Here is a 111,344-nt window from a genome sequence, read left to right on the forward strand (position 1 = left end):
AGATAGGATTAGCCCTCAGCTGTAATAGGAATTACCCCAAACCCTCTTTATTATATCATCACCCAGCAAGATTCAACCAAGCCTGGGACTCAAGACAACCTACAAAGATACCCCTGCATGGCCCCATGGGAGTCTGACAACCAATCAGAATACATTTCTTTCACAGGAACGGGAAGCAAGTTCAAAGACTGAGAGGGTATAAATATATCTCTCTCCACTCCATGCTCTGAAGTTACCCAGGACTTCCAAACCATGTGGTCCTGTCCACCATTAAACCATCCTTCCAAGCAGTCTCCATGTTTCCAGTGTTTCTCCCCACTTGGAACTGAACCCAGATGGACATTTCTTCCAACAGCTGTTTCTGTTTTAATATATTACATGGTTTTAACATATATAATTTTAACTCGTTTAAGGCTGAGCTGCATCTGAGATGCAAGATAGACCAAATAAATGAAGCCCAAGAAAGTGAAACCTTGAATAGATACGATCATTTGGCTAGGTGACATAGTGGTTATGCTCATTAAATGGTTATTAAGTACTCCTCTAAACAGGTGCATTCACTATTAGAACCAATATTAAAATGTTGCTGTCGGTCTTTGATATTGTGTCTCAGTTGAATAATCAGTTATCAGAGATTCTTAATCTGTCATGTTCGTAACAGTTCTAAAACTGCATTAATTCCAAGTAGAAAATTTACAGGAAAAAAGCAACCAAGAAACATTAACATTTCATTAAAGTTAATTAAAATAATTCAGAAACATTTAAACAACAGAAAACCCAAAGAATTGGGAAATAAAGAAATCCTGAGAAATAGTGACTGTAGTATCTCTATTGCCATCACCTATTTCAGAAGTGCATTTGGGATGAGAGTCTTCTTTCAGATATTCTCATCCCAAACTATTTGACTTGGATAGAGTTGTAGCTATAGTACTAAATTCTTACAAGATGTGCTATGTAGTTCCACAGTGCTTTTGTCCTGAAACTTTGCAATTTTTATAATTTTTAAGGACATCCTCATTATGCATATTAATCATTTCAGCTAAGCTCAGGATATAAACTGCTTATTTTCCCAGACAAACAGAGCAAAGATCATAAAAGGGGGTTCAATTGGAGCATGTTTATGTATCCATCCGAGGTAGGTTTGCCTAATATATTATTAGCCTACTCCAATATGTGCAACTAGCAATAGTAATAGCACTTAGACATATGTACCGCTTTACAGCCCTCTCTAAGGGGATTACAGAGTCAGCATATTGCCCCCAACCATCTGGGTCATTTAACCCACCTTGGAAGAATGGAAAGCTGAGTCGACCTTGAGCCTGTAAGAATCAAACTGCCGAACTGCAGGCAGTTGGCAGACTACAAAAGTAGCCTGCAGTACTGCATTGTAACCACTACACCACCACGGATTCACCAGTATCTCACATCAGTATCGAGAAATTTGAGTTAGATAAACTACAGTATTAATATGGACATCATGCAAATATTGACTGTAAAAGCCCCTTTAACCACAGGTAGAAATATAAATGAATTAACAAGCAGGAGTACCTATACCTGTGATGGCGAACCTATGGCACGTGTGCCACCTGTGGCACGCGGAGCCATATCAGTGGGCACGCGAGGATTGCCCTAGCTGAGTTCCAGTGTGCATGCACGTGCTGGCCAGCTCATTTTCAGGCCTTCTGGGCCCACCGGAAGTCAGGGAACAGGCCATTTTCAGCCTCCGGGGGGTTGGGGAAAGCCGTTTTTGCCCTCCCCATGCTCCTAGAAAGCTTCTGGAACCTGGGGAGGGTGAGAAACAGACCTACTGTGCCATCACGTGCCAAAAGCAGGGGGAGCACAGGGGGGGTGTTGCATGTGTGGGGGAGGCAGGGTGCATTGAATTATGGGTGTGGGCACACAGGCGCGCGACCCCCCGTGTGACCCCCACTTTTGGCACACGACGGCAAAAAGGTTAGCCATCACCAACCTATACCATTCTAGACAAGTGGCTGTCCAGTCTTTTCTTAAAAAAGTCTTCAGTGATGGAGCACCCACAACTTCTGAAGGCAAGCTGGTTAATTGTTCTCACCGTTAGGAAATTTCTCCTTAGTTCTAGGTTGCTTCTTCCTGGATTGCTTTCCACCCATTCATGTTGTGGTGGATTATTCATGTTGTGCATTACATGAAGTACCGGCAATGTAACTAGATGGCGTTGCATGGGATCAAGAATGCGCACGTTGTTTTTTACTTATGTCCAACTTTTACAGTTTTGTCTTTTCAGCAGCTATTTTAGGATGCCGACTTTTCATTCCCTGTGCAGCCATTTTGTGATGCTCACTGATGGCAGAGTTCTTAATTTCAAAACACCCATGAACCTCAAAACATTAAGAGACCCTGTTACTGGGGTAGACAAGTCAATGAGCTGAAGAAAGGTTATTTTCCATTGGGTTAATTCAAGGTTCACATCTGATTAAAAATTAGTTTCGGAGGGCTGCAAATCAACAAATGGATTTTTGTTATAAAATTGGTCAAGGAAGAAGTGCTGCTATTTTCACTCGCATTCGCTGTTTACTGTACTTGTCCTCTTCGGTTTTCTGAAAACATAGGGATGTTGTATTTTTCAGTGGGTTGCATCTTTTACAGGTTTCAGCACTTACTTTGCTTCTCATTTTCCAACCTTATAGGCATAAAAATGATAGACTGCTTTGTCCCGTAAAATAGTCTTCAGTACAAAACCCCAGTATAGATAGTTCTCGACTTACAAGTTTTTTTTTTTTTTTAATTTGATTTATATGCCGCCCTTCTCCAGAGACTCAGGGCGGCTTACAATGCGCTAAGTAATAGCCTTCATTCTTTTGTATATTTATACAAAGTCAGTTTATTGCCCCCACAACTGGGTCCTCAATTTACCTACCTTAGAAAGGATGGAAGGCTGAGTCAACCTTGAGCCTGGCGAGATTCGAACCTGCAGTAATTGCAGGCAGCTGGTCTTAATAACAGGGTGCTTTAGACCACTGTACTACCAAGGCTCTTTCAACAAACCAAGTTTGTTTAGTGTAACTGTTCGAGGTTACAATGGCACTGAAAAAAGCGATGAGTTTTTCACACTTATGACCATTGCAGCATCTCCAGTCACATGATCAAAATTCAGACACTTGCAACAGGGTCATATTTATAATGATTGCAATGTCCTGGAGTCATGTGATCACTTTTTGCAAACTTCTGACAAGCTAACTCAGTGGGGAAGTCAGATTCGCTTAACAATCATGTTATGAACTTAACAACTACAGTGATTCACTAACAACTATGACAAGCAAGGTCATTAAAATGAGGTAAAATTCACTTGTCTTACTTAGCAACAGCAATTAGGAATTTTGCTAATTTCTTAGCAATTTTCGGCTCAATTGTGACATCAGTAAGTAGAGGACTACCTCGACTATCAGCACATACTACTGTACTATTGTTGTGTGTTGATCCCAAAAAGCTAAGGAAGTTGGAGTCTAGATGGGACCCACCAGGAAAACAGGTATGTTTGTTATACTCACCTATATTTCCATTTCCAAAGCCCAGCTGATCGGCGCGGCAGAGTGAATTGCGGCGTCTCAGCTGTTTTCCTCGCAGGCTGCAATGCAGAAGGTGACTTTTCTTGAAACTGCGCGCGCTCAGCGAACCAGTTGTTAAACCGGTAGGATCCCACCACTGCCAGAGCTCTATTCTTGTTCTGGCATAATTTGTATTTGAAAGTGACTGAGATTCATACGTTCATGTTAATATATAGAATTTGTGAGTAGTTTGGCTAGATACAATAAGATCCTTAGTACCAGTGTTCCCAGCTGACCAAACCTAACTGGCCCATTCTTTAAACAGAGATCTGAACCAAAGAAATCATAATTAGCAATTAAATACAGAGATAACCACTTGTACCATTTAATTCCTCCAGATCACCGGTCTTTGAATAGGATTCAAAGAACAATAATAATGAATCAAAGAGAATGTAATGCTATTGCTAAGTTTCATTTTGTTCCACTGATTCGAACATGTTTTTAGATATATTTCTTTAGTAGAAAGAAGTGGCCTCTAAATGAAGGAAAAATTAAAAACCACATGCAAAATAGAAGTATAAAATTTATTTGAAACCATCCACAATGTTCTGCATTATCAGGAATGATACAGTTTGTAATTTTGTTTTTGGAAAAAGCCATGACAAAAAATTAAAATACGTTTCGCAATGACAGCAACTTTATCTTGCCTTTTTAGGTCATTTTTAAAGAAACATTTAAGGTTTAAACAGATAGGACATACACAAGAATAAAAAACAGAACAAACCATCTCCACAATAACAATTCTTACATGTATGTTTCAATACAATTTCAATGCATCTTGCTACATAAACAAGAAATCATATACAACTGCTGTGCACCAAAGAGTAGCTTAGTATGATCTTTCAAGTAACATGCAGTCAAAACTCACACTTTTCAAGTACTGCTGGTAAATGTTCCCTTGTCTGAAAATGTATTTCTTTCCCAGAGTAATGAAATAGTTTCTTTTTCCTGTAAGTTTTGTGAAATAGTGAAGTGCTTTTCTTCCATTTATTAACTAAATATAATGGTAAATGTTAAAAATGTGTCTGCCATTCATTTTTCCACCATTAGATCTTCTTAATATAGTAGATTGTTTAAAGGAAAAAAATCATCAAAGTCTAAGTTAAATGATAAAAAATAAATATGCACCCCCGTTTTATTAAACACACATACTAAACACACACAAATACAAGAAATATTACTCAACAGCAGAGCTCAAGTTTTTTCTTATTCAGCTTAAAACTTTCAATTTAATTTTTTAAACGTTATTAGAACTGAAGTTACTGCTCGTGCCATTGATACCAGTTTACATTTAGAGACAGTCTAGCAAAGATTAGTCACAGCTAAATTCAGTTGAAATCAAAGGGACACACACCTTGATCCTATGCACTTTTATTAAGAGAGCATTTCAATTAGAAAGCGAGTCAAACTAAATCCTTCATCAAACACTTTTAAGATTCCCCCTCACAGATCTTAGTGCGGAATACCTCTTAACTAGATATACGCAAGCCCAACTTCATTTACAGATACAAAGTGGAATCCTATGGACAATTACTCCAGTGTGAATCTCACTGAACCTGTGGGGATTTATCTATGTGTAAACATGTAGCACCACCTTTTTGAAATGGGGGACCAGTTTCATGGAAGACCATTTTTCCACGGACTGGGGGGGGGGTTGGGTTGGGTTGGGTTTTGGTTTTGCTCGCTCACTCGCTCGCCATTCACTTCCAGCTGTGTGGCCCAGTTCCTAACAAGCCATGGACCTGATACCAGTCCTTGGTCTGGGGAATCTTAATGTAGCAGCTCCAATCGCATAGCTGCGTTCTTAACCATACTCCCTTGAGAATTATTAAGCCCCACTGAATTCAGAAGCACATTTTGCTTAAATATGCTTTTATTTGGCTGTTTGTCACTACAGTTTCCAGACTGCACATTTAGTTCAGATTATTTGAAATACAATCCAGTGAACCTCTTTTTATGCTCAACAGTTTCTGAGACTTGAACAGCTTTGCTTCCCTTACCTCTCTGGAACAGTGTTTATCAACCTTAGCGGTTTTACATCTCAAAAGCCGCCAAGGTTGAGAAACCCTGCTCTAGATAATAGCCTTACTTCTGAAATACACCACCATTTGATTTTTTTTTTTAAAAAAAGCTTTCCAATATCTTGAAATATGATTTTTTAAAAAACCTAAGAACAAAATATTTCCTTGTAATGATAATGCATATATTACAAAGCATGACCAACATATTCCTGTTTTGAGTCTTAGGCAACAAATACATTCAGCATTAAAGGACATAAAATACAAAGCTTCAAATCTGCCATCTTTTGCTAAAACGATTAAATGACATTCACACTTTATTCTAGTTTTGCATTTTTGCCATGTAAAGCTTTTATGACATATGGGAATTATAGCAGGAACCTAATTATAGGCACTACCTCATTATAAAGCACGTATTTTTTATAACTACATACCACTCTAATCTTGTATTCCTTTTTCAAATGAACTTTGACCAGTGAAAGATTTCAGTTGTCTCAGAAACCATTCAACTAAATGAGCTTGTACTTGCAAATCTAGGCCACTACTGTACAAGTTTTAATTCTACTTTCAGCAAGAATATATTTACTAAGATGAAACTCCTGTTAACAAGAGTATGATTCTGCTTTATTTTGTATACTTGGAACATTACATATGATGGTTACATGCAGAAGCAGTTATGCGAAAGTCAAAGTGAGAGTTGGGTCCATTATTAATTGTATAACATAGAATTTCCCCAGAATTGAGCCATGGAGTAATACATAAACAAGCTTCATGCGAGAGGCTTATACCTGAATATACAAAAATTTTGGAGCAATCCTTCATCAGCAATATTTTGCTTTTTAGGACAGATCACAATTATTTCATGATTTGCTGTCTGGAGGGACAGAAGAAACTTATACCTATACATGTATGTATAGATATGTATTGTTATTAACCTCATATGAAATCAGTGGCTGAATAACATGGAAGATACTTTCTTTTTAACCTTTACCACAATAGGGCATGAATTAAATAATATAAATCAGGGGTGTCAAACTGGCGGCCCACAGGCTGGATGCGTCATGCGCAGGCCACGCCTACCCCAAGTCCGTGAAGGGAAAATGTGATACGTCACGTGACAGCAATGTGACGCCAATTTTAAATAAATCCTATTTTTTAAAAAATAATAATTTGGAAATATAATCAAGAAGACATTATTGGCATATGCATTTCATCAAAATTCCACATTCTACTGGTATGATTTAATTAACAATCTTGTATACAAATCAATTATCACATTCGTTCTGTCGGCAAAGCAGACTATCATGTGTCTGCAGTAATAAACCTATGTTTTGAGTTGTTGATTTTAATCTCTTTAATTTTCACAAGGAGGGAGCACTCTATTTAATATATAAGAGATGGGAACTAAAACCACCAAGGAAAGTGATCCCTTATGGATTGCACATTTGACTTCTTATATTATTTCAGCATTGCAATCATACCAGAAACCTTCAAACTGGATGTTATGACGGAAATGTTATACAGTAGGTATCTGTTATAGTGACCTGGAAATTTGATAAAGATAACTGATGCTTATAAATGAAAATTGTATGTTCTTAGGCTTACATGAATTGTAGTAAATTACTGTATATGCAAATTGTTTTTTGTGTTACGGTAACATGGAATTATGATCATACTGCCCTAAATTGATTTGCAGCTATACGGTTCTTGATAGTTGATGAAGTTATGTCAATAGCAAAATGGGGGTCTATAGGTAATAGGTTTAAAATTACAATTATCTATAACTGTACAGGTAATTTGGAAGGAACATCCCTATGAAGTTATGTTCAACGAAAGGATAAAATTTTATTTGTTTTGGCACGTAGAGTACTTTTGTTAGTTGATAATCTACTTTCATTCAATTTATGGAATGGTGGGGGGGGGAGTCTCCTTTGCTGTTTAAAATGTTCCTCAACTGCCAACTGAGAAATATTTCTGGATAAAGGAATATAGCTGCCCCAGTGCTACTGAGAAAAAGCAGATATATTAACTTTTTAACACCCCATCTTTCTCCATGTAATAGGGGATGGCCTTTCTGTTAGCTTTCAAATTTCCACCCTGGTTTGGTTCACTCTCATCCTTTCAGTGCATACCCCTATGCAGTAGAAGCAATGGAGCTTTGCTATTCTATTATGCTTTTATTTGTGGACTACCATAACAAATGTATACAATTTTATCTTCCCTGGCACACATTCACCCAGTTTTAATATGAATAGATTCTTCTTCAACCTTGGATGTAAAACATTAGTAAGTCAAGTATTTTACTGCTCATACTGTTAAGGCATATAAGAAAAATAAGAGAATCCAGGTGCATAGCCTTTTTTTAATTTGAAAAAAGAGGGTGAAAGCATACTTTCCAAGGACTCCAAATGCTCTCCTTTCAAAACAAGCAAGGATTTTGTACACTCACACAGTCAGTATTTCATCTGTCCTAACCACTTAATCTCTTCAAATATCAGCAAAGCTTTGGGTCAGCGAGTGAAGAGAACAATTTGTTCTCCTTCACTCTGACTTTTCCTAAGCCTCAAATCTGCTCTGTGTGTGTGTGTGTGTGTGTGTGTGTGTGTGTGTGTGTGTGTGTTAGAGGACAACCTAAAATAAATTCAGGGAAATAGTGAAGTGCAAAGTCCCGTTCTGTGAGTAAATGTACATATGACAATGGATTTGTCACTACAGTTGTGAATATGAATTCAGTTAATCAATGTCACTGTGTTATTTAATCGGGGCCATAAGAAACACATTGCATAACTGAATGACAAGGCTCAAAAGGAAATGATTACATCTGAATGTAATTAATAATATAATGGTGTGCTCTTATTTATTTATTTATTATTTATTTATTTATTTTTTTAATTTGTATACCGAATGTATTTGTATACATTCTTCAAGAGGTATTTGTATACCTCTTGAAGAATGTATTGATAGGGTAGAAGCAGCTTTTCTATCTACATATCTACAAACTACATTCTAGTTTGGCTTAATGATGAAAACTGAAATCTAATATTTGAAGGGCCAAACAAATGGTACTATTTCCCTAACAAAGAGAGAAAAGCTGGGGTCTTCAAACAATGGAAGCTGCTCAAAACAAATAACATATTACCGTAGATCCGATCCAGAGCTAGATCCAGATTATGTTTTCCTCTCAAGGCAGTCATTGCCAGGGTTAACTGAAACTCCACTGATCCTTAGTTTTTAACTGGTGTATTTTATTAGACTGAGATCATGAAGATCAAAATAAATTTGAAAAGTAGATAATACACAGTAATTGTAGACTGCTGAAACTCTTAATGCATGGGTGAATTTAGACAATAATCTGTAAGTTTATAATGCTTTAAGTTTGTTTCTTTAGAAATAATGTACCAAAATGAAGTTAAAGAAGAAGAGGTATTTAATACATAGGAGATACAACTGTATGCCTATATCTAATGATTTCTGGAAACACTACCCCAGAAAACATTCTTGCCTGTTGCAAGGATACTTCTAAGCAGAATGGAAAAGATGCAACAGGATAGGTGGAAATAGCTCGAAAAGCAGTAAGAACAAAAACTATTTCAACGGAGGGATTTAACAAGCTGTCACATTCGTCTAAGTGTACCAAACCAAGGTTAAAAATACCTTAGTGCCAGTCTGTAAAGGATGCAATAGACTCTATGCCTGTTAGGGTCGTCCCAATATTTGAAACAAGAAGTCATCTACACAAAGTTCTATCTGGCTGCAAAGAATGTTTAAACTCCTAAGGAAAATTCTACCTTCTATGGTTTCCTATTTAGTAGATCTTGATACATGTAACTGATGTTTCTATGTATAACATTGCATTAAGTCAACATGTTCTACACAGAAGTGTGGCTAGCGAGTTTAGGATTGCAGTTGATGGCTCTTAACTTTTGAAGGCTTTCAAATTGCTTCAACCATCTATATAGTATATAGGAAATTAAAAAGGGGGAAATGTTTTCTTCAAAGCATTTGTATTTTCATCATGCTTGCTCAAGGATTTCAGGATATTTCTCCTTACCTCTTCATTAAAGCAACTTGGAGCAAGTATCGCAACATCTTATCAAGAAATTCATTCTCTTCAAAGGGAGAGATATTATGTGGGAGATATTTTTCTGTCAGCCACAATCACTACATTTTTCCAAGGGTTTCAATTTGTTAATTTATATTATTTAATGCAGATTCTGAATACATGGCACTGCAAAGTTTGAAAATTCCTGCTTTAGAGATGTTGCTGTAACTCCTGGGTTTTTTAAAATCTTTTTTTTTTAATATAGCACTTTTAATGACGTTAGTATGTTCTGACAATTAACTGCTTTGATATTTCTCATTTTGAAGGGTTACACACTGAATGTCTGAAATGGTTGTTGTCAAATTTAAGTAACACTCCTGCATTCATCACAGGACCAAAATCATTAGATGTAGCCTCAGATGTATTCTTTACAGACAATTTCATCAATAGAGTCTTATTTGAATAAAATCTTGAAAACTATGCATTTTATTTCCTTTCTGGGTCTCTGGCAACTCCAGACAGCCACACTGAACCTTAGACCATACAATTCTTCAGGCTATTGCAGGTGCCTAAAAATTTTGCTGCTTGCAACTGCCCAAGGAATTGCTCTTACAAAGTAGGCAAAGTTATCATAAATCTTTGCTGCTACAAACTAATTCACAAAGTACATCAGTGTCTATGATAAATATTTGAAATGCTACAATAAATAACTTACAGCTGTATATACAGTATATTCTCACTCTGCATGCATGCTTGATGTATGTTGGCTTGTAAAACAGCAATTAAGTGAGATATTACAATGAGAAACGTTACTTTTTAGATGCAACCATCATTTTGTAAGCTGTATTGTTTTTACAAATTTATGATAGTTAAAATATATGGCTGAACCCAGACAAAAGTTTAACAATATTTCTTAATTTCAGAGGTATGTTTTCAATGTTTGGGTAACCTGATTTAGCTAATGAAACATTTATTAGCTGTTAAAAACAATCATGCATTTCCACCTTTAATTCATTCTATGCAAATATGCCCTATGCAACCTCATCAGTAGATTTCCAAGTAATAGATTATATTCCTTGCTGTCTTGATTAGGTGGACATATGTGGTTTCCCTATTGAGCATTGTTGTTTAAGAGTTGCTATCTGCTAGCAAATATAACAGTACATTTTTATAGGTACACAGGGGAAAACACTAAACTACTCAAGCACAGTAATTAGAGATCTTCTACTTAGAAATGCCAAATTTTCATAATTTAAGTCAACTTTATTTTTCTACTATTGCCACAATCTGAATTTTCTGCTGTAGTATCTATATAAAAGGAATCAAAAGGAATTTAATCCTAAATAGTTTATTAGTAGTGTATGCCCCATAAATGTCAAGTGGTAACAATACCATCCTACATACATTCATTCATAAATCAACCCATCATGTTCAATGGGACTTATTATAAGCATAAACAGATTGGCAACTAAAAGGCATACAACTAGAAATTATAACTGACAGAGGGGTTGAGCAAAACTAGGACGAAGTGTAGATGTTTTCCACATACACAGTGAAGGATTATCCCAGGATTTCCCCCCCACCCCTCAGAATTACTAGAAAGCATGATTAAATTAGAAAAAAACAGTACAGATGAGTTGCTGGATGATTTCACCCTACTTATTGTAATGACAGCTATTATGTTTAATAAATTTCAGGTTCACAAAAAATATACAGTTCTTAAAATGTAAATCTAAGGCACACAAAATTACCATACCAATTAATGTATATATCCAAGAAGCAGAAAACTGCTGGTAGAAAATGATATAATATTGACTTTTATTATTTACAATTGTTACATAGTCTCTATCTGAACTAATCATAATCTTTGAACTAAGAAAAATGCAGCATATGGGTGTGTGTTTTTTTTACAAAGTTTGTTTTAAAAATAGAAAGATTGGGTTGTTTTTCTCTTTATATACTTTTCTAAAATGTTATGACCCAGGTTGTTCAATAAGCTGTTGCATAAAGATTGCTAATGGTATTGTGACTAAGTATGAAGATCTGATCTAAAATTAAGTTTGTAAGCCATGTTTGATGATATTCTGGGGGTACCTCTTTGTAAAATTATAGATCATAACAGGTTGAACTTTCTCAGCCCTCCCCAAAATCAGGGAAATTGGCTGGATTGCACACTCCTTACTTTAGTAAAACATCTCTAAATCTTAATACTCAGTAACTTAGGAAAATTTCTCTAATATCTAGAGCGCCTGCAAGCTGAAATTTGTCTGTGTGTATTCAGCTGTCAAAAGTGGAAATGCGCCAGGAAACATAAAGATATCCAGCACCAGTCTTGCCTGACATACATACATATCATTTAACATGATCAGCGTCACCAATAATGGCATCTATCACCTATTAAATCAGAGATGGAGAAGGGACAGACATCCAGCAGCATTCAAACATGCTGTTTTTATCTTCACTTTGCCTAAAAATGTATTTGTACTGCTAGATAAAAATATGGGTAACTGCCCGTTTGCATGGATGAAGTGGAGGTGGAAGTGTGGATGTCTTGAAGCCTTAGACCAGTGTGAATGTCTAATGTTACTATGTGAGTAACTGGAATAAATTCCACATTCTGAACTTCAGAATCATAGGTGACAAAGAATAAACCAGTTTTCCCCAACCTACTGCCTTAATATTTTTTTTACTTCCACTCCAATAGACCGCCATTCAACAAATTCTTTGGAGAAAGCTGGGACAAGCTATATAAATCAATTTCTTCGTTTCTGAATTATATTTTCAGATTAAATACAAGGGTAGACATTTAATAATAAAAGCACCATGTCTAGATTTTATTAAAAAAGCAGATCTAGAAATTTATTTGTTACAGCACCACTATAAGATGTTATCAAGTATGTTATCACAAATCTTTTATTTCTGGTTATTCTGGTGGCACTTATGTACATCATGGAGCAGGAGAAGGAGGAGAGAGAGATGTAAAATCAAGACTTAACCTCATGACTGCCCTGATTAAATTGGATTATTAGTAAATAGCTTCATTCTTGTATATAAACTACAGGTTGCGTTTACTCACAGAGGCTCATAATATGATAGCATCTGGCTAATTTAAATTACCACATCATAGAAAAAGAAAAGCCTGAGATAGTCCCATAATGTTTAAAATTAAGATGCTGTCATTAGGACAAATGGATGCTAGGTGATTTAATTAATTTATTATTTTGAATCAAGGTCTGGTTCCCATCCACACTCAGCCCTACTCAAATTGGGACTGGTCATACTCACTGGTTTAACTTCAATAATATTATGTAATTTAGATCATGGCATGGAATTAATTAAGACTGATAAAATCCCTGGCATCCAGTTGCCTAAAAATATGATCTTCTTACTTAATTTCTTCTTCCCTTTTCTTCATTCCAAATATACCAAATTCTCCTGATTCTAGCTGCTCGAAGCCCTGAGCTGTATTTTAATAGTTCTGCTTCTTATCGGAACTGACAAAAGCTGTTTTGATCACACAGATGCTGTTGTATCACATTTGAGATTTTCAGTATTTAATATTAAAGCTCTGTGAGCACTGGATCATTTTAATGCTGCTTCTGTTAAACAAAGGATGTGGCCGCTCCAAATAAAAGGTGCTAAATAATAAAAGATGTTGGGAAAACCCAGCCGTGGTTATATCTGTTGCTAGTTGGCAGCTTTCAGGTCTGCTGGAAGACATCATTCTGCCTCTAGTATTGAACTGGGAACTTCAATCTAGTTAAGTTCTGTCTGCAAAATGGAACTCTGCCTTGCACAACTTAATCCCTTTAGTCAAATGCCCATTTAGACTGACTATACCTTGCTTGACAGTTGCCTTCCCTGGTTCTTGACTGAAACAAAAACTTGAGTTGATCAATCCAGCCATTGCACTTAGTAGTTCAATTAACAAACTCCGGCACATGAAGTGCAAGCTGGAACAGTGTTCCCAGGTTGGAAAACATTTGCAAACTCTCTGAGCCTGTAATGCTGCATGGGTTACCATTCAGAAAAAAAGTATGCTGCAAAGAGGAAATGGCGTGTTGTTACATGGTTATTTTGCCACCAAGAAGTCAGACACTGTATTCTGGTTGGGTCTCCAACACAGACCACTGCCCATTACAGACCTTATGTCCTGGCTGGAGATAGCAAATGGGATGGGGAACTATGCACGTTTTGTGGAATTAATCACTTGGATATCTCAGTGTGTCTTATTCAGAGGTGAAGGAGAGGAAAAAACTGCATATAATAATCAGTTGTCCACTTACTTGGCAGAAAGCCCACTGAACACAATGGGATTGAGCTTCAAGTAAACCTGCCTAGACCAGGCTGATGGGCAGCTCGCCACTGAAGAACATTTTGGATGCATAATAAATTCAGATGTATTCCTACACTGCTGATAGGGCAGATCTCTTAAAACCCAACATGTTAACAAGGCATTGCAATTTATGCATTGAAGCCCTAGAAAAATTCTTTCCTAATAGGGTGACTGCAAGATGTACATCATCCTGGATGATGGCCGATTGTATTGTCCCAAAAAAGACGGAATGCCCCCTATAACATTTGCCCTTATTGCTCAAATTATAAACTCTTTTTTAAAAAAAGATCCTAGAAATACAAGGATAAAGGACTTAATTTATATTTGCAAATAATGAATTTTCTGGACTTTATCACCCTATTTATTTAGAAATAAAAGCAATGGAAAAAAGAGAAGGGAAGAATCTAAAACCCAAGTATTTTCAATGTCTATGAATTGATGTAGCAATATGGAACTTTATATAGTAAGAAAAAATAAATTCCTTGGTAGAGAATGCGCAAACCTTAGACAAATGTGATCCTTATACTATTTCAAGTTAACTTTAAAAATAGAAAGTGCTTTTAAATATATATATTTATATGTATTTACATTTATAACCTCCAATCATTACTAGTGATATTTGTTTGCATGTGAATGTATGTGGATCATACACACATGCACACACAAACTATACATACATGAGAAAAATCTATATACAAATAAATCATCATTGGTTCTTTTTCCTTAAGCTGGGATTCACAGCAAGTGATTGGAAGCTGTAAGAGCAATGGCACCATGAAGAAATAAAATCAGCTTATTTTTAACTGTTCAATATGATTAAGCACCAAGAGCTGTGTATAGCTAATACTGTCTAACTTGATTTTACATAATAAAAGATGAAATCAGTTAAAATCTTTATGAAAAGCCCATTTATAATAAACAGACGTTTCAAAGCACCAAAGTATAAATTCCAAAAAGGTAATAAACCAAGTAATTCAATCAGTTAATAACCTAGCCAAATTTTCTTAAAAGATGTGTGTGCGTTCGCGTGCATGCGTGTGAATACACATGCACATATATATACACACACACACACTTGAGAATCACCAGATGTTAAAATATATAAAGTCACAGTTTAAAAACAAAATAATTTTTACCTCAGCCTTCAAAATGGTTGAGATGAACAAAGAGTAAACCATACGAGACTTTGTTCTTTAACAGCACCTTTAGGATTGTGTAACACTGCTCCAAGGCAAAAGTTGTGTCGTTGCTATAAGAGCTTATGCCCAATGGTTGTAGGGCCCTGCAACTCGCGTGAGGGCATAAGTAGACACCGTTAGAATATTATCATGAGTTACTGTTAATGCTCTGCGAGATGGAATTTGGTTGAATTCATTTTCTTTGTAGAAAATTTCTTGGGTTGCATTGGTCTGATTTGCATTCTTGTCAGTGGCTGACAAGCCGGTGGTTTCAGTTCCTGATTTTCTAGCTTCTTTCTCTTTTGCTCTCTCTGCCATTTTGGCCTCCCACAGGGCTATCCCATGTTTTGGCTCATTTAAGTTTTTGTGTTGGTAAAAGACTAGAGAGATCCGCGTGGGATGATTCCTGTTGGGCTTTTTAAGAGGCGTGGTGGCATGAAGTTCGCGCCGTGCACATTCAATTAAGATGGAACCATGGGATGGTGCTACAGCTACCCCACCAATGTCATTGTCTAAAAAGTTATGCTCGCTGTCAGACCACATTTCTTCTGCTTTTTCTTCAGAATCTGCGTGTTTTAAGAGCTGGCCACTGGACCCGTTTTCTACACAACTTGGGCTTTGCCGTAATCCACTCTTTTGCATTGGGTGCTCTTGGGAAGAACCATTGGTAGAGACATCTTCTGGGGTGCCCAGTTGCAACATTGACTCACAAGAGCTAGCTACCTGGGACACAGAAGAGGACTTCAAGTTAACTTCACAATTTTGCTTGTTAACTAGTTTGTGTTCAGTGGTCAGGGGCAGATTCTCTCTGTTGATTGCTGACCTAGACGTAGTCAAGTCTTGAAGAAGCAGAGGCACACCATTTCTCTTCTCATCCATCACAATTCCAGTATAATCACGAGTGGACATGTCAAAGTTATTGTTACCTTGGGATGTCACGTGAGGTTTATTACTACTGCATTGTAAATACCCGTAGGGAGTAGAAACATCTTGGCTATTAGTTACTGGCATTAGACCACCACTTAATGGAGAGCAAGAGGATAAACTATCCAGTTTTAAAGGAGAGGATGGAGCATGTTGCTTCAATGGAGAACAATCGGTAGTAATGCCTAAATTAGGTTTTATGCTAGGAAAGTATTCAGCTGTCTCCATTTTTGTCTCAGGTTGCACTATATTCATTTTGGCCCCTAAGGAGAAAAATAAAATAAGCTGATTTTAAATATAAAGTTCTGGTTTTCCCCCCCTCACAGATGTTTGATAAATACATACATGTTTCACCCATCCATTTTAATTCCTCCTCAGTGCAGACATGTTGCAGTTTGGCGACACATTTGCCATCATATTTTCAAGTATATCTTTATCCAAGTTAGAAATTCTTTTCGAGAAAATGAAGATGCTTAAAACTTTGCCTGCCATCACATATTTAAACCAAATGGTATTTTTATGCTAGGTATAATACAGATAGTCCTCAAGGTACAGGTAATCCTCGACTTATAACAGTTCAGTTAGCGAATGTTCAAAGTGATAACAGCACTCTTGCACTCTTTAATGACACGATACACTTAACAACTGTAGTGATTTGCTTCATAACTGTGGCAAAAAATATCATAAAATGGGGCCAAGCTCACTTAACAACTGCCTTGTTAAGCAACAGAAATTTTTGCGGTCATACGTCCAGGACTACCTGTATATATGTTTACGTTGTTCCATTTTTGATACTTTGCATTTTAGACACACAAATGCGTAAAATTCAAGGCCCGGGGGCCGGATCCGACCCACGGGGTCTTAGATCTGACCCACAGGGCTGCCCTGGAAACAGCAAAGGAACGGTCCTTGATGCTCTGCCAGTGAAAGTAGAGCCCGCGGCCCTCCGAGCTCCGTTTTCGCTGGCAGAGGGTTGCAGGAGGCTATCGCAGCTGAAAATGGAGCCCAGGAGCCCAGCCCAGCCACGCCCACCCAAGGTCAAACAAAACCCTGATGCGGTCCTCAATGAAATCGAGTTTGACACCCCTGTTCTATAACATGCCCATATCTAGCTCTCTTGTACCTACCTGAACTTTGTGATGCTCTCTTGGTATTTTCTGGCAGTCCATTTTTTCCCCTTACAGCCGCAGAATGCTTTTTTTCAGCTAAACTTTGCTTTTTTGCATCTGGTTTTTTCTTGGTTGCCCTACGTGGTTCAGCTAACATCCTCACTTCTCGGGGGAAAGCAGTTAGCACCTGGATTGCCCCAGTTTTAATCTTGGCTTCCAGCCCCTCTTCTGTGCCAAATTCATCTGTTTGTGATATTTTGTAAAGAGGCAACACATGAAGCTGCTCATCATTTGGTATCACACCTACTGTACGGTTGTCTTCTTTTGTTAAAGTACAAACCTAGTCAGAAAGGGAAAAAAGCAACTATTAATACATATATATTATACACACAGAAAAACACTTAATCAACTTCAGTGAAAACTATAATAAGTGAATGTTTAAGTTAAAAGGTTGCAAAGACAATCTATTTCAACTTTCTTATCATGGGTTTATTTATGTTACACGTAAAACACAACTAAACTAGCACAGAGAAGGTTCTCGTCTTACAGTCATTCGTTTAGTGACCAAAGTTGCAACAGCACTGAAAAAAGTGACTTATGACCATTTTCAAACTTATAACTGCTGCAGCGTCCCATTGGTCAAGTGATCAAAATTTGGACGCTTGGCAACTGGCATGGATTTATGATGACTGCAATTTCCTGGGGTCATTTTGCAATCTTCTGAGAAGCAAAGTCAACGGGGAAGCCAGATTCACTTAACAACCATGTTACTAACTTAACAACTGCAGTGATTCACTTAACAAGTGTGGCAAGAAAAGTCGTAAAATGGGGCAAAACAAAAACTGTCTTGATTGGCAACAGAAATTTTGGGCTCAATTGTGGTTGTGAACTATTTATATATAGTTTGCTTCTTATACATGAACAATAGGTATATAATTTATGCAGCATGACATTAAGGGTACAATCCAATAAAGATCTCATGAAAAATATATTTGCTAACTTTAGCAGAACATTTCTTCAACCTAAATTGAAGAAATGAGAAACAGAGTTCTGTTTTTTTAGAAAACAATACAAAGAGAGATTGGTTTGATCATAAAGAAGGAATATGCCTCAACAGAATCACCAAAAGCCAGCCATCCTTTACCTGGCACTCTTCAGATGCTGGGCTACAATTCCCCAAATCCTGTGCCAGGTGACAGTCCTGGTACACTACCTAACACAATTGAAGAGCTGGGGAAAGTTGCATTGTCTTAAACTAGCCCTATGATGGTGAACCTGTGGCATGCGTGCCGAGGCGGCATGCAGAGCCATCTCTCTGAGCACGCCAGCCATCTCCCATTGCTCTTCCAACTGGTCTTCGGATGCGCGTGAGTGCCGGAAACTAGAAGACCAGCTCCCTGAGCTTCCGGTCTCCGGCAAACGCATAGGCGGCGACCAGCTGGTCTTCGCACACACATGCGTGCCAGATACCGGAAGCTCCTCTTCTGGTATCTGGCACTCCCGTGTGTGTACCAGGGAGCTGCTCTTCCAGTCTTCCCGGCAGGCCTGGGGCCGTTGATCTCGCTCTTGTGATCTGGCGAGATCCGGCCATGAATGGCGTGAATGAGTTTTTAATGTTTTTAATTTTTAAATGCTTTTTATAATGCTTTTTAAAAATGCATTGTGAGCCGCCCTGAGTCTTCGGAGAGGGGCGGCATATAAATTGAATTAATTAAAATTAAATTAAATTAAATTAATTTTTGGTGCTCCCCTGCGCACATGCGCACTCCCGTTTTGGCACTTGGTGCCAAAAAGGTTCACCAACATTGAACTAGTCTATACTGTGAAAGAGAAATTCCTTACCTACAGAAGCTCAGATAACAAAGGCCATTTAATGCAAGATTTCCTGCTGAATGGTGTGATTAAAAACACAAATTTGTGAGAAAAATGGTGAGAGTTAACTGGTCCAACAGGCCTTGTCTTGACTGGGCTTCCTTATGCCGCTGAACTCAAAAGCAAATAATTGTGATGGCAATTCTGAAAAGGCAAAGGATTACAGTTCCACTTCTTAAAACTAAAGAATAATGCATCAAGCTGGTTTGGTAGCCCAATGGAAACCAAATTGACCAAACCTGGAGTCCTTGTATGGAATACAAGAATTTGGTGCATCCCAAGCTCCTCCTGGGCTGACAAGCCCTGAGTTCTGCCCCATAAACGGCAATTAAGGCGGCATTGGTGCTGCCTGGAATAGCGTAATTTTTATGGCCTGCCAGCAGAGCTGGCAGCAGACTCGGACAATGAGGAGGTTGGGGAGAAACATGGGCCGGTCCTGGAGTCTGGGGAAGGCTCTGATGAGTGCTCTGTGTCAGAGGCAGAGATGAGGCCAGGGCCGTCCAACAGTTATCAGCTACCTTCGGAGTCAGAGATAAGTGGGGCAGAACAGCTGGAGCCTGTTCCCGATGTGTGCAGGCGCAGAGCTGTCAGGAGAAGGGAACAATTAAGGAACAGGGGTCGACTCAGGAGTAAAGGCACAAGGGGATGCTGAATGGCCCCTCCCATAAGGAATAAAATAGGAGCAAAAGGGGAGCGGTGTTTGCAGGAGACAATTAGTTTAGTTTATTAATGTGAATAATGAATAATAGTGACAATTAGTGAATTAGTGTGTATTTGCTTATCTGAGTTCGTGCCTCACAGAGACTCCTTGCCAAGTATTTCATTGTACAGCGTTGTGCCTGGAAGCTATTGGCCTGGCAACTATCCAAGTACTGATAAGGTCTGTGGTTGCAATTCACCCTTGAAAGACTGTTTGCCGGGACTTTGCTGGATGTGAATGCTAGGAATTCACATTAGCCGAATAAAAAGGGTTTTTTTCGGGAGAAAGAGTCTGTTTCGTGATTTAGTGAAGCCTAGATCAGAAGAGTAATCCTTAAAGAGGAAATGATTCTAAGGGGAAAATGCAAAGGGGGCTTAGGGGAGGGATGAGGAAGTAGGCAAGACATCTGGGACTTGATCCCAGGCCAAATCTGTCCTTTACTATAATGGTAGACAAAAGGCTGGATGTGTCATTTCTTCCTCCCCAACATTCCTCCATTCTTCAAATCACAAGCCTGCTAAGTAGCTTATCTCACGAAGAGCAGCTCAGTCCAGGCTGCACAAAAGCTCAGGGAAGGACAAGAGATTCAAACATTCGAAGAGATTTCTTTTTAATGCACTCATTTATAACAGAGGGCTGGAGGGTCCTATCACAGTCCTCAAGACTCAGTATCCTGCCCCTAATTCCTGCATTAACATTTTTCACTGAAGGCTGTTTGACTCTTGCTTCTATGACTGTGGCCTGCATTTCAGGTCTTGACCATAATGAGAGGAGAGGAATAGTTTGATCAGCAAATGCTAACCATCCAGTTGGAGAAGGTAGGCAACATTCCTGTAGCTCAGGGCTGGGAGCTGAATGTCAAGGCTCACTGCTAAGACCTTGAGGAATTTCCTAGATACTTGACTTGGCACAGCTTGACTAAGCTCTAAACTCTAACCAACCTAAGGACCTAAGAATTCATACAATAAATTAGGTAAGAAGGTTTATTGCCTGCTAGGAAGAAGCCGTAAAATAGTTGATTGCCTTCTGTCAACATGAAAGTGAAATTCCCTTTTTATTCCCATTAAATTCTGATCCAGGTGCTTCTTCTTTCTCCCACCCACCTATTCCCCTTGTTTAAATGATATTTCTGCCCTGCGCTTTTTGGCCTTGAAGCTCAGGAGACTGACATCTCTGCCCTGATAAATTATTTCCAACAACTTAAGGCAGTGTATCTAAAGATTTAGAAGTGAATTTTGTATGAGACTGCAAAAACTAACTCTCAAGAAATATTTAACCTCAGTAACCAAGAAAGTTATAATTTATTGTACATCCATTGCGCTTTATATCATTTATGGCAGGGGTCATGAAACCATATTGGCTGAGGAATTCCACAAGTCTTAAAATTGCCAAGTTTGGGGACCCAAACTGAAAAAGAAAGGAAATAAAGTAAAAAGAAGGCATGCAACTATGATATAGCTACATGGCAAAGAGGAAACCTCATCCCAAATTTTACTTACCACAGTACTTCCATTGTGCATGTTGTGAGTATCCTTGTGTGCGTGGGCACAGAAATCAATGCAAGCTGTCACACCAGAGAAAGGCCGGCCTTTCTTGCTCCCAAGACGACAGTCAGGACCCAGATGCTCATTCTCCACCTTAGAAAACAAGGCAACAGGGTCTTATTTCAGGAACAGAGTAAAGCATGTTGTCAACTTCATTACAATTGATGAATTTATACATAATATTACACTAAGCTTGAAGCTGATACAACATTTGCAGAGAGGCATTACAAGCATGTGGGCAAGGCAAGGGAGGTTTGGGGCTGCTTTTTGTGTTTTAACTACAATATTTCATTTTGGGATTATCTGTTTTCCACCTCAATACCATGTTTCCCTGAAAAGAAGACATCCCCTGATAATAAGCCCAATCGGGCTTTTGAGCACATGCGCTAAAATAAGCCCTCTCCCCCCCTCCGAAAATATTTAAATGCATGTGCAGCGGGTCCCTGCCATTTCCTCTGGTTAGGGTTAGGGAGATAGAGCTGGAAATCAGGTAAAATGGCAAGAGGAGCCCCGTCTTGCAACACGCACCCCAAAATAATAAGACCTCCCCAAAAATAAGGCTTATTGTGGACCCTATTATAAGATCCTGTCTTATTTTTGGGAAAACACGGTAGGTACTGTTGGTTTTCAAGAAACATGGAAAGATAGAAATATGAGAGGGCGTATAAGAACAGCAAAAAAGAAATACGAGAGGACTTATAAGAGCAAAAAAGAAACAAAGATTTGGGACCATAACTTGTCCATTCCTACAAGAAGCCATAAATCATTTTTTATAAATCATAAAACAAGAATTCACAAAATGTAGTTGCTTAAAATCCAAGAAACAATACTGGGGCTTAGTGCGATCTGTGGACTCAGCTAGTAAGGAAATGCCTCTTGGGGACATGTCACTGATCTATCACATTAAAAGGAAGTGATGAGACAACGTGAAATATTCATCAACCTACCTGGTTGTGGAAAGCATCAGGGGCAAGTTTTTGATATAATGGAGCCACATCAGTAGCTAAAGTCTGCAAATTGTTTTCCAGATTTTCTTCCTGGAAATAGAGAAAGCAATTACCCCATAATTGTATTGTTTATGAATAAAGCAATTAGTAAAAGCAACGTTAATTGCATCTTATATTTGATACTTAAGTTTCCTACTGTAATAGTAAAACTATCCATATATTTAAAAGTTGGTCAGACAAAGGGGAAAATATATATTTCTTCTTTGTAAGGAAACCATTTCTTAGCCCAACAGCTATTAACTATGTTAGAAAGCCTATCAGGCTGGCAATGAAAGAGAAACTTTTCTTCCTTCAATATACTGAATGCAGGTAATTCTTGGCTTATGACAACAATTGAGACTGGATTTTCCATTGCTAAGTGATGTGGTCATAAAGCATGACCATGTCACTTAGCAACAATTATCCCTAAAGTCCCAATTACCATTGTAAACTGAATCCCATGGTTGTTCCGTGAGACACCTTCCTACTGGGATCCTACAAATACAATTGATGAAGAAACTGGCAGGAAGTTGCAAATCCTGGGCCAGCAGGCATTTGAGTGATGACTTCTGCTGGGTGGGGGAAGAGGGGTGCAGGGCAGGCTCGGTGACGTTTAGGGAGAGAGTGTGATGATACGAGAGGGTATGTGAAAGGCAGGCAGAGCAGGAAGGGTGCATGGAGGTATAGCATGGATCTGGGAATGTGCTTGAGACTATGGCATGGATCAGGAGAATGTGTAAGGGTGCAAATGTATGTGTGTGACATGTGATGTAGGAAGGTACAGAATGGATGCGGGAGAATGTATGAGGTTGTGAGGGGGGGTGCTAGAGGTGCAATGTGGCTTGGGAAGGCCATGCAAGTGTGAAGGACAGGTGGGGGAAGAAGTGCAAGGGGATATCTGAAAGCCACAGTATGGCTCGGGGCAAGTACACGAAGGCCAGGGACGGTGCACAAGGATTAGGCATGCGTCAGGCAGAGTATGCAGGGGTGTGACGCAATCTTCTGACAATGAGAGCAGTCAACCAATGGAACAGAAGTTGCCTTCAGAAGTTGTGGGAGCTTCATCGCTGGAAGCTTTCAAGAAGAGACTGGACTGGCATCTGTCAGAAATGGTATAGGGTCTCTTGCTTGGATGGTGGGGTTGGACTAGATGACCTACAAGGTCCCTTCCAACTCTGTTAATCTGTTAATTTCATGAAGGATGTGAGTATGTGTGTGAGAGGCACAGTAAGGCTTGGGAAGTGTGTGTAGGTGCAATGTGAATTCTGTGTATAGGCAGGGGAGAGTATACGTGGGGCTAGTGCACAGGGGTATGAGGCATGGTGAAGGTTAAGGTGAGTGTGTGATGGCTTGAGTGTTGTGTGAGAGGAACAGGTGAGGGAGGGTGCATGGGAGTGTAGCATGGGTCAGGGAAGGTATTCAGGGTTGTGGTGTGACTCAAGGGTGTGCAAGGATGGCTGTGAGGTTTGGATAGGGCGCAGAAAGGCTGCAGGAGGCTGTGCAGATGAGGGAGATTTACCTCAGCGATGTGTGTGTCATCATGGGGTGTTGCAGCAAGTCAGAAATGCTCTGAGGATCAGTCACAACTATCATTCGTTCAGCACCATCATAACTTTGAATAGTCACTGAATGAATGGACACAGGTGAAGGACTATGTGTATCAAATTTTAAAATGTATTACATAACTGACAATACAGCTATTAAACTCACTCTCTTTTGTTCATTTTCATATTGTGTTAAAAGTAATTATAACTACTCTGTCCTAAGATGATTATTTTATTATCCTCAGAGACATAAGATTGAAGATAAGCAACAGTTTCTTCAAAAATACCCTTTGAGTCTAAAAAAATGGGGACTCAGTAGATCAAACATCAAGCTCTTTCAAGAAAGAGGCAAAAAGAAAAAAGAAAAAAAACACAAAACAAACAATAATTCAGGGGTGCCCAACCATGGCAACTTTAAGACTTGTGGACTTCAACTCCCAGCATAGCCAGCTGGGAAATTCTGGGAATTGAAATTCACAGGTCTTAAAATTGCCAAGGTTGGACACTGCAATAAATCCTTTAAATGTATTACTAAGTTAGGCTTCTGGTTTACAACAGAACAACATATAAGTGGCCCATTTTGTACTTGTTAAAGCCAATATATCAGTTTAGCAGACCAATATAGTAGCCTTAGAAAGTATGAGATTCAGGCAATGCATACAGGTGCCCAGGTATAGCATGCTAATCTCACTAAGTAGAAATGGACCTGGCTGGTATTTCTGACAGGAGAATATCAGGAAATCTTACCAGGGCTGTAAGATTGATTGGGAAATTGAAAACACATATTAAAAGAAGGATAAACTGTTCCTCTACTATTCCCAAAAGAACTCTTGAAATGCACCCATAAATTCAACTGTGGAAGTGAATGACTCAACAAGACTTTTACATCATAAATGTTTAGGTTTGAAAAATATCCCATTATTTAAAAACAGAGTAATATCCATTAATACTGCAATAAATAGACTCAAAACCCAAACTCCAATAAACTCCAAAACCCATTCCGACAACAAACGGCTACTATATTAAAAAAAATAATAACCATGAGGTAATTTTAAAAAATGGCAGAACAATATCACAGGTTGATTTAGTCCTTAACCTATGCACAATGTTCAAAGGAGTCCTATTTCTCAAGCTGATATAACATACTATTAGTTTTGGATGTAACCCTTGAACAATATGTTTTATTAGATGGTTATACTATAAAAAAACAAATGAACAAAAACCTGAGAGCTTAGCTTGTTTCATCCAGATCCTGTGCTGTGAATAATCGTAAATGTGGGTTGTTGAATCATACCAACCATAATCTGTAGTTTATAGGCTGATTTGATTCATTCATTCCATGAAATATCTCACCATAATCCTACAAAATGCTTTGAATCTGGCATGCTATAAACAAGTCACAGTCAAGGTTAACTCACTTGTTATGCTAGAAAAGCAGAACAAGTCATAATTAAGCAGAACAGAAATGAAAGAGCAGCTTTAAATTCTTCTTTGTACAGCAGGAAGAGGGCAAAGGCAAGAGGGCTAATTCTTCTTATATCTCATTCTTGAGCACTATTGAGCAGAATAAGTAAATCACAATAGCATAAATCCATATAAGTGTGTTACCTGTCCAAAAATTCTTCTGGACTACTTTCTAGACAACATATTTTTCTAGTTTTATCTCTATACTACAAGCTATTCTTACCTAAAGAGCATAATTTTATACTTCTTTACATTTAACCTCATCTCACTCCGTCCAGTGGTTCAAATGATCCATATCTGTCTTTACTTTCAATCTATCTTCTTCTGCATTTGCATTCTATACCTCCTAGCTTTATGTCATCTGTAAAATGGATCAATATTTAATATTTAGCTAAAATAGAAGGTTCTAATAAAAACAATGACAAAAAGCACTTTCATTTGTTTGCTCTATGAACTTTTTGACCATCCGAAATAATTATACAACCAAGTGCCTGCTTCAGGAGTATGTAGTATGCTAGAAGTTAGCAAACCTGTGTACATGGTGAGAACGGACACTTGTGAAACGTTCCATATTTTTAAAATCTGGGAACATTTTATAAAATGGATTGCATGTATACATTACTGTGAATGTGTGCATTCAGTCTTAAAAAGAAAATAAAAACATACTCTAAATCAGAGGTGTCAAACTCAAGACCCGGGGGCCGGATTTGGCCCACTAGGTGCTTAGTTCTAGCCTGCGGGGCTGCCCTGGAAACAGTGGACTGGCTCGCAGTGCCTCTGCCAGTGAAAACAGAGTTCAGGAAGGCTGTGGGTAGAGGGTTGTAGGAAACCGTCACAACCTAAAACGGAGCCTGAGAGGGCTGCGGGTGGCCCTCCCAAGCTCCGTTTTCGCTGGCAGAGGGTTGCAGGAGGCTGTCGCAGCCGAAAACAGAGCTCGGGAGTTTGTTTTCTCTGGCAGAGCCATCGGGCCACCATAGGTGCCCCCGACACAAGTGACGTCGAGCTGGCCACACCCACCCTGGCCATGCCCACTCCGGCCCAAGGTCAAACACAAATCTGATGCGGCCCTCAATGAAATTGAGTTTGACACCCCTGCTCTAAATTGATCCAGCTTACTGTACCTGCTCATACTTGTCAGTTTTTTTTGACAGATGGGAAGCAACAGGTGAGGCTAAGGAAAATGACATGTAGTACCCAGGCAATGAGCACAGGCACGCCCTGAGGGCTAAGAGCTCTTTTCCTTGCTCTTTTCTCTCCATACCAATGACTGCACCTCAAGGGAACCCTCTGTTAAGTTCTGAAGTTTGCAGATGACACAACGGTCACTGGCCTCATTCGAGTTGGTTATAAGTCTGCAGTCTGCATGTAGACAAGAAGTTGAATAACTGGCCCTGTGGTGCCGCTGTATCAATCTGAGACTGAATATGCTTAAGGCTGTAGAGATGAGAGTGGATATTAGGAGGAGCCCTTCTATTCTACCACCTCTTACCATATTCAACAGCACCTTATCAGCAGTAGAGTCCTTCAAATTCTGGAGTTCTATAATCTCCTAGAACTTGAAATGGGCCCTTAACATTAGAACCATCGTTAAAAGGCACAACAAGGAATATTCTTCCTGTGTCAACTCAGGGAGTTCTGGAGCTGTTGATATAGTTTTAAAGAGGAATTATTGAGTCTGTCATTTCTATAGTTTTCTGCTTTGGTGCAGCCACTAAACAGACAGGTACAGATTACAATGGATAATTAAGATTGCAGAAAGAACAACTGCAACCAGCCTGCCTTCCATAAAAGCCCTTTATATTGTGTGGGTCAGGAGGAGGGCTGACAAGATATCTGCAGACCCCTCACATACTGGACATAAACTATTTCAACTTCTCTCCTCGGGCTTTGCAGGCCAAAACAACGGGACACAGGGACAATTTTTTCCCTTGGGCCATCACTCTGCTGAACAACTAATTCTCACACTGCTGCCCAAGGTCAGTATGTATTTACCCAAGTAGTATGGCTGCAGCATTATTATTATTATTTATACTTCTTATTATCCTTCATACTTCCCCCTCTTATTGGTATTCTTACTGATAATTTTATTATTATGATTATTATTAATCTGTTGCTTTGCATGTACACTGAGAGCTTCTGCACTGGAGACAAATTCCTTGTGTGTCTAATCACACTTGGCCAAATAAAGTATTCAATTCAATGCATACGAATTGGTAAATTATGGTGGATGGCTATGAGTTATCAGAGGAATGAAAGCATGGCATTTTGGAGGTGACAGGAAGTGAGATTTTATGTGCTCATTTATATGTAAGAGAAGTCAGTAAAAGTGATTTACTGTGTATGAATAGAACTTGCTCGTAGTAATGCTTAGCTTGCTCATCTAAGCCACATAGAAAGGATGTAATCTAATGTGATTCCACGAATTCTGAACAGCTTTAAACATTTATAATACCTGTGCACTTAAAATGGGCATTATGGAAGAAGGAAAGAAAATACTTACTTGGGCGTGATCATCTGTGAGAAGTCTAAATTTTCTGGGGATTTTGCTTCTGGCAAACTTACAGCCATTGTAATACATGCTCCAAGAACAGCCAAATGAAAAGGATGCCCCACATGTCTCTGGATCGAGACCTTGACAGGCACAAGTACGGCTAGAAAAATTAACCGAAAGATAGGTAATCAGCTAGTTGGGCAAGATTCGCCTTCAGCAAATTGATGCCCCAAATCTCTGTCAATCTAACACATACATTGAAAGCTAACATCTGGGGAATTCTTAGCTTTAGATGATGCAGATATAATCTGTGTTATTCTGAATGGAATAAACTAGAGCAAGACAAGCATGTAGACCATAGGCTGCTTCTGATTATGACCAGTGTAAGAATCAATCAGATCTGATGAATCTCATGCTGCAGGCTCAAAAGTGTTTTGTTTTGTTTTTCTTTCCATCACAGGGTAGGCAGTCACTAAACATGTAAGGCTCTAGGGCTTTGCCAAATACCATGTTGCTGTCACATCAGATTCGTCAGCCATAGCTCCCCAATCAATCATGGGTGGAAGCAACAACAACTTGTCTATAATCAATACATTTTTCTGTAGTTTGAATGTAATATTACAACCATTACACAAATAGAGGTAGTCCTTGATTTACAACTACAATTGAGCCTCAAATTTCTGTTGCTAAGTGAGACAGTTGTTAAGGGAGTTTTGCCCTATTTTATGACATTTCTTGCCATAGTTGTTAAGCGAATCTGGCTTCCCCGTTGACTTTGCTCGTCAGGTCGCAAAAAGGATCACATGACCTTGGAACACTGCAATTGTCATCAATTTGAATCAGTTGCCAAGTGTTTGAATTTTGATCATGTGACTATAGGGCTGCTGCAACAGTTGTAAGTGTGAAAAATGGTCATAAGTCACTTTTTTCAGTGCCGATGTAACTTTGAAAGGTCACTAAATGAACTGTTGTAAGTGAAGGAGTACCTTCAGGCAGAGGCCTAAAGGTAAAGCTATCAGATTGCTTAGATACTGTTAACTGTCTTTATTAGAAATAAATAGTGCACTTCTTTGAGGCTGTGTATTTTTTTCATTTTGGATCATGTAAAAAAAAAATTGACTGTGTCAACACTAGGGCAGCTTCAAATTGCCTTCCATACTTAGCTGATAGTATTACTAAAGTATTACTAGTATTATAAACCTGGCTAGGTGGCTCAGTGGCTAAGACGCTGAGCTTGCTGATCAGAAAAGTCGGCAGTTCGGTGGTTCAAATCCCTAGTATAGGTCTCCTGCATGAGCAGAGGGTTGGCCTAGATGACCTCCGAGGTCCCTCCCAACTCTGTTCCTGTTATTATTATGGCAGACTCAAACATGTCTAGGACAAAGAAAGTTTGTTTCTGTTGTAGAAGATTAAATGACCTGTTGTAGAAGATTCAATTCCTGCAATCGTCAAATTGGGGCATTCTAAGGGAACATCAAAAGGTTTCCTGACTAGAATGCAAAAATTTTGCACCAACCTTTCCAGGATTTAAGTCAGCACATGAATATATGCATTTATGTGAGTTATTTAGAATAACATCCACATCAGATAATTAGGTTTCTTCAGCTTGGTTTCCAACTCAAATCAGATTTGAGTGTCAAGAACAAAGTACTGAAGTTTTGTTAGGATAGGAATAAGATGCAAGTCTGATTTCGGGCATCATATTAAACAAGCCTGAAAGGGAATTTGTAAAGTTTAACTGCAGCAGCTATCAGTAAAAGGCAATTTGGAAATGATGAAGCAGTAGTACACCAGCACACTGTTTCTTCACATTAAGAAAGAGTTTCAACTATACTGAGTTTGTATTTTGCCATCTACAAAAATGTAGGAAAAAAAAATGTGCTTTATTCTATTACCTCCAGAAGACATCAAAAGCAAGATAGAAAGCTGTGGGTAATGAGGACATTCTTTAAAAATGGAAGAAAAAAAAATCTATTTTCATATCATCTGTTTTTGCCAGCATGAAAAATGAGAAAATTCATTTTGGTCCTCTTAACACATCATATACTCAGAATGCTATCTTACACTCTACTAAAAAAAAAATAGAAATTATTGTATGTAACTTTTTCAAGTGTAATGTTCATAGTGCAGAAGAATGTCAATCAAGTAAGATTACTAGCAGGGTGGATAAAAATCAATGATTTTTTTTAAAAAATCAAAAAAATCGGATTTTTTTGATTTAAATCAGATTTTTTTTATTTTTATTGAATTTATTTTAATAAAAAACTTTTGGGGTAAAAATCTATCGTAAGATAGTTTTCTATTTAAGATACATAAATAATTTAGTTTATCCAGCATGAAATGGAGCTTAGTTATGTAGCACAAGGCTGTATATTCTGCAACACTGGGACTATCGGTGAGTCAACAGCGGGTCAAAGGAGTAGCAGAGATGACAGTTGCTCTTTAAAAATTATGTTTTAAATCGAGTTGATTTAAATCGAGTCTTTTTATTAGTGATTTAAATCATGATTTAAATCATGATTTAAATCGACTCGATTTAAATCAAATCCACCCTGATTACTAGTCTCTCATACATCCTTTTTATTTTAAAATACTCTCATACTTATAAAATATTTTAAAGCGTACTTACTCTTCATTTAATGCACATCTACGACTAGTTGGACAGCCATATTTTCTGAGACTCTGGGTCAGTTCCTTGTACAATGTGTCAGCAAGAAGGTGAGGAATCCCTTCCCAAGCCAAAATAAGTATCACAATCACAGCAGTTTGGCAGTGATGTCCTGCACGCTGACGAACTAAGCACAGCAATTTTTCTTCATCACTACTTCTCCGTATCACCTGGAAGACAAAAGAATGGCTTGCAGGTTAATCATGAAACATCCCTGAATGGAAATCTAGCTATTATCTCTCTAGTGCAGGGGTCAGCAACCTGCGGCTCTGGAGCCGCATGTGGCTCTTTCATCCCTCTACTGCGGCTCCCTGTCGCTCAAAACATGCGTCACAATCACCAATGTGCAACACCCGCTGGCAGGTGATTTATTGAGCTTTTCGACTCCTGGTAGGCCAACCATGGATAAATCCAAGAATAGAAAAGTTTCAGAAGAAAACAGAATGCTTAATTCAACTACATATGTTAGTTTTGTGGCCGCTCAGGAAATAGTCAGGCATAGGAAGGGTTTTGTGGCTCCCGGTGTTTTCTTTTCTGTGGGAAACGCGTCCAAATGGCTCTTTGAGTGTTTAAGGTTGCCGACCCCTGCTCTAGAGCTATTGGCTCTCTAGAAAGAGCTATGAGGATCAGCAAGTTCAAAATAGAGGATGAGAACACAAAGTGAGCACCAAGCCCCACAGTGCACATTGAAAGACAGAACTTTAATCATCTTGTCACACTTGCTACTTTCATGTTTCTGACACCCGCCTCCTCCACCTCAAGGACGGTCCAGATAAATTACTAGATTTATTATGCAGATAGTATTATTGCTGTAATTGTCTATCACAAGTTTTTTTTCCCTCTTATGGATTTCACCACCCTTCCACGGGTTAATTAATAAGAAGACATCATAGCTTGAATCCCTTGAAGACAGTTCTTATTTCTGAAATGCCAATTACATAGTTTTTCCTCAACTAAAGTCAAAACACCCCAAGAAACAGAAAACTGCAATGTAACCTACACACTTAGCAAACCTCTTTTCTCTGTAGACAAAATTTATGTATCCGCTAATTTTTGTTTATCCTCAAGTATATTCAACCCCATCTGCATACTGCTGTATCTACTTGTTTATCAGAGAATAAACATTAAAACTTAAAAAGAGACATATTTTTAAAAAGATGTGAACCTGGAGAAAGGCTGCTTCAACTACACACATTTCATTTGTCTTTCAGAAAATCTTCTTACCATTCAACCGTTTGCAAAATGCTATCCATTAAACCAAGTCAGTAACAAAAGATCTGCAATTAAACCAGACAGGCCTGGGAGGATAAATCACATTTAAGACAAAGGTCACAGAGTATTCAGTGCTGCTGCATCACAATGAAAAGGGCTGGAATCCTCAGAAGTGCAACGAATCAAAGTGAGACTTGCCTAAAGTGATCGCAATTTCTTCAGACAGTTTTCACTTTGACAGTGTTTAGCAAGCATGTGGGAAGCTTTTCTCATTTTATATCTCTTTGGCAGGGTGGGACTTCTCAATAACAGGGGAGAGAGGCACCCCTGGATTCAATACCTTTCCTTCTAATACAATTTTTCCCTCTTAAAATACCTTACATTTCCCTTAACATCTAAAAGGAAGCACAGTTTTCCATTTTTTTTGCCATCCCTTTTGGAGAGAGACAGGTTATATAATCTTATTATTTCACCCATGCTTCATTTTTTTTTTAAAAAAAATCTATCATTGAAGATAAATATAGTATAAACAAAATTTAAAATTACATGATGTATACAGGTAGCCCTGGACTTACAACAGTTCATTTAGTGATAATTCAAAGTTACAACAGCACTGAAAAAAGTCACTGTTTTTCACACTTTTGACCAGTGCAGCATCTCCATGGTCAGGTGATCAAAATTCGCACGCTTGACTCACCAAGAGCCTTGGTGGTGCAGCAAGCTAAAGTGCTGTTAAGTAGCACCAGCTGCCTGCAATTACTGCAAGTTCAAATCTCATCAGGCTCAAGATTGACTCAGCCTTCCATCCTTTCGAGGTAGGTAAAATGAGGACCCGGTTTGTGGGGGCAATAAGCTGACTTTGTATAAAAAAGAACACCGCTTAGGGGGCCCCCGAAAACCCTACTAAGCAGCTATATACAAAAGTATGAAGGCTATTGCTTAACGCATTGTAAGCCGCCCTGAGTCTCTGGAGAAGGGCAGCATATAAATCAAACCAATAAATAAATAAACAATAAATATTTTTGACGGTTACAGCATCCTGGGGTCATGTGATCACCTTTTGCCATTTTCTGACAAGCAAAAGTTAATGGGGAAGCCAGATTCACTTAAGAACCGCGTGACTAATTTAACAACTGCAGTGATTCACTTAACAATTGTGGTAAGAAAGGTCATAAAATGGGGCAAAACTCACTTAACTGTCTTAGCAACAGAAATTTTAGGCTCAATTGTGGTCTTTTAAGTCAAGGACTACCTGTATTTCCCCATAATTTTATTTCAGAAGTGTCTAACTACATTTTCCATGCCTGTGCGTTACTATAATTTTAAAATAGATGTGTAGAATGAATATTATTACAGGTATCCTCGACTTATGACCACAACTGAGCCCAAAATTTCTATTGTTAAATGAAACATTTGTTAAGTTTGCCTCATTTTACGATCTTTCTCAACATAGTTATTAAATGAATTACCGCAGTCACTAAATTAGTAACTCGGCTGTTAAGTGAATCTGGCTTCCCCATTGAGTTTGCTAGTCAGAAGGTCGCAAAAGGTGATCACATAACCCTTGGACACTGCAACGGTCATAAATATGAATCAGTTGCCTAGCATCTAAATTTGGATCACATGATCATGGGGATGCTGCAACGGTTGTAACTGTTAAAAACGGTCATGTCACTTTTTTCAGTGCCATTCACTAAATGAACTGTTTTTAAGTCCAGGACTACTTGTATTAGTAAATGATAGAAAACATTAAACTATCATTTTTCTCAACATTGCGAATGAACTTTTTATGAACCATCAGTTTTCCTCGTAACCTAATATAGAAAGAAATTATGCAAATTGGGGGATCAATTCTGGGCTGCTCTCCTCATCTCTAACTTTGTATTTCTAACGGTACAGTACAGTTTTCCCAGTAATATAGCACCTGTTAATTTTCCAATAGGTGCAATTCAAAAGACCGTATTTTTCGGAGTATAAAACACACCTTTTTCCCCGCTTAAAGAGGCTGAAAATTTGGGTTCGTCTTATACTCCGAATGTAGCTTTTTCCAAGCTTTTTTCCAGCCCTAACGAGGCGCTAATGAGGCACTAGCAAGTGATCTTCCACTTCCTGCTTTGCTCAGACTCTCAGCTGCTGTCTGCTGTTCTTTAGCCTTTCAGCTGTAACTAGGCGCTAGCCAAGTGAAGTGATCTCCCCGTGCTTTGCCTGCTTTTCTCATTGCTGCTTCCTCTCAGCTATGCCTTAGAAGCTGTTTTTTATCCCCAAACAGGGGATAAAAAACCAGCAAACTAATGTGTTGAAGCTGACCAGACTAAGGACACTAGCCAGATGAATACCTAGTAGGCAGATTTCCCCCCACCTCCCATTTTCCTCCCCAAAAACTAAGCTGCGTCTTATACTCCGGTGCATCTTATACTCCGAAAAAATACGATATATCTACTTCAGATAACAATTATGCAGAGCAAAGAACTTTACAAGGAAGGCATATGAAATAATATATATCTCAGTGGATCTCTATACAGCACCACTAATCCAGGCCTTAGATCTAAGAGTGCAGCGCTCAACGGCACACTTCTACCCCAAAGCTGAATACAACATATTCCTTTTGGAACAAAAAGCAATCGCTGCCTTATCATCATTAACTTCTTGCAAACTTCTTGTATAAAAAAAAATGTGTAGGCAGGGTAGCTGTAGGATGTTTATTCCTAACTCGCTCTTTGGGGAGGAAGGCTAATTACTTAATATTATCATTTGAAAGTAGAAATACAGATTAGGTTACGGTAGAATAATGTACTGTGGGATTTTTTTTTTTCCTAAACTATAATTCTCACACATTCTTGCCACTGTAGCTGATGGAAATTAAAGTCCAAAATGACTAGAGGGCATCAGATAGTCAAACTCTGGGTCAGGTTACTTAAGAAAAAACCATTCTCAGCTCAGCTTTTCTTTCATAGCACTCAAGAGGCCCCATGAAATTCACAGAAAGTCTCCCTTGTAATCAACAACCAATCCTGTTCTGCTTTTCTTCACTTTCCCTAGACATTTCACTCCCATATCGCACAAGGAGCTACAAGGCATAAATGGAATACATTTAATGCCCAAACATAAGCTTAGATAACCACGATATTTGAATGCATACTATCCTTGTTGTAAAAATTACTCAATTACTGGCCTTGTTATAAAAATGTTTTTAATATACAAACGGAAATAAAAGACTAGACCAGTGTTTCCCAAAGTGTGGTACGCGTACCCCCAGGGGTACAGGAAGAGTTTGGTGGGGGTACGCGTTGCACCGGAGTTTGGTGGGGATCACGTGGGAATATCCACTGCACCGTGCTTAGCTGCGCCCACAGAACAAGGAAAGAAATAGGCGCGTATTGCAGTTTTTACACGGGAACTGGGGCCATTGTACATCGTATTGCAACTCATTATGGCGGGAACTTCTGCGCATCCTTCGCGCAGCTCGGGTTCGGCCATTTTTAAACTGCGGGAACATTAACAGTTGATGTTGAGCCGCAGAGCTGTTTAAACGCCGGAGAATTGCAGTGTTAAATGTTCTTTATAATATAACTTTAGTTTATTTCGTGTATGTACCAAAAAAAGAAAAAATAAATATATTTTGATTTTTATTAAAGCATATGTTTTTTATGAGGGGTACTCAGCGTTACGAAAATTATAGAAGGGGTACACATATGTCAAAAGTTTGGGAAACACTGGACTAGACTAACCTCTACCACCTATTTATACCTTCCAGTATTATGGTGTATTTGTACCTCTCTTTTCTGTTCAGCTAGATTAATATTGCATAATCATACTCATTCAACGTATTGCATAGTTAACACACAACCCCTTTTACCACAGGCTGGTATACTCACAGGCTGATTCAGATGTGTGTGTGGCATAGACTTTACTACAATCTGCCTGAGGGTGAGTAGAGACAAGGAGGAAAAAGAAATTACATATTTGTATGCGTCAGAAATTCATGAGGAAAGGCCTACTGAAGTATTTGCTGGCCTACAAAATGTTTCACGGACAACAGACTTACTTTGTTTCTAAGAGATCATGGGATCCCACAGGCACATCTGGAGCCTGAACCGACGAATAAAGGAATAATGTGCTATTTATGTGTACCTCACTTGACCTTGTTTGGGTTACATTCCGGCTCCTGCGCTCTGATATACAGTATAGGGCAGTGACGGCAAACCTTTTCGGCACCGAGTGCCCAAACTGGAGCGCGCTTACATGCACATGCGCGTGCCAGCCAGCTGGTCTTCTGGTTTCCGGCCCACACATGCGCACCGCCCAGCTGGTCTTTGCATGCACCAGAGCACTGGAAACCTGAAGACCAGCTGGCTGGCACACGCATGCCTGTTTTTTGGTTGGTTTTGGCCGTTTTTCCGGCAGTTTCAGGCTGTTTTTCGGGCCGTTTTCTGGCGCTCCTGCGCCCATGAAGACCATGTGTGCCGGAAACCAGGAGAGCAGCTGGTGATGATCCGTGTGCCGACAGAGAGGGCTGTGCGTGCCACCTCTGGCACGCGTGCCATAGGTTCGCCATCACGGGTATAGGATCAGCCATTGGCCCAAATTTATCTTGAGGATAATGGCATTTGCATCATTCCTCTACCTTAAATTTCTTCCATTTGAAATGAGCAGGGAGAAGATTTTATTTTTTTAAAAAAAAATCTTCCCAAGTTCAAATACCTTTGCACTGATTCAATTATGGCATTTGAATAAAAGAGAATATTCCAGAATATTTTTATGTTGTATAATCATGTGAGATGTACATATCCAATTCCTTTATATAGATAAAATTCTATGAAAATAATATTTTCCAATTATGCAAAAGAATGTAATCTAATCTCTAAAATGTTTTTTTTTTTTTTTGAAAGTTAATGTTGTGGGCAACCATATTTCCTAGAGCAACTTAATTGCTTGGATTCTACTTACTTGAAATATTTCTCTTAGATTGGTGAAGCAACTGTCTCAACCCTTGGCAGGATCTCTGGAATAAGGAACAAGTTCTCTGTGAATAAAGATTACTTGAGGTAGATTGTCCCTTCAAAATTAACCAAACTAACTAGTATGCATGTTTTTGGATTAATATACTTAAAAATGCAGAAATGACCTCACACACTATAGTAGTAATTACGCTCAGGAATTAAATGAAAAATGAATTTCTCTTTAAATTTGTTTAAATTAGAGCAAAACAGCAGAATGGAGACTTTAGATGACCACAATTGTCAGCCCAGATACAAGGCCAACTTGAGTTAATATTGCAGAAATTTACAACACAATGCAATGTGGAAGGAACCAGAAATTAAACCGGTAAAGAAAGCCTGCTCTGCAAAGCATCAAAAATAAATAAATGATGCAAATCAAACACCATATGCTATAAACTTGTTCCAACTGAAGTATATAATTGGAGTGATATATTTAGATGCTGAAATGCTGCTGGAAATTACAACTAACCTGCTTTTTTTTTTTTTTCAATTAACAAAAGAAAAATACAATAACAAATATAATTTTACTCTATTTCTGGATCAGCCACCACTGCACTCAACACCAGATGCTGATACAAATAATGTGAAGAGAATTCTTGTCTGCATTGTGCAAATCTGTATTGTTCTGTGCGTAGGTATCAAGGCCTATCCCCGTGATGGCAAACCTATGGCACGGGGAGCCATATTGGTGGGCACACAAATGTTGCCCTAGCTCAGCTCCAGCGCGCATGCACGCACCAGCCAATTGATTTTCAGGTCTTCCAGTCCCACTGGAAGGCGGGAAACTGACTGTTTCTGGCCTCCAGAAGGCCTCCGGGGGGGGGGGGGGGAAGGCTGTTTTTGCCCTCCCCAGGCACCTAGAAAGCCTCTGGAGCCTGGGGAGGGGAAAAAAACGGGCCTACCGGGCCATTGTGTGCCAAAAGCAGGGAGAAGTATGGAGGGGTCACGTGCACATGCGTGGGAGGGTGGGGCGCATTGAATTATGTATGTGGGCATACACACACATGACCTCCCCGCGACCCCCGCTTTTGGCACACAACGGCAAAAAGGTTAGCCATCACTGGCCTATCCTAACCTTCCCTCCAGTAAACAATAGTAAACACTCTCTGGATTATCCCATTCAATTCAAATGACCAGTAATTGATAGAATATTTGTAGCTCAGGGTTGAAATTTAGGGGGTCCTTGAGACTGGTGGTCTGAGCTTGGTCGTTTTCTTGCCAACCTTTCATTATCATACTACGTAATAACATCAGCTCAGATGATAATCAGAAATTTATTTATTTATTTTATTAGATTTTTATACCGTCCTTCTCCTACTGGACAGAAATTGCCAAGCAATAAGTCTTAAATATGTAAGATCCTTTCTTTTTCTCATTCCTTTTGCTTGTTATATTGAAATGTGTATGAATGTAGAGGTGCCTCCTGGTGGTCACTGTAACTCAAAGCACCACAGAGGATATATGCACTGTGTAAAAATAAATCCCCCCTCTTTTAAGAAGAGATCATGTCAATCCCCAAACATGAGAGCATGGCACAATCTAAATCTGTACTGTGATCTCCCTGTGCTCTGGGAGCTTAAAAGAGGGTCTGCTGTTCTGCCAATCCTTTCTGATTGTTCTTTTAGAAGTGCACCCGAAAACCCATGATTTTCCCTTGTGAATGCACTTAATCATAAGGCTGAAAGATATTAAGGTATTTGCAGAGAAGTCAAGTAGTGGTTAGCATCATCCAGTTCAAGTCTTACAGTCAGACATTGAAGGACACAACTCTGATAGGATACGCTTATTCTAGAAAACCTCCTGATAATGAAGAATCCAGCTGTGATAAACTCAAAACAGTTTCTAAACACTTTATACCAGGGGTCAACAACCTTTCGGACCTGAGGGACCACTAATTTTAAATCCCGCGGACCACTAATATGATCTGCCTAATGACCAGCTGGGTGTGCGTGGCTAGGTGGTCATGTGGCTAGGTGGGTGTGGCCAACTTGATGTCACTCACATCGAGGGGCGCCTCGACGGCCTCTACTTGCCCCTCCCCTCCCAGCCACTCCTCGCCTGCCCACCCAGGCTACTTAGGGCCCCAACAGGAAGCAGTTGTTGGAGCTAAGCAACCACTGTTGGCAAAACAGCTGGCTCAGTTCAAATTGGATCTGACCGAGAAGGAGGCTCAGCAGAAGCACCTCACTGAGGACTATGAGCATAGGCTTTCCAAGCAGAGGGAAGACCTGCGGGAATGCAAGGCCAGGTACTGGTGCTTGGAGGCTCAGTGGACTGAAATGGTCAGCCAGTTCCAGGCCATGATGCAGTCCCACTGGAATGAGGCCCTCTGGCTCTTCGCCACCAGTGGCGCTTCCCTCCAGCCTTCCCGAAAGCCCCACACCAGGAGGCTGAAGCAGACCCTAAGTCGGAATTTCTGGCCCCCTCCAACCCACACACAAAGACCCCGAAGGGGGAGACTCTCTGCAGCAACACAAACGTTCACTGCATGTATCCGGCCCAGAGGCTGAAGTTTGAGGATCCCTGATTTAGTGCAATATAAAAAATGCAAATAATTTTTCTGTGGACCACCAACATTTTTTCGCGGGCCACCAGTTGGTGACCGCTGCTTTGTACAGCAATACCAATATCCAAATTCTATCACTTTTCCTTCAGCCCTTATATTATCACAGACTGAAAAGCACTTGTGACTTCCTTGCTCTACAAGCTAAAACATATGTCTGGCCTCCGGCTAGTTTCCTGGGGATCTCAAATATCTACCTTTTGGAGGAATAATCTGGTATCTATAATAATTCCTAATATACTAAGCCTCATCCTTCAATTTCAGATGAAGGTTTTTTGGAATGATGCCTTTCCCCCCTGCAGGTTTCAAATGAATCATATAATCCAAATGAAGCAGCTCTAAATAATGCCCCTCAGTAGATTTAAGAATTGCAGCTTTGTCATTGCTCAGTGATCCTCTGATTTCAACACCTAGCTCTTTATTTCCAATCCCACGAACACATACATAGAGGACATCCTTGTCTTGAAATCCCCAAAACGTAGAACTCTCAATTTTCTATGCTAAATTTTCAAGGAATTGCTGGCTGGGGAATTCTGAACTGAAATCTTAAATTTGGCAAGATTAAGAAAAGCTGCCTTAACTGTATCTTGTAGCAATTCAGCGCATTTTAATTCTTACAACCGAATACCTCTTTAAGGTCAGCTCTAGACTGCAGAAAGGAAAACATTTAACAAGGTTGGAATTACATAAGCAACATACCCTTGCATTTTAAAAAGTTTATTAAATAAAGGTAAAGGTTCCCCTTGCATATATGTGCTAGTCGTTCCTGACTCTAGGGGTTGGTGCTCATCTCCGTTTCAAAGCTGAAGAGCCAGCGCTCTCCTTAAGACGTCTCTATGGTCATGTGGCTGACACGACTAAATGCCAAAGGTACACGGAACGCGGTTACCTTCCCACCAAAGGTGGTCCCTATTTTTCTACTTGCATTTTCTAAGTGCTTTCGAACTGCAAGGTTGGCAGAAGCTGGGACAAGTAACAGGAGCTCACCCTGTTACGTGGCACTAGGGATTTGAACCGCTGAACTGCCAACATTTCAATCGACAAACTCAGCGTCTTAGCCACTGAGTCACTGCGTCCCGGTGTATATGTAACCGTGTCCCAGTGTGTATGTAAAAAAATTAACCTTTTTAAAAGGTTAATAAATTATATTAAATTATACTATGCAGGGGTGAAATGCTCCCGGTTCGGACCGGCTCGGGCGAGTAGGTAGCGATGGAGACGGGCAGTTCGGAGAATCGGTAGCAAAAATCCCTGCCCCCGCCCCCCATGCCCAGCTGAGCCGCGTGATCATCAGAGCTTTTTTTTTCTTTTAAATGGCTCTGACGATCCCAGCTCTGACGATCCCAGCTGAGTTGCCTGCGGATCAGGTAACTCAGCTGGGATCGTCAGAGCCTTTTGAAAGCATTTTTACATGGTTTTACATGTAAAAAATGGTTTTAAAAGTAAAAAAAAAAAAGGCCATGCCCACCCAGTCACATTACACCCCCCCACACCAAGCCACACCCACAGAACCGGTAGTAACAAATTTTATATTTCACCCCTGATACTATGTAACTCTACTGTGATACATAAAAGTGTTGCATGTTATATTTCACGTTCATTTTCACAAGACAAAGAAAATGGGATTTTACAATGTCAAATACAGAATTCTGCAGTTTAACTTTCTGCTTTACCAGACAGCTGCTAGTTTCCGATGCAATAAGCTTTGCATAATATCTTTATTTTCAGAGTAACAACGTAACTACTGACATCCCAAGTATCTACTTTCCACCAATCTTGTTCCAGATTCCCCAACACAAACTATATGTTACAAATTACTCATCGCCATTTATTCTTGGAATTATCTCTTGGGCCCTGTTTTAACAGGGTTCCTCAGGATTTAGTATTTTCTCCACTACTCATGTAACATCTACATGAAGCTGCCAATGAGATAATCCATTGCAAGGGTGGGGTATTAGCAGTCTTCCGATGATACCTAGCTTTCCATCTAGTGAACTAAGCAATGCTGTCAATATCCTGTCTCAGTCTGGAGACTGTGGGGCTTTGAAGGGGGAATCATAGACTTCGGCTCAACCCTGGCAAGACTGAATGGCTTCTTGGCATCTGATTCCACGGATTTACCATTGTTCTGGACGGGGTGGCATCAAATGGACTCTGCACACAGGGGTCTTCCTGGACTCACAACTCCTGCTCAAAGGACATCTGCTGGTTGTGGGCAGGGAGGCCTTTGCACAGCTTCTTCTTGTGCATCAATTGCACCCTTTCCTGGATTGGGACACTATGTTCTCAATTACTCATGCCCAGGTTAACAGTTGAACGGATTACTGTTAATAAGCTCTACACAGGGCTGCCCTTGAAGAGCATCCAGAAGCCGCAGCTGATGCAAAAGATAATGGTATAACATGTAGTATGATTCCAACGCGGTATTGCAGGCTAACTCTGTCCACAACCAAGAGCTCGATCCTGACTTGCTCAAGGTTGACTCAGCCTTCCATCTTTCCGAGGTCGGTAAAATGAGGACCCAGATTGTTGGGGGCAAATATGATGACTCTGTAAACTGCTCTGAGTGTGCTGCAAAACGTTATAGAGTGGTATATAAGTCTACGTGTTATTGCTATATAGTGGGAGTGCAGTGTAGTTATTTGCACTCCTTGAATAGCACACATTACACCTCTACTCTTTGAGCTGTATTGGCTTCCAGGTGCAATTCAAGGTGGTGATAATAACCTATAAAGTACTGAGATGTGACTGGGGTATTGAAGGAACATTTTCTCCAAGGTTATTCTACCCATCGTATCAGATATGGCAATACAGGCATGCTAACGGTCCCATCTACTAAGGAATGTCATCTTGACAGGACCTAGAAAGACTGACTTTTCTGCTGTGGCACCTGCCATTGGGAATGTTAGTACACCACCCCCAAAACTCAGACTGGCCCCTAATTTTTTGGCCTTTAGGAAGTGCCTGAAGATATGGTTGTGCCACTATGATTTGGAGGGGCGGGGGGTGGGGGGTGGGGGAGTCCAGTGGTGGTGGAGAGCTTTTTCAGTGGTTATACTGATTAGGATGTATGGTTGCTGCTCAAGTTGTGTTTTGTATTTTAATAGTGGTTTTAATACCACTAAGAGCCTTGGTGGCACAGCAGACTAAAGTGCTGTTAAGTAGCACCAGCTGCCTGCAATTACTGCAAGTTCAAATCTCACCAGGCTCAAGATTGATTCAACCTTCCATCCTTTCGAGGTAGGTAAAATGAGGACCCGGACTGTGGGGGCAATAAGCTGACTTTGTATAAAAAAGAAACACCGCTTGGAGGGGCCGAAAGCCTTACTAAGCAGTATATACAAAAGTATAAAGGCTATTGCTTAACGGATTGTAAGATGCCCTGAGTCTCCGGAGAAAGAGCAGCATATAAATTGAACCAATAAATACAGTTGTATATTTATTGATTTTATTCATATTTTTATTGTTTTATTGCTATTGTTTTTAATTAATTAAAATTGTTTGTGAGGTGCTCAGAGTCACAAATGCAAGTTGGACCACTATACAATGAATGAATGAATGAATGAATGAATGAATGAATGAATGAATGAATGAATGAATGAATGAATGAATGAATGAGTGAGTGAGTGAGTGAGTGAGTGAACGAACAAACAAACAAACAAACAAACAAACAATCACTCTTGGGCATAAAAGTCATAGCCAAGCTCATACAGGAAACTCAGGATGACTTAACATCTCCTCCTTCATTTCCTTAATAGCTGTACTAAGCAGAATTTCTCCATCAACCATTATCCCAGCCTGGGATAGAAACCAATGTTGTATAAAATTCCCCATACATGTTAATGAACTTATTGGGAACACTAAACAGAATGAAGTTTCCCAGAGTATGTTCTGTTGCACAAACACACATAATAAAATCCTTATGCTACTCTATCACAGATGATTATGATTTCAGAAGCAATGAAACCACATGTTGGTATTCGTTCAAGACTAACCATGGCGCTCTGAGTCTGAGAGATGAGGAGGAAGAGTACCTGAAGGGCCAACCTCTCAATATAGTAAAAACTGGCTGCCTTCCTGTCTGAGGATGAAGTTCTTTCCTACCACATCTCTGTTTCGTTCAAGATTCTGTTGGATAAGGGCTAAAGCTAAGTCCAATGATCCCAAACCCAACCAAGAAAAGTCTCTACGTATCTGTGGCAGACCTCTTAATTTAAGAATAAACAGTTCTACGCTGGCACAGCAAGCACCAGTTATCTAGGCAAACCCAATGGAAACTGTACAACTCATGGAACAAGCCAACATTAACACACACTAAATCACACTCTGCAGAGCTGGCAATAAGAAACTCATAGGTAACTCTAAAAACAACACAAAAGCTGTGCCTGTTTTATTGAATATATTTAAAAACAAGTCAAATGTATTTAAAACTAAACTTTTCTTGAAGAATTGCCTTACACTTTTACTGAGAACAATGAGCATTGTTTATTTCAAGGACAAATAGGGCACCGCTACTTTTTCCAGTATTAAATTACATTTCCAGCACAATGACAGGATTCCATCCTTTTGCTCCAGCTTTGCTTCGCTAGATGCCAGTCTGCCATGAACTATGGGGGAAGGGAGCTGGGGTAAAGCAAAATTAAGCACTATGCCATCCCAAGGCATCGGCTCACCACTCCCAAGACCACAGGTTGGGAAATGGAAAGTAACAGCTCACGATCCAGCCCATCTTTGCAGAGATAGTTACCAACACTTTCTTCAAATGTAACTGAACAATTAGGAGATAATAAGGGGGGAGGAATGAAAAGGGAAAAGTTAACTGGAAGATTTTCACATGCAAAACCTCAATTCTGGCTTTGCTTTACTGTAACCACTTGGCTTTTTAGTAAAATAATTCTTTTTGCTACACATGGAGTCGAGAGTATTTCTTTCCTACAAGACCAAACTGGAACAGGCCTGACACACAATTTTGAATTCCGGCATAAATCAGGAAACTGTAACCTTGGCATGAACTGCAGGAAATATTTCCTAAGAAATGAAACAGTATTGAGAATCCACCAGCCTATAGATATTGAGTTCTAATCCATCATTTTGCTGTCCTATTATAATCCTCCCCAAAAGAGGGAACAGCTAGCAAGAGATTGTTACTTTTATTACTAGTCCCCAGACAGTTTATAACAACATGAGTTACAATCAGCTGATCAATATATTTATGAAACAAGCTTAATTGCATCATAATCTTCCTTTCCAAAAAAAGAAACAGGAAAGGAACAACTAAGAAATTTATGAATATTTAGTGTTACCCAATTTGGTATTCATCTATAATCAATTAAATACAGATAGTCCTTATTTAGCAAGTGTCTTATACAGTGACCATTCGCAGTTACAACAGTGGAAAAAAAGTAACTTTGTGCCCTTCACAGTTCTGTGGAGCAAAGGAAAGAGTGCAGTACACTCTGAAGTAAGAGTATAAGCAGAGCATGGTTTCAGTTAGTGATCACTTCATTTAATGGCCAAGTTGCCAGTCCCAACTTGGTTGTTAAATGAGGACTAACTATATATGAATAAAATAAATATTCTACTGTACTCAATAGCCAGTTAAATGCTTTTAAAGGTCAAAAAGAAAAGCATGAAAACCACAACGTAATAGCTGACTCATATACATGTGTTTGCCATCATTGCCCAATTACATTATTGTTAAAAATAAACTGTCTGAACCAGATTTTAAAGTACATACAAAGTGTATTTTGCAGGTACAGCATTGTCAAGATTTGAAGATACAATCTACAAGTCAAGCAGGTCAGTTCCAAAATATTTCAAAAATAATTGTATTCTAAGACTTATCATACCATCCAAAGTACTTTTAATTTGTCAGGGTTCATTTCACCAAAATCCTTTGTGTAGATGTTTAGAGGGGAGAATAAGCAGTTGCCATGGAAATTAAGAAATGTGGTTTACTACCAAAATTCAACCACAATCTGCACCAATATTTTGGGATCAATAATATGGGCGGTTCCAGTATAGGTAATTGGGTTATAACAAAAATTGGGACTGGAAATGACTATTGCCAAGGGGCTATGTAGCTTCATGACAGCAGTTCTGGCAGTCTTGGTTGCCACTGTTAAGTGAAGCTCATGTGGGTCATTAAACGAAGACCTCACCTGACCTGACTTCCTGCCAGTTTCTGCAATGACTTTGTTTGTGGGGATGCTGCGTTGCCTGAAACTCCAAAGACCCCTTGTAAGTCCCCTTCATACATCACCATTACAAGTTGGAATTATTACTGAATGAGTGATTGTAACGTAAGCAGTGGTGGGCTGCTGCCGGTTTGGGCGAACCAGTAGTTCCGACCAGTGGTTGGACCCGCCCACCCCGCCTGGTGCTATCACGTCCTATATAATCGCCGGTTTTTCGATGTTATGAGCATGCGCGGAAAGCACGCACTCACATTTTCAGTTCCGAGCAAACTGGTTGTTACAATATGTGACACCCACCTCTGAACGTAAGGACTAGTTGCATCAAACCCACAGAAAGAGCTTCATGTGGCCTGCACCCACTTCTTTCTCTAGGAGTATCTCTATTTCAAACAGCCTCCTCGGAGTCCATGCTGTTAAGCCCCCTTGATATAGGAGGGCCCTCCTTTGGCAGGGAGGTTTTCAAAATAATGTGCCAGATTCCTTGCAGTCTAGACTGGAAATTGTTAAAGATTTATGCAACTGCCTAGATCAATGGCATTGATTAGAAAGAAAGTTAAGGTTACAATCAGGAATTCGAGCGATAGCTTCTTTCAAATGAGATCCCCATGTAGCCAATTTAGAACAGCAAAAGCCGTGCCCACTTCCTTGCACTTTTTCATCCGGGGCTGGAAGCAAGCAGTCCTCATCTGTTTCCTGCTCTGATTATTGACAGCCTTCCTAATGGTTTGACAAATAACTCTTGCTCACTGAGAGAAAGGTTGCGGAGTTCATTCTGATCCCTCTCCTGATACTGATGCCATTGTTGTTCTCTTTCTGAGAACTTTTCGGGTTTTGTTAGGTTGTAATGGATTTCTGTCTCTTGGTGTTCCATCAACACACTCTTGAATTCTCTTCCTGGTTTTCATTTTGTTGCCTATTCAATACTATGTATGTTAGTCCTCATTTAGCAATCACAAGTGGAACTGGCAATTCCATCACTATAAACGAAGGGATCACAAAGTGGAAAATCATGTGATCCAGGCTATGCTTTCTAGTTCAAAATTGACAAAACTAATCAGTTTCATACCTTCAGCTTTTGTGGCCTCCTAACTATTCCCCCACCCTTTGGAATGCTCACTTGGGACAATTAAGAAAAAAAGTTTGTATTTACATTTGTTGGAGAGGAAGGGATTACAAGAAAGTAAGTAGGAACACAGTGAGGAATACACATCAAAATAATGTAGTGGCATTGGCGGCCACGAATGTGCTATGCAAAGCCCCGTTGTGTGCCTGCTTACTCTTTTATTATCCCTTCATCTCCAAACTCTCCAGTCTCAAAAGTGTGGGGGGGAGGAGTAAAAAATAAGCAATTTCTATGGCAATCTCTTCTGTGCTTAACTTGTTCTCCCTCTCTCACAGAGTAAGATTGGAGAGAAAGGGATTAAAAGAAAGTAAGAAGTCACACAATGGGGAATACACTGGGCTGTGTGCATAGTGCGCTTGCAGCTGTTGGCACATTGCTTTCAATGTACAGTATATTCCCCATTGTATGTCTGCTTACTCTCTTGTAATCCTTCCTTTAATCTCTCTCGTCTGCAAGGGGGGAAACAAAGACAAAGAGCAGGTTAACACATACTGACAGTATGGTAATCACAAGGCTGAAAGACACTGCTAAGGTCATAAATGCAGGTATTGCTTACAAAATTATTTTTTCAGCACTGTTATAAGCTTGAACAGTCACTGAATGATGCCGTTGGTAAGTGAGGACTATCTGGACAGTAATTGTATTAATTTTAATACATATTGATCTTCCTGTTCATATACAACAGTGTTTTTTAGTTTAGCGTGGGATACATTAGTAAGATAAATGTCTTTGAGCAACATGGAAAAATATTTTTATGAACATGAAGCGTCATCAATATTATAGGAAAATACAGTAGAAGTAAACACAAATGTGTCTTACATTACTAAAAAATAAAAACTCACCCACTTGGCAATTGGACACCCTTGGGAACTTTTTCCTTCTCTGCCTGTATACACCACTACCTCTATTCTTACAGCACTTCCTTTTGCTCCATACCTGCACAAAGGGAAACAGAAAAATAATTGATTAACAGATGATCAAAGGACAGCAACAGTTACTGTGAGATCCATTCTGAATTTCTGAAGGCAATACTCAATACTCATCTAATCCCTACCAAAAGAGCATAACATAACAGATAGATTAGATTTTTTTAAACAACAAAGCATTAAACTTGAGGCATCACGTTACCACAAAGAGAAAGGCCTGACGTTGCTTCTAAAAATGAGATTCTCTGTTTCTGAAGATCCTCAAAAACCTTAAGATTTAAGGGCAGTCACCAACATGTCTTCCAGGAGTGGCATTCACTTCCTTTCTCTACCGGTTCGCAAATGTGAGCACGCGCACACACACGCTTCGCTCGTTCACACGCACCCAGTCCACGCATGCGCCCGGCCTTCCATGCATGTGCTTTGCTGGCGTGTGCACTTTCTGCGCAGGCGCCCGGCCTCAAAAATTCGGCTAAATAGAATGGCAAAGAGCCGGGGTGGGTGGGCAGGTCCACCCGTGATTTCCGCTACCGGTTCGGGCAAAGTGGTCCGAACCAGCTAAATACCACCTTTGATGTCTTCCCAGGGATACACAGTGCTCTAAGACAGCATGCTAGTGCACTTACAAACAGAAGGCTAAAATGAAAGGATAGAAATTTCAAGGAATTAAATTTCATCTATACATTTGAAGAAATTTCTTCAACCTCTTACCTTATCAGCTCCACTAGGTGAACTGTCGATCAGGAAAGCAACTCCACAGGAAATATTTTATAGAGATTGGCTAGATTAACAAAATCTTGCAAGTCTGATTATTCTTTCCCCCTTTTTATACTGCAATGAAATAGGGAGGCGTCTGCCTGAGCCACTTCCAAATTCTATCTCACTGTGACTTAGTAAAGCTTCAACCCCTTTTTCCTAGGCAACAGATCGTGCATATCACCTTAATTACTCCTTAGGTGTAGCTCTTCAGCCTTGAAAATACTACCCGAGAGGCTGTAATTACTTTTTTTAATAGTATGAACAGGGTTATGGAACAGCTTTCCCCAAATTGGCTGGAAAATTATGATGAAGTCCACGCCATCTGGAAGGATGCCTAAATTGGACTAGGCCAAACTAGAGGATTTTCAAGATCCATTCCAACATATAGAAATGTCCTATGTTTTCCCTGTCTTGTTAGAAATCTTTCTTTTACTGCAAGTAAGAGACAGTTTTGTCTACTGGTTAAGGCACCAGGCTAGAAAGCAGGAGACCCAGAGTTCAAGTTCCATTGCCTAGAGCAGGGGTATCAAACTGGATTTCTTCAAGGGAAGGATCAGCATTGTACTTCTCCACGAGTCCTGGGCGGGGGAGGGGGGGCAAGACGGGACGGACACCTCCTGCAGCACCGTCAGTCAAAATGGGATGTGGGGGCTTGAAGCGGCCCCTCTGTGCCCCGTTTTGGCCATCCAGGCCAAAATTGGCGTGCGGGGGGCCAGGCACCCTGCACTCCATTTTGGCTGCTAGAGGCAGCATGGGCCAGTCCTTTGCTATTTTCTGGCCAGCCCTGCAGGCCAGATTTAAGCACCCCATGGGCCGGATCTGGCCTCCGGGCCTAGAGTTATTTGTAAAGAATAATAAGAGTGGGATACATATAAATCAAATACCATATTTTTCGGAGTATAAGACGCACCTTTTTCCCCCAAAAAAGAGAATGAAAATCTGGGTATGTCTTATACACCGAATGTAGTCCCGCCCACCCACTGGCCCCCACCCTTTGGCCTCTGCCTCCCAGCAATTTACCTCCTTGCAGCAAGAAGAAACAGCCCATTTCAGCTTCAGCACAGCCTAATTAGCACAAGTTGATTGTCCCTTGGATTGGCCTCCCGACTCTCAGCTGTTTCAGGCTGCAGGGATTTGCCATTGCTTATTGCTGTGCGGGCCTCTGCTGTTTGCTGCAAGAAGGTAAATTGCTGGGAGCAGATTTTTTTCTTTTCTTGTGCTAATCAAGCTATGCTGAAAACGAAAATGAAAGTAAAGCTGGGAGGCAGAGGCAGATTTCTTTTCCTTGTTTTCCTCACCAAAAAAGGTAGGAGTGTCTTATACTCCGAAAAATATGGTAATTAAGTATCCTGCAGTACTCAGATTGCTACTGTGGCATCTGAGGTTTGCAACAATACTCAAGAGGGTTTTTTGTTGTTGGTTTAAGAGGTGGGGGGAGAACTAAACCCTTTCCACCCTGGACATCACTCTCTTTCACCCTTAAGAAGCGGACAATGGCAAACCATTTCTGCAATCTTGACAAGAAAGCTGCAGGGACTTCTCTAGACAGATACCAGGAGTCAGCACTGACTCAAAAGCGCTTCGCTCTCAAAAGTACACTGTGCCATGCAAATGCAATAATTTTCAAGTAAAAGTTGTCACCAAAGGTGTTGGTTACCACCTTTAAAGCGCTCTATGGCTTAGGACCTGGGTATGTACGAGATCACCTTCTGCCTCCCACCGGCCAATACACTCCCACAGAGAGGGACTCCTCAGGGTGCCGTTGGCCAAACAATGCCGACTGGCGACACCCAGGGGGAGAGCCTTCTCTGTGGGGGCACCTGCCCTCTGGAATGACCTGCCCCTGGAGGTTCGTATGATCCCCGACCTTCGCACCTTTCGCCGTGCCCTTAAGAGCCTGTTGTTCCAACAGGCCGGGCTGGCTTAGAATATGAATTTTAAATGAATTTTAATTAGGGTTGTTTGTTAATTTTTAACTTTGTGGGCCAAATTTAATATAGTCGTTTTAAATTGTTTTTAAATTTTGTGAGTTTATGTGTGTTTTAACATGGCTGTACACCGCCCTGAGTCCTTCGGGAGAAGAGCAGTATAGAAATTTAATAAACTAACTAATTAACTAACTAACCATGAGGAGGCATTCCTGCTTTAAGAAAAGGACAGGACAACTTTTTTTAAGAGTTTGCCATTTACAATTCGTGCAAATACCTGTAACAATGTGTGTAAGAACTGCTGTCCAACTAACAATGTCCACTTTTAAGTCAATTAATAAAACTAACTGGTTAAAGCAATTAATTTATCAAAACAGTAGAATTCCAATCAAAATGTTTCACGGACCCAGGCAATCTTCAGTTTTCAGATTTATTCTCTGTAATTAGGACTACAAGCACAGTCCTAATGGAGGGACATGGAGGGAACCAGACTTTAGCTGAAAATTAAGAGAAACTGCCTTCCTTTAATCACCTCCTTTAAATATATATATATACAATATCTATCCTACTCAACTCTCTAATGGGCAGTATAGATAGATAGATAGATTTTATTAATTCAGATTCTTAATTAATTTATAGGGGACTGACATTAAAAAGAAATGGGAAATGGGAAAACAAAGAAAAATACAAAACACAAAGAAATCACAAGCAGACCCAAAGATAAACCCAAAAACAAACCAGAAAAAGTGTCACAGAGCAAAGAAGATAGACAAGATTACATCCAGGAACATTTTAAGTCTTTGATTATAACCAATTTAGTAAAGAGAAAACTTCTTAACTGAATGATTCCAGCAGGGTGGATTTGATTTAAATCAAGTTGATTTAAATCACAATTTAAATCATGATTTAAATCACTAGTAAAAAGGCTTGATTTAAATCATCTCGATTTAAATCATAATTTTTAAAGAGTAACTGTCATCTCTGCTACTCCTTTGACCCACTGTTGACTCACCGATAGTCCTAATGTTGCAGAATATACAGCCTCATGCTACATAACTAAGCTCCATTTCATGCTGAATAAACGAAATTATTTATGTATCTTAAATAGAAAATTATCTTACGATAGATTTTTACCCCAAAAGTTTTTTATTAAAATAAATTCGATAAAAATCAAAAAAATCTGATTTAAATCAAAAAAATCCGATTTAAATCAAAAAAATCTGATCTTTTTGATTTTTTTAAAAAAATCATTGATTTTTATCCACTCTGGATTCCAGAAGCAGGCTTGGTGTTAGTTACTGCTATTTGATAATCTTGTCCATAAATAAATGCTTAAGAGTTAGGACTTGTGGGATACCCCTGATCCCAATTTCAAATATAGGTAGACCTCAACTTTCAACCATTCGTTTAGCAAGCATTCAAAGTTACGATGGCACTGGGAAAAGTGACTTGTGAGCAGTCCTCACACTTACAACCATTGTAACATTCCTGGAGTCATCTGATCATCACTTGTGACCTTCTGAGCTGACTTCCAATAAGCAACAGGGAAAGCTGGGTCCAATAGCCACCATGTGAGTCACTTAATGATGGGGTGATTTACCAAACAACCATGGCAAAAAATAATAATAATAATGGTAAAATCAGACATGACTTGCTTAACAATGGAAGTTCTGGTTCCAGTTGTGGTCTAGAGCTAACCACAGTGTTTGTAATTACTTACGTTCTATGGCTTCTTTACACATTCATTCCTCATGCCATAAATCAGTGTTTCTCAACCTTGGAAGCTTGAAGATGGGTGGACTTCAACTCCCAGAATCCCCCAGCCAGCACTGCTGGCTGGGGGATTCTGGGAGTTGAAGTCCACCCATCTTCAAGCTTCCAAGGTTGAGAAACACTGCCATAAATTATGCTGAATCCTCTTTCTTCTTTCTCTGTATATTTAGTTTGATGCTACTATCAGAATTCCTGATGGTACTACTTGAAAATATGGGCAGCTGCTTTCAAACTAGGCTTCTGACTTAATGTTGCTGTTAGACCAGGGGTATCAAACTCACGTCATCACGGCGGCATCACATGACGTACTGGAACTTTTTGCCCTTTCGCTAAACCAGGCGTGGCCAGCGATTTATTTATTTATATTATTATTATTATTATTATTATTATTATTATTATTATTATTATTATTATTATTATATTTAATTCAATTTGTATGGCGTCCCTCTCCGAAGACTCAGGGCGGCTCACAATGCATTTAAAATCATTATAAAAAACATTTAAAAATTAAAAATATTAAAAACATTAAAACTCATTCACACCATTCATGGCCGGATCTCGCAAGCGAGATCAATAGCTCCAGGCCTGCCGGAAAAGCCAGGTCCTCACCGCTTTTTGGAAGGCCAATAGGGTGGGGATAGTCCAGACCTCAGGAGGTAACTGGTTCCAGAGAGCTGGGGCAGCCACAGAGAAGGCCCTCCCCCGCGGGCCCGCCAGCCGGCATTGTTTAGCTGACGGGACCCGGAGGAGACCAACTCTGTGGGATCTTCGGCCTGCATTCAGCCTGCAGGCCGGGAGTTTGATAGCCCCGTCTTAGACAAATCTTTTTTACAAAAAACAATCCAAAGAATTGCATAACTTTCTCCATTTTAACCTTGGAACCCAAAGAAAAAGGACTCTACCATCTTTGCAAGTAGTTACTAAAGCTGAAGAAATGAGAAAAAACAGTAAAAATCCTGCTAAATAGGAACAGGGCAATGCCAAGTAAGAGGAAATATGCAATATGGATTTGAAAATGCAGGCATATATTTGCAAGGGTTGCAATTCTTTTTTCTTTTCAAGTTCACACAGGATTATCATCTACTCCAGGGACGGTTAATCTTTTTGGTGTTGAGTTCCCAAAGTGCACACGTGCGTGCACGAACCCCCAAAATACAATCTGAGTGCCTCCATGCATGTGCCCTGCACCCCCCCGTGCATGCGCCCCGCCCCCTGATGCCCCATTTTGGCTTCTAGGTTGGTGCGGGCGACAGAAATGGAGTAGAAAGGTAGAGTGCGCTGGGGGAACCTGTGGAGATCGGGGAAGGCCTCGCCCCCCCGCATATGCGTGGCAGAAACCCAAAGACCAGCTGGCCGGTGGGAGGCGCTCGCGCATGCATTATGGAGCTGGGCTGGGGCAACGGCTGGCATGCCCGCAGAGAGGGCTCTGCGTGCCACCTGTGACATGCGTGCTATAGGTTTGCCATCACGGATCTAGTCACTTGCTGCACTTAAATGTCCTGCTTCCCTTTTTCTTGCTCTCCTTTTGCACCCTTCTGTGTCCAATTTCTCCACCATTTCCCAGCTCCAGGTAAGCAACATGGTACTAAAGCAATCCTAAATGATGAGGAACATGCCATAACAGCTGTGCTGGACCCAGGCAAGGTGGCAGAAAGGAAGGGCATTGGTTCTACTATGCTGAAATAAATAAACACTGGAATCTTTTAACACAAGTTGCAAAGAAGCAAACAGAAGTTTTTTTGCGAGTAAAGTTTCATCACAGTCAAACTCCCCAAAATTACAGACGCTAAGCAATTGGAGGGAAGAAAAACAAATTGCAGGAAAAACATATCAGCAAGAAAATGAATGGGAAAATTGCAATGCAAATTGCCTTATGTGAAACAGATCTTTATGCAAGTCAAATGTATCTGATGTTAAGTATTGCTAAATATAGTTCATGATGTTGACAGCTTAAGTTACAGTTTTCATATCACTTGCTCTGTTCATATTAAGTGTATTAATTTGAGCACGTCCCACAAGAAAGTGTCTTGTAGTAGTGCAATATCAGTCAAATTATCTAAAATTTCATCTTGCTTTGAGATTTCACCAGCTTCCAGAGGCCTCAGATTGGCTAATATGGTAACAAAATGCTGAACTAATCCAAGATGACTTTATCTATACTCTACTTACAAACTTTTGAGTTACAAACTTTGACCAATACCAACAAGCTTGTCAACAACTCCCAACTTAGAAGGTCCCAGAATCTAGGAAAAGGTTATTTTATCTGCACAAAATATGAACTTGTGAACAAAATAGACTTACAAACAGATGCTCAGCACATAACCTATTTGTAAGCAGAGCATTGTCTGTACACTATACTAAATCCCTTTTGTCTGTTTGATTGTTTGTAACCTTCAATTGGATGAAACGGTGCATGCTAGGGCAACAATATTTGAATCAACCTACCTCAAAAGCCTCATTTACAGCAGGGGTCTCCAATCCCTGGGCTGTGGCCCACTACCAGGCTTTGAGCCTTTTGGAACTAGGCCGTGAAAGTGATGGGCAAGCGCAGATGCGTGTTTGCCAACCGCTCGTGTGGAACCATCCCCTACCCCTACCCCTACCCCTGTCTGCAAAGTCAAAAAAGTTGGGGACTAAAATCTAGGAAAGTTGTGGCCACTTCAGTATTGCCACGGTCACCCAGTCAAGTAATAATCATTTCCAATGCTTTCTGCCAGCTTTCTACAAGGAAAGTAAGTCTGTGGGAAAGCTGGTAGGAAGTTAGAGATTGCTCCCACTCTCCCATGCTTTTCTGTCTGCTCCTGGTCATTCTGTTTTTCTGCTTAGACATTAGGTATTCAAATATCTCTGAAATGGTGACCCAACGGTTCAATCAACTTTAAATCGATCTTTAAAGCAACTTTAAAGGTTAAATCAATCTCCCTCAATTGGTGCTCTTTGAATGTATTGGAATTATAGCAATTAACTCCTCTGTAAGGAACCAAATTGTTGAAGACAAGTTGAAGGTTTTTGGAATTTAGATAAAGGTCTATCTTTACAAAATATATCTAAAGCACAAAGGAAACATGGGATTGGTGAATGTCTCCCACCCAGTACACATTCCCAAAATTCATCAATTTGTGCTTGTTCATCACTTAATTGATTTAAAGTCATTTATCTCCAGAACAATTCTGAGTGGTATACACCTGCACGGATACAAATTTAAACAGTTTGTCATACAGAGGATTGATGTTACTGAATAATAATGGGTACAAGCATACAGTGCTTTACAGCCCTCTCGAAGTGTTTACAGAGTCAGCATATTGCCCCTAACAATAAGGGTCCTCATTTTACTGACCTTAGAAGGATGGAAGGCTGAGTCAACACTGAGCAGGTCAGGATCGAACTCCTAGCTATGGGCAGAGTCAGCCTGCAATACTGCATTCTAAAATTGCGTCACCATGGCTTAACATATTTCAATAAATTAAAGGATGGCAATGTGAATTTGGGGAAGGGGTATGGCTCCACGTGCCACAGGTTCACCATCATGGCTATAGGCATTCCATAACTTCTCTCATGAGTGCAAAATTTTTAACTGTTTTTTAAATGTTTTAAACGTTTTAAATTGGTAAATGAGTTTTAATTGGGCCAAATTTATATATCTTTTAATTGTTTTTAATATTTGTTCTGCATGTTTTTTAATCTGGCTGTACACCGCCCTGAGTCCTCAGGGAGAAGGGCGGTATAGAAATCCAATATAAAATAAATAAAATAAATAAAATAAAAGCAGATAACTGAGTAGACAAAAAAATCGAAGGCTTATGATAGGAAACCGGGGGGGGGGGGGGGCGGTGAGAGAGATTTTGGTAGCTAACATCTAGTAGGAATGTGAGCCTGTAGTTACATACCAGGCCTAGGTGCACTGCTACAATTATAGCACTATGTGCAAAACGAAGGCTGAGTACCTAAATCCGTGATGGTGAACCTATGGCACTCGTGTTGGAAGTGGCACGCAGAGCCATCTCTCCAGGCACGCGGAGCCATCAGCCATTATTCTTCTGGCATGCCAGCCAGCTAGTCTTCACGCACGCGGGAGTGCCAGAAATTGAAAGAGCAGTCGGCCGGTGCACATGCTGTGAAGATGATCTCCGTTTCTGGCGTGTGCGTGTGCGCTGGCCACCTGGTCTGGTTTCTGGCGTGCATGCACGCACGAAGAACAGCTCACGTGCCCAAAGGCGCAGAGATGGGATCCTGGCGGTTGCTTCTTGGGGAAGCAGAGCTGTCAGCCAGGACTGGCGGGCCGGGGCTTCCCTCCGTCCCTGCCCAAGCGGGCTTCTTGCATGGCCCTAGCCTTCCAGCCCATGATGGCGTGCGTCCGTGGTCCGGAGCGCCTGGCCGGTTCAGGCACCCCAGAAGAACAGCAGCAGCAGCAGCGCTGCTTGTTCTCATTGGCAGGCAAAAGGCGGTACGATTCTCCTCCAGAATCCTGGCTGCAAGCGGCAGGGTAAGAACTGCTGCACAACCCCCAGCTCCAGAAGAGTAGCAGGGGCAGGGCTGCTTGTTCTTGGTGGCTGGTGAGGGGTTAGCAGTGGTTCTCCCCCAGAATCCTGGCCACAAGAGCCAGGGTGGGAACTGCTGTGCAGTCCCACAGCCCCAGAAAGAGCTGCTTGTTGTCGATGGCGGGCGAGGGGGAGGGGTGGTGGTTCTCCTCCAGAATCCTGGCCTCAAGAGGCAAGATGAGAACTGCTACACAGCCCTTGCTGCTCTTCTGGGCCCAAAACAAGCCACGTGGGAGGGCGGCGTGCATGCACAGGGCGCTGTGCATTCGCGGAGGAGCATGGGCGTGTCACACACACATGCACAAGGGTCACGCGTGCTTCCGTAGGGGGTGGGGGAGCATGGGGGGGTCATATGCTCAGGCACACACAGGGGCAATTGCATTATGCGTGTGGGCAGGGGCCGCAAACCCGCCCCGTGCTCCCCCCGCTTTTGGCACGCGACGGCAAAAAGTTTAGCCATTACTGACCTAGATTATAATTTGAACAGCTTGTTGCAGGAATCATATCTGAATTTTCCCCATGAAATTTTCCCATAGTTCAGTCTTCAATTACCCTTAGCAACTTGATTACACCGCTCAGAAATTAACATGAAAGAGATGGATTTCTCCACATCTCCATAAAGTGCGACTTTCTACCCAATACCCAATGCTAACAACCACTTAAAGGCAAATGAGAATATTCAAACTCATTTTCTAAAACCGACTCATACTTGCTATGAGTAAATGTTCTAGTACCATGATAACGAACCTACGGCACGCAAGCCATCACCCCAATTCAGCTCCGCTGCACCTGCGTGCACCTCCCGCCGGCCAGCTGGTCTTTGGGTCTCTGCCGTTCATGCGTGGGGGGGGGGGCGTGCGCATGTGACTGGGGTGCATGCATGCACGGGGCAGGGCGTGCATGCAGGGAGCACACACATGTGGGTGTGGCACATGTGCTGGACCGCATCCTCATTGCATCTTGGGGGTTTGGGTGTGCGCGTGCACACACATATGCGCGGATTTGGGGCACTCTGTCCAGAAAAAGTTATCTATCGCTGTTCTAGTATATAGTATAGTTCATATGCAAGGATTATTTTTCAGATCCAACATAACACAGCAAGCCTACCAAAACGTAACAAGAACACACCAGATTTACTACAACTACTATCACCACCCATGTGTCAAACTGATTTTTATTTATTAGCATTAACATTTATTTCCTCACCTGTCCTCCATTATTTCTCTGACTGCAGCAATATTTGGGCCCGTTCCAAGGTGTGTATAATATGGACCCTCATCCTTCTCTATAATTTGTTCTGCAAAAAAGAAAAAAGTTTTAAATATCTGTTAAAAATATTGCATGGACATTCAGAAACACTACTTAAAATTCCTTAAATTAAACTGAGTCTCATTTGACTCAGCTTAACTATTCTATTAGTGATAAACAAGTAGTCCTCGACTTATGACCATTCGTTTGGAACTACAATGATGCTGAAAAAAAGTGACTTATGATGGTCCTCAGACTTATGACTGCTGCAATGTCCCTACAGTCATGTAGTCAAAATTTAGGCAGTTGGCAATATGCATGTATTTATGGCAGTTGCAGCATCCTGTGTTGTGACCTTGTGAGAGGGCTCTTGACAAGCCCAGTCAATGGGGGGAACCAAATTCACTTGATGCTGTGCAATTCGCTTAACAACTGTGTCAATTTCCTTAATAATGGCAGCAAAAAGGTCAAAAAATTGGATGTGACTCACTTAATGATCGTATCACTTAGCAACAGAAGTTCTATAACCCAATTGTGGTCGTAAGTCAAGGACTACCTGTAAAACACTATTACATAAAAACTCATCATTATATAATTTTGGCATTGAAATGCCGGAATGGGATTAGCAACTGAGTCACACTTCAACATGAACAAAGAGAGATTGTACTAACACTATCAACATTGGTTATTAATTTAAAATTGGTAATACTGCCATATAAGTAAATGCTGCAGGTGGTTGAATTTGTTATTTATCAAAAATACAGTTTTGATTCTTCCTTTCATATTTAAAAAATAAAATAAAATTAGACATTACAGAGTATTATGTTGCCACTGGAATTCAATGTGTTGGCCAATAACATATAGTAAGAGACCCATGGATTAAGGCTTATCTTCAGCATTCATAAATGCTGTTTGTCACAATTTCTGCATAATTCTGAACAAAATAAAACAATTCCTTTCCTTGTAAGCTGTGGGGAAAAAAAAAAGAAAGATAGTTGGGAATTTTATCAGCTCTGATTTCACAAATTGATAAAAGCTCAACATTAACAGGCTTTAAATTTGAAGAAAATTCAAGAAATCCAGATAGTCAAGAAGGTATCTGCGCAGAATCTGGATAAATGTAGAGGATCTTCTTGTTATGGAATAAAACTCATGAATTTCAGCAAGTATAAATCTTTGCAAGTTTCTGGGGAATTCTGATCTGAGGAAAAGAAAGATTTTTAATAGAAGAGAATATCTGTAGCTCAAGGTTGAACTGTGGAATTCTTGGTGCTCTCTGAGCTTTTTTTGCTTACAGATGTTTTATTACCTGACATGATCCGTACAGAAAGACAGAAAAGATTTCAAAATTCAACCATGCAAAAATAAACCACAGGACACTTACCCACACAGTCACAGGTTGGAAAATTACTCTGTCCTTTCTTTGAAGGTGTATCAATTAAATTCTTTGTAGGGGTATCTAAGAATGTCATGGGAGATTCAAGAAAACTACTGAGTGTATTCTTTGTTGGAGAACATCTTAAGTTCCCAGTACCCTGTTGCTTTTCAGTCTCTAAAGTTCTTAATGTTGGAAATGTAGCTTCACTTACATGCTCCACATTTCTAAGAGTGTGCATGGTATCCCCTGGCAAGCCATCATCACCGTTACGGGGGATCAGTTGGAGATTTTGATCCTTTTGTTCCACAGCGTCCTGTGGTTTAGCTTGGCTTTCCTCGCAGATGTCGCCAGCTCTCTGACTGAAGATCTGAGGAAAAGGACGCAGCTGAGGGATATTCATGGTTTGTTGTACCTGAGAATTCTTGCCTTCTTCTGTAAACATCTGCCCGTTTTCACTTCCTTGTTTTATGCAAAAGTCTGTTTTTAACTGAGGAACAGTCAGCAGATTACTAGAAAGCGGGGCTCCACGTTGAAGAGCCCCTGTGACCCCACTCTGACTGCTGGCGCCTTGTGCATCGCTAAAGCCGGTTGTTTTGAGGGGCTCTGGCACCATTTCACAGCCTAATGGCTTGTTTCTTATTTTGCCTTGTACTGAAGCCGGTAAAGGCCGATGGAATATTATCTGAGTTTTGGGAAGAAATAATACAGCTGGTTTTTGCTGGGATGACAAAGCACTCCGATTCCGCGCCTTCTGTCCTTTGGTTTTGGAAGATTTTTTCCCCAAGGCTGACAGCTTTGCATCTTGTGATGCGATGCGCCCAAGTCTGCGCAGTTTAGAAGGTTTTTTCTGTATGTCCTGCAATTCACTATACTGGCATTCTTGCTGTAGCTGACTTGGTTGGTCTGGTAGTACTTGAGGTTTCTTCTTCAATCTTTTGGCCCTCGGTACCGATTTCTCATTCTTCCGAGGTGGCTGCCTTTGCTTGACTAACGAGGAGCTGTAATTGTTCCTCCCAAATACCGATTGTTTCTTCTGCAATAGGCACTGATCCTGCTTATTTTTTGATTGCATATCAGGTGGTAATCGACCGAGAAGGGTTGTTGTTGTCTTCGGATTGGGGCTTGTTCTGCTCGATTCAATTATTGCTGCGAGTTGAGTTAACTGGGTGGCTACCTCTTCTTCATCTTGGCTGTGAACCACACCCTTAAATACAGAACCACTTTTAAAATTCAGGTTGTGAACAGCCTTTCCTTCCCATTTGCCAAGCGCCTCTCCTCTGTTCCACCACTGCCTGACAGTACTTGAGTTTTTGGAACATGGCCCGAGAGCAGTTTTATGATGAAGAGGACATTTCTTGGTAGCAATACCTGAATTTCCACCAGACGCTAAAGCAGAGAAAGGTCTGGTGTCTTTTGAGGTGCAATGCAACCTACGCAGTAAGTTAGATGGACCTGGAGATTTACTGGGGAACTCAGAAATAGCACCTTGAGCCTTGTAGAACAGACTCTTAGGGTGGATTCTCCTCTGTGAGGCAGGATGAGAAAAAAGCTGCTGATCTTTTTGCGGGCAAGTCCCTTTTATTACTTTCAGTGCAGATGATTTTAAGGGACAAGGGTTATCCTTTTTGTAACTGTTCAGCAAATGCGACGTTTGCTGCTCTAAACCTTCTGGTTTAGCTGGTGAAGAATGGCCTAAAGGGACCTCTGACAAGCGGGTTAATGCCTCGATAGCTACCACCTGTTCCACAGTTAAATTTCTATTTTTAATCAGAGATAAAAAAGTTGACTGAAGTTGCAAATCTTCAGGTTGGGAATCCTTACTAGGAATATTTGAAGCACCATCATCAAGACAAGAACCCCTTTCAAGCACAGGAGTACAGGGTGGCTTGTCCTGCAAATGTAAAAGTGAAATGGTTTGCAATAGTGAGTTTTCGGCTTCCTGAATGGTGTTTGGGTTTTCTGTCTGGTGGCCTACAACATAGTCCTTCTTTTCTGGAATAGCACCATATGTTCCAGTTGCCAAAGGGTAGATGCTGTTCAGCTGAGCCGCTTCACTCCAGGAGGCACTGGAGTTACTGTGATTGCAGCTGTTGGCCAGCTTTGCAGTAGTATTCACATCTGCTTTTTTCAATGTGCTCACATCTGATTTCAATGATGTGTCACATTCTGCTGGTGAACGCGGTAAGATTTTAATGCCATTTCTAGCTGTATGTGCAAATAACTTGGGGGCCTCATCTATTATGCTGGAAGAATAAACCAGTTTTGCATCCTTTTCAAAATGTGTTAAGTTCTCATCCCCGGTTCCAGCGTTACAGAGATCTCCATTCACATGGATGTTAAGTGAAGGATTTTCATTCAGCACCCACTTCTCTGTTTCTAAGCCGGCCATACTTCCTTTTTCATTTGTCTGCACATCTTCCCAGGGCAGTGAGTAGTTTGCTTTCAACTTGTATTTTTCACCATGGGCATATGCAACATATTCCACAAGCTCTGCTCTGCAGCCATTTACTAGTTTGCTTTTTAGATCTCCCTGCAAAACAGTACAAATACATTTTAGCAAATGCTGTTCACCACGGGATTTCATAAACATTAGTAGTTCTCATGCACAATATAGTGCAGAAAAAGTGGCAATATCATATGGAAGTTTGCAATGACTACCTGACTAGACTGATTTCAAAGTAAGTGCTACCCAAGATCAGACTCTAGAACAAGGTACCAACAGTTTCCTCATAAGTAATTTATACTAAAATCAATAGGCCATACAAAAGCAACCACAATATTGACTACCAAAGATTTGTTTGTTTTGTATTTAAAAAGAGACAATACAATAACAACAATTTCAAATAAAAGAAAGAGATGTTTGGTCTAGTAGTTAAGTCACCAGGCTAGAAACTGGGAGACCGTGAATTCTAATCACTTTAAGTTATTTATTTAAAAAATGTAAAAGTAGGATATGAATGAATGAACAAACAAATGAATGAATGAATATACGCTTATCCTTATTTTCTTTTCTCATGGAAAATGCTTAGCTAAATGCGTATCTTTAGGTTAGCCTGGTAGTCCACAATCTGAGGAAAACAATTATTCTGAGACACCAAGTCAGTATCAGACAATGCAAAAGAGACAGCATACTTGTACTCTGTACAAATAGAAAACATTGCAGAAATGTTTTCAGCAGTAAGAATAAATCTTTTGAATTGAACCAATGAGTTAGTAATTGGCAGTTTGAAGCTATGGGCTTTTATTTTTGTTTGCTACTTTTGCCAGTTATGGAAAGAAAAACCCTGAATGACGCTTCAAATAAGCACAGAGTAATATTTGGCACACTGTATATTATCATGCTTCTATCTAAGTAAGGTGGCCACAGAACAAAACTATTTCTAAACAAACAATTGAGGCATTTACCCTGAATACATAATATTATAAAATTAAAGCTCCCCCAAATGAGCTGTTTGTGAGAATGAACTGCATGTATTATTTCCACGTTAAGTTGCAACTATAAGTAACACACACATGACTTGGAAAGAATGCCATTTCATAAACTGGCAATGACCTGGCAACATTAAAATATTGGTTTACAGAATGTTTTTTTTTGGTTTTCTATTTTATGTGCCCTCAAAACCACAACAGGGAAAGGAAAACCCAACTTGACACTCTCTCTCTCTCCCTCTCATTCTCTCTCTCTCTCTCTCTCTCTCTCTCTCTCTCTCTCTCTCTCTCTCACACACACACACACACACACACACACACGACCTAGACTTCCTTTATCTTCTTTGACATGCTGCCAAAGACCTAACTGGCAATTATCTTGGCAAGGCCACATGGAAACAGAGTCAAAAACGGAGCTTCAAAGTACAAACCGACATCATCCACAATGTTGCTTCCTGCAAAGGCCAACATGACTTTGCTCCTCCTTTATGTCTTATGGGAGGAGCCAATCATCTCCAAGCCTTACTCCCAAGTCGTCCCTTTTGTTTTAACTGTTCGAGCCTTCTGGCAGCTCTGTGCATGTGCGCACTAGGAACAGGCTCCCCCGTTCCTCTGCCTCTCTGATGTCCGACTCTGGAGGCTCCAGAGTCCACACATAACTCCCAGATGGCCCTGGCCCCATCTCTGCCTCCGACGCAGAGCCCTCGTCCAAGCCTTCCCCAGACTCCAAGATTGGCCCATGTTCCTCCCCAACCTCCTCACTGTCCAACTGCTGCCAGCTCTGCAGGCTGCTGGCAGACCACAACAATATAGAAGGAAAACAGCACAAAGTTTCTGTATATTAAAATTTACCATGTTTCCCCGAAAATAAGACCGTCTTATATTTTTTTGAACCCCAAAATAAGTGGTTGGCCTTATTTTCTTGGGGGGCTTCGGTCTTATTATTTTGGGGGGGCGCTGAGGAAGATGGGGCTCCTCTTGGCGTCTTACCTGATTTCCAGCTCTGTGTTTAAATATTGTCAGGGAGGGCTTATATTCAGGGGGAGACTTATTTTAGCACATGCACTCAAAAGCCCGATTAGGCTTATTATCAGGGGATGTCTTATTTTTGGGGAAATAGGGTAATTCATAAGACTGTCTCACAGCAATTCAAGGTTTGTTTCTTATCATGGTCTGCTAGGAAAAAGAGGGTGTTCTGAGTGTATAATTTCTGCAGATTATTAAGAATAGATTATTTTGCAAGGTTGAGCGCCATCAACATAAATGTAACTGAAACTTCTGAGGCTAATTTGGGTCGCAGCATGCCAACTCTATGAATGAAAGCCAACAAGAAGACCAACAATCCGAACATGTGTATATAAGCAGGAGAATCAAGGGTCAAAACTATTTTGCAGATGGCCCTAGATTCAGCTCTAATTCCTAATGTAACTTAGGTTAATAATCATTGAAACCATACTGGTTCTTTCAAATAAGACTACGTATTTGGCCCCATCAAAGTACTCTTTCAGTCTATAGTCTAGTCAGTGATTGACTTCAATTTCTAGTAGACTTCTATCTGAGCATAACAATATTGTTAAGTGAGTCATTCAGTTCGAAAGTTGATAGTCTCTCAGGTCTAATCTGAATAGCTTCTGCAAGTGAAACAGGATTTGCAAGAAAGAAAACGAAAAAAAAAAAAAGCCATAATTCTACACAATCCTGGTTTCCTATTCTGTGAAAATTGGCCCAATGCAAACAGAGAAGGCTATAAGACAGTAGTCAAGTAAAAAATTATAAGTATTCATTTTATATGCAACAGCTGCCTGCTCTGTATTACAAAAAGCATTGATGGCTATATTAGTGTCCTCTACATGTGATGGATTTAATAATTCTCAAACAACTTGGTCAATATATTTAGACAGATGGATTTAGAACAGCTAGCTAGAAAGCTTCATGTACAACATGTACAACTCAATCTCACTTTGATGATTAACAATTTTCAATATACAAATATTTGTATGCTTAGCAGCTTTTAGTTGCGTCTACTTTCTTCAGCAGATAAGTATCTTCTGAATTTCCAAATGAACACGCATTGTCCATTCAGAGAAGGCAACAGAAAAGGTAGAGGTTTAACACAGATTTAGTTTTTTAAAAACTCTCCAAATACCTTCCAAATTATTTATTATGCCCACCAGTGATATTAATGGTAATTAAAAGAGAGATGAGAACATTTCATCAGAACCTGTATCCAAACTCTGTAACAGCTATTGAGAGGTGAAGTCCAAACTAGAAAGCTAACTTTCTCAATCCAGGTAAATACCAGTAGAACTAGATAAAAGTGAATGCAAAATTATGTATGCCTGGAATTTTGCAGGAAACATTTGCAGTGGATATTTATTTTTACTGGAATGGGATATGAAAATTTCCCATTTTTTTCCAGCAAAATCGTTGCAAAAAGTGGTCATATGACTGCAGGATGCTACAAACGGCTGTAAATGCAGCCTGGCTGCTGAGGGCCCAAAGTACAGTCACATGACCATGAAGATGGCGACCATCAGAACTTTGAATCCATTTTGGGAGGTTCCCTTGTAACTTTGAATGGTCGCTAAGCAACTAGCTGTAAATTGATGACTAACCATACATAGAAAAAACAAATCTACTTCCCCTTTTAAAACATTGTTGAAATTCTTCCTCTGAGTCCCGCAGTTAAAGCTCTGGCCTACAAGCATATCATTTCTAACACAGACTACTGTAAACTTCTCTCTTCTTCGGTTGTCATCTTGGTCTCCTTCTTATCAAACATCCCTTAAAAACCCTAAGCTAGCTTTCTGTCCACTCCTGGATTCAATACCTACCTCTGGTCTTACCATCAACCCTTCTCATGGTCTTGGAGAATGTTTATGTTTATGCCTTTGTCTTGCCAATATCTGTGTCCTTCTCTCTACCAGCACCAAGTCCCTGCCCAGATCAGCCTTCTTCTCTCTTTTTACTGCTCTATATGTTTGGAATTCTCTCCCAGAATATCTGAAAAAAATTACCTCCTTATTTCTTACATTTTTAAAAAAATCCTGTTATGTGAGTCTTCTGCCACTTGTTCCCATATTCTATTGAAAGCAAGCTATTAACTTGTTCCCATATTCTATTGAAAGCAAGCTTTAGCATATACTCAATTTAAAGAAAGCATTCTTATTTTCACCCTTGAGAAACAGTTTGGTGTAATGGTTAAGGCACCAGAATAGAAACCAGGAGACTGAGTTCTAGTCCCACTTTCAGTATGACAATCAGCTGGGTGTCTTTGGGCCAGTCACTCTCTTTCAACCCATGATATAGGCTTGGGCAACAACCCTGTTGTTACAATCAATGCAACAATACTCAACTGATCTGAAAAAAGTGGACTCTGCACTTGTTGGAAAATGTAAGGAAGGGGGGGAAAATCTTAATTTTTATTTTATTTTTGCCCCTGCCAGTACTTTCTTTCCCATAGATTAACTTTCACAAAAAGTATGTCCTGAATACAATTAGTATATTATTTGAGTGTTCTCTTTCAGTTTATATATGCATATCCCATACTTTAAAATACCATTAATACAAGAAGAAAATTAGAGTCAGAATATCCCAGCATTTATTTAAACAGTTCTGGGTTTTGCTTGTATATTGCTTGTATTTATAGATCTCAAAATAGGGTATGCAAGGTTTTTCCCCCCAGATTTGTTTGGCAAGGAAAGAAACGGAGAATTAAATATAAATTATTGCAAGATGCTAAATAAAGAGGAAGGCAAGGATTACCATATTTGAAATTGTACTTTGCAGATTGTTGTTTAGTGTAGATGAAAGAATGAGTGACTTTGAAAAATAGGTGGTTATTAGAATTGGAAGGACATGCTTAAAATTTAGATGGCAATATTATTTGTGGTATGAAAAAGTTAAGAATGTAGATTTTAAAAATCATTTTATTACATGTGACATACTTAAAGAGTTTGAAATAGATATAAAACAATATTTTTTTTCCCTAACATATTTTTATTGTTATCACCCCAGAAAGCATTTTTAGAAGAGAAATGATAGTTAAACATTATGTGGATGAATTGTCTTTCTCTGGAGACTTTTTAAGTTAAAAACAAGAGAACATCTGGATGGAAGGTTATATATGTCATCGGTTCTCCTACACCCAGCTAACAGAAAGATTAAAACTTGATAAGAACTATGATTTTCAAATTGGTAAGAATTTGATGTGGAATTGTGTACAAATAATGCTCATATTATTGCTAAGATCTATACATTTTTACTGAAAATGGAAACAGGATGAATAAGTTAAAGTGATAAGATAAGAATCTTATTTTGGATATAATATCTTGTTGGATCAATGGGAAAATATATGGAAGGATTGAAATTTACTTTGAACTTTAATCTTAAAGATTGCTTTTATAAAATTATGTATTGCTGATATCTGACATCAGGTATTGTCAAAAATGTGTAATGGAATTTCAAATATTTATTGGAAATGTAACTAATCTGAAGATACATTATTTCATTTTTGGTGGACATGTAATAAAGCTAGAAAATGTTAGGACCAAATATGTATTTTGATTCAGAAAAAAATTAAAGATAAATCTACAATTGAAAACTAGAGGTTTTTCTTTTGGGTTTAATGAACAAGCAAACTGAGAAATCTTATGGAACTTAATAACAGCAGCAAGACTTTTATATGTGTAAAGGTGGTAGGATTTACAAATAAAGGTAATTCTTGATGTACAAGAGTTTGTTTAGTAACCATTTGAAATTACAACGGCACTGAAAAAGTGACATGTCTGTTTTTCACAATTACAACTGTTGCAGCATCCCTATGGCCATATGATTAAAATTCAGATGCATGGCAAATGACTCATATTTATGACAGTTGCAGTATCCTGGGGTCATGTAATCATCTTTTGCGATCTTCTCAGAAGCACAATCAATGGGGAAGTCAGATTCACCTAACAACCGTGTTACTAACAACTGTGGTGATTCACTTAACAACCTGTGGCCAGAAAGCTTGTAAAATGAGGCAAAACCCACTTGACAACTGTCTCATTTAGCAACAGAAATTTGGGGTTCAATTGTGGTCGTAAGTCGAGGACTACCTGTGGGAGAATGGGAGAATGGATAATTAAACTGATGGGAACGCTGGAGATGGCAAAATGGACAGCTTTGATTAAAAATAAAAATTTGACTAATTTTAATTCTACTTGGAAACCTGTTGTAGCCCATCAGCGGCCTGTGCAGCTAGTAGCTGATTCCGACAGCGAGCAGGCTGGTGTGGTGCTGCGCCAGCAGCCTGTGTAGCTGGCACTCGAGTCGGACAATGAGGAGGCTGGAGAAGATGTGGTGCCAGAGGCGGGGATTCAACCAGGGCATTCAGAACCTCCAGAAGCTCCCATAAGTGAAGAGGAAGAAGAGGAGGAGTCTCTTCTCGATGCACGGGCACGCAGAGCTGCCAAAAGGCAGGAGTGGCTCCTCAGGAGGAGGTCTCCTCGAGAGTAAGGCTTGGGGCTAATTGGCCACTCCCTTAGCCTATTTAAGGAAGGATGACGACTGAGGCAATTTGCAGGGAACAACTTCGTCCACTCTCCTTCGTGTCTTGTTCTTAGTTCTCTGCAAATTGCTTCTGGGCTTTCTGCCAAACATAGTTAAGATTACGATTATTTATTTTTTGGATTCTTGTAGGCTGTTAGAAAGTTAATTAACAGCCTTTGTTTGAAAAAGACTGATTTAATTTAGTAAACTAAGGTTTGTACAGACTTTGTGTGTGCTGCGTTCTTTGGGGTCCGTAGCTGGGGCAGAACAGACACCATTCTTTGATTTTTGTGAGAAATCTAGAGAAATGAAACGTTGATTTGGGAACTTGATGATTAGAAATACATGGGTTGTAAAGTAACATTGTTACTTTATTGTTAATTTTAAAGTATTTTTATCTATATCTGTGTTAAAGAATGCTGAAAGCCATGCTTTCTTTCTTTCCTTTTTTCTGCATCTTTATCTTGCTTTTTGTCTGACCTTTTTTCCCATTTTCTTTTTCTCTGTAAGCTGCAAGATCAATTTAACACTATACTATGAAAGATAAACTATATGTTTCCTTTATGGTCTTCTTTATCTCTACAGTTAAGCTTTGCAGCCCATTTTTTAAAATAACAACAGCAATTGAAAGATTGAGGGCAATATTAATTCATTCATTTTTATCATATTCTCAACCACTTGCTTTCCAGTTTGTTCCAAGAAATACATACTTTCAAGAACGAGTCCTCTCTATGTAGTCCTGTAATTTGATTTCTGCATTTCATTAGCTGTTTTATACAAGTCTGAAGAATTCCTTGAATGTGGGGAAACTCTCTCTTTCTCAAGCACACAAAACAGTCACATTATGCAAGAGAAAAGCAATTCAAACAATTATATTTAAGGTGGTGGTCATTAACTATCAAGTTTATTACCAATTTACACCACCTACTGATGATCTTCATAGTGGTGGATGATGCGACATCTAACTGCAGAAGCTGTATAATGCTCCATATATTTTATAATACAGGCCTATTAATTAATTCTGCAGGATTTAAAGATGCATAGTCGGTCATTTATATACCTTTCCCAAAATCTTCACCAGGCTAGGATTTTCGTTTTATTGCAATTATTGTCCTATTTTATATTGTCCTATAATTAAATATTTGTCAAGTAGTTGTTCTGCTTTGTGCACTGGTTGTCTAGTGCGGAAGATAACCATTGCAGAAATGGATATTTTGAAAAGTAAACAGAAAGAAGATGTGGAATATTACCGTGTTTCCCCGAAAATAAGACCCTGTCTTATATTTTTTGAACCCCAAAATAAGCGCTTGCCCTTATTTTCAGGGAGGTCTTATTATTTTGGGGCACATGGAGCAAGACGGGGCTCCTTTTGCTGTCTTACCTGATTTCCAGCTCTGTCTCCCTAACCCTAACCAGAGGAAATGGCGGGGACCGGCTGTGCATGCGTTTAAATATTTTTGGGGAGGGTTTATTTTCGAGGGTGGGGCTTATTTTTAGCACATGCACTCAAAAGCCCAATTGGGCTTATTATCAGGGAATGTCTTATTTTCAGGGAAACATGGAATCTTATGTTACCAATTGTTGGAAAAGAATGTAAATTTGTATTGTTAAGCAAAATACCCAGACAACACGATGTTTGTTAAGCACTAAGAAATGTATTTAACAGAAAATCAATTAAAAGAAAAAAAAATTAAGATACATCAACTTTTCAGAAATGCATTTAGTCACACTCAATCCTTTTCTCTTGTTTATTATTTAATAACTTACTAACTGCTCTGTTGGGGAACAAAAGAGAAAAGTATTGCGAAAAGAAAAAAATTCTCTTTGTATTTTTAAAAATCTTCACCCCTATATTGCCTACAAATAAATGATAATGGAACACTTTTTTTTTTAAAAAAAGTGCAATTTTAAAATGTCTGAAGGATAGAGATGCAAACCAATGCCTCTTCACATTTTAAATTCATCTGAACAACTACTTTTCATTACAAAGGTGGCAGAAGAAATTGGGTAAAATAAAGGTCATCTTACATTCATTCATTCAATCAATCAATCAATCAATCATATTTATTTGATCAAAGACCAGCAAAATTGAAAAAAAACAAAAGAAGCCAGGTTGAAGTAAATAAATATGATAATATACTAAGCTAGCCAAAAAAAAAATCATATTGATTGATTATCTTACATTCTGACCCTAATGTCAGGGTAAATGCCATTTCATTTCAAATTTTTAATCCATTCAAACTTCGTAGAAAAACTTAACCATCATTTGAGATATTCAAGGGTGTAACTGCAATTCTTGGGGAACCTTTCTATATAAATACAAATAAGAATTTATTTGACTCATAATGTGCTGAGTGGGAGGGGCAGATATGGCGGGAGCAGGGGGCCGCATCATGTGGTGGGGGCGCGCACTCGCTATCTTCGAGCGGTGGCGCGCCCCGGTCCCCATAGCCCTTCTCGTATCCCAGGCTGTTCAGACTCTCAGGGCCCGAGCCTTCGGCTGCTGTCGTGCAATGCCAGGTCCGTGGTAAATAAAGCCCCCCTCATTTGCGATCTTATTCAGGAGGGGGGAGCGGACCTGGCAGGTATTACGGAGACCTGGTTGGGCCATGAGGGGGGGGTTCCCCTCGTGGATATGTGCCCACCAGGTTTCCGAGCATTCCATCAGCCGAGAGCTCAGGGCAGGGGTGGGGGGGTGGCGGTTATTATAAAGGAAAGTCTTGATCCGAGGGAGACCACTGTTCCACAGATAGCCGGATGTGAGTCCCTTTTTGTGAGATGGGGTCGTGGAGTACAGATGGGCTTGTTGATCATGTACCTGGCTCCCTGCCGCGTGGCAACGGCCCTGCTCGAGCTGCTCAACGTCATAGCTGAGGTGGCGGTTGGTACCCCCAGACTTCTAGTCATGGGGGATTTCAATCTGCCATCTGTCGGCGAAACGTCTGAGGTGGCTCGGGAGTTCATGGCTTCCATGACGGCCATGGACCTTACTCAGTTAATTCATGACCCCACTCACACGGGTGGACACACTCTGGACTTAGTTTTTGTCTCTGGTCAGTGGTCGAGTGGCCTTGATACAGGGGATATAGTCATCGAACCCTTGTCATGGTCTGACCACTCGATCCTTCGACTGGACTTTCTAACCGCTGCACCCCGCCGCAGGGAGGCGGGACCGACCAGGTGGTTCCGCCCCAGGTGCCTGATGGACCCTGATAGGTTCCAGATGGAGCTTGGGCCATTTCCTGAGACTCTGGCTCATGACTCGGCTGAGGACCTGGTGGCCGCCTGGGATAGTGCGGCTGCCGGGGCCTTGGACCGTGTCGTGCCTTTGCGGCCTCTGACCCGGCACCGAACTCACCTAGCTCCTTGGTTCTCCGAGAAGCTTAGGGAGATGAAGCGCCGGAAAAGACGCCTGGAGAGTAGTTGGAGGACCAGCCGCTCCGAATCCGACCGAACACTGGTGAGGTCTCATATTAAGACCTACCTAGTGGCAATAAAAGCGGCAAAATCTAGCTATTTTGCCGCTCTTATCGCGTCATCAGATAATCGCCCGGCCGCCCTGTTTAGGGTGACCCGCTCCCTCCTCCATCTGGAAGCGTGGGATGACCCCTTGCAGGGCCGAGCTGAGGACTTTGTGCAGTATCTGTATGACAAAATCGCTCAGATTCGGGAAGGGCTGGCCTCTGACTGGGTATGTCCAGACGGGATGACTGAGGCAGGTCTTGAGAGTGTTATCTGGGGGGAGTTCGATCCTGTGGCTCCCGAGGACATGGACAGGGTCCTGGGACGGCTGAACGCGACCACATGTTTATTGGACCTGTGTCCCTCCTGGTTGGTACTGGCTTCCCGGGAGGTGACACGAGGCTGGCTCCAGAAGATTGTTAACGCTTCTTTGAGTGAGGGGGTCCTGCCGGCCGCTTTGAAAGAAGCGGTTGTGAGGCCCCTCCTCAAGAAGCCCTCTCTGGATCCGGCTGTTTTGGCTAACTATCGTCCAGTCTCCAACCTTCGCTTCGTTGCGAAGGTTGTTGAGAGTGTGGTAGCGCAACAGCTTCCCCGGTACCTGGATGAAACTGTCTATCTAGACCCGCTCCAGTCCGGCTTCCGGCCTGGGCACAGCACGGAAACGGCATTGGTCGCGTTGGTGGATGATCTCTGGAGGGCTCGGGATAGGGGTTGCTCCTCTATCCTGGTCCTGTTAGACCTCTCAGCGGCTTTTGATACCATCGATCATGGTATCATGTTGCACCGGTTGGCGGGGTTGGGGGTGGGGGGCACCGTTCTGCGGTGGTTCTCCTCCTACCTCTCTGACCGGTCGCAATCTGTGTTGACGGGGGGGCAGCGGTCGACCCCGAGGCACCTTGCTTGTGGGGTGCCACAAGGGTCGGTCCTCTCGCCCCTTCTGTTCAACATTTATGTAAAGCCGCTGGGTGAGATCATCCGTGGCTTCGGGGTGGAGTTCCATCAGTACGCTGATGACACCCAGCTGTACATCTCCACCCCAGGCCACCCCAACGATGCCCTTGAAGTGATGTCCCAGTGCCTGGAGGCCGTGCGGGCCTGGATGGGGAGAAACAGGCTCCGACTCAACCCCTCCAAGACCGAGTGGCTGTGGCTTCCAGCGTCCCGATATAGCCAGCTGACCCCATCGCTGGCTATTGGGGGCGAATCACTCGCCCCCACGGAGAGGGCTCGCAACTTGGGCGTCCTCCTGGACGCACGGCTGTCTCTAGAAGATCATTTGACGGCCGTGGCCCGGGGGGCTTTTTATCAGGTTCGCCTGATACGCCAGTTGCGCCCCTTTCTAGATCGGGACTCTCTACGCACAGTCACTCAGGCACTAGTCACTTCCCACCTAGACTACTGCAACGCTCTCTACATGGGACTCCCCCTGGGGTGCACCCGGAGGCTCCAGCTGGTCCAGAACGCGGCCGCGCGGGGGATTATGGGGGCGACGAGGCGCTCCCATGTGACACCTCTCCTGCACGAGCTGCACTGGCTCCCGGTGGTCTTCCGGGTGCGCTTCAAGGTGTTGGTGACCACCTTTAAAGCACTCCATGGCTTAGGGCCGGGGTACTTACGAGACCGCCTACTGCCACCAATAGCCTCCCACCGGCCAGTACGCTCACACAGAGTGGGCCTCCTCAGGGTGCCGTCCGCCAGACAATGTCGGCTGGCGACCCCCAGGGGGAGAGCCTTCTCTGTGACGGCGCCCACCCTCTGGAATAACCTTCCCCCAGAGTTACGTATAATAACAGACCTCCGGATTTTTCGCCGGGCCCTGAAAACCTATTTATTTCAACTAGCTGGGCTGGCTTGAGCTAAATTTTAAATTGATTTTAAATTGGGTTGTTTTAATTTACGGCCAGAATATTTAATTATTTTAATACTGTTTTTTAAATTTTGTATGCTTTGTTTTTACTTAGGCTGTGCACCGCCCTGAGTCCTATTTGGAGAAGGGCGGTATAGAAATTTAAACAAATAAATAAATAAAATAAATAAATATTCAAGAGAATCTCTTGATTTATATCATATAAATTCTACTACTAATCATAGGTAAAGGGTCCCCTCGCATGTATGTGCTAGTTGTTCCAACTCTAGGGGGCGGTGCTAATCTCTATTTCAAAGCCAAAGAGCCAGCACTGTCCGAAGATGTCTCCGCGGTCATGTGGCAGGCATGACTAAATGCCAAAGGCGCACAGAATGCTGTTACCTTCCCACCAAAGGTAGTCCCTATTTTTCTACTTGCATTTTTACGTGCTAGGTTGGCAGGAGCTGGGACAAGTAACAGGAGTTCACCCCGTTACGTGGCACTAGGGATTCGAACCACTGAACTGCCAACCTTTCGATCCACAAGCCTTAGCCACTGAGCCACCATGTCCCTTTTACTTTTTTTTAATCTTACTGCTATATTAATCCACATTTCTTTTTCTGTGTCCATTATATCTATACAGATTTTTAAAATTATGCCTTTTACACATTAAAAAACCTTAAAATGACATCTATATCTTCAGAGAACATACCAATTTAATCTATACTTGCACTGAGATGTCAATGCCTGGGGAGAGAGAATAGAACACTCACAGGGGAAAAAAACATTCCAGGCCTTTCAATGCTGCATGATTTAAGAAAAAAACCCAGTTTTTTTCCTGCCTATTATATATATAAATAAATTTTATTTACTATTTATATAATAAGTTGTATTTTTATCCTCCTGAGAAATTCTGAGAATTTGGTGTTCTAGCCAAAAATGCATCCTGACATATACACAGGATGTTGCTATGCCTCTCCTTCTCCCCCCCTCTCTTCCTCTCCCTCCCTCCCATGTACAAATTCAAGACTGTGTGCACCAAGCAATCAAAGCACAAGTCTTTTTTAATGTACATCACTACATTATCCTGATTGAAAATTCTCCAATGTAAACAAAAGGCTTTATAAACATAAACCGAATGTTTCTTTTGAATGTTATTGGCTAAGAAACTGAGATAAATAAAAAGACACTGCCTTTCAGGTGTGTTTAAATTACTTTTACAATCTTCACTGGATGCCTGTAATATCTTCATGTCAAATATAAATTTGCTAGAAATACACCATTAATAGACGACAACATTATAGAGTAAGTATATTCAAAATAATCTATGATTTTAATATTTTTGGGGAAATATAATCTGAAATATAAAAGATATTTCTGGCAAGTTAAATAACTAATCAGAATCTTTTTAAAAGAAATGAAAATTGGGTACGGTAGATATTGGGTTGAAGAAGTCCTGAAAAACCTAAGGCAAATCAGTCATAATGAGAAGCATTTTTAAAATAATAAAAATTAGGATAAATGTTAAAAATGCATTGAGAACTGAGTTCTTGCATTTCTAAAGCTGTATATCCAATCATAAGATCTGGACTCAAAGCATTATGCTCATCGTAACAAATTTCAGTGAAGGCTAATTTATTTATTTTTTTCATTTAAGAAAATTTATATGGCTGTCCCAACTTACTCTCAGTGACTCCAGGTGGCTTTACAAAGATAAAAACCCAATAGAAAAACAATAAAAAACAATAACCCTCCACTCCGATTCCCTGGTGACAATCAAATGAGCCAATTGATGGGTTCCATCCCACTCTGGGTTCTCCAAGTCTGTTGGCAAAATTACGTCTTCAGTATCAAAGCGAAGACCAATTTTATCTCCATGGGGATGATATTCCACAGGGAGGAAGTCACCATAGAGAAGGCACTTCTTGGTCCTGCTAGATGGGCCTCTTTAAGAGGGGGGACATGTAACATTCCCTGCCTGCCTCTAAACTTAAGTCCTTCAAATAACCTGGTCCCAAGCCATGTAAGGGCTTTGACGGTGACAAGAAGCACCTTGAATTGGACCCGGAAGCAAATTGGCAGCCAATGAATACATTTAAAATAGTTCTCTTGTTAGGCTTAAAATTTGTAGGAATTTCTATTACTCTTTCCTAACCGGCTCAGAGACTTTTGATCAAAGAAATCTGGCACACATATGTTGACATTTCTCTATGTACAATTTTAAACAGTCTCTCTTGGAAAGGCAAACCAAAGAAATTACATTTCATTTGTCCACCAGGGGGCAAAGCCTTATTGACAGTATCTTCCTTTGGTCAAACTGTTTCATTTTAAACATTTTTGAGATTATTCTTGCAATTTTATGAAGGAAACGACACATTCAAGTCAAGGTCAGTTTGGGGTGACTAATTCACACAGTTCTCTTGGCAGGTGAAGAAAATAGTTTGCCATTTATTTATTTTCTGGGATGTCTTTTCAACTTCCTAATTTAATTTACATTCCTGGGATTTCCTTGTGTCCTATCCAAGGATTGACAAAATGCAAGTTTACTTAGCTTTTTAGATCAGCTAAGAGTGGCTAAGTATTGCCATCTAGCAAGGCTGGTAATTTATAATGGTGGCCAGGGATTGTAGGCTTCTGAATGTATCGCGCCTAGATCACTGAAGGGGACATCTCTATGCCATGAGCTACTTGTGTCTGGATTATTCTTCCAACAAATCAAATATTCCAATCTGTTCCTCCTGCATTCAAAATTCAAATTACATTCCTCCATAAATTGTCCAGGGACACGGTGGCTCAGTGGCTAAGATGCTGGGCTTGTCAATCGAAAGGTCAGCAGCGGTTCAAATCCCTAGTGCTGTGTAACGAGGTGAGCTCCTGTTACTTGACCCAGCTCCTGCCAACCTAGCAGTTCAAAAGCACGTAAAAGATGCAAATAGAAAAATAGGGACCACCTTTGGTGGGAAGGTAACAGCGTTCCGTGTGCCTTTGGCGTTTAGTCATGCCAGTCACATGACCAGGAAGATGTCTTCAGACAGCGCTGGCTCTTCAGCTTTGAAACAGAGATGAGCACTGCCCCCTAGAGTTGGGAACGACTAGCACATATGTGCGAGGGGAACCTTTACCTTTACCTTATAAATTGTCCTAACCTCTCACTAAGATGGGGTAGAACAAGGGCAACGGTATTCAAAGAATATGTTATAGAAAACTGAATGTACACTTCTGCATCCATTTAATAGATTGGGGGTGGGGCATGAAATCATTTTAGAAAGAAAACTAACTATCGCCAGCACAGCATCTAGGCTTTATTCTTAACACATAACAAAGTCCAATGAAATTGTCCCAAATTGTGGGGATGAAACACACCAGCCAGCACTGAGAAGCCTGGCACAGTGACAAGTCTAGCAAAGGGAAGAAACATGGGCCTTGACATCAACTTTAATGTAAGGCCACACCAGAGAAGGTAATTTGTCATTTTAGATCCTCCAAAACTCGGCTGGCTGGCTGGCAGCTGTGGTCACTGAGGAGTTTTTTTCTCTCACAGAAGGAAGAACATAGATAAAGCCAGTGGTTGTGAGGCTGGGCAAAGAGAAGATAAGGGAACCCCTGTCAAATGACTCTGCCCCATGTTTCACTTAACAGTTAAATTAAGCTCCTTCCACAGCCTGTGCTAGCATTTGAAGACAAAAGGATGTTTTTGCACAGAGCACTTCATGTAGGGGTTCATCCAGATCACTACTCCAGCTTCAAGGCAGAAAGTGAAGGACATGTTTTTATTTTATGCTAGTTTTATCAAACAGCTGAAAGACTGTCATTCAAGTGGAAAATGAAGAACTACCAGAGAGTGGGAGGGAGGGAGGGAGGGAGAGAGAGAATAACAGCCACATAATTCTAATTTTACATTGTTTTCCCACCTGTGTACTTTATTGTACAGAAGCCAGCCATTTTGCAACAGGAGGGGGTGGTTGGCACCTTACATTGCTACTGAAGCTGTCTGCTCTGATCTCCCTGCTGAGCTTACTCCCTCCACCTTCCTAGCTCTCCCTATCAAGACAGATGAAGGGATTATTAAAGCTGGATGGAGTGGTTGAGGTTAGCTCTCAAAAATACTAAAAATGGATGTAGGTGTCAAATTCTGGGCCATCCTAAACGAGGAGGGTTCCTCCTATTGCAGCTCCCTCTGTCATTAGACTAATAAATCTTATTCAATGGGAAATTTCTTTGGTCTTAGGTGATACCTAACTCACACTGCGCAACGAAGGTGGAACATTCACAGATTCCCAGCCTACTTATCCAGCAGAGAGGCCAGTGCTTGGTATAGTACAGTGATGGCAAACCTTTTAGACACAGAGTGCCCAAAATGCGTGTGCATGCCCAAACTGAACGGTGTGTGCGCATGCACAGACATGAACATGCACAGACATTCATGAACATGCGCAGAAATGCACGAATGTACACATGTGCAGCAAAGACCCGATGATCAACTGGCCAGCAGGAGGCAGGGCATCCCAACACTGGCAGCACGGCAAGTGGTAAGATTTTTTTTCTTTCGTGAGCTTCTGTTTCGTCGTTTGCAGGGAAACAGAAGCTCACGAAAGAAACGCCATGGAGATCTGACGTGGGGCAACGGCGCACGTGCCAGCAGACAAGGCTCTGTGTGCCACCTCTGGCACGCATGCCATAGGTTCGCCATCACAGGTATAGAACAACTGCTGATGTAGTGGCAACCACTGCTGAATCGTGGATCATGATAATTCAAGAGCTAGTGCTTGTAGCAGTTTCTGTCCCAACTGCTGGACAATCAAGTTTATTATTTTTGTTAACTGACCCAACTGGCTCACTGCTGACTTCTACTACTGAAACAAGGCACTGGTGACTCAATGCACTGACAAAGCAGTTGCAAGGGGATCTGTGGTCATTTACTCTTTGAGTCAGATACAGCTTACTTTATATAAGGTAAGTATCAGTAGATTACACAGTCACTGTAATGAAGTCCTCAGTCCAGAAACTGAATCAAACACTTAGGTAGCTGACTAGAGACTTCAAGAACACATCATAGCTGGCTTTTATTGCAGACATGAAAGAAGTCACACAAATAACATCAGTTGGCAGGAATCAAGACATGTGTGCATGTATCTCGGTGTGGGGGTATGTGGGTGTATGTGTGTATGAAAGGGGAAGAGAGAGAGACCTACTGACTAACCTAGGGTTGAAATCCTAAATATTTTTCTCGCCTTTTTTCAAAACAATGAATTTTAGCCATACTTTTCAATGCCCTGAAAGTTCATATCTGCCCAGTCATTTGTTTCACTTTAACGTCTGTTCTGACAACGTTGGTTCTTCTTATTATAACATAAACTTTTGTAGATTGCAGCTGAAATTAGATATATCTTGTTTTTCCTGCACCAGAACACATAGCTACTTTCTTGGAAATTAAACTAAAATCACTAAGTTAAGAGTCTTACATAGTGGGGAAATAGTCTTAGAACACAACATCACAAACAACTTGCTTATTAATATGGAGGCAAGAGAGATTAACTGAAGGAGTAACTGAGCTCACATTAGGATTATTGAACAGAGAATTTGAGGTGGTAACATTATCTAAGCAAAAATGGATATAAATGCAGGAGGAATAAAAAGTCAATCAAAAGCAAAGAATATGGCCCTGAGGCTTTGAAGATATTGCTGATCTAAAAAGCAGACTCCATAAAACACACCCCATTTGGGAGTATTTTAATGATACTACTATGCTCATCAGTAAGATAACGAAACACCTGCTATGATCATGGTTCAATATTAAATGAAAATTAACCTGAAATAAACTTATTAAATAAGTATTATATATGGTATCAACTTATTATAAAAGCTTTATCTTAGTACATAGGAATAGCTACATTGGTTACATAAGGCAGCAAGACTCCATTTATTAGGAATTATGATATATTAAGTTTTCTTAGTTACTAATTTACATCACAATGCAAATAGGAATGTAGGTTATTTAAATAAAACCCACCCTGCTTACAAATTCAAAATTACTGTATCCTATAAAAGTACTTTACATCATGTAAACTTAAGTATTACTTCAATAACCTTCAACAAATTATTGCTTTTTTAAAATTTTATTTGCTGCTATTGCCATTAGTGGCTTTAGATAGTTAACATATACATATATTGTATAATTCATATACAATAGTAATTACCAAAACCTAAGTAACAAAACTATTTTTTTTAAAAAAAAAACTTCATAAGAATTTTTTAAAACATAAAGTTTTAAGCCAAATGAGTGCTAGCTTCAAACTCCAGCACCAAACTCCACCCATGGGGGAAAAATAATTTTTAGCTGCTGCTGTTAAGCAGATGTGTAGTGCCCACTGAACATCTAAATGTTAGGACAGATCACACAGATGTAGACATTCTTGCAAAATAAGGCCCAAATTACAGAAGTCTTCCCACATCATAAGAAGCGAAGACTTGAACTGTGGCTGGAAACTATCAGTAACCAGTGCAACCAATCCAGGGATGTGACATCTTACAGAAGCACTATTCACCATTTAAACTATTACATTTTAATAGTACATTGGGTACTATCAGAATACTAATGGCACTTAACACGAAATCCATGCATGATTCTTCACATTTCCTAAATAATAATGCCCCTCACAGAATAATTCTCAAAGGGCCAAGCAAAACTTTCCATTATCCAAATCAACACTAAAAGCAGTGCCATGTCTATTTTCCTCAAGCAACTAGAAAAAATACTATAATCAATAGAATAAAAAACCATTTAAGAAATCTAAGATGACAACCAAGTCATACTTCCCTTAGATCTTTCTTAGTACAGATCATCCACCACACAATCAAGCTATTTAGAACAGAGTCTAAATCTAGACTGAATTTCTGAAGTTCCTGGAGAACAGAATTAGTGCTTTTTTCCACCAGCTTGGCTAAATAAGGATTACCAGATGTTTGCTTATGTTCATATTCTAGAATGGATTCTAAGAACTCAAGCCTTGTGCTAAGGTTATGGGTCAACTCAATTATTGCCCAATTATTAACATTTCTTTCCACCTGTCTATTGCAAGAACACTGGACTGCATTCTATCAGCCCCTATGCATAATAAGACTAACCTAACAATATCAACAGTGGGTTCATCCATTTATCCTATTGTTTGTTTGTTTGCCTGTATCCTGCCTTTGTTATTTTTACAAATAATTTAAGGCAACAAACATACCCAAAACATCTTCTTCCTCCTATTCTCCCTCAACAACAACCCTGTGAAGTGAGTTGGGCTAAGAGAGAACGACTGGCCTAAAGTCACCCAGCTGGCTTTCATGGCTAAGGTGGGACTAGAACTCATGGTCTCACGATTTCTAGCCTGGCGTCTTAACCACTAGACCAAATTTTAATTTTCAGGGGAATGTCAACCTAACAGAAGACATTCCATCAGACTGACATTTCTACTGGAGAAGCTACTGTGAGTAGATCATGACCTGTGTTTGAGTACCTGCGTTTCCAATAGTTGCAAGCACTTACTCTTAAACGGAATGGAGTCAACAAGCAAAGTGGAGTCACTGCAATGTACTCACAGCTCCGATTACTATGTAACAAGGAAACCAAAGAGATTAATTTGTCTAATTATTCATAATGGTTGTCATGTACAAAACCTCAGTCTACTAGTAAGATCGCGCAAGGCTCAACAGCCCATCAATCCCACAACTTGAGATCAAATATTGCAAACAATGCCCCACTAGCAAACAGATAGAGGAAGCAAAAAGCATGGGAACCAGAAGCAGGAAACTGTTCTTAAGGGGCATGGGATTAATTTATTCATTGGGTTAGAAGGCCATCCAACTCCACAAGACTCTGAAATTACTACCCCCAGTTAAGAGTAGCAGCAACAGGTGAATATCATCACCTTCATATAAGGGCAACAATTTTACTAAGTTTGATCCAGGCAAACAATAAGAGGCACACTGCTAAAGTAGAAGAATTCATATCAACGGGGCTATAGGGATGATCTCTTGTTTCCTTACAATCTTATGAACCTCAGGGGTCACCTAGACCAGAAGTCTCCAACCTTGGCAACTTTAAGCCTGGAGGACTTCAACTCCCAGGATTCCCCAGCCAGCAAAGCAAAGCTGGCTAGGGAATTCTGGGAGTTGAAGTCCACCAGGCATAAAGTTGCCAAGGTTGGAGACCCCTGACCTAAACCAACCTCCTGCATTGTCTGTTCTACTGGTTGAAAGCTTATACTGTACATTCAGGAAACTCTTGCAGTGCTTAACCCACTGGTCCTGATCCTGCCCCCTCAAGGGACAGAGAATATCTACTTCCTCTTCTACATGAGAACTTTTCAGATATCCAGAGACTACTCTACACAAGCCCCCCTAAACTTCTCTGCTGCAGGCTAAATATACCTAGTCAGCTTGGTGTAGTGTTTAAGGTGCAGATCTAGAAATCAGGAGCTCATCCCCCACCTTAGGCATGAAAGCCAATTGGGTGACTTTGGGCAATTCATTCTCTCAGGCTAACCCACCTCACAGGGTTGTTGTTATAGGGAAAACAGGAGGAGAAAGAAGAAAATCAGGATAGGATAAAAATCTTATAAGATCATTTAATAATTTCTCATAAGGCTGGGTTACCAATTATCTCACCACCTTGGAACTCCTGTGAATTCACTCACTTCTCTCCTTTTTGGTGTTCAGAACTAGACACATTATTCCAAACGGTGTCTCACCAGGACAAAGGAAAGTTAATTCACTTAATTACTATTTAGTTTGCTCTTTCTTGGTAGCAAAGCAAACTGTTGAATGAGAACAAGGAATCTATTGTTTTCTCCCTTAAATTATTGTTTGTTGTTAATATCAGAATATCTAAATATATGTTTACTTGAAAACAAATCCACTGATTTTGATGAAAGATCAGTTTAGGAGTGGACTGTAAATCAATTTCTCAAATTAAAATAGGAACAAAGTAAAGGTCAAATCTGAATGCAGACCGTACAAAAACTGTATCTTTTGGTTCATTAAATAAATCAATCAAAAATCACAGCTCTAATAGAACAGGTAAATTGATCAAATTCAGAAAATAATTCAGTAAAAGCTACTGTACAACATGTTAGAAATTTACATGCATTATTTCCCAATTCTCATTGAAAATGGAACTCTGAAAATTTCACTAATTAACAATATAGTATAATACATATTTACTTATAAGTCCCAGTGCACTTATTATATGTTATGCCTAAATAAGTCTGCACAAACTGCAGCCATATCTGGAGATTTTAGTGAATGCATAAGCATTATCTTAAATTTTTAAAGAATATCTGCTTTACTTTTTTATCTGTATTATCTTTACAGGCTATTTTGCCCAACAAATTATTTTCACAATTTTTAAATAATGATTTGCAAGTGGCAAGGACAGAAAAATACTCATAACTACTGTATTCCACCACTTTAACATTACCACAAAGTATCATTACCACAAAGCAACTACTTTTTTAATAGTCATTAGGATTTAAAGCCTTAAACTTAACGCAAGCTTCCAAGAAATCCATATGATGCTAGATACCCAGGCAAAACACCCCAATAAGAAAACGTACCAACAATTGGGCGCGATACATTTTTACCGTCAAAGCGCTACACGAAACACACTGGCCAAGAGTTAGAATTCTTTAAGGCTAGAATAACACGCAGCATGGGAGGGGCCCAAATTCTCTATTATGGGGTGGGGATTCCCCATCGTAAACAGGGATTTCCTCAGCACGTGTGCAGGAATTCCCTGAATCACTGAAAGAGAACAAGGTAGCCATTTATAGAGGTCAATTACATGCATGCAAAGAACATGGAACACGTCCTGGGGTTTTCCCACTTGCTAATTCTATGACTCCACAATATTTAAACATTTTCCGTTCGGCAGTCATTTATTGAAGAACATGCCTTTTAAGATTACTTACCAGTTTCAGACCGTAATTGTCTGAAAACATGTCAACTTTACGGAAAGGGGAGATTGATTTTACTGAACATAGTAAAATGAACATCAGCACAATTATTCAACATTTGGTATAAAATAGGTGCAAGCCTTGGAAAGAAGTTCATTTTTCAGGACAGAGGCATCATTTCCAGGGCTGTCCTTTGAGCATATTTACTCAGCAGTCATTCTGAATTAATTCAGCAGGGCTTACTCCATCATAATCATCTTTATCACCGCAGCCTTTATAGAACAAGAAGGAATATCACGAACAGCTTGATTTTTTTTTTTTTTTAACTGGCAGTTTTGTGCATTCGGTGTCAGATCCCAGGGAAACAGGAGAAATGTGGTGAGCTTTTTTTTTTACATTTAGCTAAAAATACCAACATCTGGGAAGTCATGCCCCTTTTTCTCATTCCATCCTAAGAGCCAGACCCGTTTCTCTAAAAATGCGATTAATAAAACAAGCAATAGGGGTTGGGGTTTTTTTTGTTTTTTGTTTTTGGTTTTTTTTTTTTTTTACCTTTGGAACTCTTCGCTTCCTTCTCTGAGGCCTTTTGTTTTCAGTTAGCACCTAAAGAAAGACATCAAATGGCAAAAATAAACCCGGGTGAATTAAGCCAGTCAAGTAAACAAAACCAGTTTTTTTTTTCTCTCCCCCTTTTTTTTTTTTTCCCATCGGAAGACTTCACGGGCACACCACACCACGCAGGACTTCTCTCTCCCGCGACTTAAAACGGGGACCGAGCAAGTCAGCCGCACCACCGCGGGGAAAAGAGGGTTAACCCAGGAAAGAGGGTTTGGGGGGAGGGGAGGAGAAAAAAACAAATAAAACAAACCACCTTTCCCTCAGCTCAAAAGTCGGGCTGAGGAAGGCTCGGCATTCTTCACAGCGAAAGCCACAGGGTAGCCATCTTGCTTCCTTCTGCAGAAAAGCCCTGTGCGGAGTGTGCACTTCTTCAGCGCGCTTTGGCGAAATTATGCTCATGGTGCTGCTTCACAGCCACGGCGGCGGCGGCCGCTGCTCGGAGGAGCGCAGCAAAAACTGCCTGCCAACGCTAGGGACGTGCTAGGCATGCCTCGCGAATTATTATTACGCACACATATACACACGAGAGCGCGCGCGCACATATACAGACCCACACACATACACACACACATGCACACGAATGAGGAGGGGGGGGAAAACGGAGCGTGGGGGGGGGTGGGGGGGGAGAAGAGAAAAAAAGGACCTCCAGAAAAGGCCGCGCCAATGACAAAAGCGAGGAAAAAAGCCAGCCGTTGTCCAAAGCAAGCGCTCGCTCGGCTCTCCAAACAAAGGGGGCTCCCATTTAATGTGGGCTTTGCGCGCAGCCACAGGAGGACGGGCAGGCGCAAGCAAAGACATGGACTCTTCCCCCCCCGCCTCCACCTCGCCCGCGGGGGTGGAGAGTGTGGGTGGGTGGGAAGCAAACGGGGCTCCGAAGCGAAGTGTTTTGGGGTTTTGTTTTGTTTTTATGGAAAAAAAAAAGAATTGTGGCGAGGGACCAGAGAGGGAAGCCCCCGCCGTTTTGTTTTTTTTTTTTTGGCTGCACCGGCGCGAGGCGAAAAGCGATGCTCCGGTGAGAGGCTCGCACTCGCCCCTTCCTTCCTTCCTCCTCCTCCTCCTCCTCCTCCCCCGGGCGCGTTTTGCCTTTATAAGGCGAGGGCTGCACCGCCGTCCTTGTTTCCGGCGGAGGGTGAGGCGAGGACAGCACCGGGGGTTGCTTCTGGCAGGCAGGCAGGCAGGCAGCACCGGGGCTTCGAGGTTAACGAAGAGCGCGTCGCCTGAGGGAGAGCAGGCGACAGAGGCAGGCAGGCGGCCGCCTCAGGAGAGGCTCAACAGGTTCCCAACGGGTCTCGGCTGGATTTCTCGGGGACACGTTTACCTGCAGCTACCTGGATACGGGTTGAATGGACGGGCTCGACTTTCCTAGGCTGCCTCTCTCTCTCTCTCTCTCTCTCTTTCTTTCCCCGAGAGGGAGGGAGGGAGGGAAGCACGCCCGCCTGGGGTTGGCGTAACCGGCGAGGCTGAAGTGCTGCGAGCTACTTTGTGACTCACTTGTGTTGTTGTCACACAGCCCAGCCTCGGAACGCGACCCAAGACGGCGTGGTCGGCGATTTTTTTTTTTTAATTTGATTTATATGCCGCCCTTCTCCGGAGACTCAGGGCGGCTTACAATGTGCTCAGCAATAGCCTTCATCCTTTTGTATATTTATACAAAGTCAGCTTATTGCCCCCACAAACTGGGTCCTCAATTTACCTACCTTAGAAAGGATGGAAGGCGAGATTCGAACCTGCAGTAATTGCAGGCAGCTGGTCTTAATAACCAGCTTAATAACAGGGTGCCTTAGACCACTGTCCTACCAAGGCTCTTTTAGGCAGCCTCGGGGGAAATCTCCAGAGATCCTCTTTGTTATTTACGTTGCTACGTTGAATGCTATATGCGGTACAATCTCATTTGCAACAATTCCCTTGTTCGCTTGCCAAGAGATTTAAAAAAAAAAGAAAAAAAAGTGAGACTTGGAATAAAGACTTAAATACCGAACGTGGGATTTATTAGCCGAGCCCTAGAAAAGGGGTGAACGGTCTATCGGTTTAATTGACTTCCAAAATTTTTAGGATTTAAAAAACAAAATGTCCCATTAGATCCCCTTTTGCCATTGGGTTCCCCTTCAAAATAAGGCTGCTCTTTGCAATCCATTGCAACTGAATCTTATCACTCCCAAGGTCAGAAGGAGGCATTCGCATACAATCACAAATAGGCTATTTACATTTTAGCCTAACAGTGCTGGGCAGTCCAGACTAATCTGGTGGGTATATTTTGAATGTTTTGTGCAAACCAACTGCATAAATATTTATAGTCTATTATCTAAAGTGGCACTGATAAATAACTCATTTCAAGAATACATTCTGTAAGACAACTTCCATAAGTGCAGGTCCCCGAATGTGGTCTTTTCAACCTCTGGTAAAGGTAAAGGTTCCCCTCACACATATGTGCTAGTCGTTCCTGACTCTAGGGGGCGGTGCTCATCTCCGTTTCAAAGCCGAAGAGCCAGCACGTCTCGGTGGCCATGTGGCCGGCATGACTAAACGCCAAAGGCACATGGAATGCTGTTACCTTCCCACCAAAGGTGGTCCCTATTTTTCTACTTGCATTTTTTATCTGCTTTTAAACTGCTAGGTTGACAGAAGCTGGGACAAGTAACAGGAGCTCACCCCGTTACGCGGCACTAGGGAGTCAAACCGCTGAAATGCTGACCTTTCGATCAACAAGCTCACTGAGCCACTGCATCTCTGTACCATATTCTTATTAGACAAACATAAGCATGTCAATCTTGGACTGTGTTTAATACAACACATAAAGCTATAGCTTATTGAATTAAATATAACTGACTCTATTCATATAGCACACTAAACTATAATCTGTGGTTTATGATACTATGATTGGGTTCGTATTAACCACTGCTTTAAATCACGGAAGACTCTGCCTAGTGTGAGATCCAAGCCTTAACAGTAGGGTAAATCAAGACCACAGCACACCCCTCAATTATGGTTTCCATCCCTGGTTTGTTGTAAATTATCTTACCTGAACAATGGCTCTACGCATTATGCAAACCTCAATGGGGAGGTAAACATATGATTAACCTCTCCTTTGGGATTCTAAATAAAGAAACTGAAAAAAGGAGTTGGCTGCAAAACAGGGCTGCTATACTGTTCTTACCTCGTTTTTTTCAACTCTTCTACACTTGCAAGAGATAAAACTGGCATGACAGTTGGGGTGGGGAGGTGATTCAGCCTTCCAACTGCTTGTAGAGTAGCACTACCTTCAATAACTAAAAATCATGTATAACAATACATGATTTTTAATGGCCAATTCCCATCCTCCCAAAAACCCCAATGCACAATCATGGCAAAGATTGCTAGTTAATGGCTGACACCGAAGGTGACTCAAGAACCATGACTAAATTTATGGCTGTCATTCTGCTGGAGCAGTACAACCAAAGATAAAACCTGCCAAGTCTAACAGGTCAGATTAAGATACCCGGTATCAGGTCGAAAGTGCCAAAACAGATAGCTGATACATACTTCAAAATAATATTTTTTGTTTATAGCAGTAGCTACAAACCAAGAATCAAATACTAATATTTATTCAGAAAGAATAAGGATGCGTACTCTTGACCGCATGTTGCAAGATGTACTGCAGGCTACTTCAGCTGACTGCTAGCTGCAGTTCAGCAGCTCAAATCTCACCGGCTCAAGGTTGACTCAGCCTTCCATTCTTCTGAGGTGGGTAAAATGAGGACCCAGATTGTTGGGGGCAATATGCTAACTCTGTAAATGGCTTAGAGAGGGCTGTAAAAGCACTATGAAGAGGTATATAAGTCTAATTGCTATTGCTATTATCTTATTCTGGGGAGAATGGACTAGGAGACATTTTAAATCAGCCTGCAGAAGGCTTGGCAGTTTGTGACATTTGGTGAATTGTTTGAATATTTTTTTATAAAGTAAAAAGGCATTTCATAAATTATGCTCTTCCTGAACCAAAAGCAATTTGCATGTTGGCAAGAAGCATGTACATAGAAATATGAAACAAGTGCTAAGTACATTTTGCTGCAAATAAATATACATATGTGTCTCTCACACACATCCACACATACGCGCACACACACTGGTTATTAGGCTCATTAGTCCCCAATTACCAAAGCGACTTAACAGTTTACAATAAAAACATAGAACTGTAGCTAAATATTGGCATATGAAAACCCTCTTTCAAATGTTTTAAAGTATTTTTTTCATAAGGTAGTAAAGAACCAATAGAAGAGCTAGCATTCACAGACCTGGAAGGCTACAGAGCAGGCTCCTCAAATTATCTTAATAAAATGTTGCTGTGTGTATGTAAGGACTATATTAATTAAACTTTTTGAATCAAGATATTTCAAATGGGTTAATTTACAGAATCCATCCGAAATCCATGATCCATGATTCTTGTGGAATTGAAATTTGACACTTTATGAAACATTTTATGACATAAAAATTATCATCAAAACATTTTATACAAAAATGTTATGAGACATTTCCTGTGGTCAACTCCTGATGTTTGCTATATAGTTGAACATGGGCTATTTTCAAAGCAGATATCACTCTGAATATGTCCTTGAATTAAAAAAAAACTTTTCCAGTGAAGAACACACACTGGATGCATTGTTGAAGACATTGAGGAATCTGGTAAGGAAATAACTTTGAAATAATGACCTGATGAGTCACGGGTTGTCTAGTATTATCTAAATTCAATCTCACTTTACAAAATTATCCTGCAGACAGACATTCAAGAGAGGCCCAGACTTAACTAACATTGAATTTATCATCACCCAGCTTCAGATCTTTTAATGATTTCCCAATTTTATGTAAGCACTATAAGCTCCTGGAGACAGAGTTGAGCCTTCAGGGATACCATTTTGAAGAACTGTCTCAAAATGACATCATTGGAAGTCTACCTTAAATTTCAAAACAGCACCTCCTATTCCCAAATCTCTCTGATGATCCACAAAGAATCTAGTATTGCTGGCATCAAAAATTGCTGATTCAGATTTACAACCTGAAATGTTGTAAATTGCTTGGCTGTTTTAGGATTTATGCCCCATCGTTTAAAAAAAAAAGCTTTTGAAAAAAAAAAAGAAAAAAAGGCATAATATAGCATTTATTTATTCGTTTATTTTTGCTGTGACAAAATTGAAAATTTATGCAATCCAATCTTATGCATACTTTCTTAAATCATCAGGCCTTTCTTTAACGGAATTTGTTTTCAGCCGTGGAAAGGATTACAGCTTTTAAGGGGGAAAGTCAATACTATTGATGGAATTTCATCTGACAGTGAACAAAAGCAGGATGATTATCTCCAAAGCCTTCAAATGCAGTTGGAGCCTATTTAGGAGACCGAAATATTAGGGGATGGAGAGAGAAGGGTAAAGGGTCATACTAGATGACTCCAATTCTCACCCTTGAATCAGCATGGGGAAAAAAATCCTAGAAAAACTTACATGGTAAAAAGCCTGGCTGAAGACAATGAACCTTATTTTCAAGTAAATGTGTCGGATTGCACGGTTAATCTAATTTGACAAATCACACTGGAAGCCTTGAGGTTTTGACACACGCTGTTCATTCAAGTGTAAAGTATCAACTAATGTGCAAATTAGTGCAGCCGAACGCAGCCTAAACCTTTCTGCACAGAGTTTCAGGCTGTCCCAGATTGCAGTGGGAGTATGACTTTCAAGGTTTTTTAAAAATGTATTTATAATTTTTAAGGACTGCTTCAGTCTACAAATTATCTAAGCCAAAATAATTCATAATCTCCCAGTTTCTAGCCTTATGCCTTATCCACTATACCAAACTGTAAACTCACAGTCATATGAAAATTAAATATTAACAATTTCATAATATGTGGCACATTCCCGACAGTGAGAATCCAGAGGTAAGTATTTTTATCCTGAATGGGCCTTTTCAGTTTATTTCAATGGCCTTGTGAGCTAAGCACGGGTAATAATTTTACCAACAGAATTAGACTGAACAAAGTGCATTCCTGATGCAATTAAAAGGAATGGAAACAGTATCAAACAGTACATTCAAGTTGCAAAATTCTTTTCTCCCTATCAAAATGCCCAAGGAAATAAATCTTGAAACAAAACAACAGAAAGAAGTTAAAAGAATAGGAAGCTGTTTATTAGAAGGAAAAGAAATAGTGTTTGAAGAAAAGGGTGAAGCAGCAAAACCTCACTCTATAATAAGATCAAGAGAAATCAAAGAAACCTGGAAAAAGACAGGCAGAAATGCTAAAATTCCTTCTTTTCTTGAACAGGATCCTGTTGGAGTCATTTTAATTCCTTCTTTTAATTGCTTTCCATTTTAAGATCCCATCCTTCTTTTTTAGTGACTTGGGCAGAGATTTGTTAGTCAAAACCAAATAAGCAATAGCATTTAGACTTATAGATTTTATAGACTTTAATATAGATTTTATAGACATTATAGACTTTAGATTTACAGTGCTTTACAGCCTTCTGTAAGCGGTTTAGTGTCAAAATACTGCCCTCAACAGCCTGGGTCCTCATTTTACTGACCTCAGAAGGATGGAAGGCTGAGTCAACCTTGAGCTGGTGAGGATTGAACTGGCAGTGAGTTGAATTAGCTTGCAATACTGCATTCTAATGACTGCGCCACCACAGCTCATATAAGAACCGATAATACATGTAGTTGCAAATGTTTTATGGCAGTGTTACTAAACCTAAGCAAATTTAAATGGATGGACTTCAACTCTGATCTAGATATAGACAATATAGTGTACAAAGAACAATACAGCTTAGAATGATGTGCTCAGGCTCGTTTTTACATGAAGGGTTCTAAAACATTCATCAAGGCCTCCAAATGGACAACCGTCAATCATATTCCTCAGAGATAAGGCAATTGAGAATGGAAGAGAATGACCCAGGTCTACAATGCACCAAGGTTATTGGGGAAGACAGAGTCTAGTCTGCATTATCTGCAATCTCATTTACTATGGAGTTATTGTGCTTTCTGAGCAACTGATGTGTACTGATTAGTTGGGTAATAGCAATAGCACTTAGACTTATATACCGCTTCACAGTGCTTTACAGCCCTCTCTAAGCGGTTTACAGAGTCAGCCTATTGTCCCCAACAGTTTGGGTCCTCATTATACCCACCTCAGAAGGATGGAAGGCTGAGTCAACCTTGAGCCTGGTGAGATTTGAACTGCCAAATTGCAGGCAGCCAGCAGTCAACAGAAGTAGCCGGTAGTACTGCACTCTAACCGCTGGGCCACCAAGGTTCATAATGAAACATCTTCATGCAAATGGCCAAGCTCAAAGAGCACCAAGGACTTTTAGTTCAATCCCAAGCTACAGATGATTTCAGAGAAAGGCATCTGATTGTAGCTGATACTCTTATTTTATAGCATCTAGTGGAAAAATATACTGCTTAAAGGTGGATCCACATTATATGCCACTTTCAATGAATTTAAGTTTGCATTTGATTTTATCTCTAGATCAAGGATGTGGTACAAACTTAAAAAATCTACTGAGATTGACGCATGTGATTGTTGATGAGTAAACTTATTAAAATTCTAGCTTAAAAGTTTGTCGCAGTGTGCAGTGACTGCACACTCGAGAAATAGCTATGCAAAGATGATTTAGGTGGAACTGCATTATTTAATTTCTGTATTAATTCAGTAGTGACTAGCTTCAAATATCACCCTCCAGCACTAGCAAATAAACACACTGCAACACTTTTGTATGTGATTAATGCAGTACTGTTGTCTTATACATCCATTGGTTTAAAAGGAACTCTATGCATGTTTTTATTTTATTTTTTATTTTACTTCAAATTTATATACCGCCCTTCTTCCTGGGAACTCAGGGCGGTGTACAGCCAGATAAAAACACATAATATAAACATTAAGAACAGATTAAAAGGAAATATCTCAACTTGGCCAAAAATTTTAAAAAACAAATTTAAAATCATTTAAAAGGATTTGTTAGGCCAGCCCGGCTTGTTGGAAAAGGAAAGTTTTAAGGGCACGGCGGAAGGCACGGAGGTCTTGAATTCTCCTTATCTCTGGGGGCAGCTGATTCGAGGGTGGGTGCCCCCACAGAGAAGGCCCTCCCCCTGGGGGTCGCCAGCCTGCATTGCTTGGCTGATGGCACCCCGAGGAGGCCCTCTCTGTGGGAGCGCACGGGTCGATGGGAGGTCGTCGGTGGCAGAAGGCGGTCTCGGAGATAACTAGGTCCTATGCCATGGAGCGCTTTTAAGGTGGTAACCAACACCTTGAATGTTGGCTGAATGCGGTCAAGATGAAACATTGGAGATGAATTATTCCAAAATTGGATCCTTCTGTTTGCTTGGCAGCTCAAGGGACATCTGATAAGAGCAAGCTAAAATCTTAAATACTGGGTGATGATATATAAGATAAGATCATCTTTATTGTTATTTTTTACTGTGAGCACATGGTACACATTAAAAATGAAATTCTGTTGCCTGTTCTCAAAAGAGCAATCCTGTGGTAAGCATTGGGCCCATTAATAGTGTACTGTCCCAAATCAGGCATAGCTCTGTGATCTTGCTTTATTCTGGAGAGGCACTATTTATACCAGCGGTCCTTAAAAAGTTTTCTCGGCAGAGATTTAGTTGCACAGTTTTTATATGAGGGGTGTTTAGGATCATATACCATATCATGGCTTGCGACCAGGTTATCTGAGGGACCGTCTCTTGCCAGTCATATCTACCCGACTCATCAGAGCGGGGAGACAGGGAATGTTGCAGGTTCCATCCCGGAGGGAGATACACCAGGTGGGACCCAGAAGAAGGGCCTTCTCCATGGTGGCTCCCTCTCTCTGGAACATCATTCCCTCAGCAATTAGAATGGCCCCCACTCTAATACTCTTCCGGAAGGCACTGAAGACCTGGTTCTGCCAGCGGGCCTGGGGAACCCAGAGTGGGATGGAGCCCATTAAATGGCTCATGTGATCTGCTGTCGCTGGGGCGAGGGGTGGGAGTGATTTTGTTATATTGTACTATATTAATTTATTTGATTCTTTTTGTTAGTTTTTATTCTTTTAAATGGGGTTTTATATTCTGTAAGCCGCTTTGAGTCATCATGGGCGAATAGGCAGCAATATAAATTCAATAAATAAATAAAAATATAGCTGTTTGTATCTCTCTCTTGAGAATACTAAAATTTTAGGCGTTATTTTTCAAGTAGTGTGAAGTGTGTCCAAATATAATCCTTCACTTTGAGGCAACTAATATTACAGTGACCAGTATCTGGCTGTGTGTGTGTATGCTTTTATGTGGTTAATGTCAGTGGTGAAATCCAATTTTTTTTACTACCGGTTCTGTGGGTGTGGCTTGGTGGGTGTGGCAGGGGAAGGATACTACAAAATCTCCATTCCCATCCCACTCCAGGGGAAGGATACTGCAAAATCCCCATTCCCTCTCCACTCCTGGGGAAAGGATATTGCAAAATCTCCATTCCCACTTCACTCTGGGGCCAGCCAGAGATGGTATTTGCCGGTTCTCCAAACTGCTCAAAATTACGGCATCTCATGGGATACATTATTCATAATGGGTTACAAAAAGTTGGTGGATAATATAAACAAAAGGTGAAGGATATAGAAAAGCAAGATCGAACTCTATAATAATGAAAACAATAAGAGGGGAAGGAGATGATTTATTGTGCCCCTATCCTAGTTTGGGAGTTTTCAGAGAATCAAGAAATATGGCAAAAGTAGATTAGGGCCATCGGGTTCATGGCACTGTTTTAAACATATTGTTATAAGGATGCAATGCATATTTTTTCCCACTCCTATGTGGAGAAGGGGTAATTTAATGCTTGTTAGGTGTGTTAAATCTGTCAAAGGAATAACACACCTATTTTCTTTCATTTTCCACCAAAATTTTGCAGAAAATCATATCATATCATAATCTGGCATCATCAAAAGTGGGCAATATAATTTTGGAAGCATCTACAGCACAAACAAGCGCCTCAGGAGGTATGTACTGAAGTAAAGCTATTCTGTCTCATTTTTTCCCTCTCTTTTCCCTCTCCTTCTCTCCCTCCAGCTTTCTCATCTCTCTCCGTCTCTCTCTCCCCCTACTCTCTCTCATGTTTCTCTCTCTTTTCCCTCTCTCTCGCTCTCTCCCTCCAGCTCTGTCTCATTTCTCTCTCCCTCTCCCCCTATCTCTCTCTTTTGTTTTTCTTTTTCCTCTTTCTCTCTCTCCATCATTTTCTCATTTCTCTTTCTCTCTGTTTTTCTTCCCTTCTCTCTCTCTCTCTCTCCCCCTCCCCCCTCTGTCTGTCCATCCGTCTCTGTGTCTCTTCTCTCTCTCTCAGAAAGCCGATCAGGCGAGGTCTCCTTGGGGCTCTTCGCTACTCCTCCTTTTCTTTCTTCTTGGCAATTTTGGAAATCCAGCTGGCTAAGGAGTGAGCATGAGCTGCTGCAGCTTCGCCGAAGACAACCCTCCTCCTCCTCCTCATGCGACCCCCTGGCCAGCTGTTGCGGGGCCGGGAGGGCGCGCATGAACCAGAATAACCTCCTCAAGCGAGCGGAGTGATTCCACTGGCAGCGTTGATTGAAAAGCATCCTCCGGGCGGCTTTACACGGGGGACTTTTGCCGCTCGGAGGATGCTTTTCAATCAATTCCACTGCAGGAGTAAAGCAGCTCAGGGCAGCGGGAAAAGGGGGCTGGCCCCACCAAAACTTGCACGCCCACCCTGGGGATCAGGCTCAGAGAAAGCCCTCGCCAAAGATGCTCGCCCGTCAGCCAGTCAACCCGCCAGTTCCGCACGCATTTGCTGCTCTTTGGCCGAACCCAGCCGCTCGCTTGAGGGTATCCCCGCTTATGCGCACCCTCCTGGTCCTGCAACAGCCAGCCAGGGGGTTGCGTGAGGAGGAGGATCATCTTCGGCAAAGCCGCTGCCATCGTGACTCATGCTCGCTCCTCAGCTGCGGATCTGTCCCCCTTTCATCGTATCCTCCTCTCAGATCCCATTCCTATCCCGCCAGCCCTTGTGTTAGCGAGGTTGGCGTTGGCCACGGCCAGATTGGGCCAGTATCTTGGGGCAGAGACCAGGTCAGGAGCCACAGGAAAGAGGTCAAAAAGCCGCATGCAGCTCAGGAGTGCGGGTTGCCAACACACATTCTAGCTTATTAACACATTTGATAAAACTATCTAATGCAGTGTTTCTTAACCTTGACAACTTGAAGATGTGTGTACTTCAACTCCCAGAATTCCTTAGCCAACATGCTAGCTAGGGAATTTTGGGAGTTGAAGTCCATACATCTTCAAGTTTCCCAGCTTGAGAAAACACCAATCGAATGTGAGTGGGTATCCTACGTACTTAATATCAGACACTTGGATGCGAGGCAACATAAACTACATTTTCAGCATGATGTACTTGCCTGCACTTGATTCAGTTTTACTCTGCTGAAAACACTGCATTCATTTTTTTGCATTTTATAATGTCTACAACTTATCAGATTTCAACCAGTAATAAAATAAGCATTAATTCTACACCAAGTTTTAAAGCATCTGAAATTACAGAGAACTGAATGTTCACATATGTGGCTATTTTCAAATCTGAGTAAAAATGCATGATATATCATTCCTGGCCTTAATACTGAATTAAGGAAAAAGGATTAACCAGTACACTGCTCATCATTTTACTCTCAAATCTTGCATCTTGATACATCTGTATTACAACTGTAATTTGACAACAGCTTGTTTATGACACTCAGGATATTAGGAAAGATAAGGGCAACCATTCACAAACTACTTCAAGGGACTGACATACAATTTCAGCAAGACTGAACCACAGAAAGTTTAGTTTAGTTTAGTTTTATTAAATTTGTATACTGCCCTACTTCCGAAGGACTCAGGGCGGTGAACAGGCACAAGATAAAATACAGAAATGCAAAAGTTAAAAACAATTTAAAACCAAATTAAATAATATTGGCCCACGACAATTAAAATCCCAATAAATTTAAAACAAATTAAAATTTCAATTTAAAATTTAAAAGGGGAGAAAAATTAGGCCAGGCCGGCTTGCTGGAATAAGAGGGTCTTAAGAGCATGGCGGAAGATGCGCAGATCCGGGATCCTCCGTATCTCCGATATGGAGATCTTATGTCCGTATGTCACTCTTATACTCTGGTTCTCCGATTGGCCAATCCTAAATTTTTATTATTTCATTCCCTTGGCTTCAATAAAATTTTGCACCTCAAGAAAATAGGATGTGAGTGAGCAACTACCGTGTTTCCCATAAAATAAGACCCTGTCTTATATTTTTCTGAACCCTGAAATAAGCGCTTGGCCTTATTGCCATGCACTCAAAAGCCCGATTAGGCTTATTATCAGGGGATGGTTTATTTGGGGGGAAATAGGGTAGGCATACTGATGATATGGGCAAGATTTCTGGAAGATACAGAATTTATAAATCTTTAAGGTGCATCCTAGATTTATGTCAGCTCATAAAATTAGTCTCTTTGAAAGAGGATAAGAATCCAAACCCCCTTCTAAAATTAAAGATATGTTCCTCATATATAAGGAAGTTTTACTTGAATTCAATTTTCATTAGGGACTGTAATAAGGCAACATATATCATTTGGACTCAAATCTCTTTCACAGTATGGTTTGAACACTGACCATATTTCTTTCTAGTTTGCCTAGTCAAATTGGCACCTTTTGCAGTGACCCCTGATGTCCCTCAAGGATATATTGTGTTTTAAAAAAACAGAGAGGGAGGGCTCTGCGTGCCATCAAGGTTGTAGAGCTTTAAAATCTTATGTTAAGAGAATCCCAAATACTGGATAGAACAGTGATGGGGAACCTTTTATCCACTGAGTGCCCAAACTGCATGCGTGCGCATGCCCAAACTGAAAAGTACATGCTCATGCATGGACATGCACGCATGCACAGACATATGCGGACACGCAGCAGAGACCCGAAGACCAGCTGGCCGGCGGGAGACAGGGCATCCCAACACCAGCAGCGTGGCAAGCGGTAAGATATTTTTCTATTGTGAGCTTGTTTCGTTGTTTGCAGGGAAACAGAAGCTCACGAAAGAAATGCCACGGAGATCTGACCTGGGGCAACGGTGCGCATGCCAGCAGAGAGGGCTCTGCATGCCACCTCTGGCACGCGTGCCATAGGTTCACCATCACGGGACTAGACACACCCAGTTCATGCAAGTGTTAATTGTATGTTTTCCCCTAATCATCTCTGCTGCTCTTCTCTGCACTCTTTCTGGTGGCGCATCAGACTAAAGTGCTGTTAAGTAGTACCAGCTGCCTGCAATTACTGCAAGTTCAAATCTCACCAGGCTCAAGGTTGACTCAGCCTTCCATCCTTTCGAGGTAGGTAAAATGAGGACCCGGATTGTGGGGGCAATAAGCTGACTTTGTATAAAGAAAGAACACCGCTTAGTGGGGGCAAAAGCCCTACTAAGCAGGTATATACAAAAGTATGAAGGCTGTTGCTTAGCGCATTGTCAGCCACCCTGAGTCTCCGGAGAAGGGTGGCATATAAATCAAACCAATAAATGAATAATAAATAAACATCTTTTTTTCCTTTCGTCGTGACAAAAACTGGACATAATATTCCAGGTGTGGTCTTACCAAAGTAGTATAAAAAGTACTACCCTTCACATAATCTTGATACTATCCCTATTTTATTTTGTAGCATTACTTATTTAAGAGGAGGGGTTATAGAAGTTATTTAAAGTAAACAAATATGTTGTTTTAAGGCATACACCACTCTCAGTCATATGTTATGTGGGCGAGACAATGTAAACTGATTGAATGAAGGAAGGAATTTTGGTTTATCGTAACATCAAATGCACCCATGTAAAGTGGCATAACGGTCCCATTCATGAATGATCCTAGAGCTGATCCACACTTTACAGGAAAGATTATTCTTTTCCATCAACCATTACAATCACAGGGAATTCAATTTGACAGACCCCAGCCTTGCATTATCACAAGGGTTCTTTGAATACTGCCCAAGACACGAATAGCATCTACAATACAATGCTGAAGGAAACTCAAAATCGAGTAAGTCTGCATTTCCCGTCAGCTAAAGAGCCTATTCAAGTGCAAGGAGGAAGAAATAAGTTTCCTCAGTTGAGACAAGGAAAGATTAATATCAATATAGGAGCATATTTTTCCACAAAAATACTTCAGATTGAATTTAAACGACATCGAAGTTCAGAGATGCTCTCAGTCTTTCAGGCTCCTAGATCTGCTGTAAAACTTCTTTTGATATACAAGATTGACCCCCAGGGAACAGAAAAATTCAAGGTTCTGTTTGGCAAAGGTAAAATAAACTAGAAAAGGAAACCAAAACCAGCTTCCCTTCTAACATTATTGTCTGGGCTAAATGCTTCCTGCTGGCCTAGCCAATTTGCTTATAGCTCCATCCTCTGGCTAAACTCAGAGGCAGCCTGGATTCTCTGCTTGACATCTCTGAGAAGTTCCAGGCTTGCCATATGCCACAGAATCACATCTGATTTCCTCTTAAAAGTAGCCCCAAAGTACATTCATTCCCTCTGTTTGAAGAGAGTTATTTTTACTGTGATAAACCACAACATTACACTGCTCTATTTCAGGAAGGAAAAAAAAGATGAGAAATTACGTATATTTTCTCCTCTTTTCAGGATTATTAGTCTTTTATATATTTCACTGTTTTGAGTTAGTTATAAAAGCAACGAAGATGCAATAAAAACCAAATAAATACATTTGTTCTGGTTACCAATCATATGGTATTTTATTATTTTACTTTTTTTTTTAATTTCTGGTGACTAAATTATCATGATGCCAGAGGACCAGGTTGTTAATTAACAGAAAAAATCAAGCATAGAGTAATATTCAAAGGTGGGAAACATCTGCCTTTCCAGCTGGTGCTGATCTAACTCTGTGCATAGCCAATGGTGCAGTAAGCCGAAGCTATAGTCCAGCAACATCTGGAAAATTCTAGATTTCCCACCCTTGAATTGGTTGTAGCAGTACAGTAGAAAGGTTGCATTTCTGGGCATAACAAAAAATTTAGACTAAGGCAAGGTAGGGAGCGGAAATACATACAAATAGTTCTGTTTTAGTAAATGTTCAAAGATACAAAGGCACTGAAAAAAAGTGATTTATGACCGTTATTCACACTTATGACCGTCATGATACCTATGGACAGATTATCAAAATTTGGACATTTGGCGTCTGTATGTATTTATGACAGTTGCAGTGTCTGGGGTCACATAATCATCTTTTGCAACCTTCTGACAAACGAAGTCAATGAGGAAGCCAGATTCACTTAACAACCCTGTCACAAACCTAACAATTGCAGTGATTCACTTGCAACTATGACAAGAAAGGTCATAAAATGGGAGGAAAACTCAACTCAACTGTCTTGCTTAGCAACAGAAATTTTGGACTCAATTGTCCAAAGTTGTCGTTAAGATGAGGACTACCTGCAATTCCAACAGGATAGATCAGGGGTCCTCAAACTTTTTAAACAGGGGGCCGATTCACAGTCCCTCAAGCTGTTGGGTGGGTGGGGCGCAAACTGGGTGGGTGGGCGTGGCTAGGTGGTCATATGACTGGGTGGGCGTGGCCAATTTAACAGTCCAAATTTTTTGCCTTTCTCCTTAAACTCTGGTTTAAATTGTTTTCAAAGACTGTTTAATTTAAAGCAGTACTTTACAAGCCCAGAGATGCTTTTCAAGGCTGCACCGGCGAGATCACTCCTCAGCTGGCCCTCAGCTGGCATTCCAGCTGGCTCACTAGACGATAAGGCCCACAGTGAGAGGTGGGGCTTAATTACACCACTCCACGGGCCGGATACTTTGCACTGGCAGGCCCGCGGGCCACAGTTTAAGAATGCCTGGGATAGATGGTGAAAGGAAGCATAACAGAGCAATTCTTCCCGCTTACTCTGGAGCTACAGACTACTTGACAATGGAGCCCTGCTCTAAAAGACTACAAAACAACGGTTGTAAGACAAAATGTAAAAGGAAACAGAAGTTTTGAAATCAAGGCAGACAGTTTTTCTGAATGCACTCCATATTGGAAGTGCACCACCATCTTGAAATAAATCCAACCAGCAACATTCAATTATTAGAATAGAACAGGATTATTCTCCAGGCGGGCAGGACAAGAAACAATGGTCGGAAACTGATCAAAGAGAGAAGCAACCTGGAATTAAGGAGAAACTTCCCAACAGTGAGGACAATTAACCAGTGGAACAGCTTGCCTCCAGAAATTGTGGGCGCTCCATCACCGGAGGTTTTTAAGAAGAGACTAGACAGTCACTTATCTGAAATAGTATAGGTTCTCCTGCTTGAGCAGGGGGCAGGACTAGAAGACCTCCAAGGTCCCTTCCAGCTCATTCATTCTATTCTATTCTAGGACAGAATGGAGTCTTAGCCATCTCCTTACAAAACATTAACCACAATTAAATACCAAATACCAATTGAATGGTATTTGCTAACAAGGGATTCACCACCTCTTTTGAAATTGTTCTTAATTGCTCAAAAATTATGTGAAGTGCATTCTACTTAATACCAGCTCTGCAACAGAATTCACATGCGAAACTTTAAGTCAGGGGCATCCAACCTTGGCCACGTGCTGGCTAGAGAATTCTGGGAGTTGAAGTCCACATGCCTTAAAAGCAGGGGTGAAATGCTACCGGTTCGGGCAGGTTCGCCCGAACTGGTAGGAAAAAATGTAAAAAAAAAAAGTTCCAACGATCAGCTGAGCAACGTGCGATCTTTTTTTTTTATTTTTTAAGCATTTTTTTTACTACCGGTAGTTAAAAATGCTTTAAAAAGTTAAAAAAAAAAAAGTTCCTACAATCACACATCGCTCAGCTGATTGTCAGAAGTTTTTTTTTTTTTTTTTTACTTTTTAGGCATTTTCTTACTACTGGTTCAGGCGAATAGGTAGTAAAAAATACTTTAAAAAAGAAAAAAAAAGGCAAGGCGTGTGATCGTCGGAGCTTTTTTTTTTTTTTTTTTTTTACTTTTTTAAAGCATTTTTTTACTACCTATTTGCTGGAAGCGGTAGTAAAAAATACTTTACAAAAGAAAAAAAAAGGCAAGGCGTGTGATCGTCGGAGCCCTTTTCTTAATTTTTTAAAGCCTTTTTTACTACCTATTCGCCCGAACCATTAGTAAAAATGCCTTTAAAAAGTTTTTTAAAAGGTTCCGTGATCACGTGCCACAGCTGATCACCCCTTCACACAGCTGTTCTACTTACCTTCCCAAGTCTCCCTTTGCGAATGCACAGCTCATGTTTGGCGCGCGCTGCACAGCTAGTGAACCGGTAGTAAACCAGTTCAGATTTCACTACTGCTTAAAAGTGGCCAAGGTTGGACATCCCTGCTTTAACTGGTTTGATTTCAGTGTATCTCATACCATCGGAAATCCAACCATTATTTCTCATTAAGGGCAAATAGATTTCAGACACTTAAATCAAATCCCAGTAATTGAAGCAATATTGAAACGAATCTGTTTACCTCTGCAGGCTGCTTTGAGGCTGGAATGGACAATGGGGGCTTCTTCAGTTCTTCACATTTTCTCTTTTTACATATCCGGTGGCTAGTTTTGCGTTTCCTACAGCAGCTACACTCTTCACAGTTAGTTTTCCGCAGACAAGGTTCACAAACTCCACAACGCCTTCTTTTTTTCTTTTCCACCACAGGTTGCAAAGAGGCAAGGCACCCACCAATTGGAGGTTCAAAAGATAAGGGCTCGGATGCCACCCCTGTGTTGGTGTCACATTTCTTGGGATCCTGGGGACAGTTTGTGATTTTTCCATCTCTCCCCAGCTGCAACAAGGGATCTGATTGCCTTGAAACAGACTTGTTAGATGACAAGACGGTCTCTTTCCCCTCTCCTGCGCCCAAGGTCAACCTTGCATTAGGAGATTGTGGAAAACTTTCGTTAGACACTTCCCTGCTGACTGGGCTAGTGGTGTTTCTTTCCAGATTAAAGGGTGCAGAGGTTGGTCCTAAAGTGAATGTTTCTGCAGCAATCCGTTCAAGAGTCCGTTCAAGTTCATCCAAGGTGAAATTACTCAAAGAAATGCTAGAAATCTGTTCACAGACTGATTGTTCATTTGGTTGCTCACAGCTATAGTAGGGAGAAGAATCAAGTGTTTGGTTGCTTGGCACCAGGTCCAGGTCCTCTGGTCTAGGGGTGTCTCCTACAAGGTCTGGTTCTTTTAAGCAACCTTCTGAGCCAGAGGCACACTGCAAATACTTTCCTTCTGCAATAGGAGGCTCAGCATCTGGTTTGTTCAGGGGTTCCGGTAGCGCAGACGGGTCATCCAGATGCAATTTTGAGATCAGTTCAGAGGTAATCAAAACGGCAGCCTCGGATTCACAGGGATGTAGCACCATCTCATGTCCAGTTTTGGAATGAGATTCCAGAGACGTCTCTGGACTTTTATTATGCAACGCCAGGTCTTGTTCTGAGGAAAGGCTCAACATGGAAAAGGAATGTGAACAGAAATGTTCTGGGGGGACAGGAGGTAAAGTCAGGTTACTCTTCGCATACGGTTCTACGGATGTCCCCAATTCATCTTCCTGTACCCTTAAAGTAGTGTCAAAGTCAAGGTGTAATTGGTGGAGAAGAGGCTCAGACAAAATTTCATTTGAGGTATTAGTAAACAAATCTTCCAGGGCCTGCTCACGGGAAACAAAATCTTCGCATCTGTGTCCTTCTTCTAGTATTCCTGAATTACAAGTATCTGTCACACCATTATTAGAAACAGAAATTTTGGAGGGGTGCATTATCCCTCTCTTTTTGGCTTGATTATCATCTACAGAGGACCAGCCTGATTCCTGAGAACATGGGGCCTTATCTCCTTTGGGAGAAGGTAATTCACTATTCAAGTTTAAATCTCGTGCAAAAGCTCTTGTCGTCTGTTCAACTTCTTTCCTTTCTAGTGCAGAGGAAATTCCTGATCTGGCTTTCTGTCTTTTTCTCGGGCCGCTCTTCTTAGCTTTTGTGATTGTCGATGCTTGAAACAGCCGATGGGAAAACGGTTTCCTGCGGAGAGTCATGGAAAACCCACCGTAGCTCAAAGGCGGCTGGTCGTGGAAGAGAACATTATCCGTTAATTCCAGGTTCATCCAAGATGTTCCAGAAAAGGCTTTGGTTACACTGCTCCGGAGAAATCGGCATGGCGAATTTATTGGAGGTTTAGTTCTTTGGGATTTTTTCTTGCCATCGTTCTGGTCTTCTATTAACTTTCTACAGCTTGTAGGACACTCTTTCTTTGAGGACTCTTTCTTGGCATCTTTTATTCCTTGGCAAGATTTCTTTTTAACAGGACTCGGTTTCTTTTTGCTTATCTCCTCTTTTTTAATTAATCGTGAAGATCTGGCATCCCGGGCCATTTCTATCAAACTGTAGATGTGACACTGGAATTAAGAGTTCATGGAGTCTTGCAAATGGTCTTCATTTCAAGAGAAGCCTGCACATTTGTCAGGACATTCTCTGTGTAGTACAGAGCTGAAATAGAAAGAAAGAACAATGAAGTATTGTGAAGAATTTTAGGTTTCACATAAAAGCTTTAGAACATTCATGTCACTTTTTATCATTTCTGTAGCTTTAACATCGAATTTGCAAGATGCATCAAAAGCTGCACAGTCTGAGAATTAAGAGGAAAAGTGATATAGCTAGCAGCTTGCCTAAGGCATGGGGGGGGGCAGGAATGGAGCAAGACACTCCTGTTCATAGTTCAATTTGTTTAGCTCTATGCTATGGAATAATATTATAAATGGCACATGTTTTTTGGCAGCAAAGTCTGGAGGAAGCTGATTTTCCTTCATCTGAAGGTGGCGCTTTATTTTTTTTATTTTTTTTGTAATACTGTATATAATGCTTTACTTTTTGAAGGCTTGTATTTCCCCCAAATTTTAAGTATTGCTGGAGAACAAACAAACAGAAGGTTGATTGGCACCCAATCCACTGAACACCAATGTAAGTGGAAATGAAAAGCTTCCTCCCCCACTTTATTCAGTTTAAAGCACTGAATAATGAAACAAACAACATGAAGAGTTGTGACTTCCCCTTTCTCTTAAGATTTTCAAAGCAGTCTTGGCAAGTTTCAGAGATAAGAAATTGGAAGCCCCAAAACATTTTGAAATAGGAAGCACCACTAACTTCTACGCCCAACAACTACACACCACATGCTTTGCTTAATGGCATACCCACTATTTATCTTCCCCTATTATGCCAAGAGGGCAATACAGAAGATCTGCAGAATTTACAGAAATGGATATCCAGAAGTAGCTCCTTGCCAAAGGAAATTTTCTGTCTCTTCCCTATCTGTTCCCCTCCTGGGCCCGGGGATAATACACAGTGCTTACTATCTGTTAGTAAATATCCATCTCTGTTTAGTGACCCTTGGCTTGTTCAAAATGTTCATTTCTGACAGATGGCAACAGCTATGGGAAAGAAATTACAAATTAACAATGTCCACCGCATATAAAGAAAATTTAATAATTTAATAATAATTTAATAATTAAATAAGAGAATGATATAATAAAAATATTGTATTGAGAAAGGGATATTGTAAAAAAGGAAGAAAAGAGGAGTAGCAAGAGGAAGAAGAAGTCACTGAAGAAACACTGAGATGACACACGGAATGACTGATGTATGATGTGTTTGCTTGTGTATAAAACAATAAAAAACTTTTTACAAAAAAAAATGTTCATTTTCTTGCCAGGTGTGACCAGGACTGGCCTGAACCATTTAAATGCCTAAGGCAAAACATTTGGACTGTAGCTTTCAAGGTCATCAGACTTCTGCTTATCTCCATTTTAAGAACTTGCAGAGCAGAATTTCATTCATTTGCCCAGGACACTGAATCATGTGGATCAGATCTCTTGACTGGGATAGAGAAAACTGGTTGGTTGCCACCTCATCTGACTTTCAGATAAAGATGTCTCTATGCCTGACTTTGAAAATCCCTTCATCAAGATAAGTTTTTCTTGATGGTACAACCACCAGTGGCTTTGAAGGGAAGGAGTGCAAAATAATGTGCTAATGGGGGAAAAAATATATTCGGCAGCAGAGGGGTAAGCAAATTTATGACCAGTTAAAAAAAAAAAACTGGAAGTATTGAGAGCATACCTTGGATACCTTTACAAAATGGTTGCTAGAGATAGCATTGCCTGCTCACAAAATGGCCACCATTATGAATGCAATCAACCACAAATCATCAATTAATCCTAAAGCAAAATATTGCAAAAATGTTCTCCTTGGATACTTTTTAATCCCACTTTTCTCTTTTTTTAAGCAATGAAGCATAGGGTGCAATCGCATTTCCCGCCCCACTACATTTTAGACTTCCTGTCATGTCTATGTGAGGTCATGAAGAATTCTTGAAAATAAATTTGCTGGTCTTTTGCTTTGCAGCTATCATATTGCTATATCATTATTTTGATCCTTTTTTAAAAAATGTCAGGTTGGGTCCCAGATGTGCAGCTGCCAAGGGGAATCCTTTTGCCTCTCTCTGCTCTAACCAAGAACACCAAAATACCAAAAGACTCTTTGAGTCAGTTAGCTCTGCTGTTCACCTCTAGAGTCATTGGATATGAGATGGACAGCAAATAAATTGCCTAAATAAATACATCCAGCGAAAGCTACCATCTTCAACACAGTGCCTATCAGATGGGTGTTTCCTTAACTCCCCTAAATTGGCATACAACAATTTCATATTTCACAAATGAAGGCAAATATACACATCCCAGGATAATGTTGCAGGATCCAGTCTGGATCAGTCAAAGGTTGACAGAGGTTTAGCCTTCCGAGCTTTCAGCTCGTGCTGGAGCCCATCCTCAGGGAACTTCTCTCTAGCAGAGTGTGTTAGCACTTCTCTCTAGCACACAATCTGCTAGAGCAGGGGTCTCCAACCTTGGCAACTTTAAGACTTGTGGACTTCAACTCCCAGAGTTCCTCAGCCAGCTTTGCTTTGGAAGTTGAAGTCCACAAGTCTTAAAGTTGCAAAGGCTGGAGATCCCTATGCTAGAGAGAGGTTACCTGAGGATGGACTCCAGTACAAGTCCGAAAACTCATAAGACTAAACCTCTGGTCCCAACCCAGATTGGATCCTGCGATTTCGTATCTAGTAGCCCACAATGATCATCAAACTTCCAATTATTTTATATCTTTTACAACTGGGAGACTGTGAGGTTTTTGTTTTTTTTTAATTTGATTTATATGCCGCCCTTCTCCGGAGACTCAGGGCGGCTTACAATGTGCTCAGCAATAGCCTTCATCCTTTTGTATATTTATACAAAGTCAGCTTATTGCCCCCACAACTGGGTCCTCAATTTACCTACCTTAGAAAGGATGGAAGGCTGAGTCAACCTTGAGCCTTGGCGAGATTCGAACCCTGCAGTAATTGCAGGCAGCTGGTCTTAATAACCAGCTTAATAACAAGGTGCCTTAAACCCCTGTACTACCAAGGCTCTTTACCCCTGTACTACCAAGGAGTTTTAGTCCTGCCTAAAGTATGAAAATAGAGGAAAATAAGAGGAGGAAAGAATATTTTTTCACAACCCTGAGCTATTTCTAAGAATAATAAAGACAAAATAAAAAGTCTAAAATAAAAAATAAGTAATATCCAATTAATTCAGTGAGGCTTTCTCCCAAATATAACTCCCGCCTGCCTGCCTGCCTGCCTGCCTGCCTATGTATCTGTCTGTCTGTCTGTCTGTCTGTCTGTCTGTCTGTCTGTCTGTCTGTCTGTCTATCTATCTATCTAACTATCTAATTTCAATTTTATTCATTCAGGAATTATCTATCCAATTATTTCATGTTTTACACTTTTCAGGCAAAAAGCTGAAAAATGCCTTTCATTTAAACTGTTTACAATATAACAGCAAGTAGAAGAGGGACAACAAAGAAGCAATGGAAAAGAAAATTGGGTATTAAAAGACAACACAATTTTTTTCCTTGTAGGCCTTCAAAAATGCTTAAGGGGAAATGGTTTCTGCGTTGCACTAAGGTACTTAGAAAAATTAAACACAGCATGAATAGAAATAAAAATTGGATGCCAAAAGATATAGGCAACCCAAGAATGAGAGAGTTGAGTCTGAGAACAAGATGAAGAAATGATCAGTGTAACTATCACAACTACTCATGGTTTTTCTACTGGCCTGATCAATACCTGAACTGGGAACCATTTAGAGAACACTAAACAACAGCCCTGAAAAAGACAACAAATCTCTTTATCATTGTTCTCAAGAAATATGCATCCACATGCTCAAGGGGCCACCAAGAATCAACTTGACTTGGAGCTTTCAATTTATTTATTTTTTCAAAAATTCTGGAAAGATTTCCTTCGTGCTCAGTCCAGCCAAGACAAGTTGTTTATATATTTCAACACCTTGATGAGGCCTCCGCAAGTACTGTGTGGATTTTAAACTGGCATTAACCTCTGCTGGAAATCTTAAGTGTACATGAAGCCTAATAGATTGGACTACAGCCAGTAAAACCATTTTTGAGGAATCTCTTTGAGCTTGGCTGGGAATCCTGGCAGGGCAAGCTACTGCATATATACAGAGAGCAAAGCCCACCCACCCCACTACTCAGATAGTGGAATGACTGCAAACAAACAATAGGCTGAGAGAGCACCAGGAACTCCACAGTTCAACCCTAAGCTACAGTAGAGGCCAAAATTGTGGAAACCTTTTGGGAAAAGTATATTTTTGAGGTTTGATGGCTAATAACATCACTTTTTTTGGAGTTTCAAGATAATACTATTCCACTGCTGGAATGGCCTGGGAACAGCCCAGACCTTAACCCAATTGAAAATCTACAGAGCTGACTAAAGAAACTTGTTAGTCAGAAGCGACACAGCAATAAAACCCAGTTAATAGAAGCAATCATTCAATCTTGGTTTCACATTATAACAGCTGCAGAACTAAAGACTTGGTTCACTCCATGGGAAGACGTTGTAAGGCCGTAATTAATGCTAAAGGTTACCCAACTAAGTATTAACTGACATGATGATCATGATGATGATGTATATCTCGTTTTTTCTATGGTGATCATTTTTGTATATCTCGTTTTTTCTACGTGTTTCACTTTATTTCTTTATACTGTAACTGCTATTCTAATAGCAAATCCTTCATAAAAGTTATTGCATTACATTCTTGATTAAATTATCTTTCCATTGATATATAATTTTATGGTATTACTCCAAAAAAAAGTGGTGTTATTAGCTAGTTTTAGAAAATACACTTTTCCCAATTTTGGCCACTACTGTACATATATCTTCTATTAAAACATTCTTTTCTGGGGTATATGACAAATGCACCCTATGTTGTTTCAAGTTTCAGGATGATATCTTCATGTTGCTTCCGAAGGGCTTTAGTTCAGTCTTCTGTGAAAAGTCACAGAATCCCGCTCTATTGCTTATTAATGCTTTTGATGGAGGGAGATATTTATAACCAGAAGATGACTTTATCTGGATTTGTTCTAACGTTCCATGCACAAGGCAGCAAAGTTGTAGAATAAAAATGCTATCTACAAGCAGGCATATATTCTGTAAAGATTCTGAGGCGAGTTGCTGTTGCCACTAAATAAGTGTAAATACGCAACACACAAAGGCATTTTCATAAAAGTATGGGTACCTCAGCTACAACTTGCCGCTGATTCTTAAAGTCTCTAAATAGTATTTTAAGTCATGCCTATTCCACCTTTTGTTTGCTTTTGCAGTTTGGCAATTGCACATCAGCATTCTTAGAAATGACTGGCAGATTCTTTGACAAATGTTTGTTACAGGTAGTCCTGGACTTACAACCACAATTGAGCCCAAAATTTCTATTGCTAAGCAAGGCAGTTGTTGAGTTTTGTCCCATTTTACTGGCCACAGTTAAGTGAATCACTGTTGTTAAGCGAATCATGCAATTGTTAACCAAATCTGGCTTTCCCCCACTGACTTTGCTTGTCGGAAGCCGGATGAGAAGTTTACAAATGGTGATCATATGACCCTGGGGATAATGGAACTGTCATACATACATGCCAGATGCCAAGTGGCCGAATTTTTATCATGTGACCATGGGGACACTGCAACAGTCACAAGTATGAAAACTAGTCATCAGTCACTTTTTTCAGTCCTGTTGTAATTTCGAACAATCACTAAACAAATTGCTGTAAATTGAGGGATACTTGTATTGGAACAATCCACCCCTCAACCTCCCACAATGGATTTGTTCCACAAGTCTTAAGAAAAACTTCACACGTCTAGACAAATACCAGCACTAACTGTGCCCACTGATAAAAAGGAGACCTTTCGAATTGGCCACTTAATTCAAATATTCAGCCTGAAGGGTAATCTCCAAAAATGCTATTGGCCATGCAGCCAGATGGTCCATTTCAACGTTCCAAGCAGCTGCAGGTCAGAAGCATTCAAAATATTTATGGCATTACTAAATTACAAGTTATTCCGGATTGGACACCCGTCATGTAATCCAGCCAAACAACAGCACATTGCATGCAGGAATGCCGGTGTGCACATTTTCACCACGGTGTAATAACCCTTAATGTTAAAGGAGGCAACAGTTTCTTGAGACTGTAATGCGCAAGAGGGAGCCCTACGCTAGAGAAAACTGTGCTCAACCGCTTGTTCCTCTGCACTTTTGCTTGAGTGTGCTGAAGGATACGTACATCCGTCACTCCTCTTGGGAATCTTTGCTGGCTGATGGAAGATGCCGTTGTGGTAGAATAATTGTGGCAATTAACAAAACACTTGTGCATCACAAGAAATGCACGTTTTGAAAAGTTTTGAAAAAGTTTTGAAAACCACCCCTCTTTGTTGGGTCTCAAAAAGTTAAGCCAACTTTTGGACTTTGAAGTAGCTCTCCCCCAACACTGCTGGCTGAAGAAATCAGGATGGCACGCGTCAGTCACCGTGCCATGCAGACTTGTATTTCGGCTGGATTCTTCCAAACCGATTCTCCCAAATCAATGGCTTGAAAGCTGCTTTGCCCCCATGCTCAGAGACTCAAGAAAGAGCCCTTTTGCCAAGCTTCAGAAAGTTCTCCACTCACTTCCTACCCTTTGCAGGAGTTTAAGGAAGCAAAATTACAGTAAAACCTTACGACTCCGGCAAGCCACATGGTCTGCAAGGGGCAGAGAAGGAAGGAGGGCCAAAGGGGTGCAGGGGGTGGGGAGCAGGTCTCGAGGGAGGCAAGGCTGCCTATCCTTCCAAACTGCTGCCTAGAATGTGGGTGAAGATTCTTCTATCATCCAGGTAGAGTTGACTGGAAGTTGAGTCATGGCAACTGGGCTTCTTTTTATTTATTTATTTTTTGAGGTGGGGGGGGGGGCTTTGATTGAAGCGTAGCTCCTTCAGTCTCAGCAAGTGGGATCTTCTCCTAACCAACTGGTTCAGACTGAAGAAGCTACTTGGGAGAAGCCACAGCAGTAAGATTTCAAAAAAAAAAAAGGGGGGGGAAGCAAAAGAAATCCAGTTGCCTGTGACTCAACTTCCAAACTGCTGCCTAGAATGAGCCCCGCGGTTGAGCAACCGCAGAGAGAGAGAAAGAGAGAGAGAGAGAGATACAGCCTCCTTCCTCCAAAAAGCAAGTTATCAGCAATTGGGGAGGGGGGAGGGAGGGGGTGAGAAGACCAATCCAGGCTTCGATTCTCATTTTCAAGCAGATGGCTCCCTGGAGGGAGGGAGGGAGGGACAGGGGGGTCGCTTCTCCAGGATTTAAGTAGCCCAAAAGTGGCCGAGAGTCACGTCCCCGTCCGAGAAGGGGCTGAATAAACAGCCAAGTCAACAAGTTGCATGCCATTTTCCTTCTTGACCATGCAAGATCATCAGCCATAATGGGGAGGGGGGGTAAAAAAAAACCCACTCCATGGACACATGAGGCGATTTCACCCAAATCCCCCCCACACACACACCCTTCCTTTCTCCCCCCCCAATTTCTCTTTAAAGCAAAGTTTAGAAGACGCCGTTTAACTTTTGTTTTGTTGTCTTTTCCGCCCGCAAAAAATCGAAAAGCTTAAGAAATTGAGGGGGGAAAAAAAAAAGAAAAGAGGCGGCGGGGACTTGCCGAGCCGTCCTTTTAAATCGTTCTCTCTTTTGTATGGAGATTTAAAGCCACTTTTTGCCTGCCCGGCGGGGTTTTTTGTTTCTTTCCCCCCCACACACACACCCTCCCCCCCCAAGACTGGCTTTTAAAAGGCAAATGTGGCAGATTCTTGGATGCCTTTTTTAAAAAAAAAAACCAAAACACACGAATATTTTACATCGGGGCGTCGTTTTCCCGAAGCCACCAACGTCCCAATTGATCCGCCTTCCCTTTTCCCCTCCCCGATCCATCGGCCGAAAAGGTTTTTTTTTTGGCAGCGTGGGAGGTTTAGGGCCAACTTTTTATTTTTTTAAAAAATTTATACAC

General features: G+C 40.6%; 1 protein-coding gene across 1 annotated transcript; it reads right to left on the bottom strand.

Moving 5' to 3' along the window:
* Positions 1 to 14,714: 14,714 nt before the first annotated feature.
* Positions 14,715 to 103,377, bottom strand: TET1 (tet methylcytosine dioxygenase 1). The gene is made up of 11 exons (XM_070945801.1): positions 101,430 to 103,377; positions 83,865 to 83,915; positions 59,112 to 61,635; positions 57,686 to 57,776; positions 47,398 to 47,491; positions 30,422 to 30,630; positions 27,802 to 27,952; positions 22,255 to 22,344; positions 21,263 to 21,400; positions 17,210 to 17,531; positions 14,715 to 16,345 (listed from the first exon to the last, which is right to left on the bottom strand). The coding sequence occupies exons 1-11, from the start codon at positions 103,314 to 103,316 to the stop codon at positions 15,240 to 15,242; spliced, it is 6,663 nt and encodes a 2,220-aa protein (XP_070801902.1). The 5' UTR covers positions 103,317 to 103,377; the 3' UTR covers positions 14,715 to 15,239.
* Between the last annotated feature and the right edge of the window lie 7,967 nt (positions 103,378 to 111,344).

This window comes from Pituophis catenifer, unplaced genomic scaffold (assembly GCF_029215685.1).
Source record: "Pituophis catenifer annectens isolate HBS135680 unplaced genomic scaffold, rPitCat1.0.hap2 SCAF_6, whole genome shotgun sequence".
NCBI lineage: Eukaryota > Metazoa > Chordata > Lepidosauria > Squamata > Colubridae > Pituophis > Pituophis catenifer.

Excerpts from the sequence above, each read along its gene's own strand:
- TET1 (XM_070945801.1), bottom strand. The coding sequence starts at position 103,316 with ATGGCCCGGGATGCCAGATCTTCACGATTAATTAAAAAAGAGGAGATA. Across the intron at positions 21,401-22,254 it reads CTGATGCTTTCCACAACCAG|GTGGAGAATGAGCATCTGGG; the intron begins GTAGGTTGATGA and ends TTGTTTTCTAAG. Across the intron at positions 17,532-21,262 it reads TGCACAATGGAAGTACTGTG|GTTTGTACTTTAACAAAAGA; the intron begins GTAAGTAAAATT and ends CTTTCTGACTAG.